At 40.6% G+C, this 144,179-nt stretch overlaps 2 protein-coding genes across 2 annotated transcripts in view; both read right to left on the bottom strand.

Annotated features, from left to right (window-relative positions):
• Positions 1-5,780: 5,780 nt before the first annotated feature.
• Positions 5,781-72,584, bottom strand: gal3st4 (galactose-3-O-sulfotransferase 4). The gene is made up of 4 exons (XM_072376001.1): positions 72,325-72,584; positions 14,387-14,503; positions 8,208-8,508; positions 5,781-7,200 (listed from the first exon to the last, which is right to left on the bottom strand). Exons 1-4 carry the CDS (start codon positions 72,345-72,347, stop codon positions 6,103-6,105), a joined length of 1,539 nt encoding a protein of 512 aa, XP_072232102.1. The 5' UTR covers positions 72,348-72,584; the 3' UTR covers positions 5,781-6,102.
• A 62,236-nt stretch (positions 72,585-134,820) lies between these two features.
• The window catches only part of tm4sf21b (transmembrane 4 L six family member 21b), a 9,986-nt gene continuing 627 nt past the window's right edge, over positions 134,821-144,179 (bottom strand). The window contains exons 2-8 of the mRNA XM_072376896.1: positions 143,715-143,780; positions 142,684-142,835; positions 142,397-142,583; positions 142,041-142,088; positions 139,518-139,619; positions 139,268-139,320; positions 134,821-134,938 (exon numbers count right to left, since the gene is read on the bottom strand). Of these exons, the coding sequence (XP_072232997.1) occupies positions 134,821-134,938; positions 139,268-139,320; positions 139,518-139,619; positions 142,041-142,088; positions 142,397-142,583; positions 142,684-142,835; positions 143,715-143,780 (726 nt within the window). The remainder of the gene's footprint in view (positions 134,939-139,267; positions 139,321-139,517; positions 139,620-142,040; positions 142,089-142,396; positions 142,584-142,683; positions 142,836-143,714; positions 143,781-144,179) is intronic.

Consider the following 144,179-nt stretch of genomic DNA (forward strand, 5'->3'; position numbering starts at 1 on the left):
GGCCATGTGATGGACTGACGACCTGTCCAGGGTGGACCCCATGGATGGATGGATGGATGGATATATATATATATATATATATATATATATATATATTCACACAGTCTGTTGTGGTACAACCTGCCATCATTTTCATGGCACATTTACTTGGATGCAGCATTTTGCTGTGGAAAAATACCTTATACCCTTCCCAACCTAAGGCTTTGTTTTTTAAAAGCAGAGAGGCTTCTGGAATATTTGAAAGGCTCCACTGAAGCTCTTTCTTAAAACAGTAACAAGGCCTTTATTGTAAAATACTGACTTTGTCCTCTTCTTTATCCATACTTTCGAAAAATAATGAGTGTTGTTTGAAAATGTTGATGCGTCACTCCAGGCCTCAAAGTAAAAATTATGCACATAACGCCAGATCATAGCAGGTTAAAGTGGAGCTGTCATCAAACACCTGATCACACAACTGCTGTGTCACAGTCAAGCAGAAACATCAGTGGAGTTAAACAAATATCATTTTTATTACAGTAAGTCCAAGAAAAAAATTCAACAGTACAGAGGAAGAGCATCATCTCCAACTATTCTCTACAAAATGCACTTTTAAGTTAGATCACAGCCACAGCCACAGAACACTGCTGCTTTCCAAATGCATTCTTGCCTTTTCCACCTCAGTGAGATCCGATACTGCATGGGATCCAGAAAATACCGCCTGTTAAGACAGCAAGAATGGGAAAACAAAGGTAGAAGTGTACAGTAGACAAAATGAATCACACCAGTTTCAACTTATTTAGAGTCCTACTGTGATCTGAAAAGCTTTGAAACATGCAAAATACTCCCTGCATGATGCTTATCCACTATGTAGAACAGGTTCAGCTATGAATACAAGCAGCACGCCACAGCCTAAGTTATAGTACCTAATCAGTGAAAACAGATGAACCTGACTTGCTGGCAGAAGGAAAACAGACCTTTACAGTTGAGTTCCTGTTGCCCTTCATCACAGTGTAGGAGGAACCAAAATGTATTCATACAACTGCCATCATAAGGGCAGATGAAACAGTCAGTGCTGCCTTTAAAATAAGCAAATCTCTGTGGTCAAGAAGTTGATTATACTGACTGTGTGATGTATGCTTGTCACTATGTAATAATTACTATTAATAATAATAACAATAATATAATTAATGATGGTAACATTTCTTAAGCAATAACTTTTTTATATTAACATGTGTATCAACATGTTTGACACACATTAATAAAACTAGAACCTGATTTGTATTTAGACGGCTTCTGCCCAGTTGATCTTTCTGAGCTAACAACAGCAATAGTCTCTTCTAAACCATCAACTTGTATTTTAGACCCAATCCCAACCAGACTGTTCAAGGAGGTTTTCCCCTTAATCAATACTTCCATATTGGATTTGATCAATCTGTCTTTGTTGACAGGATATGTACCTCAGACTTTTAAGGTTTCTGTAATTAAACCTTCACTTAAAAAACCTACTCTTGATTCAGAAGTGTTGGCTAATTATCGACCTATATCCAATCTCCCTTTTTTGTCTAAAGTTCTTGAAAAAATAGTTGCAGCTCAACTTTGTGATCATTTACATAGAAATAATCTGTTTGAAGAGTTTCAGTCAAGATTCAGTCAAGAGTGCATCATAGCACAGAAACAGCACTGGTGAAAGTTACCAATGATCTCCTCTTAGCCTCTGATAGCGGACTTGTTTCTGTACTTGTCCTGTTGGATCTCAGTGCTGCATTTGATACGATCGATCACAGCATTCTGTTACAGAGACTTGAACATGTTATTGGGATTAAAGGAACTGCATTAGGCTGGTTTAAGTCATATTTATCTGATAGATTCCAGTTTGTTCTTGTAAATGAAGACTTCCTCATACACCAGAGTAAGTCATGGAGTTCCTCAGGGTTCCGTGCTTGGACTAATTCTTTTTACTTTGTACACGTTTCCATTAGGTAACATTATTAGACAGCATGGCATACATTTCCATGGCTATGCTGATGATACTCAGCTGTACTTATCTATGAAACCAGATGAAACCAATAGGTTGGTCAGCTGCTATAGGCCTAGACTGTTGGGGGGGCTGTTATGTCACACCTTTCCTCACTTTGCTCCCTTTTTCCCCGTTTAATTTCTCAAATGATTTTATGTACATGTGACATTATTGTGGTTATTAACTTGTGTTTCCCTGTTCCAACAGGTATCCTTTGAATGGTGTTATGGTGTTTTTCCCCCCTCTTTTTCCTCTTTTCTGTCTTCTCAAACCCCAGCTGGTCAAGGCGGATGGCCACCCTTCCTGGTTCTGGTTCTGCCAGAGGTTTCTTCCTGTTAAAAGGGAGTCGTTCCTTTCCACAGTCGCCTCAGGCACGCTCAGGACGGGAGATTGGACTGAAGACAAGTTTCGGTGCAATCTGTTGGTTTCCTTAGCTAGGATATTATTTTTTAACTGGCTCTGTATGTATGAATTGGATTATTTTGAAATTAATTAATTAGGATTTGATTAGATTATTATTACAATGAATTGAACTACAATTGGCTTGACTTGTACGATTGAATTGCCTTGAGATGACCTTTGCTGTGATTTGAAATTGAATTTTAGGTTTTGGTTACACTGTATTTTAAATTATGGCCATTTTCTCATGCTTTGATGCAATCAGTAAAATATACCACTCAGCTATGACCGTAGTGACTTAGGGGTCTTTGTCAATGCAGTTTCAACACATGACAACTTGTATTTGATATTTCCAACCAGAAAAATCAACTGTAATTTGATCAGGCTGGGAAGAATTTAGGTCTTAGCTGTGTAACTAGTCTAAAGGTCCAAAGGTGTTGACAGGTCATTTTATGACACCACAGGTGTTTCTAACAAATCACTCTGAGACGAAGAAAAAAACAGTCAGTTACTGAGAGAATACACAACACTGAATAACTGAAGTGATGCACAGACAAGAACAGATGGTGTGGTTGACACAATCTGCAGGGTCACAACTACTCATGTAAGGGAAATTAACATAAAGACAGTTACCTGTAAGAAAGTAAAAGATTCAACACAGGTAGAGAACACTATGTCCCATTATGTTCTGCCACTGAGTGACTGTAGGAATTGAACAAGCTCCTTTTCATCACAGGAAGTAGAGAACATAGCCATTCAAACACTACATAGAAATGACTGCTGCAACCTAACACCATTCACACACCACAGAATAGACAATAAACCCTATTGTTCAGCGGAAGAAGTCCGTCTCATGCTGGGAGCTGGGCCTTATATTTACTCTGAGACTGATCAACACAGACAGCTTGGATTGGCATTTAGGATACATATAATTCACTTTCATCCATTTAGCAGCAGCCACAATCCAGAGATATACCTAAAACCAAAGCGTGTGGTACGGGCCCTTTGGTTTTGGCTTTTAATGTTTTCAATACTAAAACATGTATGCCCAAATGTGACAGTACAACACACACATCAGGAGCACCATATCTTACGCTGTCCCAGCAGACTGTTCACACTTAAAGCAGTGTAGCAGCTGTGATTTCTGTGTGTTATCCACTGTCCGCTCACACCACACCTCTTACCAACTGCTCCTCTCGTGACCCGTGAATCCAACCACCACACAACGCTCTGCACATTCACCAGGAACTCCCGCACACAGGACAGCACAACAGTACACCTCTTCAAACAATTCATTTTACATTCATAGATGTTAACTTAGAGGGGAGGCTGACAAGAGGAGAATTGATTTTAATTAATATATCAGTCTTTGTCAAAATCCTTCAAAGTTGCTTACTGATGGGCCAGTGATTTAAAATCCTTATCTTGGGTCTCTACAGGAAACTGCTGTAGAGAGCACACTGTCATTAACAGCCATTTTCAAACACTACATGTCGGATCCTTGATGTTCAGTCTAAGTAGCTGTATCTGTAGTCTATGATCAGCTTCACAGAAATGATTAAAGGGCTGCAGTGTGTTCCTGGCACTTATCAGGCCCCTCTCTATGGAACCAGCTGCCATTTTGGCTTCAGGAAGCAAACACCCTCTCTACCTTTAAGATCAGGCTCAAACTTTCCTTTCTGATAAAGCTTATAATTAGGGATGGCTCAGGTGACCCTGAAACATCCCATAGTTCTGCTGCTATAGGCCCAGCCTGCTGGGGGAGCTCCCATGATGCACCTCTCCTCCCTCCATGTACATATGACATCATTGTTGTCATTAACTTGTGTTTCTCTCTCTCAGCAGGTATCTCTGGCCTGGTGTTACAGTGCTTGTTGTCCCCTCTTTCCTGTCCTCTCAGCCGCCAGCTGGTCCAGGCAGATGGCCGCTCTTCCTGGTTCTGGTTCTGATGGAGGTTTCTTCCTGTTAAAAGTTTTTTCTCTCCACAGTCGCCTTGTGCATGCTCAGGATGGGAGGTTGGATCACAGAGAAATTTCAGTGCATTCTGTTGGTTTCCTTAGCTAGGCTACTTTGTTTTGAACTGGCTCTGTATGAATTGGACTAATTTGGAATTTAGTTAATTGGATTTGATTGTAATACAATGCATTGGACTGTAATTGGCTTGAATTGGACTGTACTCAAATCTTACACAAATGCAGTGTCGGTTTTGTTAGCAACATGTTAGCAACATCAAATTTGGCAGCAAATTTTGAAATGTTTCTGCCTTTGTCCCTGACAGACATAATGAGAGCAGTCTTCTGGACCTCTTCATGTTCATAGAACAACCTGTTACAAACTCCCTGAGATAAACATGCCTCATACTTCATTCCAGAGCTGAAGACTTCCACCTCTATACTCAAAGCTGGGCAGGAAACAAGGTGGCAAGGTTTGACTGTTAAGCCGTCGTTCATCGGGGAGCATAGTTAATTACAAGATGGCTTCTTGTTACAGCACATCAGGACTTCTAACAATGATAATGAGGCTCAAATAACAATGTCTGTATCCTTGGCACAAGATCAAAAAAATTCTTAGTAAGTCTTCTAATTTTCCAATGGTCTGGTAAACAAATGTTGTAGAGTTGTATTTACTGTACATAAGGGCAGGGGCTTTGAAGATCTTTAACTGTGACACCCCAAATGACCAGAGTCTGGCTCCATTAACAGTATGGGTTACTTGTTGTGTTTGGGTGCATCTCTTACATTTGACTTTTATTTCTTAGATGATCAGTTTCATTTTTACTGCTTTGCTTTAATGGCTATAACTGTCTTGGAGCAAAACAAATACTATATTTTTAAATCATTGAAGCCAACACAAGGTCAACTTTACGGTCCTTAAAATCCTCCACATAGTTGCAGACTCGTGACAGTTTAGCATCAAGCAGTGAACAATGATCTAGGAGGAGTTCTAAAACAGCAGGAAGTGAACCAGTAAAATGCAGCTGCTGTTAGATTAATTTTGGCCCAATTTGAGAAAATTTCAAATGTGAAATCAACAAGTGGATCTATACAGGAATGTTTTATGTCCCATAACCTTAAACTACTGCTGCAGATACTGGAATATGGAATGTGCCCAGAAGGAAACATTATCCATATGCATCCATCTTTGTTGGGATAAAAAAGTGAAGAGACAAGCACAAACATGAAGTAAACACTGAACTGTCGCAATACTAAAACCACTGACAGGTGAAGGGAAAAATATAGATAATTTCATTACAATCCCACATCACTGCCAACATCTCAGTGCCAAATCTTCCATGTCCCTGCCCCAGTGGGTCAGAGATGTTTCGGTGACATCAATGGGGCCTACATGATTTGAGTGGTTAATGAATGTATAAACCTTCATATAATGCATGAACACTCAGTTTAATACGAACATTTGAACTCTTACAACCATAAAGCAGGCTTCCATATGTGTCTTGTCATATATAGTGAGATATGAAGGCTTAGTCATCACTTCTTCTTTAAAAAAACAAATACAACCTACCACTTACTTTGATTCATCCAGTTACTGCAGCTAGAAAAACATCCCAAACGAAATACACCAAATAAGCTGAGAAAGAGTATTTAGGAAAACAAGCCAACATGGAAGTGCAAAGGAGGAGCTTTTTGTTTTTTCTTGTGTAAACCAAACTTTCTTCTGTCTGTTTTAAACAATTAACACATCCAAGCTTATCGAAACCTTCCCTTTTCTTGTACTTGTAGAGTCTGATTGCTCCTTGTTAAATGGTTACCATTCCATGCTTTCTTTGCCTCCTCCAGAGTCCTCCCCACCTCTCCCCCTAGGTCTTTCTCTCCTTTCCTGAATGAATCTTGTCTTAAAAAAGGGCCTCCAGCTGCCAACATCAGCCCCTGGCTCTGCTGCCCTGGCTGAGCCTGGATGGCAGGGGCCTGTGGAAACTGCTTAGAATCCAACACATCTTTGTACTGGATCTCAGGCCTTATCATCCTCAGACAAGACATCCTGGTAATGTTGTCCAGTCCTGGCTGGAGCTCATAGCCAAGAATTTTCACCAATCCGCTCTGGAAGGGCCTGATATTTTTGTCTCGAATCCGATGTGCCTCCACAGGTTTCCCACCATCTCTAAGACAGACACGGGCGAGATCCTCTCTCCGTATCCTGAGAAGAGTAACTTCTTGCTCCATCTGGGTACGACCAAACTTGTCAATCTCCTCCCAGAACGTCTGGTTGAAGGCTTTGTACAGGTGCCAATCTAAGGCATTCCACTGCCGCAGCTTCTCCCGCTGATCCTCTGTTAGTGATAGATTGGGTGGCATTTTGGCATGTGAACGCACACTTCCAATACCAACACCTGCTACGGCTGCTGCTTTGCCCATCCAGCTCCCCCTCATTCCTCCTACACCACTGGGCTTCTGCTGCCGCGCATTGAGGCTAAATGAGACTACAGCATCCAGTGGCCAGCAGAGGGCATGTCTCAGCAGTATCATGGACTGGTCAAAGTACTCAGACATCAGAATCAGCTTGAAGGTCCGACGGATCATGTCCACACCATGTTTAGCCAGTACCATAGAGAAGTTAACATTGTGGTCCATGCCAAAGTCAAACCAGAGCAGGTTTCGGGCATAGTGGTTGTTGCGCACACGAGGGTCATAATATTTCCTGGGATCATCAGCAAAGTCACCCAACCCTTTGGCTTTCCGAAAGGCAGGTGCTACTTCTTTATAATAAGCAAAGGAAGACTCAGCCAAAGCAACTGGATCCCTGATTATTGAGAAGTAGAATGTGTCTGAAGGCATCACTTTCTCCACCTGAGAGAAAAAAATAATTTTGTTAAAAAAATGCTTAGAAAAGCAATTCAACTGTATTTGTTGCGCTATTTTTTACTTCTTGGGCAAAAGAGAACTAAATATTTGAGTAATTATTCTTTTTAAGCTTAGCATGCCTGTAAGTAATAGTTTCTGGTTTCAACAGCTTTCAAGTGATTTCACGACTATCTTACATCAATAAGTCATAGTCTCTATCCTTCAACCAGTAGAGACCAATATCCCCTTCATGGTTTGTGCCAATAAATGTCACCTCTCACGTTAGCATGCAAAGTTCCTATATCCATCCAGGAATTGATTTTATTATAATTTATTTCACATAATATACAAAATATGCATGTATACATAGTATATACAGGGTATATATACACCGCAGATCATTCAGACAACTCATGCTCAAACCTGACAGGCTTAGAACAAAAGCTGATGATAAAACAGTAAAATCAACCGGACAAAAGATGGAATGATTAAGGGAAAAAAATAGAGGGATAAAAATTAATGACTTTATAAAAAAAGAAGATTTATAAGACAAAAGGATAATTTACATACATATATGATCCAGATATTTGAAAATAAAAACCTAAATATCTACATACATATTGTGCTTTGATATTTCCACATTCACTTATTTATGTGCAGAATTACTAATTCATTTTCTTTTTCTGTTACAGATTTATTCTGTGGCACTGCTATTATTCCATAAATAAGATAACAAATGTAATTAAAACCACTGTCCAAAGCCTGTATTACTTCATTACTTAACACTATGTATTACAGCAGCTACTGCTGCCAGGGGACCAAGTCAATAGTGAATAATTACATTGTTATTTAACATGATTTTTATTTTATTTTCCATAAACCTTAGTTCCAACTAAACAAATCCAACTGACCTGTTTGATTTCTTACTTTTGTTCATCACATATATCAGAATATTGTACATGTATAGCTCTGTAAGTTTATATTCAACTTCCCCCTTCTTATGGATAACTCACCTCTGGTTTATTAAATCTCATGTGATTGCCCATGATGTGGAACTCTATGGCTCTGGGACCTCGATAACCTTTGACCCTGTGAGCATTGAAGGGCAGCGGGTAGCCAAGCTGGTAACCCAGTGGCAAGGCGAAGCGGAGATTGTGCTCCTCACCGAAGCGGTACAGCATGTTGAGCACTGTGCTGCTGGCTGTCTTGTGTGTCTTGAGGAACATTATGTGAGTATGCGGCTGACAGGATCCCAGAGAGGGCCCTTGAGCATCACGGGATGAGAAGATGGAGTGTGCAGCTGGCTGGACACTGCTACAGGACAAGTGGAAGAAGAACAAGTATCAACAATGGATGACACATCAAAGCATGTAAACAGACACACAGGTGAGTGTCCTGAAGATGTAGTTCAAACCATGGATTAAATGGGTCTACAATATATGAAAGTTGTCTCCTGTGAGACAATGAACACATTTGTCAGTGGACATTGAGGGAATCCTAAAGTTTGAGCACCCTTTTGCTTGTTGCTACTTGTTGTGAATAGGTCAATTAATAGAAGATGTATTGATCAGAAAAAAAAACTTTTGCCAAGATCTCTGTTCTCAATTACGTTCATAGGCTTATCACTTGTCCAAATCCTACCCTTGACTCAGATTTTCAGATTATGGAAATGGTAAGGATTTAAAAACACTCAGAATCTTCCTACTTTTCAGAAGAGCGCCCTCCTCAGACAAGAAAAAGTAAACAGTCAGCTGCCAAGCACTCCAGAATGAAGTATTGTGTGGGTTTGGAGGCAAGGCTCTCTGAAATGGAAGCTTGGCTCTGCACTGTTAAAAACAACCTGCTAGCATGTTACACCCTGTTGGTCAGTGTTGTACTAATCTTTGCAGACTTTGTACAGTCAGAATCCAGCCTGAGTGGGTAAACATTTAAGTATCAAATACTTAAGGAATTCATGTTTGTAATCCATTTCTTTCCCATGTAATTCCGCAGTAAAAAAAAAACCCTGGTAGCTGGAAATCAAAAATGTGGCACTAGATGCTGGCATAAAATTCATTGCAGGGACCAGAGTAGGTGATGTGAAATCCTATTTGAAATGTGGGCTATATCACATTACCATTAATGAGTCAGTTCCTCCTTACTATTTAAATTTTTGAGTCACAGGCCGAGGAAGAGAAGAGGAAGAACAACAATGTTGAACAGCTTACACTGTGTATTCTGAACCGTAGAAATATGTTATATCAGCACTGTGCATTTTAACAGCAAAGAAGCTATGCAGTTACGGTAAAGCAAACTACAGGCTGTCCATCTTATTACCAAGGGAACCCTGCATTCAGTTGGGAAACCAGAAAAGGATAAGAATTAAGGTTTTGTTCAGATTTTCCTACAAGTCAGTTCTACACTGCCAGTTTTGGAGGCATTAATGATTTCCACATTAACTTTTTCTATACATTATGAAGTTGACTTCTCTTATTGGTTCACTATCTTGTATTCCTGCTTGTTCTGAGGCCGTCTTTTGTAGCAGTGGACCCTGGATTTGGACGTAGAATTATGTTTTTGGGCAAACATTGTACGACTCAACAGCAAAATCACGTCTCAGTCTGATGTAATTCAGTTTTTAAATCAGGTTAATTTTTATAGCACCAAATCACAACAAATGTCATCTCAAATAACTTCAAAGGTACAGATACAGTCTGATCAACTCCTCATAACCAAATACTGAATATATCTGTCCATAGTTTCATAGTCCATAGAGTTCCAAGTTAATAGTGTTGGAGACAAATTACAACCTGACACCATTCACTTGTGGATTAAACTGGACTTTTACTCTGAAAGTCCACTGCCTCCTTTCCATGTAGCCACACCCCCAGCTTCATACATCAAACCCCACTGCTTGCAATCTACCACTCCCTCAGCTCAGCCTTTGAGGGGGTAACACTCATCTCCCTCTCCTGTAGCCCCACTCCCTCCTCCATGCTTATTTCCATGAGGAGGGAGAACAAAGGCCCACTGAGCTCCATTTGCTCTCAAAGCCTTCAGGATTGGCATGGTCTGCCAGTGGTCCTGATCTCTCTCTGTTCCTCTTTTGCAGCAGCAACACAAAGCCTGCATGGACTACCACCTCAGCAAATCAAACTACAGCGAGTGTACGTCTGAGATTCTTCAGAGAGATGGCCTGGAGTTACCGTAAGTGTTAACTCCACCAGGACCAAAAGAAGCAACCAGCATTCTTCTTCCAAAGAGCAGAGAGGCTTGAATTTAACTGGACACAGAACCATATTCAGCCCCTTTTTCTTCAAGGACTGAATCGTTTCCAAGAACTGTGTTAACAACAGAACACACTGGACACCTCATCACTGCCACATGGCTAAGCACAGGGCATCCTTAGCACTGAAAGTGTATTATATTGACTTGTCTCTTCTGAAGTTTTGTTGTGATGATGTTTAAACTGTTAGGTTAATGTTGATGTTAGTTTAGATCTTGCATGTAAACTGAAAATCCTCCTTTCTTGGCCCTTAGACATACAGTAAGTCCCACACTAATTTGAAGTCTATGTTAAACAGAACTGGACACACATACAGGGATTTGAACATCCAGCCCTGCGTTGTCTTTTTGTCACAGTGTAGCATGTCCGCTGTTTGCTTTCACATGCTGACATGCTGCTTACACAAATGAGGAGCCTGGAGATCTTCAGTTAACATGTGGGCTATATGTCCACCATTGTTGTAACTTCTCTGGCTAACACATGGTACTGGCCATTTTGTCTCGTGCTTTCACCCTCTTCTCATATACACACTCACACACACACATGCACACACACAGACATTTTGTATGTAGTGTGGTAGCTTAGTAGACAAGAGTGTTTATCGATTAAAGTATCATTAATTCAATCGATGTGCCAACTTGATTGACAAATTGACACATATAGACAAACATATTATTAGACCAATACTAATTAGTTATTATTTGTCAGTGGTGCCCTTCAGTTAATAAGTTTAATTAATTATTATTGAACATCATTAACTGTCCTTGGACATGCTCCTACTAGATACAAATGCAAAAAAAATTAACAAAACAGCAACTTATAATACACATCAGGATTCAGAGTGCATCATAGCACAGAAACAGCACTGGTGAAAGTTACCAATGATCTCCTCTTAGCCTCTGATAGCGAGCTTGTGTCTGTGCTTGTCCTGTTGGATCTCAGTGCTGCATTTGATACGATCGATCACAGCATTCTGTTACAGAGACTTGAACATGTTATTGGGATTGAAGGAACTGCATTAGGCTGGTTTAAGTCATATTTATCTGATAGATTCCAGTTTGTTCTTGTAAATGAAGACTCTTCCTCACACACCAGAGTAAGTCATGGAGTTCCTCAGGGTTCTGTGCTTGGACCAATTCTTTTTACTTTGTACACGTTTCCATTAGGTAACATTATTAGACAGCATGGCATAAATTTCCATTGTTATGCTGATGATACACAGCTGTACTCATCTATGAAACCAGATAGGTTGGTCAGACTACAAGCCTGTCTTAAAGACATAAAGACCTGGATGACTCAGAACTGTCTGCTTCTAAATTCAAACAAAACTGAAGTTGTTCTCTTTGGACCTGAGCGCTTCAGGGAGAAATTGTCTAGTTATATAGTTACTCTAGATGGTATTTCCTTGGCTTCTAGTTCTACAATGAGGAACCTTGGAGTTATTTTTGACCAGAATTTATCATTTGACGCACATATAAAACTGGTTTCTAGGACTGCCTTCTTTCACCTTCGTAATATTGTTAAAATCAGGAACATCCTGTCTCAGGGTGATGCAGAAAAACTAGTTCATGAATTTGTTACTTCAAGATTGGACTGCTGTAATTCTTTATTATTGGGCTGTCCCACATATTCTCTGAAAAGCCTCCAGCTGATCCAAAATGCTGCAGCCAGAGTTCTGATGAGAACTAACAGGAGATATCATGTTTCTCCAGTTTTAGCTTCTCTTCATTGGCTCCCTGTTAAATTCAGAATAGAATTTAAGATTCTTCTCCTCACATATAAAGCTCTTAATGACCGAGCTCCATCATATCTTAAAGATCTCATTGTTAGATATTTTCCTAACAGAGCACTTCGCTCCCAAACTGCAGGTTTACTTGTTGTTCCCAGAGTTTCTAAAAGTAGAATGGGAGGCAGAGCCTTCAGTTATCAGGCCCCTCTCTTGTGGAATAAGCTGCCAGTAAATGTCCAGGAAGCAGACACCCTTTCCACTTTTAAGATTAGGCTTAAAACTTTCCTTTTTGATAAAGCTTATAGTTAGGGATGGCTCAGGTAATCCTGAAACATCCCATAGTTAAGATGCTATAGGCTTAGACTGCTGGGGGACCTCATCTGTCACACCTTTCCTCACTTTGCTTTCTTTTTCCCCCTGTTTAATTTCTCAAATGATTTTATGTACATGTGACATCACTGTGGTTATTAACTTGTGTTTCCCTGTTCCAACAGGTATCCTTTGAATGGTGTTATGGTGTTTTTTCTCCCTCTTTTCCCTCTTTTCTGTCTTCTCAAACCCCAGCTGGTCGAGGCGGATGGCCACCCTTCCTGAGTCTGGTTCTGCCAGAGGTTTCTTCCTGTTAAAAGAGAGTCGTTCCTTTCCACAGTCGCCACAGGCACGCTCAGGACGGGAGATTGGACTGAAGACAAGTTTCGGTGCAATCTGTTGGTTTCCTTAGCTAGGATATTGTTTTGAATTGGCTCTGTACGTATGAATGGGATGAATTTTTTGTTTAATTAATAGGAGTTGATTGGATTATGTTTGCAGTGAATTGGACTGTAAAAGGTTTGAATGGACTGCATTATGAAAGCCTAATCAGGGACAGGAGGCTGTCTGTTTGGAACCTAAAGGTTGCATCTTTGCTTTTTTCAGATGATATAATTCTGTTGCCTCCTTTAAACCATGACCTTGAGCGCACACTGAATCATTTTCACAGCCGAGTGTTAAGCGACCAGGATGAAAGTCCCTCCCTCCAAATCTGAGGCCATGGTTCTCAAGTGGAAAAAGGTTCTTCCTCCCGGACAGGGAGTCTTTGTCTCAAGAAGGGGAATTTAAATATCATGGGATTTTGTCCAAGAAAGACAGACAGATGTGGTGGGGCTCTGTCAGCAATAATGAGGGTTATTATGAAGAGAGCTGAGTCGAAAGGCAAAGCTTTTGATTTACTGGTCCATCTTCATTTCAGTCCTGGATGGGTGGATACCAAGTACAATAGAATAGAAGAGAAAAATGTTTCAAGAATACTTTAAGTACCAGCATATTATATTTGTATTGTGAATTGGTGGGGTTTTGTTTTTGTTTTTTTGCATGTGATTAAACCAACATACAGCAGGAATCATGCCTGTGTTTAACTAGAATATCTAATTTGGGAACAAACTATATTAACCTAACATGCTGACTGGATCAGTTACATCTCAGAGTTCCTCAAGTGAAGTCACAAAGCTTTTCCCCATAGAAAACTTTTGTTCATCTGTAAAGTCCCCTTTAATCTAAACCACTGCTTTTTAGATTGTTCTGGCAGAAATGTCAAGTTTTTTTGAGATAATCTATAATCTTGCTGAAGGTGTGGCAGGATTTTTAACACATGACTACAGTCCACAGGATTTCTTGTTCAAAAAGATATCCCCACAGGTGTGATGAACACAGTTGAGGCGTGCACAACATGTCATGTACCCAATAACTTCTGACATAACATCATGTTTACTCATATATTGTGGATTTTTCAGTGGGAATGGTTCAATTTAGGATCAAATGCATTTCTCATTTATTTAAGCCCAAGTCACGAGGAAAATAACTAGTTCCTACAGACATCCTTCCAGAATAGACTGCTTGGAGCCAGGTGACATGTTATCCACTAGCACAGGGTTTCATCAAGAAGCTCGGTTTAATAAAGAGACCAGTTTGTAACAGTGACTAACATACCTTTTCATTAACAGCAATTAAGCTATAATAGCTTCCTCTATTCTAGAGTCTCCAACTTTCCACTGGCACGAACAAGACAGCCCACCGTTGGCCAGTGGCTAGTTGCAGGTCAAATTTTTACCAATAAAACCTTCACTCGCTTACAAGCTGATCAGGCATGAATTACAATTAAAGTTAAACACATAGACAAGAATAAATCAGTCAATCAATCAATAAACGTATCAATCACATACCTCTTGTTGAAGATGACCCCAAGTAGCTGACCAGCAAAAACAATAGCCACAAAAAGAAGCAGTGCTTTCCACATCCACACTGGACCCAAGCGGCCACATAGCTGCCATCGCAACATTCTGGGAAGAGGAGAGAAGAAGGAGAAGTAATGATGATTGGATAAAGACCAAGAATGTGACAGGCACATGAAACAAGAATAACAGCAAATAACAATGGTAAGTCAAGAAAAGGTTTGAGAAATGAGTAGAGAAGTTGAGTGCAGGTTGGTGTGCAGCAAGGGCTGTGGAATTAAACTGGGTGGATGGATGGACGGGCAGAATAGATGAAATAGATGAAATGGGAAAGGCATAGAAGAGATAAGGGTTAGAGAGGCTAAATGAGGGAGTGAGAGAACTGGGTGAGTCATACAAGAAACAGGTCTACAGTGTCATCACTGGGAAGAAGGAAATCAAGAAATATTCTGAGAATGTCAAACTTCATTCCTTCGATATAGTATATAACTTCTGGTTGATCTGGAAGTTATTTTCTGACTAGTATTTCTCTGATAATTTATGTTCAATTAAATTCAATTGTACATTAATGATACCTGTAGAGAAATTATACAGCTGCATTATAAATTACATCCATTCATCCATTTTCCATACCCACTTAATCAAACTGTCAGGGGGGCTGGAGCCTATCCCAACTGTCATTGGGCGAGAGTACACCCTGGACAGGTCGCCAGTCCATCACAGGGCCACAGACAAACAAGACACAAAACCATGCAGACTCCCAGGGACAATTTTAGAGACACCATTTAACCTGACACAAATGTTTTTGGTTGGTGGGAAAGCCAGAGTACCGGAGAGAACCCACACATACACGGTGAGAACATGCAGACTCCACAAAGAAAGGCCCCAGGTGGGGATCGAACATGGAAACCTTTTGCATTATAAATTATAAAGGAAAATGAATCAGTAAATACATATATAACAAAATAAAATAACAATCAATTGACTGGAAGGACTATGTTTTCAAACAAGTGAAGCACACTGTACTATACAAAACCATGTAATGGAAAACAACTGAAACAAACTGTACTATACCAAACCATGTCATGGAAAACAAGTAAACCACAGTGTACTATACCAAACCATGTAATGGAAAACAAATGAACCACACTGTATTATACCAAACCATGTAGTGGAAAACAAGTGAACCACACTGTACTATACCACACCATGTAATGGAAAACAAGTGAACCACAATGTACTAAACAAAACCATGTAATGGAAAACAAGAGAAGCACACTGTACTATACCAAACCATGTCATGGAAAACAAGTAAACCACACTGTACTATACCACACCATGTAATGGAAAACAAGTGAACCACACTGTAATATACCAAACCATGTCATAGAAAACAAGTGAACCACACTGTACTATACCAAACCATGTAATGGAAAACAAGTGAACCACACTGTACTATACCAAACCATGTAATGGAAAACAAGTGAACCACACTGTACTATACCACACCATGTCATGGAAAACAAGTGAAGCACACTGTACTATACCAAACCATGTCATGGAAAACAAGCGTTTGTACCATACCAAACCATGTCATGGAAAACAAGTGAACCACAGTGTACTATACCAAACAATGTAATGGAAAACAAGTGAAGCACAGTGTACTATACCAAACCATGTCATGGAAAACAAGTGAACCACAGTGTACTATACCAAACCATGTAATGGAAAACAAGTGAACCACACTGTAATATACCAAACCATGTCATGGAGAACAAGTGAAACACACTGTACCATACCAAGCAACGTAATGGAAAACAAGTAAACCACACTGTACTATAGCAAACCATGTAATGGAAAACAAGTGAACCACACTGTACTATACCACACCATGTCATGGAAAACAAGTGAAGCACACTGTACTATACCAAACCATGTCATGGAAAACAAGTGTTTGTACCATACCAAACCATGTCATGGAAAACAAGTGAACCACACTGTACTATACCAAACAATGTAATGGAAAACAAGTGAAGCACACTGTACTATACCAAACCATGTCATGGAAAACAAGTGAACCACACTGTACTATACCAAACCATGTCATAGAAAACAAGTGAACCACACTGTAATATATCAAACCATGTAATGGAAAACAAGTGAACCACACTGTAATATACCAAACCATGTCATGGAGAACAAGTGAAACACACTGTACCATACCAAGCAATGTAATGGAAAACAAGTAAACCACACTTAGCAAACCATGTAATGGAAAACAAGTGAACCACACTGTACTATACCACACCATGTCATGGAAAACAAGTGAAGCACACTGTACTATACCAAACCATGTCATGGAAAACAAGTGTTTGTACTATACCAAACAATGTAATGGAAAACAAGTGAAGCACAGTGTACTATACCAAACCATTTTCATGGAAAACAAGTGAACCACAGTGTACTATACCAAACCATGTAATGGAAAACAAGTGAAACACACTGTACCATACCAAGCAATGTAATGGAAAACAAGTAAACCACACTTAGCAAACCATGTAATGGAAAACAAGTGAACCACACTGTACTATACCACACCATGTCATGGAAAACAAGTGAAGCACACTGTACTATACCAAACCATGTCATGGAAAACAAGTGTTTGTACTATACCAAACAATGTAATGGAAAACAAGTGAAGCACAGTGTACTATACCAAACCATTTTCATGGAAAACAAGTGAACCACAGTGTACTATACCAAACCATGTAATGGAAAACAAGTGAACCACACTGTAATATACCAAACCATGTCATGGAGAACAAGTGAAACACACTGTACCATACCAAGCAATGTAATGGAAAACAAGTAAACCACACTGTACCATACCAAACCATGTAATCGAAAACAAGTGAACCACAGTGTACTATACCAAACCATGTAATGGAAAACAAATTAACCACACTGTACTATACCACACCATGTCATGGAAAACAAGTGAACCACACTGTACTATAGCAAACCATGTCATGGAAAACAAGTGAACCACACTGTACTATACCACACCATGTCATGGAAAACAAGTGAACCACACTGTACTATACCAAACCATGTCATGGAAAACAAGTGAACCACACTGTACTATACCACACCATGTCATGGAAAACAAGTGAACCACAGTGTACTATACCACACCATGTCATGGAAAACAAGCGAAGCACACTGTACTATACCAAACCATGTCATGGAAAACAAGTGAACCACACTGTACTATACCAAACCATGTCATGGAAAACAAGTGAACCACACTGTACTATACCAAACAATGTCATGGAAAACAAGTGAACCACACTGTACTATACCACACCATGTCATGGAAAACAAGTGAACCACACTGTACTATACCACACCATGTCATGGAAAACAAGTTAACCACACTGTACTATACCACACCATGTCATGGAAAACAAGCGAAGCACACTGTACTATACCAAACCATGTCATGGAAAACAAGTGAACCACACTGTACTATACCAAACCATGTCATGGAAAACAAGTGAACCACACTGTACTATACCAAAAAATGTCATGGAAAACAAGTGAACCACACTGTATTATACCACACCATGTCATGGAAAACAAGTGAACCACACTGTACTATACCAAACCATGTCATGGAAAACAAGTGAACCACACTGTACTATACCAAACCATGTCATGGAAAACAAGTGAACCACACTGTACCATACCAAACCATGTAATGGAAAACAAGTGAACCACACTGTACTATACCACACCATGTCATGGAAAACAAGTGAACCACACTGTACTATACCACACCATGTCATGGAAAACAAGTTAACCACACTGTACTATACCACACCATGTCATGGAAAACAAGCGAAGCACACTGTACTATACCAAACCATGTCATGGAAAACAAGTGAACCACACTGTACTATACCAAACCATGTCATGGAAAACAAGTGAACCACACTGTACTATACCAAACAATGTCATGGAAAACAAGTGAACCACACTGTACTATACCACACCATGTCATGGAAAACAAGTGAACCACACTGTACTATACCAAACCATGTCATGGAAAACAAGTGAACCACACTGTACTATACCAAACCATGTCATGGAAAACAAGTGAACCACACTGTACCATACCAAACCATGTAATGGAAAACAAGTGAACCACAATGTAATATACCAAACCATGTAGTGGAAAACAAGTGAACCACACTGTACTATACCAAACCATGTAATGGAAAAAAAGTGAACCACAGTGTACTATACCAAACCATGTAGTGGAAAACAAGTGAAGCACACTGTACTATACCAAACCATGTAATGGAAAACAAGTGAACCACAGTGTACTATACCAAACCATGTAATGGAAAACAAATGAACCACACTGTACTATACCAAACCATGTCATGGAAAAAAAGTGAACCACAGTGTACTATACCAAACCATGTAATAGAAAACAAGTGAACGACACTGTACTATACCACACCATTTCATGGAAAACAAGTGAACCACACTGTACTATACCAAACCATGTCATGGAAAACAAGTGAACCACACTGTACTATACCAAACAATGTCATGGAAAACAAGTGAACCACACTGTACTATACCACACCATGTAATGGAAAACAAGTGAACCACGCTGTACTATACCAAACCATGTCATGGAAAACAAGTGAACCACACTGTACTATACCAAACCATGTCATGGAAAACAAGTGAACCACACTGTACCATACCAAACCATGTAATGGAAAACAAGTGAACCACACTGTACTATACCAAACCATGTAGTGGAACACAAGTGAACCACACTGTACTATACCAAACCATGTAATGGAAAACAAGTGAACCACAGTGTACTATACCAAGCCATGTAATGGAAAACAAATGAACCACACAATACTATACGAAACCATGTCATGGAAAAAAAGTGAACCACACTGTACTATACCAAACCATGTCATGGAAAACAAGTGAACCACACTGTACTATACCAAACCATGTAGTGGAAAACAAGTGAAGCACACTGTACTATACCACACCATGTAATGGAAAACAAGTGAACCACACTGTACTATACCAAACCATGTAGTGGAAAACAAGTGAAGCACACTGTACTATACCAAACCATGTAATGGAAAACAAGTGAAGCACACTGTACTATACAAAACCATGTAGTGGAAAACAAGTGAAGCACACTGTACTATACAAAACCATGTCATGGAAAATAAGTGAACCACACTGTACAATACCAAACCATGTATTGGAAAACATGTGAAGCACACTGTACTATACCACACCATGTAATGGAAAACAAGTGAACCACACTGTACTATACCAAACCATGTCATGGAAAACAAGTGAACCACACTGTACTATACCACACCATGTAATGGAAAACAAGTGAACCACACTGTACTATACCAAACCATGTCATGGAAAACAAGTGAACAACACTGTACTAAACCAAACCATGTAATGGAAAACAAGTGAACCACACTGTACTATACCAAACCATGTCATGGAAAACAAGTGAGCCACACTGTACTATACCAACCCATGTCATGGAAAACAAGTGAACCACACTGTACTTTACCAAACCATGTAATATAAAACAAGTGAACCACACTGTACTATACCAAACCATGTCATGGAAAACAAGTGAACCACACTGTACTATACCACACCATGTAATGGAAAACAAGTGAACCACACTGTACTATACCACACCATGTCATTGAAAACAAGTGAACCACACTGTACTATACCAAACCATGTAGTGGAAAACAAGTGAACCACACTGTACTATACCAAACCATGTAATAGAAAAGAAGTGAACCACACTGTACTATACCAAACCATGTCATGGAAAACAAGTGAAGCACACTGTACTATACCACACCATGTAATGGAAAACAAGTGAACCACACTGTACTATACCAAACCATGTAATGGAAAACAAGTGAACCACACTGTACTATACCAAACCATGTCATGGAAAACAAGTGAACCACACTGTACTATACCAACCCATGTCATGGAAAACAAGTGAACCACACTGTACTATACCAAACCATGTAATAGAAAAAATGTGAACCACACTGTACTATACCAAACCATGTCATGGAAAACAAGTGAACCACACTGTACTATACCAAACCATGTCATGGAAAACAAGTGAACCACACTGTACTATACCAAACCATGTCATGGAAAACAAGTGTTTGTACCATACCAAACAATGTAATGGAAAACAAGTGAACCACACTGTACTATACCAAACCATGTCATGGAAAACAAGTGAACCACACTGTACTATACCAAACCATGTCATGGAAAACAAGTGAACCACACTGTACTATACCAAACCATGTCATAGAAAACAAGTGAACCACACTGTACTATACCACACCATGTCATGGAAAACAAGTGAACCACACTGTACTATACCAAACCATGTCATGGAAAACAAGTTAACCACACTGTACTATACCACACCATGTCATGGAAAACAAGCGAAGCACACTGTACTATACCAAACCATGTCATAGAAAACAACTGAACCACACTGTACTATACCACACCATGTCATGGAAAACAAGTGAACCACACTGTACTATACCAAACCATGTCATGGAAAACAAGTTAACCACACTGTACTATACCACACCATGTCATGGAAAACAAGCGAAGCACACTGTACTATACCAAACCATGTCATGGAAAACAAGTGAACCACACTGTACCATACCAAACCATGTCATGGAAAACAAGTGAACCACACTGTACTATACCAAACAATGTCATGGAAAACAAGTGAACCACACTGTACTATACCACACCATGTCATGGAAAACAAGTGAACCACACTGTACTATACCAAACCATGTCATGGAAAACAAGTGAACCACACTGTACTATACCAAACCATGTCATGGAAAACAAGTGAACCACACTGTACTATACCAAACCATGTCATGGAAAACAAGTGAACCACACTGTACTATACCAAACCATGTAATAGAAAACAAGTGAACGACACTGTACTATACCAAACCATGTCATGGAAAACAAGTGAACCACACTGTACTATACCAAACCATGTCATGGAAAACAAGTGAACCACACTGTACTATACCACACCATGTCATGGAAAACAAGTGAACCACACTGTAATATACCAAAACATGTAGTGGAAAACAAGTGAACCACACTGTACTATACCAAACCATGTAATGGAAAACAAGTGAACCACAGTGTACTATACCAAACCATGTAATGGAAAACAAATGAACCACACTGTACTATACCAAACCATGTCATGGAAAAAAAGTGAACCACACTGTACTATACCAAACCATGTAATAGAAAACAAGTGAACGACACTGTACTATACCACACCATGTCATGGAAAACAAGTGAACCACACTGTACTATACCAAACCATGTCATGGAAAACAAGTTAACCACACTGTACTATACCACACCATGTCATGGAAAACAAGCGAAGCACACTGTACTATACCAAACCATGTCATGGAAAACAAGTGAACCACACTGTACTATACCAAACCATGTCATGGAAAACAAGTGAACCACACTGTACTATACCAAACAATGTCATGGAAACCAAGTGAACCACACTGTACTATACCACACCATGTCATGGAAAACAAGTGAACCACACTGTACTATACCAAACCATGTCATGGAAAACAAGTGAACCACACTGTACTATACCAAACCATGTCATGGAAAACAAGTGAACCACACTGTACCATACCAAACCATGTAGTGGAAAACAAGTGAACCACACTGTACTATACCAAACCATGTAATAGAAAAGAAGTGAACCACACTGTACTATACCAAACCATGTCATGGAAAACAAGTGAAGCACACTGTACTATACCACACCATGTAATAGAAAAGAAGTGAACCACACTGTACTATACCAAACCATGTCATGGAAAACAAGTGAAGCACACTGTACTATACCACACCATGTAATGGAAAACAAGTGAACCACACTGTACTATACCAAACCATGTAATGGAAAACAAGTGAACCACACTGTACTATACCAAACCATGTCATGGAAAACAAGTGAACCACACTGTACTATACCAACCCATGTCATGGAAAACAAGTGAACCACACTGTACTATACCAAACCATGTAATAGAAAAAATGTGAACCACACTGTACTATACCAAACCATGTCATGGAAAACAAGTGAACCACACTGTACTATACCAAACCATGTCATGGAAAACAAGTGAACCACACTGTACTATACCAAACCATGTCATGGAAAACAAGTGTTTGTACCATACCAAACAATGTAATGGAAAACAAGTGAACCACACTGTACTATACCAAACCATGTCATGGAAAACAAGTGAACCACACTGTACTATACCAAACCATGTCATGGAAAACAAGTGAACCACACTGTACTATACCACACCATGTCATGGAAAACAAGTGAACCACACTGTACTATACCAAACCATGTAATAGAAAACAAGTGAACGACACTGTACTATACCAAACCATGTCATGGAAAACAAGTGAACCACACTGTACTATACCAAACCATGTCATGGAAAACAAGTGAACCACACTGTACTATACCACACCATGTCATGGAAAACAAGTGAACCACACTGTAATATACCAAAACATGTAGTGGAAAACAAGTGAACCACACTGTACTATACCAAACCATGTAATGGAAAACAAGTGAACCACAGTGTACTATACCAAACCATGTAATGGAAAACAAATGAACCACACTGTACTATACCAAACCATGTCATGGAAAAAAAGTGAACCACACTGTACTATACCAAACCATGTAATAGAAAACAAGTGAACGACACTGTACTATACCACACCATGTCATGGAAAACAAGTGAACCACACTGTACTATACCAAACCATGTCATGGAAAACAAGTTAACCACACTGTACTATACCACACCATGTCATGGAAAACAAGCGAAGCACACTGTACTATACCAAACCATGTCATGGAAAACAAGTGAACCACACTGTACTATACCAAACCATGTCATGGAAAACAAGTGAACCACACTGTACTATACCAAACAATGTCATGGAAAACAAGTGAACCACACTGTACTATACCACACCATGTCATGGAAAACAAGTGAACCACACTGTACTATACCAAACCATGTCATGGAAAACAAGTGAACCACACTGTACTATACCAAACCATGTCATGGAAAACAAGTGAACCACACTGTACCATACCAAACCATGTAATGGAAAACAAGTGAACCACACTGTAATATACCAAACCATGTAGTGGAAAACAAGTGAACCACACTGTACTATACCAAACCATGTAATGGAAAACAAGTGAACCACAGTGTACTATACCAAACCATGTAGTGGAAAACAAGTGAACCACACTGTAATATACCAAACCATGTAATGGAAAACAAATGAACCACACTGTACTATACCAAACCATGTCATGGAAAAAAAGTGAACCACAGTGTACTATACCAAACCATGTAATGGAAAACAAATGAACCACACTGTACTATACCAAACCATGTCATGGAAAAAAAGTGAACCACAGTGTACTATACCAAACCATGTAATGGAAAACAAATGAACCACACTGTACTATACCAAACCATGTCATGGAAAAAAAGTGAACCACACTGTACTATACCAAAGCATGTAATAGAAAACAAGTGAACGACACTGTACTATACCACACCATGTCATGGAAAACAAGTGAACCACACTGTACTATACCAAACCATGTAATAGAAAACAAGTGAACGACACTGTACTATACCAAACCATGTAGTGGAAAACAAGTGAACCACACTGTACTATACCAAACCATGTCATGGAAAACAAGTGAACCACACTGTACTATACCAAACCATGTCATAGAAAACAAGTGAACCACACTGTACTATACCAAACCATGTCATGGAAAACAACTGAACCACACTGTACTATACCACACCATGTCATGGAAAACAAGTGAACGACACTGTACTATACCAAACCATGTAATAGAAAACAAGTGAACGACACTGTACTATACCAAACCATGTCATGGAAAACAAGTGAACCACACTGTACTATACCAAACCATGTCATGGAAAACAAGTGAACCACACTGTACTATACCACACCATGTCATGGAAAACAAGTGAACCACACTGTAATATACCAAAACATGTAGTGGAAAACAAGTGAACCACACTGTACTATACCAAACCATGTAATGGAAAACAAGTGAACCACAGTGTACTATACCAAACCATGTAATGGAAAACAAATGAACCACACTGTACTATACCAAACCATGTCATGGAAAAAAAGTGAACCACACTGTACTATACCAAACCATGTAATAGAAAACAAGTGAACGACACTGTACTATACCACACCATGTCATGGAAAACAAGTGAACCACACTGTACTATACCAAACCATGTCATGGAAAACAAGTTAACCACACTGTACTATACCACACCATGTCATGGAAAACAAGCGAAGCACACTGTACTATACCAAACCATGTCATGGAAAACAAGTGAACCACACTGTACTATACCAAACCATGTCATGGAAAACAAGTGAACCACACTGTACTATACCAAACAATGTCATGGAAAACAAGTGAACCACACTGTACTATACCACACCATGTCATGGAAAACAAGTGAACCACACTGTACTATACCAAACCATGTCATGGAAAACAAGTGAACCACACTGTACTATACCAAACCATGTCATGGAAAACAAGTGAACCACACTGTACTATACCACACCATGTCATGGAAAACAAGTGAACCACACTGTAATATACCAAAACATGTAGTGGAAAACAAGTGAACCACACTGTACTATACCAAACCATGTAATGGAAAACAAGTGAACCACAGTGTACTATACCAAACCATGTAATGGAAAACAAATGAACCACACTGTACTATACCAAACCATGTCATGGAAAAAAAGTGAACCACACTGTACTATACCAAACCATGTAATAGAAAACAAGTGAACGACACTGTACTATACCACACCATGTCATGGAAAACAAGTGAACCACACTGTACTATACCAAACCATGTCATGGAAAACAAGTTAACCACACTGTACTATACCACACCATGTCATGGAAAACAAGCGAAGCACACTGTACTATACCAAACCATGTCATGGAAAACAAGTGAACCACACTGTACTATACCAAACCATGTCATGGAAAACAAGTGAACCACACTGTACTATACCAAACAATGTCATGGAAAACAAGTGAACCACACTGTACTATACCACACCATGTCATGGAAAACAAGTGAACCACACTGTACTATACCAAACCATGTCATGGAAAACAAGTGAACCACACTGTACTATACCAAACCATGTCATGGAAAACAAGTGAACCACACTGTACCATACCAAACCATGTAATGGAAAACAAGTGAACCACACTGTAATATACCAAACCATGTAGTGGAAAACAAGTGAACCACACTGTACTATACCAAACCATGTAATGGAAAACAAGTGAACCAAAGTGTACTATACCAAACCATGTAGTGGAAAACAAGTGAACCACACTGTAATATACCAAACCATGTAATGGAAAACAAATGAACCACACTGTACTATACCAAACCATGTCATGGAAAAAAAGTGAACCACAGTGTACTATACCAAACCATGTAATGGAAAACAAATGAACCACACTGTACTATACCAAACCATGTCATGGAAAAAAAGTGAACCACAGTGTACTATACCAAACCATGTAATGGAAAACAAATGAACCACACTGTACTATACCAAACCATGTCATGGAAAAAAAGTGAACCACACTGTACTATACCAAAGCATGTAATAGAAAACAAGTGAACGACACTGTACTATACCACACCATGTCATGGAAAACAAGTGAACCACACTGTACTATACCAAACCATGTAATAGAAAACAAGTGAACGACACTGTACTATACCAAACCATGTAGTGGAAAACAAGTGAACCACAGTGTACTATACCAAACCATGTAATGGAAAACAAATGAACCACACTGTACTATACCAAACCATGTCATGGAAAAAAGGTGAACCACACTGTACTATACCAAACCATGTAATAGAAAACAAGTGAACGACACTGTACTATACCACACCATGTCATGGAAAACAAGTGAACCACACTGTACTATACCAAACCATGTCATGGAAAACAAGTGAACCACACTGTACTATACCAAACAATGTCATGGAAAACAAGTGAACCACACTGTACTATACCACACCATGTAATGGAAAACAAGTGAACCACACTGTACTATACCAAACCATTTCATGGAAAACAAGTGAACCACACTGTACTATACCAAACCATGTCATGGAAAACAAGTGAACCACACTGTACCATACCAAACCATGTAATGGAAAACAAGTGAACCACACTGTAATATACCAAACCATGTAGTGGAACACAAGTGAACCACACTGTACTATACCAAACCATGTAATGGAAAACAAGTGAACCACAGTGTACTATACCAAACCATGTAATGGAAAAAAAGTGAACCACACTGTACTATACCAAACCATGTCATGGAAAACAAGTGAACCACACTGTACTATACCAAACCATGTAGTGGAAAACAAGTGAAGCACACTGTACTATACCACACCATGTAATGGAAAACAAGTGAACCACACTGTACTATACCAAACCATGTAGTGGAAAACAAGTGAAGCACACTGTACTATACAAAACCATGTAATGGAAAACAAGTGAAGCACACTGTACTATATAAAACCATGTAGTGGAAAACAAGTGAAGCACACTGTACTATACAAAACCATGTCATGGAAAATAAGTGAACCACACTGTACTATACCAAACCATGTAGTGGAAAACAAGTGAAGCACACTGTACTATACCAACCCATGTCATGGAAAACAAGTGAACCACACTGTACTATACAAAACCATGTAGTGCAAAACAAGTGAACCACACTGTACTATACCAAACCATGTAATATAAAACAAGTGAACCACACTGTACTATACCAAACCATGTCATGGAAAACAAGTGAAGCACACTGTACTATACCACACCATGTAATGGAAAACAAGTGAACCACACTGTACTATACCACACTATGTCATGGAAAACAAGTGAACCACACTGTACTATACCACACCATGTCATGGAAAACAAGTGAACCACAGTGTACTATACCAAACCATGTAGTGGAAAACAAGTGATGCACACTGTACTATACCACACCATGTAATGGAAAACAAGTGAACCACACTGTAATATACCAAACCATGTAATAGAAAACAAGTGAACCACACTGTAGTATACCAAACCATGTCATGGAAAACAAGTGAACCACACTGTACTATACCAAACCATGTAATAGAAAACAAGAGAAGCACACTGTACTATACCAAACCATGTCATGGAAAACAAGTGAACCACAGTGTACTATACCAAACCATGTAATGGAAAACAAGTGAACCACACTGTACTATACCAAACCATGTCATGGAAAACAAGTGAACCACACTGTACTATACCACACCATGTAATGGAAAACAAGTGAACCACACTGTACTATACCAAACCATGTAGTGGAAAACAAGTGAAGCACACTGTACTATACAAAACCATGTAATGGAAAACAAGAGAAGCACACTGTACTATACCAAACCATGTCATGGAAAACAAGTGAACCACAGTGTACTATACCAAACCATGTAATGGAAAACAAGCGAACCACACTGTACTATACCAAACCATGTCATGGAAAACAAGTGAACCACACTGTACTATACCACACCATGTAATGGAAAACAAGTGAACCACACTGTACTATACCAAACCATGTAGTGGAAAACAAGTGAAGCACACTGTACTATACCACACCATGTAATGGAAAACAAGTGAACCACACTGTACTATACCAAACCATGTAGTGGAAAACAAGTGAAGCACACTGTACTATACAAAACCATGTCATGGAAAACAAGTGAACCACACTGTACTATACCACACCATGTAATGGAAAACAAGTGAACCACACTGTACCATACCAAACCATGTCATGGAAAACAAGTGAACCACACTGTACTAAACCAAACCATGTAATGGAAAACAAGTGAACCACACTGTACTATACCAAACCATGTCATGGAAAACAAGTGAACCACACTGTACTATACCAACCCATGTCATGGAAAACAAGTGAACCACACTGTACTATACAAAACCATGTCATGGAAAACAAGTGAAGCACACTGTACTATACCACACCATGTAATGGAAAACAAGTGAACCACACTGTACTATACCACACTATGTCATGGAAAACAAGTGAACCACACTGTACTATACCACACCATGTCATGGAAAACAAGTGAACCACAGTGTACTATACCAAACCATGTAGTGGAAAACAAGTGATGCACACTGTACTATACCACACCATGTAATGGAAAACAAGTGAACCACACTGTAATATACCAAACCATGTAATAGAAAACAAGTGAACCACACTGTAGTATACCAAACCATGTCATGGAAAACAAGTGAACCACACTGTACTATACCAAACCATGTAATAGAAAACAAGAGAAGCACACTGTACTATACCAAACCATGTCATGGAAAACAAGTGAACCACAGTGTACTATACCAAACCATGTAATGGAAAACAAGTGAACCACACTGTACTATACCAAACCATGTCATGGAAAACAAGTGAACCACACTGTACTATACCACACCATGTAATGGAAAACAAGTGAACCACACTGTACTATACCAAACCATGTAGTGGAAAACAAGTGAAGCACACTGTACTATACAAAACCATGTAATGGAAAACAAGAGAAGCACACTGTACTATACCAAACCATGTCATGGAAAACAAGTGAACCACAGTGTACTATACCAAACCATGTAATGGAAAACAAGCGAACCACACTGTACTATACCAAACCATGTCATGGAAAACAAGTGAACCACACTGTACTATACCACACCATGTAATGGAAAACAAGTGAACCACACTGTACTATACCAAACCATGTAGTGGAAAACAAGTGAAGCACACTGTACTATACAAAACCATGTCATGAAAAATAAGTGAAGCACACTGTACTATACCAAACCATGTAATGGAAAACAAGTGAACCACACTGTACTATACAAAACCATGTCATGGAAAACAAGTGAACCACACTGTACTATACCAAACCATGTCATGGAAAACAAGTGAACCACACTGTACTATACCAAACCATGTCATGGAAAACAAGTGAACCACACTGTACTATACCACACCATGTAATGGAAAACAAGTGAACCACACTGTACCATACCAAACCATGTCATGGAAAACAAGTGAACCACACTGTACTAAACCAAACCATGTAATGGAAAACAAGTGAACCACACTGTACTATACCAAACCATGTCATGGAAAACAAGTGAACCACACTGTACTATACCAACCCATGTCATGGAAAACAAGTGAACCACACTGTACTATACAAAACCATGTAGTGGAAAACAAGTGAACCACACTGTACTATACCAAACCATGTCATGGAAAACAAGTGAACCACACTGTACTATACCAAACCATGTCATGGAAAACAAGTGAACCACACTGTACTATACCACACCATGTAATGGAAAACAAGTGAACCACACTGTACTATACCAAACCATGTAGTGGAAAACAAGTGAAGCACACTGTACTATACAAAACCATGTAATGGAAAACAAGAGAAGCACACTGTACTATACCAAACCATGTCATGGAAAACAAGTGAACCACAGTGTACTATACCAAACCATGTAATGGAAAACAAGCGAACCACACTGTACTATACCAAACCATGTCATGGAAAACAAGTGAACCACACTGTACTATACCACACCATGTAATGGAAAACAAGTGAACCACACTGTACTATACCAAACCATGTAGTGGAAAACAAGTGAAGCACACTGTACTATACAAAACCATGTCATGAAAAATAAGTGAAGCACACTGTACTATACCAAACCATGTAATGGAAAACAAGTGAACCACACTGTACTATACCAAACCATGTAATAGAAAACAAGTGAACCAAACTGTACTATACAAAACCATGTCATGGAAAACAAGTGAACCACACTGTACTATACCAAACCATGTCATGGAAAACAAGTGAACCACACTGTACTATACCAAACCATGTCATGGAAAACAAGTGAACCACACTGTACTATACCACACCATGTAATGGAAAACAAGTGAACCACACTGTACCATACCAAACCATGTCATGGAAAACAAGTGAACCACACTGTACTAAACCAAACCATGTAATGGAAAACAAGTGAACCACACTGTACTATACCAAACCATGTCATGGAAAACAAGTGAACCACACTGTACTATACCAAACCATGTCATGGAAAACAAGTGAACCACACTGTACTATACAAAACCATGTAGTGGAAAACAAGTGAACCACACTGTACTATACCAAACCATGTCATGGAAAACAAGTGAACCACACTGTACTATACCAAACCATGTCATGGAAAACAAGTGAAGCACACTGTACTATACCACACCGTGTAATGGAAAACAAGTGAACCACACTGTACTATACCACACCATGTCATGGAAAACAAGTCAACCACACTGTACTATACCAAACCATGTAGTGGAAAACAAGTGAACCACACTGTACGATACCAAACCATGTAATAGAAAACAAGTGAACCACACTGTACTATACCAAACCATGTCATGGAAAACAAGTGAAGCACACTGTACTATACCACACCATGTAATGGAAAACAAGTGAACCACACTGTACTATACCAAACCATGTCATGGAAAACAAGTGAACCACACTGTACCATACCAAACCATGTAATGGAAAACAAGTGAACCACACTGTAATATACCAAACCATGTCATAGAAAACAAGTGAACCACACTGTACTATACCAAACCATGTAATGGAAAACAAGTGAACCACACTGTACTATACCACACCATGTCATGGAAAACAAGTGAAGCACACTGTACCATACCAAACCATGTCATGGAAAACAAGTGAACCACAGTGTACTATACCAAACAATGTAATGGAAAACAAGTGAAGCACAGTGTACTATACCAAACCATGTCATGGAAAACAAGTGAACCACACTGTACTATACCAAACCATGTAATGGAAAACAAGTGAACCACACTGTACTATACCAAACCATGTCATGGAAAACAAGTGAACCACACTGTACTATACCAACCCATGTCATGGAAAACAAGTGAACCACACTGTACTATACCAAACCATGTAATAGAAAAAAAGTGAACCACACTGTACTATACCAAACCATGTCATGGAAAACAAGTGAACCACACTGTACTATACCAAACCATGTCATGGAAAACAAGTGAACCACACTGTACCATACCAAACCATGTAATGGAAAACAAGTGAACCACACTGTAATATACCAAACCATGTAGTGGAACACAAGTGAACCACACTGTACTATACCAAACCATGTAATGGAAAACAAGTGAACCACAGTGTACTATACCAAACCATGTAATGGAAAACAAATGAACCACACAATACTATACGAAAGCATGTCATGGGAAAAAAGTGAACCACACTGTACTATACCAAACCATGTAATGTAAAACAAGTGAACCACAGTGTACTATACCAAACCATGTAATGGAAAACAAATGAACCACACAATACTATACGAAACCATGTCATGGAAAAAAAGTGAACCACACTGTACTATACCACACCATGTAATGGAAAACAAGTGAACCACACTGTAATATACCAAACCATGTAATGGAAAACAAGTGAACCACACTGTAATATACCAAACCATGTCATGGAAAACAAGTGAACCACACTGTACTATACCAAACCATGTCATGGAAAACAAGTGAACCACACTGTACTATACCAAACCATGTAATAGAAAACAAGTGAACCACACTGTACCATACCAGACCATGTAATAGAAAACAAGTGAACCACACTGTACTATACCAAACCATGTAATGGAAAACAAGTGAACCACACTGTACTATACTAAACCATGTAATAGAAAACAAGTGAACCACACTGTACTATACCAAACCATGTCATGGAAAACAAGTGAACCACACTGTACTATACCAAACCATGTAATGGAAAACAAGTGAACCACACTGTACTATACCAACCCATGTCATGGAAAACAAGTGAACCACACTGTACTATACCAAACCATGTAATAGAAAAAAAGTGAACCACACTGTACTATACCAAACCATGTCATGGAAAACAAGTGAACCACACTGTACTATACCAAACCATGTCATGGAAAACAAGTGAACCACACTGTACTATACCAAACCATGTCATGGAAAACAAGTGTTTGTACCATACCAAACAATGTAATGGAAAACAAGTGAACCACACTGTACTATACCAAACCATGTCATGGAAAACAAGTGAACCACACTGTACTATACCAAACCATGTCATAGAAAACAAGTGAACCACACTGTACTATACCAAACCATGTCATGGAAAACAACTGAACCACACTGTACTATACCACACCATGTCATGGAAAACAAGTGAACCACACTGTACTATACCAAACCATGTAATAGAAAACAAGTGAACGACACTGTACTATACCACACCATGTCATGGAAAACAAGTGAACCACACTGTACTATACCAAACCATGTCATGGAAAACAAGTGAACCACACTGTACTATACCACACCATGTCATGGAAAACAAGTGAACCACACTGTAATATACCAAACCATGTCATGGAAAACAAGTGAACCACACTGTACTATACCAAACCATGTAATGGAAAACAAGTGAACCACAGTGTACTATACCAAACCATGTAATGGAAAACAAATGAACCACACTGTACTATACCACACCATGTCATTGAAAACAAGTGAACCACACTGTACCATACCAAACCATGTAATGGAAAACAAGTGAACCACACTGTAATATACCAAACCATGTCATAGAAAACAAGTGAACCACACTGTACTATACCAAACCATGTAATGGAAAACAAGTGAACCACACTGTACTATACCACACCATGTCATGGAAAACAAGTGAAGCACACTGTACCATACCAAACCATGTCATGGAAAACAAGTGAACGACAGTGTACTATACCAAACAATGTAATGGAAAACAAGTGAAGCACAGTGTACTATACCAAACCATGTCATGGAAAACAAGTGAACCACAGTGTACTATACCAAACCATGTAATGGAAAACAAGTGAACCACACTGTACTATACCAAACCATGTCATGGAAAACAAGAGAACCCCACTGTACTATACCACACCATGTAATGGAAAACAAGTGAACCACACTGTACTATACCAAACCATGTAGTGAAAAACAAGTGAAGCACACTGTACTATACAAAACCATGTAATGGAAAACAAGTGAAGTACACTGTACTATACAAAACCATGTAGTGGAAAACAAGTGATGAACACTGTACTATACAAAACCATGTCATGGAAAATAAGTGAACCACACTGTACTATACCAAACCATGTAGTGGAAAACAAGTGAAGCACACTGTACTATACCAAACCATGTAGGGGAAAACAAGTGAAGCACACTGTACTATACCAAACCATGTAATGGAAAACAAGTGAACCACACTGTACTATACCAAACCATGTAATAGAAAACAAGTGAACCACACTGTACTATACCAAACCATGTAATAGAAAACAAGTGAACCACACTGTACCATACCAAACCATGTAATGGAAAACAAGTGAACCACACTGTACTATACCAAACCATGTAATGGAAAACAAGTGAACCACACTGTAATATACAAAACCATGTGGTGGAAAACAAGTGAACCACACTGTACTATACCAAACCATGTAATGGAAAACAAGTGAACCACAGTGTACTATACCAAACCATGTAATGGAAAACAAATGAACCACACTGTACTATACCACACCATGTCATTGAAAACAAGTGAACCACACTGTACCATACCAAACCATGTAATGGAAAACAAGTGAACCACACTGTAATATACCAAACCATGTCATAGAAAACAAGTGAACCACACTGTACTATACCAAACCATGTAATGGAAAACAAGTGAACCACACTGTACTATACCACACCATGTCATGGAAAACAAGTGAATCACACTGTACCATACCAAACCATGTCATGGAAAACAAGTGAACCACAGTGTACTATACCAAACAATGTAATGGAAAACAAGTGAAGCACAGTGTACTATACCAAACCATGTCATGGAAAACAAGTGAACCACAGTGTACTATACCAAACCATGTAATGGAAAACAAGTGAACCACACTGTACTATACCAAACCATGTCATGGAAAACAAGAGAACCCCACTGTACTATACCACACCATGTAATGGAAAACAAGTGAACCACACTGTACTATACCAAACCATGTAGTGAAAAACAAGTGAAGCACACTGTACTATACAAAACCATGTAATGGAAAACAAGTGAAGTACACTGTACTATACAAAACCATGTAGTGGAAAACAAGTGATGCACACTGTACTATACAAAACCATGTCATGGAAAATAAGTGAACCACACTGTACTATACCAAACCATGTAGTGGAAAACAAGTGAAGCACACTGTACTATACCAAACCATGTAGGGGAAAACAAGTGAAGCACACTGTACTATACCAAACCATGTCATGGAAAACAAGTGAAGCACACTGTACTATACCAAACCATGTGATGGAAAACAAGTGAACCACACTGTACTATACCACACCATGTCATGGAAAACAAGTGAACCACACTGTACTATACCAAACCATGTAATAGAAAACAAGTGAACCACACTGTACTATACCAAACCATGTAATGGAAAACAAGTGAAGCACAGTGTACTATACCAAACCATATAGTGGAAAACAAGTGAACCACAATGTACTATACCAAACCACGTCATGGAAAACAAGTGAACCACACTGTACTATACCAAACCATGTCATGGAAAACAAATGAACCACACTGTACTATACCAAATCATGTCATGGAAAACAAGTGAACCACACTGTACTATACCACACCATGTCATGAAAAACAAGTGAACCACACTGTACTATACCAAACCATGTAATGGAAAACAAGTGAACCACACTGTACTATACTATACCATGTAATAGAAAACAAGTGAACCAAACTGTACTATACCAAACCATGTCATGAAAAACAAGTGACCCACACTGTACTATACCAAACCATGTCATGGAAAACAAGTGAACCACACTGTACTTTACCAAACCATGTAATATAAAACAAGTGAACCACACTGTACTATACCAAACCATGTCATGGAAAACAAGTGAAGCACACTGTACTATACCACACCATGTAATGGAAAACAAGTGAACCACACTGTACTATACCACACCATGTCATTGAAAACAAGTGAACCACACTGTACTATACCAAACCATGTAGTGGAAAACAAGTGAACCACAGTGTACTATACCAAACCATGTAATGGAAAACAAATGAACCACACTGTACTATACCACACCATGTAATGGAAAACAAGTGAACCACACTGTACTATACCAAACCATGTAATGGAAAACAAGTGAACCACACTGTACTATACCAAACCATGTAATGGAAAACAAGTGAACCACACTGTACTATATCAAACCATGTAATAGAAAACAAGTGAAGCACACTGTACTATACCAAACCATATAGTGGAAAACAAGTGAACCACACTGTACTATACCAAAACCATGTCATGGAAAACAAGTGAACCACACTGTACAATACCAAACCATGTCATGGAAAACAAGTGAACCACACTCTACTATACCAAACCATGTAATGGAAAACAAGTGAACCACACTGTACCATACCAAACAATGTAATGGAAAACAAGTGAACCAAACTGTACTATACCAAACCATGTAGTGGAAAACAACTGAAGCACACTGTACTATACCAAACCTTGTAATAGAAAACAAGTGAACCACACTGTACTATACCAAACCATGTAGTGGAAAACAAGTGAACCACACTGTACTATACCAAACCATGTCATGGAAAACAAGTGAACCACACTGTACTATACCAAACCATGTCATGGAAAACAAGTGTTTGTACCATACCAAACAATGTAATGGAAAACAAGTGAACCACACTGTACTATACCAAATCATGTCATGGAAAACAAGTGAACCACACTGTACTATACCAAACCATGTAATGGAAAACAAGTGAACCACACTGTACTATACCAAACCATGTAATAGAAAACAAGTGAACCAAACTGTACTATACCAAACCATGTCATGAAAAACAAGTGACCCACACTGTACTATACCAAACCATGTCATGGAAAACAAGTGAACCACACTGTACTTTACCAAACCATGTAATATAAAACAAGTGAACCACACTGTACTATACCAAACCATGTCATGGAAAACAAGTGAAGCACACTGTACTATACCACACCATGTAATGGAAAACAAGTGAACCACACTGTACTATACCACACCATGTCATTGAAAACAAGTGAACCACACTGTACTATACCAAACCATGTAGTGGAAAACAAGTGAACCACACTGTACTATACCACACCATGTCATTGAAAACAAGTGAACCACACTGTACTATACCAAACCATGTAATGGAAAACAAGTGAACCACACTGTACTATACCAAACCATGTAGTGAAAAACAAGTGAAGCACACTGTACTATACAAAACCATGTAATGGAAAACAAGTGAAGTACACTGTACTATACAAAACCATGTAGTGGAAAACAAGTGATGCACACTGTACTATACAAAACCATGTCATGGAAAATAAGTGAACCACACTGTACTATACCAAACCATGTAGTGGAAAACAAGTGAAGCACACTGTACTATACCAAACCATGTAATGGAAAACAACTGAACCACAGTGTACTATACCAAACCATGTAATGGAAAACAAATGAACCACACAATACTATACGAAAGCATGTCATGGGAAAAAAGTGAACCACACTGTACTATACCAAACCATGTAATGTAAAACAAGTGAACCACAGTGTACTATACCAAACCATGTAATGGAAAACAAATGAACCACACAATACTGTACGAAACCATGTCATGGAAAAAAAGTGAACCACACTGTACTATACCACACCATGTAATGGAAAACAAGTGAACCACACTGTAATATACCAAACCATGTAATGGAAAACAAGTGAACCACACTGTAATATACCAAACCATGTCATGGAAAACAAGTGAACCACACTGTACTATACCAAACCATGTCATGGAAAACAAGTGAACCACACTGTACTATACCAAACCATGTCATGGAAAACAAGTGAACCACACTGTACTATACCAAACCATGTAATAGAAAACAAGGGAACCACACTGTACCATACCAGACCATGTAATAGAAAACAAGTGAACCACACTGTACTATACCAAACCATGTAATGGAAAACAAGTGAACCACACTGTACTATACTAAACCATGTAATAGAAAACAAGTGAACCACACTGTACTATACCAAACCATGTCATGGAAAACAAGTGAACCACACTGTACTATACCAAACCATGTAATGGAAAACAAGTGAACCACACTGTACTATACCAACCCATGTCATGGAAAACAAGTGAACCACACTGTACTATACCAAACCATGTAATAGAAAAAAAGTGAACCACACTGTACTATACCAAACCATGTCATGGAAAACAAGTGAACCACACTGTACTATACCAAACCATGTCATGGAAAACAAGTGAACCACACTGTACTATACCAAACCATGTCATGGAAAACAAGTGTTTGTACCATACCAAACAATGTAATGGAAAACAAGTGAACCACACTGTACTATACCAAACCATGTCATGGAAAACAAGTGAACCACACTGTACTATACCAAACCATGTCATAGAAAACAAGTGAACCACACTGTACTATACCAAACCATGTCATGGAAAACAACTGAACCACACTGTACTATACCACACCATGTCATGGAAAACAAGTGAACCACACTGTACTATACCAAACCATGTAATAGAAAACAAGTGAACGACACTGTACTATACCACACCATGTCATGGAAAACAAGTGAACCACACTGTACTATACCAAACCATGTCATGGAAAACAAGTGAACCACACTGTACTATACCACACCATGTCATGGAAAACAAGTGAACCACACTGTAATATACCAAACCATGTCATGGAAAACAAGTGAACCACACTGTACTATACCAAACCATGTAATGGAAAACAAGTGAACCACAGTGTACTATACCAAACCATGTAATGGAAAACAAATGAACCACACTGTACTATACCACACCATGTCATTGAAAACAAGTGAACCACACTGTACCATACCAAACCATGTAATGGAAAACAAGTGAACCACACTGTAATATACCAAACCATGTCATAGAAAACAAGTGAACCACACTGTACTATACCAAACCATGTAATGGAAAACAAGTGAACCACACTGTACTATACCACACCATGTCATGGAAAACAAGTGAAGCACACTGTACCATACCAAACCATGTCATGGAAAACAAGTGAACGACAGTGTACTATACCAAACAATGTAATGGAAAACAAGTGAAGCACAGTGTACTATACCAAACCATGTCATGGAAAACAAGTGAACCACAGTGTACTATACCAAACCATGTAATGGAAAACAAGTGAACCACACTGTACTATACCAAACCATGTCATGGAAAACAAGAGAACCCCACTGTACTATACCACACCATGTAATGGAAAACAAGTGAACCACACTGTACTATACCAAACCATGTAGTGAAAAACAAGTGAAGCACACTGTACTATACAAAACCATGTAATGGAAAACAAGTGAAGTACACTGTACTATACAAAACCATGTAGTGGAAAACAAGTGATGAACACTGTACTATACAAAACCATGTCATGGAAAATAAGTGAACCACACTGTACTATACCAAACCATGTAGTGGAAAACAAGTGAAGCACACTGTACTATACCAAACCATGTAGGGGAAAACAAGTGAAGCACACTGTACTATACCAAACCATGTCATGGAAAACAAGTGAAGCACACTGTACTATACCAAACCATGTCATGGAAAACAAGTGAACCACACTGTACTATACCACACCATGTCATGGAAAACAAGTGAACCACACTGTACTATACCAAACCATGTAATAGAAAACAAGTGAACCACACTGTACCATACCAAACCATGTAATGGAAAACAAGTGAACCACACTGTACTATACCAAACCATGTAATGGAAAACAAGTGAACCACACTGTAATATACCAAACCATGTCATGGAAAACAAATGAACCACACTGTACTATACCACACCATGTCATTGAAAACAAGTGAACCACACTGTACCATACCAAACCATGTAATGGAAAACAAGTGAACCACACTGTAATATACCAAACCATGTCATAGAAAACAAGTGAACCACACTGTACTATACCAAACCATGTAATGGAAAACAAGTGAACCACACTGTACTATACCACACCATGTCATGGAAAACAAGTGAAGCACACTGTACCATACCAAACCATGTCATGGAAAACAAGTGAACCACAGTGTACTATACCAAACAATGTAATGGAAAACAAGTGAAGCACAGTGTACTATACCAAACCATGTCATGGAAAACAAGTGAACCACAGTGTACTATACCAAACCATGTAATGGAAAACAAGTGAACCACACTGTACTATACCAAACCATGTCATGGAAAACAAGAGAACCCCACTGTACTATACCACACCATGTAATGGAAAACAAGTGAACCACACTGTACTATACCAAACCATGTAGTGAAAAACAAGTGAAGCACACTGTACTATACAAAACCATGTAATGGAAAACAAGTGAAGTACACTGTACTATACAAAACCATGTAGTGGAAAACAAGTGATGCACACTGTACTATACAAAACCATGTCATGGAAAATAAGTGAACCACACTGTACTATACCAAACCATGTAGTGGAAAACAAGTGAAGCACACTGTACTATACCAAACCATGTAGGGGAAAACAAGTGAAGCACACTGTACTATACCAAACCATGTCATGGAAAACAAGTGAAGCACACTGTACTATACCAAACCATGTGATGGAAAACAAGTGAACCACACTGTACTATACCACACCATGTCATGGAAAACAAGTGAACCACACTGTACTATACCAAACCATGTAATAGAAAACAAGTGAACCACACTGTACTATACCAAACCATGTAATGGAAAACAAGTGAACCACACTGTACTATACCAAACCATGTAATGGAAAACAAGTGAAGCACAGTGTACTATACCAAACCATATAGTGGAAAACAAGTGAACCACAATGTACTATACCAAACCACGTCATGGAAAACAAGTGAACCACACTGTACTATACCAAACCATGTCATGGAAAACAAATGAACCACACTGTACTATACCAAATCATGTCATGGAAAACAAGTGAACCACACTGTACTATACCACACCATGTCATGAAAAACAAGTGAACCACACTGTACTATACCAAACCATGTAATGGAAAACAAGTGAACCACACTGTACTATACTATACCATGTAATAGAAAACAAGTGAACCAAACTGTACTATACCAAACCATGTCATGAAAAACAAGTGACCCACACTGTACTATACCAAACCATGTCATGGAAAACAAGTGAACCACACTGTACTTTACCAAACCATGTAATATAAAACAAGTGAACCACACTGTACTATACCAAACCATGTCATGGAAAACAAGTGAAGCACACTGTACTATACCACACCATGTAATGGAAAACAAGTGAACCACACTGTACTATACCACACCATGTCATTGAAAACAAGTGAACCACACTGTACTATACCAAACCATGTAGTGGAAAACAAGTGAACCACAGTGTACTATACCAAACCATGTAATGGAAAACAAATGAACCACACTGTACTATACCACACCATGTAATGGAAAACAAGTGAACCACACTGTACTATACCAAACCATGTAATGGAAAACAAGTGAACCACACTGTACTATACCAAACCATGTAATGGAAAACAAGTGAACCACACTGTACTATATCAAACCATGTAATAGAAAACAAGTGAAGCACACTGTACTATACCAAACCACATAGTGGAAAACAAGTGAACCACACTGTACTATACCAAAACCATGTCATGGAAAACAAGTGAACCACACTGTACAATACCAAACCATGTCATGGAAAACAAGTGAACCACACTCTACTATACCAAACCATGTAATGGAAAACAAGTGAACCACACTGTACCATACCAAACAATGTAATGGAAAACAAGTGAACCAAACTGTACTATACCAAACCATGTAGTGGAAAACAACTGAAGCACACTGTACTATACCAAACCTTGTAATAGAAAACAAGTGAACCACACTGTACTATACCAAACCATGTAGTGGAAAACAAGTGAACCACACTGTACTATACCAAACCATGTCATGGAAAACAAGTGAACCACACTGTACTATACCAAACCATGTCATGGAAAACAAGTGTTTGTACCATACCAAACAATGTAATGGAAAACAAGTGAACCACACTGTACTATACCAAATCATGTCATGGAAAACAAGTGAACCACACTGTACTATACCAAACCATGTAATGGAAAACAAGTGAACCACACTGTACTATACCAAACCATGTAATAGAAAACAAGTGAACCAAACTGTACTATACCAAACCATGTCATGAAAAACAAGTGACCCACACTGTACTATACCAAACCATGTCATGGAAAACAAGTGAACCACACTGTACTTTACCAAACCATGTAATATAAAACAAGTGAACCACACTGTACTATACCAAACCATGTCATGGAAAACAAGTGAAGCACACTGTACTATACCACACCATGTAATGGAAAACAAGTGAACCACACTGTACTATACCACACCATGTCATTGAAAACAAGTGAACCACACTGTACTATACCAAACCATGTAGTGGAAAACAAGTGAACCACACTGTACTATACCACACCATGTCATTGAAAACAAGTGAACCACACTGTACTATACCAAACCATGTAATGGAAAACAAGTGAACCACACTGTACTATACCAAACCATGTAGTGAAAAACAAGTGAAGCACACTGTACTATACAAAACCATGTAATGGAAAACAAGTGAAGTACACTGTACTATACAAAACCATGTAGTGGAAAACAAGTGATGCACACTGTACTATACAAAACCATGTCATGGAAAATAAGTGAACCACACTGTACTATACCAAACCATGTAGTGGAAAACAAGTGAAGCACACTGTACTATACCAAACCATGTAGGGGAAAACAAGTGAAGCACACTGTACTATACCAAACCATGTCATGGAAAACAAGTGAAGCACACTGTACTATACCAAACCATGTAGGGGAAAACAAGTGAACCACACTGTACTATACCAAACCATGTCATGGAAAACAAGTGAAGCACACTGTACTATACCAAACCATGTCATGGAAAACAAGTGAACCACACTGTACTATACCAAACCATGTCATGGAAAACAAGTGAACCACACTGTACTATACCAAACCATGTAATAGAAAACAAGTGAACCACACTGTACTATACCAAACCATGTAATGGAAAACAAGTGAACCACACTGTACTATACCAAACCATGTAATGGAAAACAAGTGAACCACACTGTAATATACCAAACCATGTGGTGGAAAACAAGTGAACCACACTGTACTATACCAAACCATGTAATGGAAAACAAGTGAACCACAGTGTACTATACCAAACCATGTAATGGAAAACAAATGAACCACACTGTACTATACCACACCATGTCATTGAAAACAAGTGAACCACACTGTACCATACCAAACCATGTAATGGAAAACAAGTGAACCACACTGTAATATACCAAACCATGTCATAGAAAACAAGTGAACCACACTGTACTATACCAAACCATGTAATGGAAAACAAGTGAACCACACTGTACTATACCACACCATGTCATGGAAAACAAGTGAAGCACACTGTACCATACCAAACCATGTCATAGAAAACAAGTGAACCACAGTGTACTATACCAAACAATGTAATGGAAAACAAGTGAAGCACAGTGTACTATACCAAACCATGTCATGGAAAACAAATGAACCACACTGTACTATACCAAACCATATAGTGGAAAACAAGTGAACCACAATGTACTATACCAAACCACGTCATGGAAAACAAGTGAACCACACTGTACTATACCAAACCATGTCATGGAAAACAAATTAACCACACTGTACTATACCAAATCATGTCATGGAAAACAAGTGAACCACACTGTACTATACCACACCATGTCATGAAAAACAAGTGAACCACACTGTACTATACCAAACCATGTAATGGAAAACAAGTGAACCACACTGTACTATACTATACCATGTAATAGAAAACAAGTGAACCAAACTGTACTATACCAAACCATGTCATGAAAAACAAGTGACCCACACTGTACTATACCAAACCATGTCATGGAAAACAAGTGAACCACACTGTACTTTACCAAACCATGTAATATAAAACAAGTGAACCACACTGTACTATACCAAACCATGTCATGGAAAACAAGTGAAGCACACTGTACTATACCACACCATGTAATGGAAAACAAGTGAACCACACTGTACTATACCACACCATGTCATTGAAAACAAGTGAACCACACTGTACTATACCAAACCATGTAGTGGAAAACAAGTGAACCACAGTGTACTATACCAAACCATGTAATGGAAAACAAATGAACCACACTGTACTATACCACACCATGTAATGGAAAACAAGTGAACCACACTGTACTATACCAAACCATGTAATGGAAAACAAGTGAACCACACTGTACTATACCAAACCATGTAATGGAAAACAAGTGAACCACACTGTACTATATCAAACCATGTAATAGAAAACAAGTGAAGCACACTGTACTATACCAAACCATATAGTGGAAAACAAGTGAACCACACTGTACTATACCAAAACCATGTCATGGAAAACAAGTGAACCACACTGTACAATACCAAACCATGTCATGGAAAACAAGTGAACCACACTCTACTATACCAAACCATGTAATGGAAAACAAGTGAACCACACTGTACCATACCAAACAATGTAATGGAAAACAAGTGAACCAAACTGTACTATACCAAACCATGTAGTGGAAAACAACTGAAGCACACTGTACTATACCAAACCTTGTAATAGAAAACAAGTGAACCACACTGTACTATACCAAACCATGTAGTGGAAAACAAGTGAACCACACTGTACTATACCAAACCATGTCATGGAAAACAAGTGAACCACACTGTACTATACCAAACCATGTAATGGAAAACAAGTGAACCACACTGTACTATACCAAACCATGTAATGGAAAACAAGTGAACCACACTGTAATATACCAAACCATGTGGTGGAAAACAAGTGAACCACACTGTACTATACCAAACCATGTAATGGAAAACAAGTGAACCACAGTGTACTATACCAAACCATGTAATGGAAAACAAATGAACCACACTGTACTATACCACACCATGTCATTGAAAACAAGTGAACCACACTGTACCATACCAAACCATGTAATGGAAAACAAGTGAACCACACTGTAATATACCAAACCATGTCATAGAAAACAAGTGAACCACACTGTACTATACCAAACCATGTAATGGAAAACAAGTGAACCACACTGTACTATACCACACCATGTCATGGAAAACAAGTGAAGCACACTGTACCATACCAAACCATGTCATAGAAAACAAGTGAACCACAGTGTACTATACCAAACAATGTAATGGAAAACAAGTGAAGCACAGTGTACTATACCAAACCATGTCATGGAAAACAAATGAACCACACTGTACTATACCAAACCATATAGTGGAAAACAAGTGAACCACAATGTACTATACCAAACCACGTCATGGAAAACAAGTGAACCACAGTGTACTATACCAAACAATGTAATGGAAAACAAGTGAAGCACAGTGTACTATACCAAACCATGTCATGGAAAACAAATGAACCACACTGTACTATACCAAACCATATAGTGGAAAACAAGTGAACCACAATGTACTATACCAAACCACGTCATGGAAAACAAGTGAACCACACTGTACTATACCAAACCATGTCATGGAAAACAAATTAACCACACTGTACTATACCAAATCATGTCATGGAAAACAAGTGAACCACACTGTACTATACCACACCATGTCATGAAAAACAAGTGAACCACACTGTACTATACCAAACCATGTAATGGAAAACAAGTGAACCACACTGTACTATACTATACCATGTAATAGAAAACAAGTGAACCAAACTGTACTATACCAAACCATGTCATGAAAAACAAGTGACCCACACTGTACTATACCAAACCATGTCATGGAAAACAAGTGAACCACACTGTACTATACTATACCATGTAATAGAAAACAAGTGAACCAAACTGTACTATACCAAACCATGTCATGAAAAACAAGTGACCCACACTGTACTATACCAAACCATGTCATGGAAAACAAGTGAACCACACTGTACTTTACCAAACCATGTAATATAAAACAAGTGAACCACACTGTACTATACCAAACCATGTCATGGAAAACAAGTGAAGCACACTGTACTATACCACACCATGTAATGGAAAACAAGTGAACCACACTGTACTATACCACACCATGTCATTGAAAACAAGTGAACCACACTGTACTATACCAAACCATGTAGTGGAAAACAAGTGAACCACAGTGTACTATACCAAACCATGTAATGGAAAACAAATGAACCACACTGTACTATACCACACCATGTAATGGAAAACAAGTGAACCACACTGTACTATACCAAACCATGTAATGGAAAACAAGTGAACCACACTGTACTATACCAAACCATGTAATGGAAAACAAGTGAACCACACTGTACTATATCAAACCATGTAATAGAAAACAAGTGAAGCACACTGTACTATACCAAACCATATAGTGGAAAACAAGTGAACCACACTGTACTATACCAAAACCATGTCATGGAAAACAAGTGAACCACACTGTACAATACCAAACCATGTCATGGAAAACAAGTGAACCACACTCTACTATACCAAACCATGTAATGGAAAACAAGTGAACCACACTGTACCATACCAAACAATGTAATGGAAAACAAGTGAACCAAACTGTACTATACCAAACCATGTAGTGGAAAACAACTGAAGCACACTGTACTATACCAAACCTTGTAATAGAAAACAAGTGAACCACACTGTACTATACCAAACCATGTAGTGGAAAACAAGTGAACCACACTGTACTATACCAAACCATGTCATGGAAAACAAGTGAACCACACTGTACTATACCAAACCATGTCATGGAAAACAAGTGTTTGTACCATACCAAACAATGTAATGGAAAACAAGTGAACCACACTGTACTATACCAAATCATGTCATGGAAAACAAGTGAACCACACTGTACTATACCAAACCATGTAATGGAAAACAAGTGAACCACACTGTACTATACCAAACCATGTAATAGAAAACAAGTGAACCAAACTGTACTATACCAAACCATGTCATGAAAAACAAGTGACCCACACTGTACTATACCAAACCATGTCATGGAAAACAAGTGAACCACACTGTACTTTACCAAACCATGTAATATAAAACAAGTGAACCACACTGTACTATACCAAACCATGTCATGGAAAACAAGTGAAGCACACTGTACTATACCACACCATGTAATGGAAAACAAGTGAACCACACTGTACTATACCACACCATGTCATTGAAAACAAGTGAACCACACTGTACTATACCAAACCATGTAGTGGAAAACAAGTGAACCACACTGTACTATACCACACCATGTCATTGAAAACAAGTGAACCACACTGTACTATACCAAACCATGTAATGGAAAACAAGTGAACCACACTGTACTATATCAAACCATGTAATAGAAAACAAGTGAAGCACACTGTACTATACCAAACCATATAGTGGAAAACAAGTGAACCACACTGTACTATACCAAACCATGTCATGGAAAACAAGTGAACCACACTGTACAATACCAAACCATGTCATGGAAAACAAGTGAACCACACTCTACTATACCAAACCATGTAATGGAAAACAAGTGAATCACACTGTACCATGCCAAACAATGTAATGGAAAACAAGTGAACCAAACTGTACTATACCAAACCATGTAGTGGAAAACAACTGAAGCACACTGTACTATACCAAACCATGTAATAGAAAACAAGTGAACCACACTGTACTATACCAAACCATGTAGTGGAAAACAAGTGAAGCACACTGTACTATACCAAACCATGTCATGGAAAACAAGTGAACCACACTGTACTATACCAAACCATGTCATAGAAAACAAGTGAACCACACTGTACTATACCAAACCATGTAATATAAAACAAGTGAACCACACTGTACTATACCCAACCATGTCATGGAAAACAAGTGAACCACACTGTACTATACCACACCATGTCATGGAAAACAAGTGAACCACACTGTACTATACCAAACCATGTAATAGAAAACAAGTCAACGACACTGTACTATACCACACCATGTCATGGAAAACAAGTGAACCACACTGTACTATACCAAACCATGTCATGGAAAACAAGTGAACCACACTGTACTATACCAAACCATGTCATGGAAAACAAGTGAACCACACTGTACTATACCACACCATGTAATGGAAAACAAGTTAACCACACTGTACTATACCAAACCATGTCATGGAAAACAAGTGAACCACACTGTACTATACCAAACCATGTCATGGAAAACAAGTGAACCACACTGTACCATACCAAACCATGTAATGGAAAACAAGTGAACCACACTGTAATATACCAAACCATGTAGTGGAACACAAGTGAACCACACTGTACTATACCAAACCATGTAATGGAAAACAAGTGAACCACAGTGTACTATACCAAACCATGTAATGGAAAACAAATGAACCACACAATACTATACGAAACCATGTCATGGGAAAAAAGTGAACCACACTGTACTATACCAAACCATGTAATGGAAAACAAGTGAACCACAGTGTACTATACCAAACCATGTAATGGAAAACAAATGAACCACACAATACTATACGAAACCATGTCATGGAAAAAAAGTGAACCACACTGTACTATACCACACCATGTAATGGAAAACAAGTGAACCACACTGTACTATACAAAACCATGTAATGGAAAACAAGTGAACCACACTGTAATATACCAAACCATGTCATGGAAAACAAGTGAACCACACTGTACTATACCAAACCATGTCATGGAAAACAAGTGAACCACACTGTACTATACCAAACCATGTAATAGAAAACAAGTGAACCACACTGTACCATACCAAACCATGTAATAGAAAACAAGTGAACCACACTGTACTATACGAAACCATGTAATGGAAAACAAGTGAACCACACTGTACTATACTAAACCATGTAATAGAAAACAAGTGAACCACACTGTACTATACCAAACCATGTCAAGGAAAACAAGTGAACCACACTGTACTATACCAAACCATGTCATGGAAAACAAGTGAACCACACTGTACTATACCAAACCATGTAATGGAAAACAAGTGAACCACACTGTACTATACCAAACCATGTCATGGAAAACAAGTGAACCACACTCTACTATACCAACCCATGTCATGGAAAACAAGTGAACCACACTGTACTATACCAAACCATGTAATAGAAAAAAAGTGAACCACACTGTACTATACCAAACCATGTAATAGAAAAAAAGTGAACCACACTGTACTATACCAAACCATGTCATGGAAAACAAGTGAACCACACTGTACTATACCAAACCATGTCATGGAAAACAAGTGAACCACACTGTACTATACCAAACCATGTCATGGAAAACAAGTGTTTGTACCATACCAAACAATGTAATGGAAAACAAGTGAACCACACTGTACTATACCAAACCATGTCATGGAAAACAAGTGAACCACACTGTACTATACCAAACCATGTCATAGAAAACAAGTGAACCACACTGTACTATACCAAACCATGTCATGGAAAACAACTGAACCACACTGTACTATACCACACCATGTCATGGAAAACAAGTGAACCACACCGTACTATACCAAACCATGTAATAGAAAACAAGTGAACCACACTGTACTATACCACACCATGTCATGGAAAACAAGTGAAGCACACTGTACTATACCAAACCATGTCATGGAAAAAAAGTGAACCACACTGTACTATACCACACCATGTCATGGAAAACAAGTGAACCACACTGTACTATACCAAACCATGTAATGGAAAACAAGTGAACCACACTGTACTATACCAAACCATGTCATGGAAAACAAGTGAACCACACTGTACTATACCAAACAATGTCATGGAAAACAAGTGAACCACACTGTACCATACCACACCATGTAATGGGAAACAAGTGAACCACACTGTACTATACCAAACCATGTCATGGAAAACAAGTGAACCACACTGTACTATACCAAACCATGTCATGGAAAACAAGTGAACCACACTGTACTATACCAAACCATGTAATGGAAAACAAGTGAACCACACTGTACTATACCACACCATGTAATGGAAAACAAGTGAACCACGCTGTACTATACCAAACCATGTAATGGAAAACAAGTGAACCACGCTGTAATATACCAAACCATGTCATGGAAAACAAGTGAACCACACTGTACTATACCTAACCATGTCATGGAAAACAAGTGAACCACACTGTACTATACCAAACCATGTAATAGAAAACAAGTGAACCACACTGTACCATACCAAACCATGTAATGGAAAACAAGTGAACCACACTGTACTATACCAAACCATGTCATGGAAAACAAGGGAACCACACTGTACTATACCAAACCATGTCATGGAAAACAAGTGAACCACACTGTACTATACCACACCATGTCATGGAAAACAAGTGAACCAGACTGTACTATACCAAACCATGTCATGGAAAACAAGTGAACCACACTGTACTATACCAAACCATGTAATAGAAAACAAGTGAACCACACTGTACCATACCAAACCATGTAATAGAAAACAAGTGAACCACACTGTACTATACCAAACCATGTAATGGAAAACAAGTGAACCACACTGTACTATACTAAACCATGTAATAGAAAACAAGTGAACCACACTGTACTATACCAAACCATGTCATGGAAAACAAGTGAACCACACTGTACTATACCAAACCATGTCATGGAAAACAAGTGAACCACACTGTACTATACCAAACCATGTCATGGAAAACAAGTGAACCACACTGTACTATACCAAACCATGTCATGGAAAACAAGTGAACCACACTGTACTATACCAACCCATGTCATGGAAAACAAGTGAACCACACTGTACTATACCAAACCATGTAATAGAAAACAAGTGAACCAAACTGTACTATACCAAACCATGTCATGGAAAACAAGTGAACCACACTGTACTATACCAAACCATGTCATGGAAAACAAGTGAACCACACTGTACTATACCAAACCATGTCATGGAAAACAAGTGTTTGTACCATACCAAACAATGTAATGGAAAACAAGTGAACCACACTGTACTATACCAAACCATGTCATGGAAAACAAGTGAACCACACTGTACTATACCAAACCATGTCATAGAAAACAAGTGAACCACACTGTACTATACCAAACCATGTCATGGAAAACAAGTGAACCACACTGTACTATACCAAACCATGTCATGGAAAACAACTGAACCACACTGTACTATACCACACCATGTCATGGAAAACAAGTGAACCACACTGTACTATACCAAACCATGTAATAGAAAACAAGTGAACGACACTGTACTATACCACACCATGTCATGGAAAACAAGTGAACCACACTGTACTATACCAAACCATGTCATGGAAAACAAGTGAACCACACTGTACTATACCAAACAATGTCATGGAAAACAAGTGAACCACACTGTACTATACCACACCATGTCATGGAAAACAAGTGAACCACACTGTACTATACCAAACCATGTCATGGAAAACAAGTGAACCACACTGTACTATACCAAACCATGTCATGGAAAACAAGTGAACCACACTGTACCATACCAAACCATGTAATGGAAAACAAGTGAACCACACTGTAATATACCAAACCATGTAGTGGAAAACAAGTGAACCACACTGTACAATACCAAACCATGTCATGGAAAACAAGTGAACCACACTCTACTATACCAAACCATGTAATGGAAAACAAGTGAATCACACTGTACCATACCAAACAATGTAATGGAAAACAAGTGAACCAAACTGTACTATACCAAACCATGTAGTGGAAAACAACTGAAGCACACTGTACTATACCAAACCATGTAATAGAAAACAAGTGAACCACACTGTACTATACCAAACCATGTAGTGGAAAACAAGTGAAGCACACTGTACTATACCAAACCATGTCATGGAAAACAAGTGAACCACACTGTACTATACCAAACCATGTCATAGAAAACAAGTGAACCACACTGTACTATACCAAACCATGTAATATAAAACAAGTGAACCACACTGTACTATACCAAACCATGTCATGGAAAACAAGTGAACCACACTGTACTATACCACACCATGTCATGGAAAACAAGTGAACCACACTGTACTATACCAAACCATGTAATAGAAAACAAGTCAACGACACTGTACTATACCACACCATGTCATGGAAAACAAGTGAACCACACTGTACTATACCAAACCATGTCATGGAAAACAAGTGAACCACACTGTACTATACCAAACCATGTCATGGAAAACAAGTGAACCACACTGTACTATACCACACCATGTAATGGAAAACAAGTTAACCACACTGTACTATACCAAACCATGTCATGGAAAACAAGTGAACCACACTGTACTATACCAAACCATGTCATGGAAAACAAGTGAACCACACTGTACCATACCAAACCATGTAATGGAAAACAAGTGAACCACACTGTAATATACCAAACCATGTAGTGGAACACAAGTGAACCACACTGTACTATACCAAACCATGTAATGGAAAACAAGTGAACCACAGTGTACTATACCAAACCATGTAATGGAAAACAAATGAACCACACAATACTATACGAAACCATGTCATGGGAAAAAAGTGAACCACACTGTACTATACCAAACCATGTAATGGAAAACAAGTGAACCACAGTGTACTATACCAAACCATGTAATGGAAAACAAATGAACCACACAATACTATACGAAACCATGTCATGGAAAAAAAGTGAACCACACTGTACTATACCACACCATGTAATGGAAAACAAGTGAACCACACTGTACTATACAAAACCATGTAATGGAAAACAAGTGAACCACACTGTAATATACCAAACCATGTCATGGAAAACAAGTGAACCACACTGTACTATACCAAACCATGTCATGGAAAACAAGTGAACCACACTGTACTATACCAAACCATGTAATAGAAAACAAGTGAACCACACTGTACCATACCAAACCATGTAATAGAAAACAAGTGAACCACACTGTACTATACCAAACCATGTAATGGAAAACAAGTGAACCACACTGTACTATACTAAACCATGTAATAGAAAACAAGTGAACCACACTGTACTATACCAAACCATGTCATGGAAAACAAGTGAACCACACTGTACTATACCAAACCATGTAATAGAAAACAAGTCAACGACACTGTACTATACCACACCATGTCATGGAAAACAAGTGAACCACACTGTACTATACCAAACCATGTCATGGAAAACAAGTGAACCACACTGTACTATACCAAACCATGTCATGGAAAACAAGTGAACCACACTGTACTATACCACACCATGTAATGGAAAACAAGTTAACCACACTGTACTATACCAAACCATGTCATGGAAAACAAGTGAACCACACTGTACTATACCAAACCATGTCATGGAAAACAAGTGAACCACACTGTACCATACCAAACCATGTAATGGAAAACAAGTGAACCACCCTGTAATATACCAAACCATGTAGTGGAACACAAGTGAACCACACTGTACTATACCAAACCATGTAATGGAAAACAAGTGAACCACAGTGTACTATACCAAACCATGTAATGGAAAACAAATGAACCACACAATACTATACGAAACCATGTCATGGGAAAAAAGTGAACCACAGTGTACTATACCAAACCATGTAATGGAAAACAAGTGAACCACAGTGTACTATACCAAACCATGTAATGGAAAACAAATGAACCACACAATACTATACGAAACCATGTCATGGAAAAAAAGTGAACCACACTGTACTATACCACACCATGTAATGGAAAACAAGTGAACCACACTGTACTATACAAAACCATGTAATGGAAAACAAGTGAACCACACTGTAATATACCAAACCATGTCATGGAAAACAAGTGAACCACACTGTACTATACCAAACCATGTCATGGAAAACAAGTGAACCACACTGTACTATACCAAACCATGTAATAGAAAACAAGTGAACCACACTGTACCATACCAAACCATGTAATAGAAAACAAGTGAACCACACTGTACTATACCAAACCATGTAATGGAAAACAAGTGAACCACACTGTACTATACTAAACCATGTAATAGAAAACAAGTGAACCACACTGTACTATACCAAACCATGTCATGGAAAACAAGTGAACCACACTGTACTATACCAAACCATGTCATGGAAAACAAGTGAACCACACTGTACTATACCAAACCATGTAATGGAAAACAAGTGAACCACACTGTACTATACCAAACCATGTCATGGAAAACAAGTGAACCACACTCTACTATACCAACCCATGTCATGGAAAACAAGTGAACCACACTGTACTATACCAAACCATGTAATAGAAAAAAAGTGAACCACACTGTACTATACCAAACCATGTAATAGAAAAAAAGTGAACCACACTGTACTATACCAAACCATGTCATGGAAAACAAGTGAACCACACTGTACTATACCAAACCATGTCATGGAAAACAAGTGAACCACACTGTACTATACCAAACCATGTCATGGAAAACAAGTGTTTGTACCATACCAAACAATGTAATGGAAAACAAGTGAACCACACTGTACTATACCAAACCATGTCATGGAAAACAAGTGAACCACACTGTACTATACCAAACCATGTCATAGAAAACAAGTGAACCACACTGTACTATACCAAACCATGTCATGGAAAACAAGTGAACCACACTGTACTATACCACACCATGTCATGGAAAACAAGTGAACCACACCGTACTATACCAAACCATGTAATAGAAAACAAGTGAACCACACTGTACTATACCACACCATGTCATGGAAAACAAGTGAACCACACTGTACTATACCAAACCATGTCATGGAAAACAAGTGAACCACACTGTACTATACCACACCATGTCATGGAAAACAAGTGAACCACACTGTACTATACCAAACCATGTAATGGAAAACAAGTGAACCACACTGTACTATACCAAACCATGTCATGGAAAACAAGTGAACCACACTGTACTATACCAAACAATGTCATGGAAAACAAGTGAACCACACTGTACCATACCACACCATGTAATGGGAAACAAGTGAACCACACTGTACTATACCAAACCATGTCATGGAAAACAAGTGAACCACACTGTACCATACCAAACCATGTAATGGAAAACAAGTGAACCACCCTGTAATATACCAAACCATGTAGTGGAACACAAGTGAACCACACTGTACTATACCAAACCATGTAATGGAAAACAAGTGAACCACAGTGTACTATACCAAACCATGTAATGGAAAACAAATGAACCACACAATACTATACGAAACCATGTCATGGGAAAAAAGTGAACCACACTGTACTATACCAAACCATGTAATGGAAAACAAGTGAACCACAGTGTACTATACCAAACCATGTAATGGAAAACAAATGAACCACACAATACTATACGAAACCATGTCATGGAAAAAAAGTGAACCACACTGTACTATACCACACCATGTAATGGAAAACAAGTGAACCACACTGTACTATACAAAACCATGTAATGGAAAACAAGTGAACCACACTGTAATATACCAAACCATGTCATGGAAAACAAGTGAACCACACTGTACTATACCAAACCATGTCATGGAAAACAAGTGAACCACACTGTACTATACCAAACCATGTAATAGAAAACAAGTGAACCACACTGTACCATACCAAACCATGTAATAGAAAACAAGTGAACCACACTGTACTATACCAAACCATGTAATGGAAAACAAGTGAACCACACTGTACTATACTAAACCATGTAATAGAAAACAAGTGAACCACACTGTACTATACCAAACCATGTCATGGAAAACAAGTGAACCACACTGTACTATACCAAACCATGTCATGGAAAACAAGTGAACCACACTGTACTATACCAAACCATGTAATGGAAAACAAGTGAACCACACTGTACTATACCAAACCATGTCATGGAAAACAAGTGAACCACACTCTACTATACCAACCCATGTCATGGAAAACAAGTGAACCACACTGTACTATACCAAACCATGTAATAGAAAAAAAGTGAACCACACTGTACTATACCAAACCATGTAATAGAAAAAAAGTGAACCACACTGTACTATACCAAACCATGTCATGGAAAACAAGTGAACCACACTGTACTATACCAAACCATGTCATGGAAAACAAGTGAACCACACTGTACTATACCAAACCATGTCATGGAAAACAAGTGTTTGTACCATACCAAACAATGTAATGGAAAACAAGTGAACCACACTGTACTATACCAAACCATGTCATGGAAAACAAGTGAACCACACTGTACTATACCAAACCATGTCATAGAAAACAAGTGAACCACACTGTACTATACCAAACCATGTCATGGAAAACAAGTGAACCACACTGTACTATACCACACCATGTCATGGAAAACAAGTGAACCACACCGTACTATACCAAACCATGTAATAGAAAACAAGTGAACCACACTGTACTATACCACACCATGTCATGGAAAACAAGTGAACCACACTGTACTATACCAAACCATGTCATGGAAAACAAGTGAACCACACTGTACTATACCACACCATGTCATGGAAAACAAGTGAACCACACTGTACTATACCAAACCATGTAATGGAAAACAAGTGAACCACACTGTACTATACCAAACCATGTCATGGAAAACAAGTGAACCACACTGTACTATACCAAACAATGTCATGGAAAACAAGTGAACCACACTGTACCATACCACACCATGTAATGGGAAACAAGTGAACCACACTGTACTATACCAAACCATGTCATGGAAAACAAGTGAACCACACTGTACTATACCAAACCATGTCATGGAAAACAAGTGAACCACACTGTACCATACCAAACCATGTAATGGAAAACAAGTGAACCACACTGTACTATACCACACCATGTAATGGAAAACAAGTGAACCACGCTGTACTATACCAAACCATGTAATGGAAAACAAGTGAACCACGCTGTAATATACCAAACCATGTCATGGAAAACAAGTGAACCACACTGTACTATACCTAACCATGTCATGGAAAACAAGTGAACCACACTGTACTATACCAAACCATGTAATAGAAAACAAGTGAACCACACTGTACCATACCAAACCATGTAATGGAAAACAAGTGAACCACACTGTACTATACCAAACCATGTCATGGAAAACAAGGGAACCACACTGTACTATACCAAACCATGTCATGGAAAACAAGTGAACCACACTGTACTATACCACACCATGTCATGGAAAACAAGTGAACCACACTGTACTATACCAAACCATGTCATGGAAAACAAGTGAACCACACTGTACTATACCAAACCATGTAATAGAAAACAAGTGAACCACACTGTACCATACCAAACCATGTCATGGAAAACAAGTGAACCACACTGTACTATACCAAACCATGTCATGGAAAACAAGTGAACCACACTGTACTATACCAAACCATGTCATGGAAAACAAGTGAACCACACTGTACCATACCAAACCATGTAATGGAAAACAAGTGAACCACACTGTAATATACCAAACCATGTAGTGGAAAACAAGTGAACCACACTGTACAATACCAAACCATGTCATGGAAAACAAGTGAACCACACTCTACTATACCAAACCATGTAATGGAAAACAAGTGAATCACACTGTACCATACCAAACAATGTAATGGAAAACAAGTGAACCAAACTGTACTATACCAAACCATGTAGTGGAAAACAACTGAAGCACACTGTACTATACCAAACCATGTAATAGAAAACAAGTGAACCACACTGTACTATACCAAACCATGTAGTGGAAAACAAGTGAAGCACACTGTACTATACCAAACCATGTCATGGAAAACAAGTGAACCACACTGTACTATACCAAACCATGTCATAGAAAACAAGTGAACCACACTGTACTATACCAAACCATGTAATATAAAACAAGTGAACCACACTGTACTATACCAAACCATGTCATGGAAAACAAGTGAACCACACTGTACTATACCACACCATGTCATGGAAAACAAGTGAACCACACTGTACTATACCAAACCATGTAATAGAAAACAAGTCAACGACACTGTACTATACCACACCATGTCATGGAAAACAAGTGAACCACACTGTACTATACCAAACCATGTCATGGAAAACAAGTGAACCACACTGTACTATACCAAACCATGTCATGGAAAACAAGTGAACCACACTGTACTATACCACACCATGTAATGGAAAACAAGTTAACCACACTGTACTATACCAAACCATGTCATGGAAAACAAGTGAACCACACTGTACTATACCAAACCATGTCATGGAAAACAAGTGAACCACACTGTACCATACCAAACCATGTAATGGAAAACAAGTGAACCACACTGTAATATACCAAACCATGTAGTGGAACACAAGTGAACCACACTGTACTATACCAAACCATGTAATGGAAAACAAGTGAACCACAGTGTACTATACCAAACCATGTAATGGAAAACAAATGAACCACACAATACTATACGAAACCATGTCATGGGAAAAAAGTGAACCACACTGTACTATACCAAACCATGTAATGGAAAACAAGTGAACCACAGTGTACTATACCAAACCATGTAATGGAAAACAAATGAACCACACAATACTATACGAAACCATGTCATGGAAAAAAAGTGAACCACACTGTACTATACCACACCATGTAATGGAAAACAAGTGAACCACACTGTACTATACAAAACCATGTAATGGAAAACAAGTGAACCACACTGTAATATACCAAACCATGTCATGGAAAACAAGTGAACCACACTGTACTATACCAAACCATGTCATGGAAAACAAGTGAACCACACTGTACTATACCAAACCATGTAATAGAAAACAAGTGAACCACACTGTACCATACCAAACCATGTAATAGAAAACAAGTGAACCACACTGTACTATACCAAACCATGTAATGGAAAACAAGTGAACCACACTGTACTATACTAAACCATGTAATAGAAAACAAGTGAACCACACTGTACTATACCAAACCATGTCATGGAAAACAAGTGAACCACACTGTACTATACCAAACCATGTAATAGAAAACAAGTCAACGACACTGTACTATACCACACCATGTCATGGAAAACAAGTGAACCACACTGTACTATACCAAACCATGTCATGGAAAACAAGTGAACCACACTGTACTATACCAAACCATGTCATGGAAAACAAGTGAACCACACTGTACTATACCACACCATGTAATGGAAAACAAGTTAACCACACTGTACTATACCAAACCATGTCATGGAAAACAAGTGAACCACACTGTACTATACCAAACCATGTCATGGAAAACAAGTGAACCACACTGTACCATACCAAACCATGTAATGGAAAACAAGTGAACCACCCTGTAATATACCAAACCATGTAGTGGAACACAAGTGAACCACACTGTACTATACCAAACCATGTAATGGAAAACAAGTGAACCACAGTGTACTATACCAAACCATGTAATGGAAAACAAATGAACCACACAATACTATACGAAACCATGTCATGGGAAAAAAGTGAACCACAGTGTACTATACCAAACCATGTAATGGAAAACAAGTGAACCACAGTGTACTATACCAAACCATGTAATGGAAAACAAATGAACCACACAATACTATACGAAACCATGTCATGGAAAAAAAGTGAACCACACTGTACTATACCACACCATGTAATGGAAAACAAGTGAACCACACTGTACTATACAAAACCATGTAATGGAAAACAAGTGAACCACACTGTAATATACCAAACCATGTCATGGAAAACAAGTGAACCACACTGTACTATACCAAACCATGTCATGGAAAACAAGTGAACCACACTGTACTATACCAAACCATGTAATAGAAAACAAGTGAACCACACTGTACCATACCAAACCATGTAATAGAAAACAAGTGAACCACACTGTACTATACCAAACCATGTAATGGAAAACAAGTGAACCACACTGTACTATACTAAACCATGTAATAGAAAACAAGTGAACCACACTGTACTATACCAAACCATGTCATGGAAAACAAGTGAACCACACTGTACTATACCAAACCATGTCATGGAAAACAAGTGAACCACACTGTACTATACCAAACCATGTAATGGAAAACAAGTGAACCACACTGTACTATACCAAACCATGTCATGGAAAACAAGTGAACCACACTCTACTATACCAACCCATGTCATGGAAAACAAGTGAACCACACTGTACTATACCAAACCATGTAATAGAAAAAAAGTGAACCACACTGTACTATACCAAACCATGTAATAGAAAAAAAGTGAACCACACTGTACTATACCAAACCATGTCATGGAAAACAAGTGAACCACACTGTACTATACCAAACCATGTCATGGAAAACAAGTGAACCACACTGTACTATACCAAACCATGTCATGGAAAACAAGTGTTTGTACCATACCAAACAATGTAATGGAAAACAAGTGAACCACACTGTACTATACCAAACCATGTCATGGAAAACAAGTGAACCACACTGTACTATACCAAACCATGTCATAGAAAACAAGTGAACCACACTGTACTATACCAAACCATGTCATGGAAAACAAGTGAACCACACTGTACTATACCACACCATGTCATGGAAAACAAGTGAACCACACCGTACTATACCAAACCATGTAATAGAAAACAAGTGAACCACACTGTACTATACCACACCATGTCATGGAAAACAAGTGAACCACACTGTACTATACCAAACCATGTCATGGAAAACAAGTGAACCACACTGTACTATACCACACCATGTCATGGAAAACAAGTGAACCACACTGTACTATACCAAACCATGTAATGGAAAACAAGTGAACCACACTGTACTATACCAAACCATGTCATGGAAAACAAGTGAACCACACTGTACTATACCAAACAATGTCATGGAAAACAAGTGAACCACACTGTACCATACCACACCATGTAATGGGAAACAAGTGAACCACACTGTACTATACCAAACCATGTCATGGAAAACAAGTGAACCACACTGTACCATACCAAACCATGTAATGGAAAACAAGTGAACCACCCTGTAATATACCAAACCATGTAGTGGAACACAAGTGAACCACACTGTACTATACCAAACCATGTAATGGAAAACAAGTGAACCACAGTGTACTATACCAAACCATGTAATGGAAAACAAATGAACCACACAATACTATACGAAACCATGTCATGGGAAAAAAGTGAACCACACTGTACTATACCAAACCATGTAATGGAAAACAAGTGAACCACAGTGTACTATACCAAACCATGTAATGGAAAACAAATGAACCACACAATACTATACGAAACCATGTCATGGAAAAAAAGTGAACCACACTGTACTATACCACACCATGTAATGGAAAACAAGTGAACCACACTGTACTATACAAAACCATGTAATGGAAAACAAGTGAACCACACTGTAATATACCAAACCATGTCATGGAAAACAAGTGAACCACACTGTACTATACCAAACCATGTCATGGAAAACAAGTGAACCACACTGTACTATACCAAACCATGTAATAGAAAACAAGTGAACCACACTGTACCATACCAAACCATGTAATAGAAAACAAGTGAACCACACTGTACTATACCAAACCATGTAATGGAAAACAAGTGAACCACACTGTACTATACTAAACCATGTAATAGAAAACAAGTGAACCACACTGTACTATACCAAACCATGTCATGGAAAACAAGTGAACCACACTGTACTATACCAAACCATGTCATGGAAAACAAGTGAACCACACTGTACTATACCAAACCATGTAATGGAAAACAAGTGAACCACACTGTACTATACCAAACCATGTCATGGAAAACAAGTGAACCACACTCTACTATACCAACCCATGTCATGGAAAACAAGTGAACCACACTGTACTATACCAAACCATGTAATAGAAAAAAAGTGAACCACACTGTACTATACCAAACCATGTAATAGAAAAAAAGTGAACCACACTGTACTATACCAAACCATGTCATGGAAAACAAGTGAACCACACTGTACTATACCAAACCATGTCATGGAAAACAAGTGAACCACACTGTACTATACCAAACCATGTCATGGAAAACAAGTGTTTGTACCATACCAAACAATGTAATGGAAAACAAGTGAACCACACTGTACTATACCAAACCATGTCATGGAAAACAAGTGAACCACACTGTACTATACCAAACCATGTCATAGAAAACAAGTGAACCACACTGTACTATACCAAACCATGTCATGGAAAACAAGTGAACCACACTGTACTATACCACACCATGTCATGGAAAACAAGTGAACCACACCGTACTATACCAAACCATGTAATAGAAAACAAGTGAACCACACTGTACTATACCACACCATGTCATGGAAAACAAGTGAACCACACTGTACTATACCAAACCATGTCATGGAAAACAAGTGAACCACACTGTACTATACCACACCATGTCATGGAAAACAAGTGAACCACACTGTACTATACCAAACCATGTAATGGAAAACAAGTGAACCACACTGTACTATACCAAACCATGTCATGGAAAACAAGTGAACCACACTGTACTATACCAAACAATGTCATGGAAAACAAGTGAACCACACTGTACCATACCACACCATGTAATGGGAAACAAGTGAACCACACTGTACTATACCAAACCATGTCATGGAAAACAAGTGAACCACACTGTACTATACCAAACCATGTCATGGAAAACAAGTGAACCACACTGTACCATACCAAACCATGTAATGGAAAACAAGTGAACCACACTGTACTATACCACACCATGTAATGGAAAACAAGTGAACCACGCTGTACTATACCAAACCATGTAATGGAAAACAAGTGAACCACGCTGTAATATACCAAACCATGTCATGGAAAACAAGTGAACCACACTGTACTATACCTAACCATGTCATGGAAAACAAGTGAACCACACTGTACTATACCAAACCATGTAATAGAAAACAAGTGAACCACACTGTACCATACCAAACCATGTAATGGAAAACAAGTGAACCACACTGTACTATACCAAACCATGTCATGGAAAACAAGGGAACCACACTGTACTATACCAAACCATGTCATGGAAAACAAGTGAACCACACTGTACTATACCACACCATGTCATGGAAAACAAGTGAACCACACTGTACTATACCAAACCATGTCATGGAAAACAAGTGAACCACACTGTACTATACCAAACCATGTAATAGAAAACAAGTGAACCACACTGTACCATACCAAACCATGTAATAGAAAACAAGTGAACCACACTGTACTATACCAAACCATTTAATGGAAAACAAGTGAACCACACTGTACTATACTAAACCATGTAATAGAAAACAAGTGAACCACACTGTACTATACCAAACCATGTCATGGAAAACAAGTGAACCACACTGTACTATACCAAACCATGTCATGGAAAACAAGTGAACCACACTGTACTATACCAAACCATGTCATGGAAAACAAGTGAACCACACTGTACTATACCAAACCATGTCATGGAAAACAAGTGAACCACACTGTACTATACCAACCCATGTCATGGAAAACAAGTGAACCACACTGTACTATACCAAACCATGTAATAGAAAACAAGTGAACCAAACTGTACTATACCAAACCATGTAATGGAAAACAAGTGAACCACACTGTAATATACCAAACCATGTAGTGGAACACAAGTGAACCACACTGTACTATACCAAACCATGTAATGGAAAACAAGTGAACCACAGTGTACTATACCAAACCATGTAATGGAAAACAAATGAACCACACAATACTATACGAAACCATGTCATGGGAAAAAAGTGAACCACACTGTACTATACCAAACCATGTAATGGAAAACAAGTGAACCACAGTGTACTATACCAAACCATGTCATGGAAAACAAGTGAACCACACTGTACTATACCAAACCATGTAATAGAAAACAAGTGAACCACACTGTACCATACCAAACCATGTAATAGAAAACAAGTGAACCACACTGTACTATACCAAACCATTTAATGGAAAACAAGTGAACCACACTGTACTATACTAAACCATGTAATAGAAAACAAGTGAACCACACTGTACTATACCAAACCATGTCATGGAAAACAAGTGAACCACACTGTACTATACCAAACCATGTCATGGAAAACAAGTGAACCACACTGTACTATACCAAACCATGTCATGGAAAACAAGTGAACCACACTGTACTATACCAAACCATGTCATGGAAAACAAGTGAACCACACTGTACTATACCAACCCATGTCATGGAAAACAAGTGAACCACACTGTACTATACCAAACCATGTAATAGAAAACAAGTGAACCAAACTGTACTATACCAAACCATGTAATGGAAAACAAGTGAACCACACTGTAATATACCAAACCATGTAGTGGAACACAAGTGAACCACACTGTACTATACCAAACCATGTAATGGAAAACAAGTGAACCACAGTGTACTATACCAAACCATGTAATGGAAAACAAATGAACCACACAATACTATACGAAACCATGTCATGGGAAAAAAGTGAACCACACTGTACTATACCAAACCATGTAATGGAAAACAAGTGAACCACAGTGTACTATACCAAACCATGTAATGGAAAACAAATGAACCACACAATACTATACGAAACCATGTCATGGAAAAAAAGTGAACCACACTGTACTATACCACACCATGTAATGGAAAACAAGTGAACCACACTGTACTATACAAAACCATGTAATGGAAAACAAGTGAACCACACTGTAATATACCAAACCATGTCATGGAAAACAAGTGAACCACACTGTACTATACCAAACCATGTCATGGAAAACAAGTGAACCACACTGTACTATACCAAACCATGTAATAGAAAACAAGTGAACCACACTGTACCATACCAAACCATGTAATAGAAAACAAGTGAACCACACTGTACTATACCAAACCATGTAATGGAAAACAAGTGAACCACACTGTACTATACTAAACCATGTAATAGAAAACAAGTGAACCACACTGTACTATACCAAACCATGTCATGGAAAACAAGTGAACCACACTGTACTATACCAAACCATGTCATGGAAAACAAGTGAACCACACTGTACTATACCAAACCATGTAATGGAAAACAAGTGAACCACACTGTACTATACCAAACCATGTCATGGAAAACAAGTGAACCACACTCTACTATACCAACCCATGTCATGGAAAACAAGTGAACCACACTGTACTATACCAAACCATGTAATAGAAAAAAAGTGAACCACACTGTACTATACCAAACCATGTAATAGAAAAAAAGTGAACCACACTGTACTATACCAAACCATGTCATGGAAAACAAGTGAACCACACTGTACTATACCAAACCATGTCATGGAAAACAAGTGAACCACACTGTACTATACCAAACCATGTCATGGAAAACAAGTGTTTGTACCATACCAAACAATGTAATGGAAAACAAGTGAACCACACTGTACTATACCAAACCATGTCATGGAAAACAAGTGAACCACACTGTACTATACCAAACCATGTCATAGAAAACAAGTGAACCACACTGTACTATACCAAACCATGTCATGGAAAACAACTGAACCACACTGTACTATACCACACCATGTCATGGAAAACAAGTGAACCACACCGTACTATACCAAACCATGTAATAGAAAACAAGTGAACCACACTGTACTATACCACACCATGTCATGGAAAACAAGTGAACCACACTGTACTATACCAAACCATGTCATGGAAAACAAGTGAACCACACTGTACTATACCACACCATGTCATGGAAAACAAGTGAACCACACTGTACTATACCAAACCATGTAATGGAAAACAAGTGAACCACACTGTACTATACCAAACCATGTCATGGAAAACAAGTGAACCACACTGTACTATACCAAACAATGTCATGGAAAACAAGTGAACCACACTGTACCATACCACACCATGTAATGGGAAACAAGTGAACCACACTGTACTATACCAAACCATGTCATGGAAAACAAGTGAACCACACTGTACTATACCAAACCATGTCATGGAAAACAAGTGAACCACACTGTACCATACCAAACCATGTAATGGAAAACAAGTGAACCACACTGTACCATACCAAACCATGTAATGGAAAACAAGTGAACCACACTGTACTATACCACACCATGTAATGGAAAACAAGTGAACCACGCTGTACTATACCAAACCATGTAATGGAAAACAAGTGAACCACGCTGTAATATACCAAACCATGTCATGGAAAACAAGTGAACCACACTGTACTATACCTAACCATGTCATGGAAAACAAGTGAACCACACTGTACTATACCAAACCATGTAATAGAAAACAAGTGAACCACACTGTACCATACCAAACCATGTAATGGAAAACAAGTGAACCACACTGTACTATACCAAACCATGTCATGGAAAACAAGGGAACCACACTGTACTATACCAAACCATGTCATGGAAAACAAGTGAACCACACTGTACTATACCACACCATGTCATGGAAAACAAGTGAACCACACTGTACTATACCAAACCATGTCATGGAAAACAAGTGAACCACACTGTACTATACCAAACCATGTAATAGAAAACAAGTGAACCACACTGTACCATACCACACCATGTAATAGAAAACAAGTGAACCACACTGTACTATACCAAACCATGTAATGGAAAACAAGTGAACCACACTGTACTATACTAAACCATGTAATAGAAAACAAGTGAACCACACTGTACTATACCAAACCATGTCATGGAAAACAAGTGAACCACACTGTACTATACCAAACCATGTCATGGAAAACAAGTGAACCACACTGTACTATACCAAACCATGTCATGGAAAACAAGTGAACCACACTGTACTATACCAAACCATGTCATGGAAAACAAGTGAACCACACTGTACTATACCAACCCATGTCATGGAAAACAAGTGAACCACACTGTACTATACCAAACCATGTAATAGAAAACAAGTGAACCAAACTGTACTATACCAAACCATGTCATGGAAAACAAGTGAACCACACTGTACTATACCAAACCATGTCATGGAAAACAAGTGAACCACACTGTACTATACCAAACCATGTCATGGAAAACAAGTGTTTGTACCATACCAAACAATGTAATGGAAAACAAGTGAACCACACTGTACTATACCAAACCATGTCATGGAAAACAAGTGAACCACACTGTACTATACCAAACCATGTCATAGAAAACAAGTGAACCACACTGTACTATACCAAACCATGTCATGGAAAACAAGTGAACCACACTGTACTATACCAAACCATGTCATGGAAAACAACTGAACCACACTGTACTATACCACACCATGTCATGGAAAACAAGTGAACCACACTGTACTATACCAAACCATGTAATAGAAAACAAGTGAACGACACTGTACTATACCACACCATGTCATGGAAAACAAGTGAACCACACTGTACTATACCAAACCATGTCATGGAAAACAAGTGAACCACACTGTACTATACCAAACAATGTCATGGAAAACAAGTGAACCACACTGTACTATACCACACCATGTCATGGAAAACAAGTGAACCACACTGTACTATACCAAACCATGTCATGGAAAACAAGTGAACCACACTGTACTATACCAAACCATGTCATGGAAAACAAGTGAACCACACTGTACCATACCAAACCATGTAATGGAAAACAAGTGAACCACACTGTAATATACCAAACCATGTAGTGGAAAACAAGTGAACCACACTGTACTATACCAAACCATGTAATGGAAAACAAGTGAACCACAGTGTACCATACCAAACCATGTAATGGAAAACAAATGAACCACACTGTACTATACCAAACCATGTCATGGAAAAAAAGTGAACCACACTGTACTATACCAAACCATGTAATAGAAAACAAGTGAACCACACTGTACTATACCACACCATGTCATGGAAAACAAGTGAACCACACTGTACTATACCAAACCATGTCATGGAAAACAAGTGAACCACACTGTACTATACCAAACAATGTCATGGAAAACAAGTGAACCACACTGTACTATACCACACCATGTAATGGGAAACAAGTGAACCACACTGTACTATACCAAACCATGTCATGGAAAACAAGTGAACCACACTGTACTATACCAAACCATGTCATGGAAAACAAGTGAACCACACTGTACCATACCAAACCATGTAATGGAAAACAAGTGAACCACACTGTAATATACCAAACCATGTAGTGGAAAACAAGTGAACCACACTGTACTATACAAAACCATGTAATGGAAAACAAGTGAACCACAGTGTACTATACCAAACCATGTAATGGAAAACAAATGAACCACACTGTACTATACGAAACCATGTCATGGAAAAAAAGTGAACCACACTGTACTATACCACACCATGTAATGGAAAACAAGTGAACCACACTGTACTATACCAAACCATGTAATGGAAAACAAGTGAACCACGCTGTAATATACCAAACCATGTCATGGAAAACAAGTGAACCACACTGTACTATACCAAACCATGTCATGGAAAACAAGTGAACCACACTGTACTATACCAAACCACGTAATAGAAAACAAGTGAACCACACTGTACCATACCAAACCATGTAATAGAAAACAAGTGAACCACACTGTACTATACCACACCATGTCATGGAAAACAAGGGAACCACACTGTACTATACCAAACCATGTCATGGAAAACAAGTGAACCACACTGTACTATACCACACCATGTCATGGAAAACAAGTGAACCACACTGTACTATACCAAACCATGTCATGGAAAACAAGTGAACCACACTGTACTATACCAAACCATGTCATGGAAAACAAGTGAACCACACTGTACCATACCAAACCATGTAATGGAAAACAAGTGAACCACACTGTAATATACCAAACCATGTAGTGGAAAACAAGTGAACCACACTGTACTATACAAAACCATGTAATGGAAAACAAGTGAACCACAGTGTACTATACCAAACCATGTAATGGAAAACAAATGAACCACACTGTACTATACGAAACCATGTCATGGAAAAAAAGTGAACCACACTGTACTATACCACACCATGTAATGGAAAACAAGTGAACCACACTGTACTATACCAAACCATGTAATGGAAAACAAGTGAACCACGCTGTAATATACCAAACCATGTCATGGAAAACAAGTGAACCACACTGTACTATACCAAACCATGTCATGGAAAACAAGTGAACCACACTGTACTATACCAAACCACGTAATAGAAAACAAGTGAACCACACTGTACCATACCAAACCATGTAATAGAAAACAAGTGAACCACACTGTACTATACCACACCATGTCATGGAAAACAAGGGAACCACACTGTACTATACCAAACCATGTCATGGAAAACAAGTGAACCACACTGTACTATACCACACCATGTCATGGAAAACAAGTGAACCACACTGTACTATACCAAACCATGTCATGGAAAACAAGTGAACCACACTGTACTATACCAAACCATGTCATGGAAAACAAGTGAACCACACTGTACTATACCAAACCATGTCATGGAAAACAAGTGAACCACACTGTACCATACCAAACAATGTAATGGAGTTCTGATGAGAACTAACAGCAGAGATCATGTTTCTCCAGTTTTAGCTTCTCTTCATTGGCTCCGTTCAATTCCGAATAGAATTTAAGATTCTTCTCCTCACATATAAAGCTCTTAATGACCGAGCTCCATCATATCTTAAAGATCTCATTGTAAGATATTTTCCTAACAGAGCACTTCGCTCCCAAACTGCAGGTTTACTTGTTGTTCCCAGAGTTTCTAAAAGAGCCTTCAGTTATCAGGCCCCTCTCTTGTGGAATAAGCTGCCAGTAAATGTCTGGGAAGCAGACACCCTTTAAGATTAGGCTTAAAACTTACCTTTCTGATAAAGCTTATAGTTAGGGATGGCTCAGGTAATCCTGAAACATCCCATAGTTAAGCTGCTATAGGCTTAGACTGCTGGGGGACCTCATCTGTCACACCTTTCCTCACTTTGCTCTCTTTTTTCCCTTGTTTAATTTCTCAAATTATATTATGTACCTGTGACATTATTGTGGTTATTAACTTGTGTTTCCAACAGGTATCCTTTGAATGGTGTTATGGTGTTTTTTCCCCCTCTTTTCCCTCTTTTCTGTCTTCTCAAACCCCAGCTGGTCGAGGCGGATGGCCACCCTTCCTGGTTCTGGTTCTGCCAGAGGTTTCTTCCTGGTTCTGGTTCTGCCAGAGGTTTCTTCTTGTTAAAAGGGAGTCGTTCCTTTCCACAGTCGCCACAGACACGCTCAGGACGGGAGATTGGACTGAAGACAAGTTTCGGTGCAATCTGCTAGTTGAAATTATTTTTTAATTGGCTCTGTATGTTTGAATTAGATTAATTTTGAATTGGACTATATTATCTAAGTGCCTTGAGATGACAGCTGTTGTAATTTGGCGCTATATAAATAAAACTGAATTGAATTGTGCAAAGATAATTAAGTGTCTTTCAGCTACATAAGTATTGTTAAAGAGCTGTAAGTTGTGTTCTTTGCAGGCTGGAGCTTGTCATGTTAAAAGCTGACTTCAGGTTTGTGCTGCAGGAATGTGTCCAGAGAAACATGTGATGAGTCATTTGGTTTTCCACACATCCAAAATCATTTTGAAAAGTAACTGTAAAATTTATTTACAATCATTTCTTTTGTTTAATCATTAGTCACATCCTATGACAGTAATGCAGTAACAGGAATACATTTTCTAAACTAAATAATCAATAAAGTAGTCCAGGATGGGATTTTACACTCAGTGAATATGGAAACTAACCAAAAAAAAATGACTTTACAGTTTGCAGATAATAGTACATGAATGTTTCCCTTTTCCACTTAATCTGCACATTTTACAGGGAAACGCTGTATTTTCTGCTCCAACTATTTGACAGCTTGAGCTTGATTTTTCTTTGCAGGTGAATCTTTCAACAATCAAACAAACTGCTGCTTTTAAAACACCAGGCTTGTACAGGACTTGTCCAATGGTTGAGCACCAGGTAAACATGTGAAAAGCACCTGGAGATATGAGCTCAGGTGACTTAACAAAGAATGAGGAACTTTCAGAGCGCTCCCTGTGAATGACTGTGCGTGTGTGCGCGCGTGTTCTCAGTGTGGCCTGAGGAACATCCCTTCTGTCACCATTCAAACATGAGCTGGAAACACATCCGACCTGCTTAAAGCGATGGACAGACAACAGCAGCCGTGCACGGGGGACTCAACCACGGCACGACACGACGATTCGTCCTGACCCACACACGCACATACTGCTACGGGCAAAAGAAGCCAGTAGTGGCTCCAGCAGAAGGAGCGAATACATGTTAGGAGGCCTTTGCGTGTGAAGGCGCCCTCCTCCTCCTCCTCCTCCTCCTCCTCCTCCTCCTCCTCCTCCTCCTCCTCCTCCTCCTCCTCCTCCTCCTCCTCCTCCTCGCACGAACACAGCTAACCTCCTATTCTCCCCCGCACAGTCAGCGCACACATGAACCCTCCCTCGGTTTTTAAGCCAGCTTGACTCGCCCTTTGCCTCCCACAGTCCGAGCAAGCTAACATTACCTGGCTCTCCGTTTGAAAAACATAGCTGTGTCCCCGGGCCGGTGTCGGTGTTATCGTGCAGCTGCAGACAGCCCGGAGCATCTCCAAGTGTTCAGCTGCAGCTGATCCACCGCCAGTACAGGCCATGGACTCAGAGCAGCCCCGCCGACACTAACGGAGCCTGGAGCAGTGCTTGTGATGAAGGAATCCCGTAAATCCCTCCTAAGATTCTCCTGCTATCCACTGACCGCTCGACGAAGATCTGCAGACTGCCAACACTCACCCTGCCCGAGAAAAGAAGGGAGAGGGAGCGCAACTTCCGGACACTGTCAAAATAAGAGTGGTGTCAGCTACATAGTTTCAGGCAAATAACCAATGATGGAGAGTACTAAATACTAACTACTGGTACTTAGGAATCAGGACCAAGAAGTTAGATTAAAATACTCCATCTTCTTGTTGTGGTGGAAATTTCTGTTGACAAAGCACAGTGAGACCGCATCAACGTTTCCAAAATCTGATCTGTATTTGATGAAGGAGAGTATCAGTGTTCGCTGTAGCTCTGAGGGAGTCTCAAATCTCATGACTTACTTACAAAGACACAGTGTTACACAAAAGTGAACAACCTGCATGGGACAGATAAGTTGCTACCTTAACCTCTAAAGCCAAGTAACCCCATCTGTAGATAAACAGGAAAAACGGGAAAAATAGAATAACACACCCTTTCTCTGATTTAGAAAAACAACTCCCAGCACCTGCTAAAGAAGAATGAATCATTTTCCATCACACTGTACAGATGAACCTGAAGCTCTTTGATTGAAACCCACATCGTGGGCTGAAAGCTGTCTGCTTATACTGATCATTATTATTATTACTATCGTCATGGGTCAGTTTTCTGAACAGTTACATGAACAGTTATGGTTACAGCTCAGCTGACCCATCCAATTAAACTCCTGGCCTTCTCAAAGCATGCAAGCATCATTTCCCGATCTGCCATGATATTAACACCACCGACAGGTAAATTGAAATGTATCAAAGTGTATCAAGGTCACATTCACCTCTTCTGGTATGCTCAGAGTGCAGTTTCTATAGCTCCTGCCTTATATTTTTTGTGTCCACACCACAGGAACTGACAATGATTGTTCAAATATCTTCACTTGTAATTCTTTATCAGCTTCTACCTCAGAGTAGGTGCATTAGAAGAACAGTTGAGTTCAACAGTTACCGGAAACAATGATTTTCTCAGAATGTCACATTCTTTGGTTTGACTTTGTTTTTGACTGTTTTCACCCTCCTGGACATGTCATTTGAATTCCTCTGAAGAAGGAAATGAAAAGAAAGCCTTCTGTATCTGATAATCCTGTGAGATTAGCTGCTCACTCAGGTTAGGACGCTTTGTCCAACTTTACTGCAGTCTTTTTACACTCCGCCTCTTGCATCAACAGCATTCTGCTCATTAACTGAGTTAAAACACCACTGTACAGCGTTCACTTCAAAATTAACTTGATAGTAAATAAGGTTGCGTGATGTATTTCAGACTCTACTCCAATGCAGCATAACTTTATTAGTATGCACCATTTGTTCACAGTTTCTGCATGTGTCGCTTCAACAAACACCAGCAGAATACTAACACGCCAAGTCAGAAGTATCGGACGGCATAAAGTGTCACTTTTACACGAGGACATGTTGTAAATGACATCTCTCTGTATAACTGATATAAAACTGATTGACACCAATAAACTGTGCACTTGTAATCTTTTTAATGAAACTGTATTGACCTACACAAACACTGGCAGCAGCTGTAATGCAGAGAGACATGAAGTATGAAAAAAAGCAACATACATAAGTTTAAATGACTCTAACACACGCACGTGCAAACATATACAAACTTGCATCCCAGTGAGCAAGTCAGAGATGCACTGGGGGGGGGGGGGGGGGGGGGGGGGGAGGGGCATGAAGTGTTTTACGGGACTTCTAACAGGATTTTAAAGGTGCTTCTGTATTAAACAGTAACCAATGGAGAAACACCAACAACACAATTATAACACAAGATCATTCATTAGACACCATGCTATGGCAAGTCAAGTTTATTTGTAAAGCACATTTCATATACAAAACATTTCAAAGTGCTTTGCGTCAGGCGCGGCGCCAGGATTTCAATTTTGGATGGGCCAGAGTAATCCAGGACTGACAGAGCGGTGCGCCGCTCTCTCTCCCGTTAAAAGTGAAAGTCGCGCACCCAGCGGACCTCTGTCTTTCTCTCTCCTGTCACCACATGCGTTAAACCAAATGCACGAAAAGCCACATCAAATCAGAAATGCGTACACCACTTCTTTTTAACTCGCATAGTTATTGTAACGACCCAGAATAAAGTTAAAAGCACACAGTTGGCTGTCAGTCACGCAGGTGGGGGCTGGTGTTAGTGGAGCAGAGTGGGCGTGGGCCAGTCTGTGTGCAGGTTTGTGCTCTCCTGCAGGTTGGTTGCACAGCAGTGCTGAGAGTCGCAAATGTTTCTTGTCCAGCAATGACTGTGCTGGAACTTGTGTGGTGTACACTAAAATAAAAGAGCAGTTCGGCAACCGCTTGTCTCAGAAGCCTCCGCGAAATCATTCCAATATTTATTTTGAATAAAGTAGCCCAATGAGATATATCTCAACATTTTGGTGACATTAGGCCTAAAACACTTGCCGCATCTGGTGACAACGTTGTAAGTCTCTTGACATATTGAGAGAGCAATGTCTGTCGAGCCATACTGTACTTATCTGTATGCCAACAACGGATGAGCGCGCTCAACCATTCACATTTACTGGTTTTCTCTCCTGCCAGTAAGATTGGCTAAAATGCCAAACGTAAACTGTACAGAGATGACGCAAAAAAGGCTTGCTGTGATTAATCCAGCGCCAGCAATCAGAGACGAGATACAGGAATCACACAACATACGTTTAGTGTAAACAGGAAGTGAAGTACAGGCACGGTTACTGTGACAACAGAAACAATACAGACGTTACACAAGTTAGTAACCTAACTGTAAACCTAACTGTAGTAAATGTTGACTTTCCTATATATACATATATATACTAAAAATATGTATATATACTAATATACTATATATTAATATATACAAAAAAAATCATCCTATATATATATTCATATATATTATTCAACAATCTCCCTGTCATTTAGGATGGGCCAGTTGTACAAGTGGGTGGGCCCAGGCCCGTTAGGCCCACCCATAACGCCGCGCATGTTTTGCATGAAATAAAAGCATTACAGCGGGGAGTGGAGAAGCATTAGAAAAGAATATAAAGATAAACAAATAAAATAATTTAAATCAATTAAAATTATTCAATGCACCCTACAGTTTCATGATAAATAACAAACCTGGCTCTGTGTCCTTATACAGAGATTAAGACTCAATTTAATAATAATTTTAAAGAATTTTACATATTCTATCTATCCAAATTGAACTTGATTAAAAATACTTAATATGCTAAAAACAAACAACAGTGTCGATAAATTAAAAGACATTCTGCAGATTTCATGCATAGACATGAGAAAAGAAATGTTTTTAACCTGGATTTAAAAATGTCTACATTTGGTGACAGTTTAATCTCCTCTGGCAGTTTGTTCCACTTGTTTGCAGCATAACAGCTAAATGCTGTTCTCCATGTTTAGTCTGGACTCTGGACTGGACCAGCTGACCTGAGTCCTTGGATCTAAGAGCTCTGCTGGGTTTATATTCTCTGAACATATCACGGATGTATTTTGGGCCTAAACCGTTCTGGGATTCGTAAACCATCAGTAGGCTTTTAAAATCTATTCTGAGACTGACTGGAAGCCAGTGGAAAGATTTTAAAACTGGTGTCATGTGTTCAGATCTCTTAGTCCTGGTTAAAACTCTAGCAGCAGCGTTCTGGATGAGCTGCAGATGTTTAATGCTCTTTTCGAGAAGTCCATTTAAAAGACCATTACAGTAATGGAGTCTACTGGAGATGAATGCATGGATGAGATTCTCCTAGTCTTTTTGGGAGAGAAAACCTTTAATTCTGTTGATGTTTCTGAGTTGGTAAAAAGCTCCCTTGGTGACAGCTTTGATGTGGCTGCAGAAAGTCAGATCTGAGTCTATCAACACTCCAAGGTTACGAACTTGGTCAGTGATTGTAAGGGCCCGAGTCTCAAGATATTTACCAATGCTGACTCTCTTCTCTTTGCTACCAAACAGAATGAGCTCAGATTTGTCTTCATTTAATTGTAGAAAATTCTCTCTCATCCAGGAGTTTATTTCCTCCAGACACTGACACAGTACGTCTGCTGGGCTGCAGTCGTCTGGTGACAGAGACACATGAAGTTGTGTATCGTCTGCATAACTGTGATAAAAACTGTGTTAAAGTTCTGTAATATCTGACCCAAAGGTAGCATATACAAGTTAAGCAGAAGAAGTCCAAGAACTAACCCCTGGGGGACTCCACAAGTCATGGCCACTCGCTCAGATTCATAGCTGCCAATTGTAACAAAATAACTCCGGCCTTCTAAGTAGGACCTGAACCAGTTATGGACCGCTCCAGAAAGTCCAACCCAGTTTTCCAGCCTGTGCAACAGGATTCTGTGATCTACAGTATCAAAAGCAGCACTGAGAACCAACATAACCAGGACTGAAACATAACCAGAATCAGTATCAACCTAATGTTGTTTAACACCTTGACCAGAGCTGTTTCAGTGCTGTGATGACGTCAGAAGCCTGATTGAAAGTTATCAAGACTTCCACTTTCATTCAGAAAGTCATTGAGATGGTTAAATACAACTTTCTCAATAATCTTGGATATAAAAGAGAGGTTAGAGACAGGTCTGTAGTTGTTCATCACAGAGGCTTCTAGAGTTCTCTTCTTTAGGAGTGGCTTAATGGCAGCTGTCTTTAGTGACCTGGGAAAAATGCCTGATGCCAGTGAGCTGTTAACTATTTGTAGGATATCACTTTCTACTGAGGTAAAAACACTTTTTAAAAAGTCAGATGATATAAAGTCCAGATCAAGTGCAAGTTGTTGATTTCAGATGCTGAACTGTTTCCTCTACGATTTTTAAATCAACAATATCAAATTGTGACATAACGTCAGAGTTATTTCTAGGTTTTAGACACAGATTAGTTTTCTTGTTGGTCTGTGTGGTGTGAATGTTTTGTCTAATTGTTTTGATTTTTTTGGCTAAAAAAAGTTGGCAAATTCGTTGCATTTCTCAGTAGAGAGGAGGTCTGGGTTTGACTGTTTAGGAGGATTTGTGAGTGTTTCAACCATAGCAAACAGAGTTGGAGAATTGTTGGCATTCTTATTAATCATTTCAGATAAATGCAGCTCTCTGGCCTTGCACAGCTCATTGTTAAAGCTACGCAGGCTTTGTTTGTACAGCTCACAGTGAATCTGAAGCTTTGTTTTCCTCCACTTACGTTCAGCTTACCTGCATTCTGTTTTCAGGTTTTTGACCGTTGTGGTGTTTCTCCATGGTGTTTTCTGTTTGTTTAAGGTGCTTTTGATTCTTATCGGTGCAACAGCTTCCATTACATTCGTTTAAGTTGAAATAATCCAGCAGTCCGTCAACCGACTGTGCGCTCATTGTTGGTGACATAGCTATGACCTCCCTAAACTGAACACTTGTTCTCTCATTAATGTACCTCTTCTTAACTGAGAAGCTGGTTGCTTGAACCTTCTGAGTGATCAATAAATCAAATAAAATACAGAAATGGTCAGACAAGGCCAAATCAATAACCACAACAGAAGAAATATCAACACCTTTAGAAATGACCAGGTCCAGAGTGTGACCTCGAAGGTCGGTCGGTTCTGTTACATGTTGCCACAAACCAAACATGCCCAGCACAGAAGAAAATTCTTTGGCATTACCATCCGTCATATTATCGATGTGAATGTTAAAATCCCCGGTCAAGATAAAATGGTTAAAATCAGTCGAGATAACAGACAATAATTGAGAAAATTCATCAATAAAACTTGCACAGTATCCTGGAGATCTGTAAATGATTAAGAACAGAATTTTAGGAACACCCGTTAAAATAAAACTAAGATATTCAAAAGAAGTGAAATCACCAAATGACATCTCTTTACACTGGAATATATCCTTAAATAAGGCAGCCTCTCCCCCACCTTTCCTCCCATTTCGGCATTTATCCATAAAACTAAAATTTGGGGGTGCTCTTTCATTCAGAACAGTAGCACTTGTGCTCTCTGTTAACCACGTTTCTGTCAGGAAAAGAAAATCTAAATTATGTGAAATTATGAAGTCATTAACTAACAGTGACTTATTGAACAGAGATCTAATATTAAGTAGAGCTAGCTTTGTGGAGTTTACACTGGTCTCTGTTGTATTCTGAGTTGTACGTGGTACCATTAACAGAATAGATAGATTCATCCAGCAAATTGTCTGTTTTCGATTCCTTCCATTACTAACTAATGCAGAAATCCTACTGGGTCCCAGCTTGTTCTTAGAACAGCTGTCAGTAGTAAGACTACTATAGCAGGGACCCTGAACGCATCATGGCATGTAATCTTTGTTTTGAACTCTGCTGCTGCTCCTTGAACATCCTGCACATCCCCTTGTGCCCTGCTCTGCCAGATGATGTAAGAGGAGGGGGTGCCCCACATTTCCTGGTAGATGGTGGTCGCTGGAGTCCTGGCTGGGATAGAGACCTCCTTTGGAGACCTTGGGTGACGTGGAGGAAAGGGTCTGGTGAGGGGGGAGGGCTGGAGGTTGTTTGCCTCGCTGGTGCGTCATCCTTATCTGTACACTCATGTTTGGGTTTGCCGTCCCAACAGCATGACGTAAGTGTGCACCAAGTCATCTGCATCCAGTTCGATTTGGATGCACGCCATCAGGTCTGAAACGCTCCTTACAGTTCGAAAAGATTTTGAAGTTTTCAATGAACTTAATCCTATGGGCGATGCATGCATTTGATAACCATGTGTTCAGGCCAAGAAGTCTGCAGAAAAGTTCAATTCCTTTACCCACAGTAGGAATGGGCCCTGAAATGGAGACGCTGTGTGCCCCATTGTGACGCAGTCTCTCCTACAGCAGAGAAAAGTCTTTCTTCAGGATCTCAGAGCCAGTATTCCTTCTCAGAATATCAAAAGACCCTGTGTGAGAGATTAGAGACAGGTCTGTAGTTGTTCATCACAGAGGCATCTAGAGTTCTCTTCTTTAGGAGTGGCTTAATGGCAGCTGTCTTTAGTGACTTGCGAAAAATGCCTGATGCCAGTGAGCTGTTAACTATTTGTAGGAGATCACTTTCTACTGAGGTAAAAACACTTTTTAAAAAGTCGGATGGTATTATGTCCAGAGTGGAAGTTGTTGATTTCAGATACCAAACTGTTTCCTCCAGGATTTTTAAATCAACAATATTAAATTGTGACATAACGTCAGAGTTATTTCTAGGTTTTAGACACAGATTAGTTTTCTTGTTGGTTTGTGTGGCGTGAATGTTTTGTCTAATTGTTTTGATTTTTTGGCTGAAAAAGTTGGCAAATTCGTTGCATTTCTCAGTGGTCTGGGTTTTACTGTTTTGGAGGATTTGAGAGATTTTCAAATTATAGCAAATAGAGTTGGAGAATTGTTGACATTCTCATTAATCATTTCAGATAAATGACAATAAAGATCTGTCTGTCTGTCTGTCTGTCTGTCTGTCTGTCTGTCTGTCTGTCTGTCTGTCTGTCTGTCTGTCTGTCTATCTATCTATCTCATATTAAGTTTACATAGATTTAAAAGTAATTATAAAAAATAGATAAATATCACAAATCAAGAATTGCTAACATACCAAACAATGACTGAAAATAAACATGTAATTATTTGACAATGGTATATTTTCTTACAAAAGCATGTGCTCTTGTTTTCTATTTATCTTTTTAACCCAGTGTTCCAGTGGGAGCCTCTCACGGCTGTCACAGAATGACAGGTCAGGTACAACTTGGACATGTTACTCATCCATCACAGGGCAGACATGGACATTCACTCTCATTGCCAGTTTAGTCAGTTAAAGTAGTTAAGCACACACGTTCCTTCACAACATCGTTCTCCACCTACAGGTGCTATATATTATGTACATGAGTCTAGCTTTTATGTGTTCTGGTTTTGAGTCTAACTGAACAGCACATGAATTCAGGTCAATGTGTTCCAAAAAAGAGACTTTTGGACGGTAAAAGTAACTATAATATACACCGATACAGATACAAGGAAAGTACTAAGTACATGTGCCAGGAATATCTTCAACAGAAAGACAAAAAAAGGGCAAAACCTACATTTAAAGAGAACCACGAAGTGATCCAGTCTCACCTGTTGGAAATCACTGATTAGGAGAGTGTGGCCAAACAGGTAGAGGAGGGTGGGGGAGTTCTACCCATCACAATCTACCCCCCACTTTCTGTCAGCGTCCTGCCGATAAATCAAAAATATAAAAAAATAGAATAAAAAGATCATCCCCAAAACACACAAAGTCGGGTCTCAAGGGAAACTATTACCACAGCCTAGAGATATCAGGAATCATATTACCAGACCAAGGTACCCGAGAAGTTGCAGCCTCCCTCCCGCTTCTCCATACTGGCACAGGGAGATTATGGGGGTTTGAGTGTCTCCCTGCTGTCTCACGTTGGCTTTGACAAAGGGGGACTGCACTGGGTCCTTCCATAGGGTCAGCATTGTCCACATCCACTGGGGGTATGGTGACGGTGATAGGTTTTGCTGGTGCTGATGGTTGAGGAAGAGGAGCTGAGGGGAACATTGAGGAACATTCCACCACTCACCGCTCTGTTCGTCATCTCCTCCATTGGTGGATGGTCTCACTGGCTCCCCATAATCTGGCTCACTGATAGAATGAGTGATTAGTGGGACCAGTCGCAACAGAGTTCGATGAACATGCTTGATTTTTTCTGCGTTATCCAGGGGTGCAATAGAATACACTGCTCCACCACCAAAGGGGGCCTTGAGAACTCTGTATTTCATGGGACCCCAAACGTCCTAAATCTTCACTCTACCTCGAGCACTGTTGTCTTGCAAGTAGACCACTTCACCCTCTTTCAGGCTGCCACTAGCCACTTGTTGATCATGTCACTCCTTCCTGAGGCAAACTGCTGCCTGGATCCGCTCCTTGGCACCATCAAAGGCAGCTTGGGGGCGCATTTGATGTTCTCGCAACCAGTCATTGACAGTACCTCTGATTGGTTCCTGAATCCAGCCAAGAAGAACATCAACAGGAAGTTGGGGTTCTTGCCCAAACATTAAAAGGTATGGTGACTCACCAGTGGTTTGATGGATGGTTGTGTTGCAGGAGAAGGTAACAAGTAGGAGATAGCTGGGCCAATCTGGCTTCTTGGCAGGTGGAAGGGCCTGCAATAGGCCATGTAGGGTCCTATTAAACCTCTCACACTGGCCATTCCCCTGAGAGGTGGTGTGGGGTGGTGAATATTTTTGATATACCATAGAAACTGCAAAGCTGCTGGATTAACAAGCTCTCAAAGTTCCGGCCTTGATCCGAATGTATTCTGGCTGGCACCCCAAACTTGTAAAACAATTCCCGGACCTGTACCCCTGCAACAATGGAGGCCCTTTGATCACAGGTAGGGACAGCTTTAGTGAATCTGGAGAAGACATCAGTCATAATGAGAACTTGTTCTCTTCCATCACGAGCGCGTTCTAACCGAGAAAAGTCAATGGCTAAGATCTGATTTGGTCGGGAAGCCATCAGATGGCACATGGGTGTTCTCACAGTAGGGTGTACAGGTTTGGCCAGGGTGCATCGTTCACATTTTTGACACCAGTCCTTGACATCCTTATACAGCACAGCTGCCTTACCAGTTAAGTGGTTCTCTCCACTCCTTGATGGCCATGACCCCAATGTAGTTGCTGGAGAACCTCCTCCCACAGGGCTGCCGGCAGCAGCAGCTGATGAATTTCTTCTCCACCATCCAGACGGAGAATGCGAAGATATAAGAGCCCCTCTTTCTCCACCATCCTATTCCACTGTAGCACCAGTTTTGGGAGGGCCTGACGTTCCTTCTTTTCTGGGGGGCGTTTGCAGCACCAAAACTGAAGAAAGCTTCCCAACACTGGGTCTGCATGCTTGAGGATGGCAAGGTATATCTAATAATCTGGAGTGTAAGAGGGGAAGGCAGACATGGACGTTTGGGTTACCTGTGTTGATGGTTCAACCTTACTTCTTAGGGATTCTGGGAGGGCAGTTCCTGGGAGGAATGTCCCAGATAGCATTGTCCCCAAGCCACTGAGGCTGGTGTCTACCTCTAGAATGAAAGGCAGAGAAAAGTCAGCATAAGTCAACACAGGGGCACTGATCTGGATGTAAGATACTGGAAGCTCTCCTCACATTGCTCAGTCCAAAGTTCCTCACTTATCTTCTGAGATGCTTTATTTGTGCGTGCGTCTGTCATGTCATGTCTGTCAAGATGATGTAGCGGGGCTGTAATCTTAGCAAATCCCTCCACAAAATGTCGATAATAGCTACAAAAGCCTAAAAATGAGCTCAACTCTGTCACATTTCTTGGTCTGCCCAATTCGCCACGGCTGATATTTTTCCTGGGTCTGTGGCCACGCTATTTTCGGAAATCACATGACCAAGATAGTTTCCCGTGCGAAAGAAGCAGCATTTCTCCAACTTAGTTAACGATAATCCACACACATCCGTAAGCTTCCATCCTTCTTTCTGACGAGAACTATGCGGGGCTGCAACTTTCTCGGATTACCTGGGCCTCTAAGAGCTGGTTAATATGGGCCTTAACCGAATTATAATCTGAGTGGGGGATTCTTCTAAACCTCTGTAGCACAGGCACATCATCCAGCAATGGAATTTCATGCTCTATAAGATTAGTACATCCCAGATCCCCTTCAAATGTAGAAAAAGCAGTGTGATGTTTCTCAAACATGGACTGCATCTTAGCCTGCTCTGCCTCTGGAACATTGCTAAGATCAAGGGAAGCTAGGGTGTCCTGCCTGAGAACTAATGGTGGCCAGGGTACCCAGTCCCGCTGGCTTCTTGGGGACCTCGCTGATGTCTGTAGGTAAACTCTCTACCTGGGCCTGGTTCAGCATCCCTAGGGCACAGCGGGGGTAAAGTTTAGCATCATGGGCAGTTGTAGTCATAGTGACATAGTGTTTCTGGACCCACCTTCTGAGTGAGAGTACGTGCTGACAGCGAGAACGCAAGAGAGATTTTGCTTTTATCGAGTTTTACCTTTGTTTTAACTCGTAGTTTTACAGTGTACTTGGTGATATTCTACTTGGTAGAATGGGAGGCAGAGCCTTCAGTTACCAGTCCCCTGTCTTGTGGAATAAGCTGCCAGTAAATGTCCAGGAAGCAGACACCCTTTCCACTTTTAAGATTAGGCTTAAAACTTTCCTTTTTGATAAAGCTTATAGTTAGGGATGGCTCAGGTAATCCTGAAACACCCCATAGTTAAGATGCTATAGGCTGAGACTGCTGGGGGACCTCATCTGTCACACCTTTCCTCACTTTGCTTTCTTTTTCCCCCTGTTTAATTTCTCAAATTATTTTATGTACATGTGACATCACTGTGGTTATTAACTTGTGTTTCCCTGTTCCAACGGGTATTCTTTGAATGGTGTTATGGTGTTTTTTCTCCCTCTTTTCCCTCTTTTCTGTCTTCTCAAACCCCAGCTGGTCGAGGCAGATGGCCACCCTTCCTGAGTCTGGTTCTGCCAGAGGTTTCTTCTTGTTAAAAGGGAGTTGTTCCTTTCCACAGTCGCCACAGAGAAATAAAAGGATACCTTCGCTCAAACTCATTTTGACAGGTGACCTCTGACCTCTTATCGATCAATCAAATTAATATGACAGGTGACCTTTGTTTGACATCCGTTTGCTGACATCTGGGATATGACTTTTGACCTCTTATCGATCGATCAAGCTATTTTGACGTGTGACCTTCGTTTGACATAGATTAGCCATCTGTTGAAGCGATCTAAGGAAGGGGGGTGTTTATGGCTAGGGTTAAGAATGATTACAGCTAAAGTCAGGAGGTTGTGAGAAATATATTAGTTGAATGTTTAAATAAAAGAAAGGGTTAGGGTTAATAGAAAAGGTTAAGTTGTAGAAGCGGTCAGCATTTTAACAGCTTCAAAGACCGGTCCCTGTAAGGTAAAGATGGGAAAATAATTAGATGTGTGGGGGGGTCGCAAGAATGCAACATTGCCAGGATTTGGGTGGGGTGGGGGGGTGTTAACAGACATCTGACTGTCTCTGGCTGCACCATACTGTGACACTGAACGGAGGATGGGTTGTTTATAGCAAATAGAGGTAGGTTTAAATTACATAAAAAAGGTTTCCCTCTTAGTTTGCATACATGTTGTATATGGTATCATGGGCTAATCTACAGAGAATTCACTAATAGAACAGGTTGCCCATAAGGTTTACATCTAGTTCTCGCTCTGACTGATCAGCTCATACTATGAGAGTCAACTGCAGGGGGTCGCAAGAATGCATCATGCTGTGACACTGGGATGTAGGAGCAAATGGCCCGGGGTCAATAAGAATGCAAAGTACAGTGTGGTAAACAGTATGTGTCGTTGTCTTAGTTCGCAAGTAAACAAATGAACATATATGATGTTCACTAGGATGCACCATGCTGTGTGGGAATGAGATAACATTTTAAGTCTCGTACGAGCAAGGCTCAGGGTGCCGGAAAGTCCTCCTTTTACCAGGTGTTGCTAGCACTGCATGGATTTGGGTGGGGTGGGGGGGTGGTGTTAACAGACATCTGGCTGTCTCTGGCTGCACCATACTGTGACACTGAACGGAGGATGGGTTGTTTATAGCAAATAGAGGTAGGTTTAAATTACATAAAAAAGGTTTCCCTCTTAGTTTGCATACATGTTGTATATGGTATCATGGGCTAATCTACAGAGAATTCACTAATAGAACAGGTTGCCCATAAGGTTTACATCTAGTTCTCGCTCTGACTGTTCAGCTCATACTACGAGAGTCAACTGCAGGGGGTCGCAAGAATGCATCATACAGTGGCACTGAACAGTAGGAACAAATGGGTTCAATAAGAATGCAAAGTACAGTGTGGTAAACAGTATGTGTCGTTGTCTTAGTTTGCAAGTAAACAAATGAACATATATGATGTTCACTAGAATGCACCATGCTGTGTGGGAAAGAGACAACGTCTTACTTCACAAGTAAACAGAATCAATCTGTTACTAACCGTAGGGTGGATGTAAACTAAGTGTGAAGAGCAAATGGGTTGAAATTAGCACTTCAAGAAATTTTTAAAACACTCCCTTATTTCTATGGAGGGGGGTGTAAGACTATATAAAATGGTTCAGGCATTTACGTCAGGGGCTCAACCGACAGGATAGGAACCATGGACACAGGTACGCAAAAAGTCTCCTTAAAACTTAAAAAAAAACAAAAAAACAAAAACAAAAAAAACAACAACAAACAACTTTTTTAGGACGGAAAACAAGAGCTGACATCCATACACAGCCAACCGGCGGTTCTTTGGCACTCTTAGGAGTATTCAACGGTGAGTAAAAAAGATCTGATGATAAACATATGAATGCGTGTATAATTATATTACCACACCATGACAGAGTGCTAATTTCCAGAGTTGGACGCAGAGGATTTGGTTGATTTCATATTGACGCAAGCCGATTATGGTAATGTTACTTTAACTTTAATAACCTTTAACAAGTGAAATGTTTCAATGAAATAACATCAGATGTAACTGTTTACAGATTTACTAAACAGTGTGGAGCATGGGCTTCCCCGAAAGAAGAACCCAGCCGTGTTCGAGGGTGAATTGACTTTAATCGCACCGGGTGGGGGAAACGAACTTTCCCTGAATAAATCACGGCTACGACGAAGACTGCTCCCTGTACAGCACAATCAGTTTTCAACTAAGTGTCCGAGTGTTAGTACAGAGGACGGACGGCAGGAAACATCTGTTCTACACACACCACCGACTATACCTTACACCCCACGAGAAACCCAGCGACCCGAGTCACCTGTGAGCGGCCTCAATACCGATACGGCTGCGGGTGAAGGGGCACGGGCTGTCGGTTTACTAGGCTGCATAACGGCGCAGCTATTAGAGGCGCCAAGCGTTGCTCGCGGGGAGGAAGGACCCCTCGCTAAACAGCCTGATCAGCGGGGTAAGTTTTTTAAAAAAACTCATCACTCATTGTTTTTGTTTTCTCACGTGAGCGCGTAAGCGTCATACGTCATCAACACGGATGTGACGCATAGGGAGAGAGTGAGGGTGGGAGGGGTTAAAAGAGCGCAGCCTTTTTTCAGTAGAACTCATGTCTGGTGCCTGTAAAACAAGCCGGTTGATATATTATTACTGCTCTGTCCACTTATTCGTGCTGCATTCAACGGGAGCATTACATGGTAACATCTATGCAAATTTCACATAGTGTATACTTAAGCAAGGTTTTTTTTTATTTATCTATTTTATGCTATTAAACTGTGTTTCAATTTGACAGAATCTGATGTTATAGTTCCCGTGAGGTCCGTGGTGAAGAATCGACGATGCAGTAGAGTGCGCAACAGACTGTCGCTTGTCGAAGGGCTGATGAAAGGTACAACCTATTATTATTATTATTTTAAATTATTATTATTAATTTTTAAATTTTTTTTTTGTAATTTCTTTTTTTTTTTTTTTTTATTTATTTATTTTTTAATTTTTAATTTTAATTTTTAATTATTAATTATTATTATTATTTTTTTTTTAATTCACAATCACTGAACCAGATATATTCAAAATACTTTTATGGTTATTTCTCCTTCAACCACAGAGGCCGATCTGTCAATAGAACGGATAAATCCTCCAAGCCGACCCGACCCTTGTCTGTGGAGGAAAAGAAACGCTACCATCCGACGTGAAAGATCAAGAGCTCGGGCATTCATGAGAAGTAGCGAGATTCTTATACAGAGAATTAACCATGACTTGGCCGTGATTTTGAAGTAAAGTAAATGTGTGCATATATATAAGTAGATATCTTAACCCCTCTTAGCCATTCTCAATTCTGTGTAAAGATGGATAATCAAGCAGGCAGAGCTGTGCCGGCTGTAATATCCGAGGCTGTGGGAAATTTGGAAAACATACCCATACCGGTTCATGTGTGGGATTACTTTACACCACTGGAGTATAAGCTCCTTAATGTCGATTATCAATCATCTCCTATGAATATTGAAGAAGATGAAAATGATCAAATTGATGTGTTACATGAATTAGAATCATCAGTCCTGAATTTAAACGGGCCTCCGCCACCCGGCCTGAGTTTACAAAATGAGTCATCGAATATCGTCCCATCAAATCCAGCTCCTTGTGTCACATCACTAGATACAGCCTCAGCGATTAGTGCTTCTCAATCTTCAGCATCAGACACAGCCTCATCAAATCTGAATTCTTTACCTTCTCCAGCTGCAGCAGAGCAAACTCGGCAGCATGGTAGGGGGTTGAATCAGGAGAACGAAGCCGTCCCTGAATTAGAATCATCAGTCCTGAATTTAAACGGGCCTCCGCCACCCGACCTGAGTTTACAAAATGAGTCATCGAATATCGTCCCATCAAATCCAGCTCCTTGTGTCACATCACTAGATACAGCCTCAACGATTAGTGCTTCTCAATCTTCAGCATCAGACACAGCCTCATCAAATCTGAATTCTTTACCTTCTCCAGCTGCAGCAGAGCAAACTCGGCAGCATGGTAGGGGGCTGAATCAGGAGAACGAAGCCGTCCCTGAAACGAATCGGAGAGCTACACCTCCACCGATTGAGCGTGAACGTTTCAATTGTCTTGAAATAAGACGTCCCGTCACAATACCGCGTCCGTGCCCTGATAGAATGCCCAACATCGCTGAGTTCACTTCAGCTGTTATGAGCAATCTTATTGAAGTGGCAGAAACAGCGCGATCACACGCCAGATGTAATGATGTCGTCCAGCTAGAATTAGTAGGTGAGAGTATTTCTCAACACATTACCGTTTCTGTCACAAATGAGTCTGATGTAATCCTGAAAGCCTTTCTGGATTTTTTAGACGAGTTAACTCAATCGAACGCAGAGATTGCCTCTGATACTAACATGGAGTTAGTCCTTCAGGTAGTAAGAAACCCTACAGGGGGCGCCAAACGGAAGGCTTCAAAAACCTTAGAATGCGAATTAATCCATAAGAAAAAACGTCACTTGTACATTACAGATAACTGTGACAATCAGCTCTGTTTTGCCATCAGTCTCGCGCACGTCTCCGGTTCTAAATTTACCGATAGTCAGGCTTCGGTCCAGGCGAGAGAGTGGCAGCGTCAGGCAGGGCTGACTGATCAGACTCCGGTGTCTTTCAGTGATGTTGCAAAATTTGAAAAAATCCTAAACAGAAAAATTGTGGTGTTTCACAGAACCATGGGTGATCGAGCTCTGTGTAAATTTGAGACTGATTTCAGAGATCGATCAAGCCCTCTCTTTCTGTTATTACTCCAAAACCATTACTATGGAATAAAAAACCTGAAAGGATTTATAGGGTCCAGGTACATTTGCGAGCACTGCTACACCAGTTACAATGAGCCACACTCACACTACTGTCCTGGTTACTGTCCTGTGTGTTGCGACTCGTCATGTACAAATCAAGAGCTCAGTCCTGTATTTTGTGGCGATTGCAACAGAAGCTGTCGTAACTCGTCGTGCTTCAACAGACACAAAGAACCTCATGAGAGACCCCGAGCCAGAATGCAAGTGAGTCATTGTGATCTGATTAAAAGGTGTCCGACGTGTAAGAGATTTTATCGCGTTGCGATGACTAAGGTAAAAACCCCCCACGTGTGTGAAGGTTTAAAATGTAAAATCTGTGGTGAGAAACTGACCCTCGGTTCTACACCAACTCTCGGTGGACATCAGTGTTACATTCAGCCTAGCAGCGCCGACGAACGGCTTGACGAAAAACTGATCTGTTATGATTTTGAATCCTTAGTCGGTCAGAACGATGTGCATATCCCCTTTCTGGTCTGTGCAAAAACGCTGAAAGGTGTCGACTGGTCTGCCTTCGGGTTGGATTGTGTCAAGAAATTCCTCCTCCATTTCAGGAGACCACGCTACCGTGGATACACGTTTATTGCTCACTACGGACGAGGTTATGATAGTTATCTAATCCTTAACGTCATGGTGCAACTAGGTATGAAGCCCTCTCTCATCACACAGGGGAGTAAAATTCTCTGTTTTACAGACTGTGATTATGGTTTGAGATTCATCGATAGTCTGTCCTTCCTGGCTATGAAACTGAGTATGATGCCAAAAGCGTTAGGTTTCAGTGATCATACCAAAGGTTTCTTTCCCCACAGATTCTCTTCAGAGCAGAATTTGAAATATGTGGGGCCTTTTCCTTCACCGAGTTACTACTCTGTAGAACTCATGAGCCCCAGTGAGCAGGGAGAGTTCTACAGATGGTACGATGGAGTTTGTCCACCGAGAGTTGGTGTAAAACCGAGGGTCAGTTTCTCACCACAGATTTTACATTTTAAACCTTCACACACGTGGGGGGTTTTTACCTTAGTCATCGCAACGCGATAAAATCTCTTACACGTCGGACACCTTTTAATCAGATCACAATGACTAACTTGTATTCTGGCTCGGGGTCTCTCACGAGGTTCTTTGTGTCTGTTGAAGCACGACGAGTTACGACAGCTTCTGTTGCAATCGCCACAAAATACAGGACTGAGCTCTTGATTTGTACATGACGAGTCGCAACACACAGGACAGTAACCAGGACAGTAGTGTGAGTGTGGCTCATTGTAACTGGTGTAGCAGTGCTCGCAAATGTACCTGGACCCTATAAATCCTTTCAGGTTTTTTATTCCATAATGGTTTTGGAGTAATAACAGAAAGAGAGGGCTTGATCGATCTCTGAAATCAGTCTCAAATTTACACAGAGCTCGATCACCCATGGTTCTGTGAAACACCACAATTTTTCTGTTTAGGATTTTTTCAAATTTTGCAACATCACTGAAAGACACCGGAGTCTGATCAGTCAGCCCTGCCTGACGCTGCCACTCTCTCGCCTGGACCGAAGCCTGACTATCGGTAAATTTAGAACCGGAGACGTGCGCGAGACTGATGGCAAAACAGAGCTGATTGTCACAGTTATCTGTAATGTACAAGTGACGTTTTTTCTTATGGATTAATTCGCATTCTAAGGTTTTTGAAGCCTTCCGTTTGGCGCCCCCTGTAGGGTTTCTTACTACCTGGAGGACTAACTCCATGTTAGTATCAGAGGCAATCTCTGCGTTCGATTGAGTTAACTCATCTAAAAAATCCAGAAAGGCTTTCAGGATTACATCAGACTCATTTGTGACAGAAACGGTAATGTGTTGAGAAATACTCTCACCTACTAATTCTAGCTGGACGACATCATTACATCTGGCGTGTGATCGCGCTGTTTCTGCCACTTCAATAAGATTGCTCATAACAGCTGAAGTGAACTCAGCGATGTTGGGCATTCTATCAGGGCACGGACGCGGTATTGTGACGGGACGTCTTATTTCAAGACAATTGAAACGTTCACGCTCAATCGGTGGAGGTGTAGCTCTCCGATTCGTTTCAGGGACGGCTTCGTTCTCCTGATTCAGCCCCCTACCATGCTGCCGAGTTTGCTCTGCTGCAGCTGGAGAAGGTAAAGAATTCAGATTTGATGAGGCTGTGTCTGATGCTGAAGATTGAGAAGCACTAATCGCTGAGGCTGTATCTAGTGATGTGACACAAGGAGCTGGATTTGATGGGACGATATTCGATGACTCATTTTGTAAACTCAGGTCGGGTGGCGGAGGCCCGTTTAAATTCAGGACTGATGATTCTAATTCAGGGACGGCTTCGTTCTCCTGATTCAACCCCCTACCATGCTGCCGAGTTTGCTCTGCTGCAGCTGGAGAAGGTAAAGAATTCAGATTTGATGAGGCTGTGTCTGATGCTGAAGATTGAGAAGCACTAATCGCTGAGGCTGTATCTAGTGATGTGACACAAGGAGCTGGATTTGATGGGACGATATTCGATGACTCATTTTGTAAACTCAGGCCGGGTGGCGGAGGCCCGTTTAAATTCAGGACTGATGATTCTAATTCATGTAACACATCAATTTGATCATTTTCATCTTCTTCAATATTCATAGGAGATGATTGATAATCGACATTAAGGAGCGCATACTCCAGTGGTGTAAAGTAATCCCACACATGAACCGGTATGGGTATGTTTTCCAAATTTCCCACAGCCTCGGATATTACAGCCGGCACAGCTCTGCCTGCTTGATTATCCATCTTTACACAGAATTGAGAATGGCTAAGAGGGGTTAAGATATCTACTTATATATATACACACATTTACTTTACTTCGAAATCACAGCCAAGTCACGGTTAATTCTCTGTATAAGAATCTCGCTACTTCTCATGAATTCCCGAGCTCTTGATCTTTCACATCGGATGGTAGCGTTTCTTTTCCTCCACAGACGAGGGTCGGGTCGGCTTGGAGGATTTATCCGTTCTATTGACAGATCGGCCTCTGTGGTTGAAGGAGAAATAACCATAAAAGTATTTTGAATATACCTGGTTCAGTGATTGTGAATTTAAAAAAAAAAAATAATAATAATAATTAATAATTAAAAATTAAAATTAAAAATAAAAAATTAAAAATTAAAAATTAAAAACTAAAAACTAAAAATTAAAAATTAAAAATTAAAAATTAAAAATTAAAAATTAAAATAAAATTAAAAAAAAAATTAATTACAAAAAAAATAAAATTAATAATAATAATTTAAAATAATAATAATAACAATAATAATAATAGGTTGTACCTTTCATTAGCCCTTCGACAAGCGAGAGTCTGTTGCGCACTCTACTGCATCGTCGATTCTTCACCACGGACCTCACGGGAACTATAACATCAGATTCTGTCAAATTGAAACACAGTTTAATAGCATAAAATAGATAAATAAAAAAAAAACCTTGCTTAAGTATACACTATGTGAAATTTGCATAGATGTTACCATGTAATGCTCCCGTGGAATGCAGCACGGATAAGTGGACAGAGCAGTAATAATATATCAACCGGCTTGTTTTACAGGCACCAGACATGAGTTCTACTGAAAAAAGGCTGCGCTCTTTTAACCCCTCCCACCCTCACTCTCTCCCTATGCGTCACATCCGTGTTGATGACGTATGACGCTTACGCGCTCACGTGAGAAAACAAAAACAATGAGTGATGAGTTTTTTTAAAAAACTTACCCCGCTGATCAGGCTGTTTAGCGAGGGGTCCTTCCTCCCCGCGAGCAACGCTTGGCGCCTCTAATAGCTGCGCCGTTATGCAGCCTAGTAAACCGACAGCCCGTGCCCCTTCACCCGCAGCCGTATCGGTATTGAGGCCGCTCACAGGTGACTCGGGTCGCTGGGTTTCTCGTGGGGTGTAAGGTATAGTCGGTGGTGTGTGTAGAACAGATGTTTCCTGCCGTCCGTCCTCTGTCCTAACACTCGGACACTTAGTTGAAAACTGATTGTGCTGTACAGGGAGCAGTCTTCGTCGTAGCCGTGATTTATTCAGGGAAAGTTCGTTTCCCCCACCCGGTGCGATTAAAGTCAATTCACCCTCGAACACGGCTGGGTTCTTCTTTCGGGGAAGCCCATGCTCCACACTGTTTAGTAAATCTGTAAACAGTTACATCTGATGTTATTTCATTGAAACATTTCACTTGTTAAAGGTTATTAAAGTTAAAGTAACATTACCATAATCGGCTTGCGTCAATATGAAATCAACCAAATCCTCTGCGTCCAACTCTGGAAATTAGCACTCTGTCATGGTGTGGTAATATAATTATACACGCATTCATATGTTTATCATCAGATCTTTTTTACTCACCGTTGAATACTCCTAAGAGTGCCAAAGAACCGCCGGTTGGCTGTGTATGGATGTCAGCTCTTGTTTTCCGTCCTAAAAAAGTTGTTTGTTGTTGTTTTGTTTTTTTTTGTTTTTTGTTTTTTTTTAAAGTTTTAAGGAGACTTTTTGCGTACCTGTGTCCATGGTTCCTATCCTGTCGGTTGAGCCCCTGACGTAAATGCCTGAACCATTTTATATAGTCTTACACCCCCCTCCATAGAAATAAGGGAGTGTTTTAAAAATTTCTTGAAGTGCTAATTTCAACCCATTTGCTCTTCACACTTAGTTTACATCCACCCTACGGTTAGTAACAGATTGATTCTGTTTACTTGTGAAGTAAGACGTTGTCTCTTTCCCACACAGCATGGTGCATTCTAGTGAACATCATATATGTTCATTTGTTTACTTGCAAACTAAGACAACGACACATACTGTTTACCACACTGTACTTTGCATTCTTATTGAACCCATTTGTTCCTACTGTTCAGTGCCACTGTATGATGCATTCTTGCGACCCCCTGCAGTTGACTCTCGTAGTATGAGCTGATCAGTCAGAGCGAGAACTAGATGTAAACCTTATGGGCAACCTGTTCTATTAGTGAATTCTCTGTAGATTAGCCCATGATACCATATACAACATGTATGCAAACTAAGAGGGAAACCTTTTTTATGTAATTTAAACCTACCTCTATTTGCTATAAACAACCCATCCTCCGTTCAGTGTCACAGTATGGTGCAGCCAGAGACAGCCAGATGTCTGTTAACACCACCCCCACCCACCCCCCACCCCACCCAAATCCATGCAGTGCTAGCAACACCTGGTAAAAGGAGGACTTTCCGGCACCCTGAGCCTTGCTTGTACGAGACTTAAAATGTTATCTCATTCCCACACAGCATAGTGCATCCTAGTGAACATCATATATGTTCATTTGTTTACTTGCGAACTAAGACAACGACACATACTGTTTACCACACTGTACTTTGCATTCTTATTGACCCCGGGCCATTTGCTCCTACAGCCCAGTGTCACAGCATGATGCATTCTTGCGACCCCCTGCAGTTGACTCTCATAGTATGAGCTGAACAGTCAGAGCGAGAACTAGATGTAAACCTTATGGGCAACCTGTTCTATTAGTGAATTCTCTGTAGATTAGCCCATGATACCATATACAACATGTATGCAAACTAAGAGGGAAACCTTTTTTATGTAATTTAAACCTACCTCTATTTGCTATAAACAACCCATCCTCCGTTCAGTGTCACAGTATGGTGCAGCCAGAGACAGTCAGATGTCTGTTAACACCCCCCCACCCCACCCAAATCCTGGCAATGTTGCATTCTTGCGACCCCCCCACACATCTAATTATTTTCCCATCTTTACCTTACAGGGACCGGTCTTTGAAGCTGTTAAAATGCTGACCGCTTCTACAACTTAACCTTTTCTATTAACCCTATATTTCTCACAACCTCCTGACTTTAGCTGTAATCATTCTTAACCCTAGCCATAAACACCCCCCTTCCTTAGATCGCTTCAACAGATGGCTAATCTATGTCAAACGAAGGTCACACGTCAAAATAGCTTGATCGATCGATAAGAGGTCAAAAGTCATATCCCCAGATGTCAGCAAACGGATGTCAAACAAAGGTCACCTGTCATATTAATTTGATTGATCGATAAGAGGTCAGAGGTCACCTGTCAAAATGAGTTTGAGCGAAGGTATCCTTTTATTTCTCTCGCCACAGGCACGCTCAGGACGGGAGATTGGACTGAAGACAAGTTTCGATGCAATCTGTTGGTTTCCTTAGCTAGGATATTATTTAATTATCAATATTATTTAAGTGCCTTGAGATGACAATTGTTGTGATTTGGCGCTATTTAAGTAAAATTGAATTGAATTGAATTGAATTGAATTGAATTGAATTGAACTGAAGAGAACAGACTCTCAGAGACACGCCCCCTCCACCGGCTCCTCACAGTCCACTTCTGCAGCCTCCCCATCACAGCCTGACGAGCTTTCTTCTGCAACACTGGTGATCGGCAACTCCATTGTTAGACATGTTAAATCCAGTATCTCCACCACACACCGCTACCCTGGGGCCAAGGTTCGGGACATCATCCAGAAGATCCCAGCTGTTGTAAGTAAACACCCACATGCCAAGAACCTTGTTCTACACATTTGTACAAACAACATGGCGGATTGTGAGAGTGAGATTTTAAAACGCAATTTTATCAGTCTTTTTAACCTTCTTAAGAAATGCAATAAATCCGTTTTTATCTCTGGAGTGATTCCCAACTACCACAGAAGCATTGGACGTTTTAGCAGGTTGCTTTCTTTTAATACCTGGCTACAGTCAGTCTGCTCCTCCCACAACACAGTTTTTATTGACAATTTTAATCTCTTTTGGGAACGTGCACCATTTTTTAACAGAGATGGAATTCACCCCAGTACCCATGCTCTCGCTGCAAACATCTTCCACACTGTTTCCATACATGCATGACAACCCACCCTGGTTATGCACAAGGTCACAACAACAACTCATACCACTGATATTCCCCCTCTGTCATCATTATTTCCCATGTCACCAAACAGTACCCCCTGCAGTCAGTGCAAGGACACACCAAGCCCTGCTCTGTCATCACCACCAGACAAATCTGCAGAAGGACCTCTGGAGTTCATTTTCATAGCCTTGAACCGGTGCAGCTACACAGACCAACTACTCATCCACCTCATAACAGAACTCTGAACATGGCCCTTTTAAACGTCAGGTCACTTTTAAACAAGAGATTTATTATTAATGACCTGATTTTAGATAACAATACTGACTGCATGTTTTTAACAGAGACTTGGCTTAGCTCAGATGGACCAACTACACTCCCAGAAGCCTCACCACCTAACTACAAGTTTTCATTTTCATCGCGGACGGGTAAAAGAGGAGGAGGCACAGCAACCATCATCTTAGCAGCATTCAGTGTTAGAAATATTAAATTTGAGGAATATACATCTTTTGAATATCACTGTCTTGTTTCTAACAGTCCACAGATCTTATGTTTGACTGTTTACAGGCCACCGAAAAGATGTCCAACTTTTTGCTCAGATTTCTCAGCGCTACTCTCAATCATCCACACCAATTTTAACAGAATAATCATTTTAGATGATTTTAATTTACACATTGACAATCAATCAGACTTACTTAATTTTTAAATATGCAAAATTGTATGAATTTTATCCAACATTTCATCCAACTCAACCTACTCATAACAAAGGTCACATTTATATACATACACATAGATTTAATCATAACTAATGATCTCAATGCCAGTATCTCTTCTGTTGTGGATGTAGGTATCTCTGATCATTCTTGTATAAATATTGCAGAAGGAAGAGTGACGAGCGCTATCTTACTCCTGAAGTGACAGCAAATTTGATTAATCTTTTACACAATACCCCATCCAGCATTTTATCTTCTTCCTGTGATTTTATGGTAAACAATTTTAACAATGAACTTAAATCAATCCTTGATACGGTTGCCCCACTAAAAATTTAAAAGATTAAATCAAATCCAACACCTCCCTGGAAAGATCAAACAATTAAACAACTAAAGAGGAAATGCCGTATAGCAGAGCGGAAATGGAGAAAGACTAACTTAACCATTCATTATCAAACTTTTCGTGAACAACTAATCACCTATAACAAGGCAATCAAACATGCAAGGCAGTCCTACTTTTCAAATCTGATCAATAACAACAGAAACAACCCTAAAATTGTATTTTCAACCATCGACCGTCTTCTTAATCCTATTTTTCATCATTTAAATAATTTTTCGTCCAGTGAGAGGCGTGGGGAATTTGCAGTTAATTTCATAGACAAAATCGACAATATCAGATCAGATCCCATTCAGTGCCAGTCAGTCCAGAACCTGGTCTCAAAGCATGTGACTGTGTGTGAGGAAAGTTTTGTCCTGGTTGATGCTGTAATGCTTAAAAACCATCAACCTGCTTTTAAGATCCCATGCCAACCTCCTTTTTTAAATCAGTTTATGGCTCTCTGGATGGAGATTTATTGACCATCGCAAACTATTCTCTTCAACAAAGATTTTTTAAATAAGTTTTGATGAATGTTCATCTATGAGCCATCCAGAATTCTCCGGTCATTAAATAGGTCTTTTATTAATTCCTAAGGTTAGATCAAAAACTCATGGTGAAGCAACTTTTCATTATTATGCTCCACACCTGTGGAACAGCCTTCCTGAAGACCTGAGAGAAGCTGTAAGTGTGGACATTTTTAAAAGCAAACTTAAGATCCACCTTCTTTGCCTGGCTTTTGATTAATTTATTCATAGTTTTATTATATTCTATCCCTTTAGTCATATCTTTTAATTTTGTCTGTTTGTGTATTTATTGTAGAATTGTAGTTGTTGAGGTCTGTCAAGGCCTCAGGACACAGATGCAGCGTCGAGTTCAAAGTCAAGAATGCTTATTAATAAACAGCAGGTTGAGGATTTCCACACAGAGAAAACAAAGAGGCTGTGGAACTCCTAACACACTCTCCTCAGTAACTATGGTTGAGGAGGGTGCAGCTATGAAAGTTATCCAAAACAAAAACTCTCGCCACGCCAGGAGGGGAAAAAAAAAAAAAAACAGGCTATGAACGATTATAAAATAAACTTGCGCTCTCCTACTGAGGCGGACTTAAACAAAAGACACTCTCTTAAAAACAGAGGCATTTTGAAACTTACCATTAACTATGAGCACTCCTTTAACGGAGGTGTGACAAGATCTTCAAAAACACAAAATTACTCCACTAGTGGAGGAACTATAAAACTTTAACAAATAACGAATGCAAAGCTCCTCTAGCAGAGGCGTCAATGAAATGGTTGCAAAATCACTCCTAAAGGGAGGAACAAAACAGGCTATGGAACGTATCGTGGTTTTAAACTAGAGCTAAAGAATAAATTACCAAAACAAAGGATACACTCTGCAGTAGGATCGCTGCACTGCAGATTCAAGGATTCTGTGGCTGTGGATTTCTGTGGACGAAGACGCTAGAGTGAGACTCATGATCGAACACAACACACTGGCACAAGACAAGGGAGACGCAGACTATTTGAGCACAAGAGGAGCCAAGGGGAACAGGTGGAAACACTTGGGAATCAGGGAAGACAATCAGACACTTAATAATAATAATAATACCTTAGTTTTATATAGCGCCTTTCAAAACACCCAAGGTCGCTTTACATAATATCTGTGCGTGAGAGTATGTAGGTGTGTCCTTATTGACACTAGGAGCCAAAAGCCTCCAAAAAGAGATGGGTTTTAAGGTGTTGTTTAAAGATGGCCAGTGAAGGGGCATTTTGAATGTGGTAGGGTAGGTTATTCCAGAGGAGTGGGGCAGCTACATGAAAGGCTCTGTCACTGGTGGCCTTGAGTCTGGTGCGGAGGATGACCATCTGGCCCCTGGAAGAGGACTGCAGTGATCTTGAGGGGGTCTGTGAGGTAGTGGGGTGCCAGACCCTTGAGGGACTTGAAAGTGAGGAGGACTTTGTAGATGATGTGAGATTTGACAGGGAGCCAGTGTAGTTGTCTGAGTACGGGGGAGATGTGCTGCCAGGGCCTAGTGCTTGTGAGAATCCTGGCAGCAGAGTTCTGGACATGTTGCAGTCTGTCTATGGCCTTATTGGGAAGACCAAACAGGATGGCATTGCAATAGTCTAGGCGGGAGGAGATAAAGGCATGCGTGACACAGGAGGAAGGGAAAGGTACCTGAAACGAGAGGGAAGCTAATATTTCAGTTGTATTTCAAATTGTATGTGTGTGCATATGTATACTTGTACATATGTATGTTGGTGTATAATATGGCCTTGGGTTTCATTGCTTTGTTTTATTTGCTTTTATCTTGTAAAGCACTTTGTGCTACATTTTTCTTGTATAAAAAGTGCTATATAAATAAAGTCTGATTGATTGACTGATTGATCAGTTTCACCAACATTCACAACTGGGATGTAAGCAGTACCATGATGCACTGACCATAGCAAGAGATACTAGCAAACCTTCAGGGAGGGCTTCAGGGTTGGCAAAAGGTTTGAATAAAGCTTGAGAAGATGGAAAACATTTCTGTGAACAGGTTGCAGCCACCTATTTAACTGTCCCCCCCTGGTACGTAGACTGGATGTTTCCCCCTCACCCTCGCAACTTCACTGGCGCATGCTGCTGGTCTGGCTGGGGCCTCCTGACACTTTTGGAGAGCTGTCTTTCATGCCTCAGGAGCCTCTTTCACAAGTGGAACATCAAAGTGGCCTATTGCTTAAACAACTCCGCATAACATTCATGTATTACATTCATGCCTAAGACACCAGGAATGTCAGGTTCGGGTGAGGGCCCAGGAGGATCCTTGACCACTAGAATTCCCCTTTTGGGAATAACGGTACCCATTAGAGAAACATCAAGCTCTACATACCCCACATATGGAATACTAAATCCATTAGCTGCTGTAAGTTGTAACCACTGACATGCGTGGGGAGAGTTGCTAAAATGCTGGTGGAAAAAGGACTCCTTAATTCTGGAGACCATGGACCTGGTATCAAGTATATGGTTTACCTCAACCCCACCCATGCCCACTGCGACATTTGGACAAGGACTAACAATTTGAGAGAGAGACTGTTTATCTACTGGATGTCATGAGCCTGCATTGGCCCCTCCTGAATTGTGGCTCTGCAAAACAGAGGGTATTAGTTTTCCTGACAGCTGATTTTGTGCAGCTGACCTTTGCATAAAATGGGACTGTTCTTTATTTAGCATCTATTTTATCTCAGCCATTTCAATTTGAGACGATGTACTGTTCTGCTCTGACACCCTTGAAATGTAGGTGTCACAGATAGAGGGGACTGAAAAACCTTTCCTCTCCCATCTGACCGCCTCACCTCGCACATCTAAGAGGGAAGCTGATGGCTTAGCATGTACAACCTGTTTTAAAGCCCTGCAGAGATCTGAATCATTAACATGTTCAACAAACTGATCTCTCAATAGAATGGCAGAGTTAGGTATAGGCTGAGGAGCATTTCTCATGATTTTTTCCATAAGCTCAAATAAAGCATGGGAGTAGTCTTGCCAAGACTCACCCTCTAGCTGTTTTCTGGAGAAGAAATCCTTCTGCAAAGCAACATAAGACAGAGAACATCCATACACTTTGTTACATGTCACTGTATATCTTTTTTGCCATCCCTTTGTATGTGTCTTACATCTCTCTATGCTTAAGGTACAGTTCCCTGAGGGATGATTGAGGGCATCTGCATGAAGCTGAGGGTGCGGCTAAAATAAGTGGATCTTTCCTCCCCCCTTCTCTCTCTCAACTCCCTGGCACAAGATCCCATTCTTTGTTTGTGTTGTCCTTCTTTTTAGTTGTAAGTAAATGTTATTTTTTTGCATCATACTCAGTATGGTTATCCTTAATGTGTTGTGACTTTGAGCTGGATGTTACACACTTCCTGCAGTATATAAAAACTTTCTCTGGGTCCTCACGATCTTGCTTGGGCCTATACTTGATCTCATCTTTGGCAGACCCCTCCAAATGATCGTAAATAAAATATGCCTGATCTATGGGAGCTAAATGCCTGGTCCGCATGTTAGCACGGACCTCTTCAACCCATTCCACTACCCCTATACATGGGGCACTTCCTCTCTCCGAGGATGTTTAGGAGGCATTGAGGTGCTGCCTCAGGGAGACCAGCAGATTCAGGAAGTTCGGAAGAGCCAGAAATGGAGCTTGGTGGAGGGGCTTGTGTCGCAGAAAGCTCCTGTGTAAGTCGTTCATTTTGGGCCCTGACTTGTATCATTAAGTCCCATAAGTCCTGCTGGTTTTCCTCCATATCTGTAGACTTGGGTGAATATGCTGGCTTAGCACCAGGGTGCCAAAGTTCAGAACAGGAATACAGGTTCTTTCTTCCTCTTTAAGGAGAACCTACAGCCAACTGCGGTTTTTGCCCAAACAAACAAACAAAGAGGTTGCCGATCAAATAAAAATATACACATCATGGGAGGGGCCTTTGACTACTTTGCTCGGCTTTGCTTTGTGGTAAGACGTATTGCATCACTTCCTGTTCCCTTGTGTGTGTGTACGGTAAGGTGTAATTAAAACAGGGCCGGGGGGCTGCAAAGTGCAGCAAAGAGGACCACCTACGTGGTCCCATCCACTACACCCCACAGACTACACACACCACCAAAAAAACCCTACCTGTGTGAGTGTGTACTGTGTACAGGAGCCAGAAGGGAGAGGGGTATGGGGACATAGAAGACCAGGGGAGAGAAGCTCCCCCAGAGAGGGCAGCCAGAGTCTGGCCGCAATAGGCATCCCTGTTTCCTGGGACCTGCCACAGGGCAGGAGGGCCTGATGTCCACCAGGTCCAGGGCCTGCAGCGGCCGTATTCTGGGAGCTACTGGGAGCTACTTCTGGGTAGAAGGCACTCACCCGCCACATTCCAGAGGGCCCCTACAAATAAAGAAAAGAAAAAAAAAAAAAAAACATTTTAGAACAGCCCTGGACGCTTAGCTTTCAACGCTTTGGAGAGGGAAGCTGAAACTGATTTTCTTTATCATGGTTGTTTTGACCCTGATCAAAACATTTTTCGTCCATTGAAGGCAGAATCGTCTTACAGTGAAAATCAGTTTAACTCATTGTGTGATAGCCTAACTGTAATGACATTTTCAACTTTTCCCATGAATGTCCGTAGCTTGCCAAAGAACTGTGATCAGTTCGGGTACACTCTGTGTAGACATATCAGACCATTTCCCTGTCTTTCAACTCTTCCTGGTAGATGGAAAAAAGAAAAAACAATTTCCTGATAAAGTTTCTCACAGGAAATTTAATGGAAAAAATAAAACTTCATTAAAAAAATTAATTGATGCTCTATCGTGGGAGAATGTGTATACCCAAACTGATGTAAGCTGTGCATACAAAGCCTATATCGAATCCTTTAATTCTATTATTTATCAATGTTTTCCATTAATTACAGCAAAGAAAGCAGGAAAACATGATCTGTCTAAGCCCTGGTTTACTAGTGGGATTCAAAAGTCTTCAAGGAAAAAAAAATCGTCTCTAAAAGAAGTTTGTGCTATTCTCCACCCCCCTGAACCAAATCACTTACAAGGTATATAAAAATGAATTTAATCTTATAATTAGAGCAGCAAAAAAAAATTTATCGTGAGAAATTTAAAGAATCCTCCAGTAACATTAAAGAAACATGTGCAACTATCAAACAGCTTATAAGGAAAACACATTATTTGAACTACCAAGTCACTTTGTTGAAGCACCAATCCTTACGAGATTGCATGTGGGTGTAATGATTTTTTTGTGAATGTGAGCACCACTATTGGAGGGAAAATTCCTACTCCAAGTGGAAGCCCCATGGACTGTATTGAAGGCTGTTTTTCTTCTTTTAGCAGCTTTGATCCCCCTGATGCTGATGAAGTACTTAAAATAATAGACCAACTCAAACCTTCAGCAGCAGGTCATGATGACATCAGAGCAAATCTTTTTAAGAGGTAAAATTCCCCATTATCAAACCATTAACTTATATCTTTTCACTTTCATTAAAAACTGGCATTGTCCCAAATTACTTAAAAATAGCCAAAGTTATTCCCATTTACAAAGCTGATGATCAAAGTGTTTTTTTCTAATTATCGTCCAATCACAATATTGCCATGTTTTTCATAGATCCTTGAAAAATGTGTATACAGAAGAATTCTTCAGCACATGAATTCAAACAATATTCAAACAATATTTTGTATAACCATCTATATGGCTTCCAAAAGAGTCATTCAACATACATGGCTTTACGACATCTCACTGACCAAATCTACACTGCACTAGACAACGAGTTTGCACTAAGTGTTTTCCTTGATCTGTCTAAAGCGTTTGATAAGGTGAACCATGAGGTCCTTTTGTCTAAACTATCTAGATATGGGTTTCAAGCTGATGTGTACAAGTGGTTCAAGAGTTATGTTGTCAATAGAAGTCAATTTGTTTATTTCAGTAACTGCATGTCCAACAAAAATGTTATGACCTGAGGTGTGGCACAAGTCTCAGTTCTTGGTCCTTTATTATTTTTGATTGATTTTTCTGTTGTATCAAGTTCTATATCACCTACTTTATATGCAGATGACACAAATCTTTTTTTTCCCCTAAGCACTTTAAAACCTTCATTTCTGAAGCTAACTCTGGACTCCTAGCTTATTCAAAATGGTTTAAATTAAAAAAAAAATTGCTAAACATAAAGAAATCTAATTAAAGAATTTTGCGTACCAGAAAGCAAAAACAGGGATCCTGACACCATGATCCATTTAGGTAAACTCTTGCATTTACTGATGACTATTCTGGTGTGATATTTTTCTATTTTCTGAAGGCTAAAATGACACAATCAAGGCAATTATATATACTAAAAAATACTAATACTAAAAAGTCCTTTGCAGACTCAGCCACTTATGGTAGGAAAAAGTGCATCAGATCAGATAACATTACCAAGTTCACAGCACAATAGTTTCAGTCACCACTGAGTAAGAATGCAAGAGGGATGCTCGACAAAGAGCTGTGTTATAAGAAATACATATGCTACTTCAACCTGTAGCATATTGTGATGCACACTGGGCAGCAGATCAAGTTGACCGGCAAAGCACTACAGGTTATTACTTCAGCCTAAACAAAAGTGATTCTGTTATTTTATTGAAATCCAAAATAACTGCTGACAGGGAAACAGCACACAAAGACAAGGGGCAAAACTAACTTAAGTAACCAAGGAAAATAACTGTAAAATGGTGATTAACCTAACTAGAAGATAACAAGGAACAAACTACAGACACAAACACAAAACCCACAAGTCATGACGGGCACAGAAAACAACATTTTATTCTGTGAAAAATGTCATTGTCTCTAGTGCTTATCCTTTTCTGTTTTTACTTAGCAAAGTGACCAAAGTCTATCTAAATCCAATCAATACAAAGTAAGGCAACAAGTTAATTTAACCCTGAACAAAGGAGTACACAGAAACCTGATTAATGCTCATGCACAGATCCACGTGTGTGCAGGCTCAAGCTCTAGCTCCAAATTTAGAAGTAAAGCTTCTAATCACTTAACTGGTGCCTTTGCTAAGGAGGTTAAGTAGTGTGGCATCAGCTAGGCTGATTTCACCGGCTCCTCCATGTCCATATGGTCTCAGTCAAACGATTTGTCTGATACACAAAAAGTGTGTTGCGACTAGTATGTAATGATTAAATCTCCGTCCTGGGCATGATGCGACAGTGGAGAGGTAAACTCCTTTTTAACAAGAAAAAAAACCTGCAGCAGAACCAGAATGAGGATATTCTTAAATAATAACAAGAGCTGGTACAATAATCACACTGACACCAATACATTTATTTCTTGAGCAGTTTACAACAAAGTGCTTTACAAAGTGAAAGAAAAACATTTAATCTTTTCCAACACAGAATTGTGTCATTATTATGCTCTGGTTGTGGTGTTCTTCTGAGTCGTAGGTTGGGATAAGCAGGCTACAGAGCCTTTCCTTCAGGGTGAAGTCTGTTTTGCTCTGTGCCGCTACACCTGCATTTCATTAATCCTCACCAGGAGTGTCAGCCTTCATCAGATTGTCTATGTCTCTAGCGTAGTAATCAGGTTGCTCTGAGAATGTCTCCGAGTTATGTTGCTTTGAGTACTTATGTGTGTTTCCCTGTGCCTCTTAGTTCTTTCCTCGATTCCTGGAAGCAACAATCCATCCTGTGTTCCTGTTCCGCCAGTCTTGTTCAGATCTGGTTCTGTAAACGACATTCATTGAAATACTCACCTCAGTTCCATACCTGCCTGCCACCGTCCTATGGCTCAAACACCTTCACTGAACAACCAGTTTCTCCCCTTAAAATTACACTGGACTCCTGCAGAAATAAAATGAAACATTTTTAATTAAATTAAACCTCTGGATTACTCTGTGCAAATTCGTCTAATCATAAATCAGGAATTAACCAACCTCTCTTCTCTCCCACAGACTCTCACCTCCCATCTGGACAAACCCTTGGATTATCAGACCACTTTCTCATCACCTGTTCAAATAAACCTTTTGACGAAAACTCAGTTCTCCCTTTGTGCTGCCTAAGAGACTGCTTTACGTTGGCTCAGCGAGCCGTGACAGAACAATCTGGCCATGTGGACTCTGCACACATCATGAAAACTGCATTATCTAAACAAGGTGCAGTCTTAGGTGAACATGAAAAATCCATCCAAGTCTGATAAAATAGAATAGAATAGAATAGAATTCAACTTCATTGTCATTGCACATGTCACAAGTACAAAGCAATGAAATGCAGTTTGCATCCATCCAGAAGTACTTTAGCAAAAGTATAAATATATATATTATATATTACAAATGTACAGTAAAGTTGTTGTGAATATGCTATAACTGTTAGTAAAAGCATATGCAGGCTATGAATGTACAGACTATGAACATGAAGTATGGGAGAGTATTTATGAATAGGAGTAGATTATCTATACAGTATATACAGTTGTCCATGTGTTATTGGTGTGTATATGGGGAGGGCAGGAGGCTGAGGAGTCTGTGTGCTGGGTGATTGGAGTCTTTGATGATTTTCCCAGCCCGTTTCAGACACTGCTTCCTGAAGACTAGAAAGACTAATCCATGCGTTTGTCTCCAGCAGGTTAGACTTCTGTAACGGCCTGCTCACTGGGCTCTAAACTGGCTGTAAGACAGCTGCAGTACATCCAGAATGCTGCTGCTCGAGTCCTGACTAGAACCAGGAAATACGACCATATTAGTCCAGTGCTCAGGTCTCTGCACTGGCTTCCTGTCACTCAGAGAATAGACTTTAAAACAGCTCTGCTTGTGTATAAGTCTTTTCTTGGTCTAGTGCCAAAGTACATCTCTGACATGTTAGAGCCATATGAACCAACTGGGACTCTGAGAACCTCAGGGAGGGGTCTCCTGCTGGTGCCCACAGTCAGGACTGAACAAGGTGAGGCTGCGTTTCAGCTTTATGCTCCTAAAATCTGGAACAGGCTTCCAGAAGATGTGAGACAAGCCTCAACTCTGACAATGTTTAAATCCAGGCTGAAAACAGTTTATTCAGCTGTGCATATGACAACTGAAGATATTTTATCTGCACTCTTCACTTTTGATTAATTAATCAATGATTAATTATTTTTTGTATTATTTTTTGTATTTATGGGATGATTTTATTTGCCTTCTTCTGATTTTATGTAGCAGTAAATCATTTTGAATTGCCTTGTGTATGAATTGTGCTCTACAAATAAACTTGCCTTGCCTCTGCAGCGCCTTCCGGTCCGAGGCAGAGCAGCTCCTGTACCAGACTCTGATGCAGTTTGTCAGGATGCTCTCAATGGTGCAGTGATAAAAGTTCACCAGGATGTCTGGGGACAGGTGGTTCTTCCTCAGAGTCCTCAGAAAGAAGAGGCGCTGGTAAGCCTTTTTACCAGCTTGGAGCAACCGGTCGTCCAGGTGAGTTCCTCGGAGATGTGGACACCCAGGAACTTGAAGCTGTTCACACGCTCCACCACCATCCCCTTGATGTGGATGGGTGGGTGTGGGTCAGCGTTCCTCCTCAAGTCCACGATGAGATCCTTGGTCTTCTCAGCGTTGAGCAGCAGGTTGTTGGTGTCGCACCACTCAGCCAGACGATCCTCCTTCTCCCTGTAGGCAGTCTCATCGTTGTCTTTGAGGATTTGAGGTGTGCTAGGACCATCAAAGCACTTTGTGATGATGGGGGTGAGGGCTACTGGGCAGTAGTCATTGAGTCTTGATGTGTTGGAGTTTTTGGGTATCGGGACGATGGAGGTGGTTTTGAAGCAGGTCGGTACCACAGCACGGGCCAGGGACAGGTTAAATAGGTCCGTCAGCACTCCTGCCAGCTCCCCAGAACACGCTCTGAGAACATGTCCAGGGATGCTATTAGGACCTGCGGCCTTTGGGACTTTAATCCTGTTCAGCACCACTCCTACATTGGTGGGGGAGCGAGTCAGTGGCTGGTGGTCTGGAGATACATCTGCCTTGGTTGCAGTTGTTGTGTTCCCTCTCTCAAAACGAGCAGAGAAGTTGTTGAGCTCATTGAGGAAGGAGACATCAGAGGTGGCGAGGGAGGGGTTGATAGTCCTGTAATCTGTGATGATCTGGAGTCCTTGACACTTTTATTGTCCTCAAAGTGGGTTTCACACGTTGGATGAGTGGTGAGTACTGAGATGTAAGGAAAAGGGAGAGGTGGTCCGATTGTTCTATGTGGGGGAGAGGTGTTGCTTTGTATGCTCCAGTCAGGTTTGAGTAAACATGAGCCAAAGTTTTGTCCCCTCTGGTGTGGCAGGAGACATGTTGGTGGATTATGGGGAGCACTGTCTTCAAGTTGGAGTGGTTGAAGTCACCAGCAACAATAAAGGCAGCCTCAGGGTGTTTGGTCTGGTGTTTGCTAATAGCTGCATAAAGTTCTTTCATAGCCAGCTTAGCATTAGGGTCTGGGGGGATATACACTGCAGTGAGTATGATGGAAGTGAGTCTTCTGGGGAGATAATAAGGTCTGCATTTGACTATTATAAACTCCACATTAGGTGAGCATTGTCTCTCGGTAGTAGCAGAGTCTGTGCACCAAGCTTTGTTGATATAAATGCACAAAACTCCACCTCTGGTCTTGCTGGAGTCCTCTGCTATCCTGTCGGCTCGGTGTGTGTAGCGCCCTGCTAACTCAATAGCCATGTTTCAGTGAAGATCATGACACTTGAGTCCATAATCTGTCTGTTATTGTTGATGGAGAGCCGTATTTCATACATTTTGTTTGCCAGAGAACGGACATTGGCGAGGAAGATGGTGGGTAATTATTTTAATTAATTATTTTCTGGATCAATATTATTTTCCATATCTTGTGTTTTGTCACAGCCACAGGTGTGACACCTGGTTCTTGACTCACCTGTGTTCCATCCTCCCTTAATTAGTTTCAATACCTGGTCTTCTCTGCCATTCTTCACTCGTGTGTTAATGTACTTGTTATGCCTGTTTGGTTCACAATCTGGATCTTGACCTTTAGTGTTTTTGTGGATTATTTTCAGTTCTTGGAGTACCTTGGTTTTCTGTTCCGGTCCTGCTGGCCGACTTCTCTGCTCACTAGGTCAGGCTTTTCTCTGTGTGAGAGTTTCTGTTCTCAAATAAACTTTTGTTTGAACTAAGAGTTTTGTTTTTCCTGGCTCTGTGGCCGCACCGGGGTCCGCACTTCATTAGGGTGTGACATGTTTTATGCTCACTATAAAGGAAAGTGTCCAATTCTTGTGGCATGATTGTAAGTTACCCTAAGTCTGATCATTTCCTTGCTTTGATTGGCTCCCTCATAATTTGTCCAGTTCCCCAATATCTTGGATGACCAAGACTTTGGCTTCTTCTGGAGATCCCTTTTAGTTTTATAAATGTTTTACAATTTTGTGTCCAAGTGTTTTGGATTTTCCCGTTTCCTCATGTTATAATTGGCTTTGTTCTTAGACATTATGTATTCTGTATTTTCCTAAATAACCTATGTTCCTAGCTGGTACTTTTCCACTCTGCTCGTACTGCACAATCGATGACCTTAAAAAGGTCCAAGACCTTAGAATGACATAAACAACTGGGTCAGACAAAACATCTCTATTGGAGTAGATAGGTCTGGTACATTAGATCCAGGCCTAAAACAGCACTCACACACACACACACATTGTTTATCACATCCAAAGAACACAACGAGGACAGTGGTTGGCCTGCTCATGCCACTAAAAACTGGCCAATTATACTCTGACAAGTGTGAGTACAACCTCTGTGAGTACAACCTCTGTGAGAAGCTGAATATAAATATGAAATGTTTCCGGATATCGGGGCTCGGCCTGACAGATTTCCTGCAGGAGCTCTGGCACTCCGAGTCCAGCGCTGCAATATACTTTACTATGTGACCACTAATAAATGGACTGAAAACAAGCTTCGGTGCAATCTGTTGGTTTCCTTAGCTAGGATATTATCTTTTTAATTGGCTCTATATGAATGAATTGAATTCCAATTGGCTTGAATTGGACTATATTATTTAAGTGCCTTGAGATGACAATTGTTGTAATTTGGCGCTATATAAATAAAATTTAATTGAATTTAATTGAATGGCTCCTGCATCAATCAACTTCTTCTTAACAGTTCCCGAAGGCTTGCTGCTGTGCAGACACCTCCGTTGTGTAATCAGGGAAAATCCAAACCTTGTCTCCATTATAAGAGAGTGCAGTACACTGAGTCAAAGAATGTCATCTGGCCGAGCAGCTCCAGGAGTAGCTTCGAGACAAATTCCATTAGGCATCCTTTTTCAGAGTCTTCTTTAATCCACACAATCCTAATGTTGAGCCTGTGAGAGCACCCCTCCAAGTCGTTCACCTTCACCTTGATGAGACCCCTGGCCACCTGTAGTTCCATGCACGTGGCTTCCAACCCAGATATGTGCTGGTCGGCGGAGGAGAGAGACTCATTAATGTCGCCGATATGGCGCTCTGAGTGTGCTTTTTCTGAAAGGTGGCCAGACTGGCTTCAACTGAGTCGAGGCACCCCTCCGAAGACTTCTTCAGCTCATCCACAAGTCTGGAGACTTTAGTTAACTCAGTGCGCTGTTGTGTAATAGCGACTAGGATGTCCTCATTGCTAACAGCCGTAGGGCCACCACATGAGGCGGATTTCTGGCTTTGGCAGTTGTCCTTCTTTGCCATACTGAAGTAGGTTATGAAATTGCTCAAGAATAAAAGTAATGCACAATTACGGTCAGGTGAAGTAGTTTAGGTCTGATTTGGAGGAAAACAACACGGAGCCCACTGAAACACATCTTACTCCATCACTGCGGACTAGCGCCCCCAACCAAGAGACTTCTTAACCTGAAAGGTTAACAAGGTAACGAGTGTGTAGCAGAATAAGCTATCGAGTTTAGAATACTAGCAGTAGAGAGTTGGCTAGCAAAAGCGCTTGGCGTATTCTTGAAATATCTAAATGATCAAATTACAGAACAGGTAGCTTCCAGGGATGAACCTTCTTTGGAGGTCGAATTGAATTAATTTATTTAGCCATCTGAATAGATTATTGCGTACAGGAGAGACATTGTGAAAAGAACTACAAGTCCGATCAATCAGCCTCTCACCTGGCAGTACACAAGCTTCCTACTCTTTCTGCTCCAGTCATTCCGATCTTCTAAACTAAATCAGATTTTTCAGACTATTCAGAACCTACGTAGATCGGAAGAACCAGGCTTCCACCTGAAGAGAGACTTAGAAGAATAAAAGCTAAGGAGTGCATTTATTGTAGTCAGAATGGACACTATATTTCAGCATGTCGAAATTTGCCCAAAAGAGCAGATGCAGGTATGCTGGTGGGTGGTGTCAGCAAGTCCAACTTACCTCACCTAACTTTACCTTCCACTCTTCAAAAAGACAGTGAACCTAAAACCTTTCAAGCATTTATTGATTCTGGTTCTAAACAAAACTTACTAGATTCTAGTCTTGTCAAACAACTAAACATACCTATCGTGTCATATTACTGTGACAGCCACGAATGGACAAATACTTGTTACCATAATGCATCAAACTAACCCCATTGCACTTACAGTGTCTGGAAATCATTATGAGATTGCAGTGTTTTATATCATTTCTGTTCCCAGCACACCATTAATTTTAGGAGAAACAATCATCAAATCAATTGGTCTCAGAGAAGGATAGAGAGTTTAAATATATTTTGTTTATCTCACTGTCTCAAATCAGCCATTCCCTCCACAAGTTCCAGTCCCAAAGAACCCCTTGAAGATGTTCCAGACCTCACCTCTGTACCTCAGGAACACCACAATTTTCAAATTGTTTTCAGTAAAGATATAACTCTTTCTCTGCCACCACATAGACCATATGACTGTGACATAGATCTCCTCCCTGGAAAACCCTTATCCTCAAGTTGTCTGTACAACCTATCCCATCCTGAAAGACAATCCATAGACAATCCAACAGCTAATCTCCTAATAGAACATGTTTTAAGGCTTCATGGTATTCCATCAGAAATTGTTTCCGACCGTGGTCCTCAATACATTGCTCAAGTCTGGAAAACATTCTGTACAGCTCTTGGAGCAAAAGAGTGTTTAAGCTGTACTTATCATCCACAAACAAACGGCCAAACAGAACAACCCCTCCTCATGGAGTGTACAATTATCCTGCATAGAATATGCTCATAATTCTTTGACCTCATCTGCCATTGGACTGTTCCGTCTTTGAAATGTCACGAGGATATCAACTCCGTGTCCCTGACTGTGGAGGAAGACTTAGAGGTACCCTTGGTTCAACACCATTTGCAGAGGAGGACCTTGGCCCCACAGTACTTACCAGGTCAAAAAGTTTGATTATCATCCAGAGACATTCTTTTAAAGCCTGTTTCCAAGAAACTAGCTCCTCAATATATTTGTCCTTATGAAACTGACTCTATATTATCTTGAAACTTCTCACCTCTATGAAGATCCATTCCACTTCCCATGTCGCTCAGATTGAGAATAACTGGACAAGAAGACACAATCTCAAAGTGTGTTAGGGCTCCCTCTAGTGGTATGACAAAAAACCACTGAAATAAATAGATATAAAATAAAAAAACATGAAATACTATCAAACATATTAGAATGGATGAAAATATATTATCAACCGATGGCAAGAAAATGAAAAGAGATACAAATTAAGTCAATTTAAGATTCAAGTTTTTTAAAAAGTTTAAAAATACTTTTGGGTAGCAGTACGTAGCATTTTAAACTGCCCTTGACGTTGACATCAACAGCTATTCACAGTCAGCTTAAACGGATTTTGATATTAGTGGTGTCATTTTCATTTACATGTGTGTTTGTGTCTGTTTGCGTGTGTGCATGTGTGTGTATGTTTGTGTGTGCGTGTATAGTATAGAATTTGAAGAATATCAAGGAAAAGAGTCAAAGTGTAAGTAACTTCAAGGGTATACTGTATAGAGGCTCAACAATACAGATATTGAATAAAAGACAATATTAATGCCAAAAAGATGCACTTTTTAAAGTTAGCCTATTTTTAATTAGGGCCCGAGCTGTGAAACTGAAGGAGTTATTATTATTGTTTGCACAAGTTGCTTGAAAACTCATGAAACTAGCCAGGAACGCCAGTCGTTGGACAAAACGGCGCAAATTGGGGTTTGCGTGAATTGGCGAACCAAAATGGCTCTGTAGCGACCCTTACGACATTGCAAAAAAAGCCTCCACAATGGGGTTATTTTGGCGTACCCTGATGAAACTCGGTACATGCCTTCATCATGCCCAGACACACAAAAAAGCCTCTGGATGCCATGGTGCCAGGTCCACAGGAAGTTGGCCATTTTGGGTGGAAGATTCATTTCGGTGCCATTTTTCCCTGTTTCCACATCTCACATATGATCGAACTCCTCCTACAGATTTCATGATACAGGCTTCAAACTTGGCCAGGTTACTCTTCAGTCATGGGGGACTAAAAGTTGCTCAAATCTTTCTCAAACCTTAAAGGGTGTGGCCGTGGCCAAGCCTCAAAGTTCGACGACTGGCCACTGCTTGCCATGAAAAACAAAGTTTATAACTCCCACATACATTATCCAATCTACTCCAAACTTCATAGGCTGCACTTGGGCTCCACCCAGAATGCATACATATGCCCAAACTTACACATGCGTATAGCCCCAACTACTGGTGGCCATAAACACGTGCTCGGGTCCGATCATCGTTGCTTGCAACTTTAATTAATTATTATTTTCATGTATTTGTTTGGAAGAGAGCAACTGTATATGAAACACAAAAAAAAAAAAATTTATGGGAAAAATACAATAAAACCTTTGATTCTAATAAGATGCTCATGTGATTTTATAAATCCATATTTTGGGGGGAATAAATTACACATAATAATTGTGAGAAAGTAAAAGCCTCAGGCAATAATTTTACCATCAAACTCTTTGATCATTCTATCCCTAATCTAGCTGTTCATGTCATGCATCAATATGTTTTTGTAAGGTGAAAGACAACAGAGTGGTTGGAGGAGATGGAGGAGGAGAGGTTGGAACAGATGAAGGAGAGGCTGGAGGAGGTAGAGAAGCAGAAGCTGGAGGAAGTAGAGAAGGAGAAGCTGGAAGAGATGGAGGAGGAGAAGCTGAAAGAGAGGCTGGAAATACACAGGTGAGGTTAAATAATGATGGATATGTTAGTCATGAGATTCAGCACTGTGACAAATGTTAGTGTGATGATGATCTGAATAACAATGCTTCACCCATGTGGCTTTGAAATCAGAGCTTCATATCAAGTCTGGTGTTCTAAGAGACCCCTTCATATTACTAGTGTGTATGTGTTTACAGTAGTTTATATATCATATTTATATTTATGCTTTTGGCAGACACTTTTATCCAAAGCAACTTACACTGGTAGGGTAAGGGGTCTTGCCTAAGGACCCCTGCTGGAGGTAGTACCTTTCATGCAGGTGATTTGAACCCAGGTCACCCACATGAAAAGTGGCATATTTATATTGTGGTTTATTCCTAAGGACACTGATCCACCCGGAGAGAGCAGCAGGGAGAGCGGGAGGGAGAGCGGCAGGGTGAGTGCAAGTAATCACAAGCCCAACCAACCTGACCCAAATTTCATTCCAGCTCAACAGCTACCAAACAGGGTCCTTAATTTTCAAGCGAGTTGGTTCAGGCAGTATCCATGGCTGCACTATAGCTCCTCCATCAAGGGTATTCTTTGTTTTCATTGTGTGAAAACATACGTTGTAAAGAAAAGTACGCTGTCCAAAAAGGAAGACCCTGCCTTTTCACCAAAGGGATTCAATAATTGGAAACATGCACTTGCCAGTTTTCAGCAGCATCAAAATAGTAAATCCCACCGTCATGCCATGGAGGTTAGTGCTCAAGAGGGAAGCCCAATAGATTCACAACTCTCAAGTGCATGGGCACAACAACAGGAGGATGTTAGGCACTGCCTGAAAAGTATTGTGGGATCAATACAGTACCTTGGCAGGCAGAGCACAGTACTGAGAGGCCATGAGACACAAGATGGCAATCTTTTTCAGCTTTTGAAATTCAATCATCCAATGATGATGCACATCTCCGTACTTGGCTAGCTCACTGTCATGACTATACCTCTCCTCAAGTGCAAAACGAGATTTTGCTAATGCTAGGAAAGTGTATTATCAGGAGCATTGCACAGTCCATCCAGTTGCTACCAGTTTTGCAGTACTCACTAATTATTGATGGCACACAAGATGTCTCAGGAACAGAGCAAGAGTCTATTTTTTGAGATATGTGGACCATGACCTGGTACCACAGGAGGTTTTTATCAGTTTGTATGAGGTCCCTGGTACCACTGAAGTTGAGATTGGCTGAGGATGTCCTCCTGAGGCTCAATATTCCCATGTCTGCGTTAAGAGCCTGGGTTAAGATGGTGCTGTAAATATGTCAGGCAGATATTATGGAGCACAAGCAGAACTGAAGAGACAACAACCCTTGGCATTGTTTCTGCATTGTGGGGCACATTGTCTTAACTTGATCACACAGTCTGCATGCAGAGCCAGTCCTTTGATAAATGATTCCTTGCAGTGGGTGCATGAGCTAGGGACATTAAGCAAACAATCTGGAAAATTCAAGAACATATTTTCTACAGCAGCAAGTTCAGAAGGACCATTAAAGTCACTCAGACCACTTTGCCCAACCAGGTGAACAGTGAGAGGAAAGGCTATCAGAGTAGTGCTGTCTCAGTATGAAGGTGTTTTGTTCATCTTGGAGGAGATGGCATCAAGCGCTTCCAACACAAACATGAGAGCAAATGGTCTGCAAGAGATGGTTTGAGAAAGAGAAAACTCTTCTTGGACTTTGTCTAGCATTTAAAGTGATAGAGGAGCTGGAGTGTCTGAGCATATCCCCGCAAAAAAGACTGAAACTGTTGCAGGGATGAGAAGTTCCATAGAGTGTGACAGATCTACTGTACATGGCAAAAGTGAGGAGAGCTTTCATGAGGTTTTGAGAAAGCAGTGGCAATGGTTGACTCTCTTGAGATTGAACCCATCCACATTCCTCACCAAAGAAAGCCACCAAAACGATACGCTAGAGAGGTGAGCCAGCACATTCCCAAGTCAGCTGAGGAGAATTATAGAACTGAGTTCCATAAAATGTTAGATAGTGTACACATTCAGTTTGAGGAGAGGTTCCACTAACTAGATCCAGATGTCCTGCAGAAGCTGGAAGAAACTCTCATGACCAGAGAAGTGAAGGACATTGTTGATCAATATCCAGACCTGAACAGGGACAGTTTAAAGGTCCAACTAGCCATGTTTAGGTCCAAATAAATTTTTAAATCTAGTACTTAAGTGGCTGACATAATGAGAGGTTTGACAGTTGAAGTGAGAGGCTTGTTTGATCAAGTTGAACGCCTTGTCAGGCTGCTTTTATTCATCCCAGTTTCATAAGCTGAAAAAAGGAGACTTACAACATGGCTCAGAACCACCATGACACAAGTAAAACTGAACAACCTTGCTGTGTGCCTTGTCCATCTGGAAAAACTGGGCAACACCTGACAGTAATCTGCCAGGAGTTCATTTCTGTTACAGACAGCGTAGGCATGTGTTTGGTTCTTTCAAATAGGAACAACCAGTGCACACTAATCTGCTTGTATTTGGGTATTAGTGAAAATCACATGTACATTTCATTCATGTTTATTTACAGTGTTGTATTTATGTATGTTCAATGTTATTGATGGACAGTATGTTAACTGACAGTATGATGCACGGTTGCAGTACAGCCCTACAGCCCTGTACTACAGAGTAAAGATGAGAACTCCTTGTTGCCTTGTTGCCTCCTTGTCTTTCATTAGTTGTTGTAACCTATAACTTATGGAATGCATTAAATTCTTATTTACTCGTATTCTCTTTAGATCTTCAGATATGCATTATAAACATGACAGTTTACTGACTATGATTGTTTGCTTGTTTGATCAGCTCTACGTCATGCAAAATTATGATTGCAAATGCAAAAAACATACTTTTTTGATATGACGAAAACTATATCAAATTTGGATTTCTTTTGAGCGGGAGAGAGGAAGAGACCAGGCTGCAGTGTGTGGTATGTGGTGATGTTTTGAGCAACGAATGCATGAAACCATCTCATGTCAAACGTCATCTTGCAACCAAACACCCCTGTGTTAACCATCCATCCATTTTCTATACCGACAGTCCGTTAATCGGGTAGCGGGTGGGCTGGAGCCTATCTCAGCAGTCATTGGGTGAAAGGCTGGGTACACCCTGGACAGGTTGCCAGTCCATCACAGGGCCACATAGAGACAAACAAGACAAACAACCATGCATGCTCACACTCATGGACAATTTAGAGTCACCAATTAACCTAACATGCATGTTTTTTGGACAGTGGGAAGAAGCCAGAGTACCTGGAGAGAACCCACGCATACATGGGGAGAACATGCAAACTCCACACAGAAAGGCCCCAGGCAGGGATTGAACCTGGAACCCTCTTGCTGTGAGGTGACGGTGCTAACCACCACACCACCGTGCAGCCGCCCAGTGGAATTTGTTTTCCGAAAATGTGATGAACTGCAGCAGTCAAAGTCCACCATTCAGTCCTATGGTACACCCATAGCCAAAGCACAGGAAGCTTCAAATCGTGCCACCTGTGTTCACCCGGCTATTAGGCCAACTGAGACTTTATAAATCATATATTCCATAACACAGGCTTAGATTACAACTGACACAAGAATGCTATTGTAGAAATAATGAGAAATATTGCTGATATAACATTGAGCAGCAAATTTTACACAGGTGACACAGGCTGTATTATTCACATGTAATTCTTTCATCCTAAAAAAAGTAAGACACCTCTCATGTCTCATACCCACCCCACTTACTTAAAAATACAGACAACAGAACATCTGACTGTAGAATAATTTGCAAACTAGTTTACTTACAATTTCAGCAGCTTTGGTTTATTATCAACAGCTATGCCTCAAAATGGGAGTTTTGTTGACCCGAACCCTCTTAAGAAATTTGAAGGAAGAAAATAAGAAGAAGAAGAAGGAAAAAATAAGCTCGACCTCCTTTTAAAAATATTTTTGTGTTGACTTTCTCCAATCTCCCGTTTTTATTTTGAAGGTTTCCCAAAGACAAAGATATGGGAAAGAAGTGGGAAGTTGCTATACTGATAGTATACTGGTATGACTGCCACCTTCCATGTGGGATACCTGGGTTCAATTCAATTCAGTTCAATTCAGTTTAGCTAAGGAAACCAACAGATAGCAAGGAAACCAACAGATAGCACCGAAACTTGTCTTCAGTCCAATCTCCAGTCCTGAGCGTACCTGTGGCGACTGTGGAAAGGAACGACTCCCTTTTAACATGAAGAAACCTCTGGCAGAACCAGAACCAGGAAGGGTGGCCATCCGCCTCAACCAGCTGGGGTTTGAGAAGACGGAAAAGAGGGTGGAAAAACACCATAACACCATTCAAAGGACACCTGTTGGAACAGGGAAACAAAAGTTAATAACCACAATAATGTCACATGTACATAATATAATTTGAGAAATTAAAAGGGGAAAAAGAGAGCAAAGTGAGGAAAGGTGTGACAGATGAGGTCCCCCAGCAGTTTAAGCCCATAGCAGGATTATAGGCTATAGTTTCAGGATTACCTGAGCCATCCCTAACTATATGCTTTATCAAAAAGGAAAGTTTAAAGCCTAATCTTAAAAGTGGAAAGGGTGTCTGCTTCCCAGACATTTACTGGCAGCTTATTCCACAAGAGAGGGGCCTGATAACTGAAGGCTCTGCCTCCCATTCTACTTTTAGAAACTCTGGGAACAACAAGTAAACCTGCAGTTTGGGAGCGAAGTGCTCTGTTAGGAAAATATCTTTCAATGAGATCTTTAAGATATGATGGAGCTCGGTCATTAAGAGCTTTATATGTCAAAACCCATCCGTGGGTGAAACCTGTTGCCTAGTAGCCTCGGTTGGGCCATAGCAAAGCAATCAGAGTATTCAGGAGCTGTGAACGGGCGGTCACTCCTTTTTCTGAAAACACTTGCTGGTTAACTCTCGGTGGGCGGTCCTCTCACTAAGGTTAGAGCTTTAAAAAACTCACTACAGCACACTGAAGGTATCGGAACTGCACGGAAAGAACTGTGTGTCTGCTAGTGTAAGTTATTTCTAAGCTTCTTGCCTAATTCAATATCTGTTGTTGTTGTGAGAGTGATCAAAACCCATCTGTGGGTGAAACCTGTTGCCTAGTAGCCTCGGTTGGGCCATCGCAAAGCAATCAGAGTATTCAGGAGCTGTGAACGGGCGGTCACTCTCCTCTCTGAAAACACTTGCTGGGCGGTCCTCTCACTAAGGTTAGAGCTTTAAAAAACTCACTACAGCACACTGAAGGTATCGGAACTGAACGGAAAGAACTGTGTGTCTGCTAGTGTAAGTTTTTTCTAAGCTTCGTGCCTAATTCAATATCTGTTGTTGTTGTGAGAGTGATCAAAACCCATCCGTGGGTAAAACCTGTTGCCTAGTAGCCTCGGTTGGTTAGAGCTTCCTCTCACTAAGGTTAGAGCTTTAAAAAACTCACTACAGCACACTGGAGGTATCGGAACTGCACGGAAAGAACTGTGTGTCTGCTAGTGTAAGTTTTTTCTAAGCTTCTTGCCTAATTCAATATCTGTTGTTGCTGTGAGAGTGATCAAAACCCATCCGTGGGTGAAACCTGTTGCCTAGTAGCCTCGGTTGGGCCATCGCAAAGCAATCAGAGTATTCAGGAGCTGTGAACGGGCGGTCACTCTCCTCTCTGAAAACACTTGCTGGTTAACTCTCGGTGGGCGGTCCTCTCACTAAGGTTAGAGCTTTAAAAAACTCACTACAGCACACTGAAGATATCGGAACTGCACGGAAAGAACTGTGTGTCTGCTAGTGTAAGTTTTTTCTAAGCTTCTTGCCTAATTCAATATCTGTTGTTGTTGTGAGAGTGATCAAAACCCATCCGTGGGTGAAACCTGTTGCCTAGTAGCCTCGGTTGGGCCATCGCAAAGCAATCAGAGTATTCAGGAGCTGTGAACGGGCGGTCACTCTCCTCTCTGAAAACACTTGCTGGTTAACTCTCGGTGGGTGGTCTCAGCCTAGTGCAATTAACCAACACATGAACGGCTGTGCACAACATAAAGTAAGGGGTGGCGCCTGAAGTGTCAGCGGAAGCGTCAGCCATTCTCGGGTAAAGACATTCTCGGGTAAAGACTAGCGTGTCTACCTGCGCGTGTCCACCGAGCAAGGCCAACTGAACAAGGCAAACCTGTCCTACTTGCCTCATCCATGTCGCTCTGGCCTCACCACCTGCTTTAAAATGTGCCTCAAACCCATTCCCATTCCTGTTGTCTCCGGCTCGCACAGAAGGTTTCACACAACCAAACGCCACCGCAACCTTAACAACCTCCGCTCTCTAAAGCCCACTTCACTCTGTGACACACTCTTGTCTGTGGGGTTGTGGAATTGCCAATCGGCGGTAAACAAAGCAGATTTCATTATGGCTTATGCTAATCACCTGTCTCTTGACATCCTGGCTCTCACTGAAACGTGGATTAAGCCTGAAAACACAGCTACCCCGGCTGCACTTTCAACCAACCACTCATTTTCCCACACCTCTCGTACATCTGGGAGAGGTGGTGGAACGGGCATGCTCATTTCCAACAAATGGAAATACACCCAACTGCTACCTGAAGCTAAATACAATACCTTTGAATACCATGCCATCTTGGTAACTGCACCGGTCAAAACCTATATGATTGTCGTATATCGCCCACCAGGAATACTCGGTGACTTTCTAAATGAACTCGACACCTTGCTCTCTTCTATCTTGGAGCATGACTGTCCCACAATTGTCCTTGGTGACATGAAAATCCACCTTGATAGTCCTAACTCTTCTGATTTTCTGTCACTAATGCACTCGTTTGAGCTACAACTGCTCAGCAGTCCTCCGACCCATAAAGCTGGCAAAGTGCTCGATCTCGTTTTCTCAAGAAACTGTGCCACAGAGGCCCTATCTGTCACACCTCTGCAGTTCTCTGACCACTATTTCATTCAGTTCAGAGTGAGTCTCCCGAGAAGACCATCTGCTTCTACCCCTATGGTTTCCTTCCGCCGCAATCTCCGCAACCTGTCGCCCACCCGCTTCTCCTCCGTTGTTGCCTCCGCTCTTCCAACCTCCAGCACATTCTCCTCCCTTCAGGTTCATGATGGCACGGAGTCCCTTTGCTCTACTCTGAGCTTATCTCTGGATAGTCTGTGTCCTCTATCCACCAAACCCTCCCGATCCTCCCAGTCTCACCCGTGGCTTAATGATACTCTCCGAGTGTTGCGCACCAATCTCAGAGCTGCCAAAAGGAAATGGCAAAAGTCAAAAGATCCGGCAGATCTAGCTAAATTCCAGGTGCTACTGTCATCATTCGCATCCAGTGTCACTGATGCAAAAAAGTCTTCTACATCAACAAGATTCATAGTGCTACTGACACCCGGAAACTTTTTTCCACCTTCAAAACTTAATCCTCCGCCTCCGCCACCTGCTACCAATCTAACAGCAAACACCTTCGCCTCATTTTTTACTGACAAAGTGGCAGCTATAAGCAAACAGTTTACCAAACCTGTTACCACAAAATCTGCATGCAGAAGTCCTACTACATCATTTTCCTCATTTACCCCTCTGACTCAGAGCAGTGAGTCTAAATTTCTCACATGTAGCCGTCCTACTACATGCCCGCTGGATCCCGTTCCTACTAATCTTCTCCAATCCATTGCTCCTACTGTAACTGCAGCAGTCACGCATGTGATTAATGCTTCACTGACATCGGGCACATTTCCTACCACTTTCAAACAAGCTCAGGTTACACCGCTGCTCAAGAAACCTTCCCTCCCTCCAACTCATGTGGAGAATTATCGGCCGGTCTCTCTTCTCCCGTTTCTGTCTAAAATCATTGAAAGGGCGGTCTTTAAGCAGGTCAACGATTACCTCTCTCATAACAACCTCCTTGACCCAAACCAATCTGGGTTTAAAAGTGGACACTCCACCGAGACGGCTCTGTTAGCTGTGACAGAAGCCTTAAAAGAAGCCAGAGCGACAGCTAAGTCCTCTGTACTTATCCTGCTCAACTTATCGGCTGCATTTGACACTGTCAACCATAGTATTCTTTTATCCATGCTCTCAAGCATGGGCATCACAGGGAGAGCACAGTCCTAGTTTGAATCGTACATCACTGGTCGGTCCTTCAAAGTATCCTGGCTTGGTCAAACTTCTGCAGCGCACCACCTCTCCACAGGGGTCCCCCAAGGCTCAGTACTGGGACCTCTTCTCTTTGCCATATACACCAACTCACTGGGACAGATCATTCGATCACATGGCTTCTCATACCAATGTTATGCTGATGATACCCAGCTCTATCTGTCATTCCCACCTGATGACCACACGGTCTCAGCACGAATCTCAGACTGTCTCTCTGACATATCAGCATGGATGAAAGCCCATCATCTCCAACTTGATCTCCCAAAAACTGAACTGCTTGTCTTTCCAGCCAAACCAACCATACAACACAGCATCTGCATCCAAACCGAATCCCTATCTCTTGCTCCATCAAAGGTTGCTAGAAACTTGGGTGTCATGATTGATGACCAACTAACCTTCAAAGATCACGTTACCTCGGTTGCTCGTTCATGCCGCTTTGCATTACTAAACATAAGAAAGATCAGACCATACCTGACCCAACATGCCACCCAGCTCCTGGTGCAGGCCATGGTCATCTCCCGCCTTGACTACTGCAACGCTCTCCTAACTGGTCTCCCAGCCTGTGCTGTGAAACCTCTGCAGATGATCCAGAATACGGCGGCACGTCTGGTCTTCAATCAGCCTAAAAGAACACACGTCACCCCTCTGTTCATTGAACTCCACTGGCTACCCTTAGCCGCCCGCATCAAATTCAAGTCACTGATGTTAGCCTACAAAGTGCTTAATGGAACGGCTCCCATCTACTTGAATGCTCTTGCAAAGGCTTATGTCACAACTCGGTCCCTCCGTTCATAGCAGTATTGTCGTCTAGCAGTGCCTACACCACGCCTAAGACAATCCAAACTCTTCTCATGTGTCATCCCACGATGGTGGAATGACCTACCGAGCGCTACCAGAACAGGGGCGTACCTGTCTATCTTCAAGAAGCTCTTGAAAACCCAGCTCTTCAGAGAGCATCTCCTATCCTAGCACTTACCTTGCACTTACCTACCCCCTCTATCTCTACACTTTATCTTTCTGCACTTCTTTCTATGTCTACACCCTATCTCTACTCTGTCACCTCTGACATAGTCAGACTAGTGGGTTCCTTCTATGTAGTTTATTGTTAGCTTTATATAGTGTTGGAAAAATTATATAGTTATACTATGACAGAAGAGTCCCTCCATCTTTCCTCTTCTATGATTCAAGCAAAAGTGTTTTGACTCTGGTACTAGTCTTTCCCATAATATTAACTGGTGAGAAGCACCTTTTATGTTCCTTCCCATAACAAGGAATGGGGAGAGAAGCACCTTTTCCCATAACATTGAATGTTCCTACCCATAATAATGAATGGTGAGAAAAGCGCCTTTTCTCATAACATTGTGTGATCAGCAAGCATAAACAACATAAATAGCTGGAGCACCATTTTGTCGGGAGACAACTCTGAGCGATCTTCCCGACAGGTTGTGTGGATTTGTGCTCTGAGCCTAATTTTGAGAGAATTTTTCTCACATAATGGTCCTTCGAGCCGGATTCTAAGTCCTTTCCACCTTCCAGAATCGGAACTGAAACCGTGCATGGGGGTGTCCAGGATTCCTAACTGAAGTCCTCTCAGCACAGTTTCTTATAGAGGCCGACTGCCACTGGCTGGAGGAAAGGTGACAGAATCTATTTTTGAATCAGTGGACAGACTCGCTGGATTCTTTGTTGTTTAACTTACCAGTGGATTTATGGTAAGGAACCCTTTGTGTTACTATTGTTGGTTAGAAATAGTGTGATTATTAGGGAAAATTTTGATTAATTAACTAGCAATTGATGGAAACTGGAGGCCTTTAAATAGATTGAGGCGTTGCTATTTTCCTAAGAATATTACTATTTTGAATGCAACCTAGTAAAGAAGCCTTTTAACTGGTAACTGTGTAAAAGTTATGTTGGATCACTCACAAATGAAGCAGTCAGAAAAAGTAAGCCTTTTAACTGGTAACCGTGTGTAGGTTGTGTTGGATTAACCCATAAAAGAAGCAGTCAGAAAAGGTCATCCTTTTAACTGGTAACTGTGTATAGGATTAACCCATAAAAACCTAATAGCGGTCAGAAAATAATGTTTTATGTTAATCGTATCCAGCGACTCTGAGCCTAATTTTGAGAGAATTTTTCTAACTTGTTAAATCTTCATTTGTAAGTCGCTTTGGATAAAAGCGTCTGCTAAATACATAAACATAAACATAAACAGGAGAAGAATCTTAAATTCTATTCGGAATTTAACAGGGAGCCAATGAAGAGAAGCTAAAACTGGAGAAACATGATCTCTCCTGTTAGTTCTCATCAGAACTCTGGCTGCAGCATTTTGGATCAGCTGGAGGCTTTTCAGGGAATATGTGGGACAGCCCAATAATAAAGAATTACAGTAGTTCAATCTTGAAGTAACAAAAGCATGAACTAGTTTCTCTGCATCACCCTGAGACAGGATGTTCCTGATTTTAGCAATATTACGATGGTGAAAGAAGGCAGTCCTAGAAACCAGTTTTATATGTGCGTCAATTGATAAATTCTGGTCAAAAATAATTCCAAGGTTCCTCACTGTAGAACTAGAAGCCAAGGAAATACCATCTAGAGTAACTATATAACTAGACAATTTCTCCCTGAAGCGCTCAGGTCCAAAGAGAACAACTTCAGTTTTGTCTGAATTTAAAAGCAGACAGATCTGAGTCATCCAGGTCTTTATGTCTTTAAGACAGGCTTGTAGTCTGACCAACCTATTGGTTTCATCTGGTTTCATAGATAAGTACAGCTGAGTATCATCAGCATAGCAATGGAAATTTATGCCATGCTGTCTAATAATGTTACCTAATGGAAGCATGTATAAAGTAAAAAGAATCGGTCCAAGCACAGAACCCTGAGGAACTCCATGACTTACTCCAACGTGTGAGGAAGATTCTTCATTTACAAGAACAAACTGGAATCTATCAGATAAATATGACTTAAACCAGCCTAATGCAGTTCCTTTAATCCCAATAACATGTTCAAGTCTCTGTAACAGAATGCTGTGATCGATCGTATCAAATGCAGCACTGAGATCCAACAGGACAAGCACAGAAACAAGTCCGCTATCAGAGGCTAAGAGGAGATCATTGGTAACTTTCACCAGTGCTGTTTCTGTGCTATGATGCACTCTGAATCCTGACTGAAACTCTTCAAACAGATTATTTCTATGTAAATGATCACAAAGTTGAACTGCAACTATTTTTTCAAGAACTTTACACAAAAAAGGGAGATTGGATATAGGTCGATAATTAGCCAACACTTCTGAAATAAGAGTAGGTTTTTTAAGTAAAGGTTTAATTACAGCAACCTTAAACGTCTGAGGTACATATCCTGTCAACAAAGACCGATTGATCAAATCCAATATGGAAGTGTCAATTAAGGGGAAAACCTCCTTGAACAGTCTGGTTGGGATTGGGTCTAAAATACAAGTTGATGGTGTTGAAGCTGTCTAAATACAAATCAGGTTCTAAAGATACTTCTAAAGCTGCTCTACTTGATGATACCTCAGTGATAATAGTGGGAAGGATTCCATTAATGGAATCTCTCTGATAGAAATAATTTTATTGATGAAGAATCTCATGAAATCATCACTGCTGAGAGTTAAAGGATTACATGGCTCAACAGAGCTCGGACTCTTTGTCAGCCTGGCTACAGTGCTGAAAAGAAACCTGGGATTATTCTTATTCTCTTCTATCAATAATGAATAATAAGCAGTTCTAGCTTTACGAAGGGCTTTCTTAAACGTTATTAAACTATCTTTCCAGACTTGAGACTCTTCTAAATTAGAGGAACGCCACTGTCTCTCCAGCTTTCTTGCAGTCTGCTTTAAAGCAGCTGTGAATTATAACAAGGAGCCAACCTCTTCCGACTGATTACCTTCCTTTTCAGAGGGGCAACATTGTCCAGTGTTGTACGCATTGAAACTATAGTGCTGTCAACAAGAGAGTCAAGTTCTACTGGAGTAAAATTTAGGTAGCCGTCCTCTGTCATATCTGCACATGGCAGTGAAGAAAAGGATGATGAAATCAACTCTTTAAATTTGGTTACAGCATTCTCTGATAGACACATTCTATATGTAGAATTCTTCTCAGAAACCGTGTAGTCAAGTAATGTAAATTCAAAAGTTATAAAAAAATGGTCATTAAAAAAAAAAAAAAGGTCATTAAAAATGGTCAATGATTGACTATGTTCAGACAGGGCTGTTTCCTAAAATAAATAATGTTTACAGTGAAATTACAGATATTAATTTGAAAGTTATCTTATTTTAATGTTTGACATGCGTTATTTTAGAGTATGCTGGGCATTTATCAACTATAATGTACTGTATTTTAATTCATTTTAACTGTAAAATCTACTCTGTTTTTTTACAGTTATTGAATGTCGTTCTGTGATCCAGTTCTTTACTGTATATTTACGGTATCCGTTTGGAATCTTTGCTGCCAGTGCTCTTACCATTTTTTTTTTTTTTACAGTGCTTTGTAATATTGTTAAAATCAGGAACATCCTGTCTCAGGGTGATGCAGAAACACTGCTCCATTTATTTGTTACTTCAGGATGGGACTACTGTAATTCTTTATTATTGGGCTGTCCCACATATTCTCTGAAAAGCCTCCAGCTGATCCAAAATGTTCTGGTGAGAACTAACAGGAGAGATCCTGTTTCTTCAGATTTAGCTTCTCTTCATTGGCTCCCTGTTAAATTCAGAATAGAATTTAAGATAAGCTGCCAGTAAATGTCCGGGAAGCAGACACCCTTTCCACTTTAAAGATTAGGCTTAAAACTTTCCTCTTTGATAAAAGCTTATAGTTAGGGATGGCTCAGATTACCCTGAAACATCCCATAGTTAAGCTGCTTGACTTGATTTATGGAAATACAAAACGATAAAATGTCAGAACCGGTCAAACCTCTTATGGGTCTCCTGACAGAGAGAGTGGCTGTAGCTCAGGAGGAAGAGCAGTCCCCCACCTATCGGAAGGTCAGTGGTTCGACTCTGGCTTCCCCGGCCTACACGTTGAAGCGTCCTTGGACAAGACACTGAACCCCACGTTGAACTATAAATGTGTAGAACTAGAAGCCAAGGAAATACCACCTGGAGTAACTATATAACTAGACAATTTCTCCCTGAAGCACTCAGGTCCAAAGAGAACAACTTCACTTTTGAATTTAAAAGCAGACAGTTCTGAGTCATCCAGGTCTTTATGTCTTTAAGACATTATATAACAGGTCCTTCTCTGTCGTTTAGTGATACCTGCTCCTCTCATACGCCCCTTTTTTTGTGGGGTCCCCCAGGGGTCTCTTCTGGGGCCCCTGCTCTTTTTCATTTACATGTTACCCCTGGCGAGAATCATTCAAAAGCACAATATTAATTTTCATTTATATGTAGAAGACACCCAGTTGTATGTACAATTAAAACCTGGTTCTTCAGATGTTTCCGACATTCTCGCATACCTAACAGATATTAAATCATGGATGTCCAACAACTTTCTCCAGCTAAACAAATCTAAAACAGAAGTTATTTCCCCATCACGCACCAGCATCCCTGACAGTCTCCCCTCTATTCAGAAAGAGGCTCGAAATCTTGGTGGACTCTCATCTGGATCTGGACTCTCATTACTCGAAAGGAATTCCGGAAAATTGGGAAAAAGCGGGCAAATTGTCAATGGGAAAATGCATTGAGAAGGCCTTAGAGGCTTCCTAACTCGCCTTAGAGGCTTCCTAAATATCTGCCTGATCTGGATAAATTTTACATCAAAACGTAGGTATTTCAGTCCTCTTTCACCCAATGTCACTCTCACTGAGCTGGGCCTCACAGATTTCTCACAAATCACCTCTGAACGCAGAGAGGGAACATTCCATCCCATTATAAACAGGCCGACTCATGAAATCAGTCTGAAAAGTCATTTTAAAACTGCCATAAAAAAGGAGCCAGAGACAGGAGAAGAATAAAAATGACACCGCTGGCTTCCCCCGTCCCTTCTGGCGCTCACGGTGAAAGAATTATTCGGACAGATTTTCGAACAGCGACCGTTTGTTCCAGACTTGTGCCTCAAAATGAAAACCCCATGATTTTAGGGGGACAAAGTGAGGTGCAGATGAGCAGCAGGGAAGCAGCAGGGCAGCAGCAGGGCAGCAGCAGGGAAGCAGCAGGGCAGCAGCAGGGCAGCAGCAGGGCAGCCAACATGGTTAAACTGTTATAACAATTTCATGCCAGCTGCTCATGAGCCAAATGCGCACGATAACACTCACTCACATGTTCCCATTATTCTGAACAGACGAACAGATGGGCCTTATGTGTGATAACAGTTTCATGCCTTCGGCCATCCTTCTGTGTGGTTAACCCCACTTTTGTTGTCTAAAGCAGGCAGGTTTCACCAGAACAAGCCAGAATCTCATATTTCAGACTGGATTTGAAGAATCTGGCAACTAGCAGCTCTCAGCACAGCCCCTCTGCCTCTCTGTCTCGACGGGCAGCAGCTTGGCACCCATCAAAATTTCTTCAGAAATTTTCTAGTTCTTAATATTACTGTTCTTCCTCTGTTCTTCTTCTTCTGTTCCTCTGTTCTTCTTCTTCTGTTCCTCTGTTCTTCTTCTTCTGTTTCTCTGTTCTTCCTCACACACAAATGTGTGTGTTTCTGTTTCAGAAAGTAGCCATGCAGCAGTGTGTGAAGTTTCTGTCCAACTCAGAGGAGCGATAACGTGCTGTATTGATTTCACGTTTGTACTGATTTCCTGACTCCAGAGGACCTTAAATAAACATGCTGCTACTGGCAGTGTGAGAGAGTTTACTCAGCTTGTTTTAGTGTGAGTATCCACATTTGCAGAAGCTGTTTAAACACTCTACATTTGGTGTGACTTTGGTATCTCTTTGCAGTAGGCTTTGTAATCACTGATTTCACATTAAGTTACAGAAGAGGTGTGTTTTTGTAACTTGTATGATAAATTTTGGGAAGAACAGAGTCAGCTTACCGACTTCAGCACATGCACTCAGTTTTATGTTCATTTAGATTGATAAAGAAAAGATGTGCAGGGAAAGACATGCCCACAGTTTTATACATGTAGATAAAGCTTTACTAGCTTTTGGGTTCGGGTTGCCAAACACCAAAACATGAATCAAACTATGCTGTAAAATTGTTCTGCCCCAGAGAAAAGACAGTTCTAAGAAATCAGTGATGTTCCAAAATTGCTGAGCTTCAACCAGAACTGCAAATATAACCTGATATACCCTTTTTGATTTCTCTTCAATGCAAAACAATATTGTTGTATAATAAATCAGGTTGATGTTGAAAGTGAAATATGTTAGTTTACGTTCAAAACTTTATTACAAAATATTTCAAACAAATTTGCAGACTCAACTACACAGTATATGAGTTGTTTAATTTTCATTTTAATCTGTATTGTGAGAAATAAACTGATGAGTGTAATAGTGAATAATCCCAGTCAATTTCTTTTTCAAAATTTCTGTCAAAATTCTGATAATAATGCAGTTAAAAGTTTCAGATGGAAAACCAGAACTCCTGTTCCATCACTCTGAAGCAGCAAATTGTCATCCTTGTGATGATGATGATGATGATGATGATGATGATGATGATGATGATGACGATGATATTGGTCCTGATGACAAACTTGATGGTATCATGATCCCTTTCAGCTCTTCTTCAAGGAGTCATCGTGTGTCATTGTTCACTAATCACTAATGAGAGAACACAGACAGACAGGGATCAGTTAACACACCTGGACCAAAAATTAAACCCATAAAAGGAGCTCACTGGACTCTAACTAAAACAACATACAGTATCTCACAAAAGTGAGTACACCCCTCACATTTTTGTAAATATTTTATTATATCTTTTGATGACATTTAGATACAATGTAAAGTAGTCAGTGTACAGCTTGTATAACAGTAACATAAAAAAGTGAGTACACCCCTAAGTGAAAATTATGCCCAAAGTGTCAATATTTTGTGGCCGCCATTATTTTTCAGCACTGCCTTAAGGCCCCAGTATGGTTTCCACCATGGCTTGTGCGATGACATCACGGTGCCAAGCTGGTTTTCGTGCTGGCTATATATGATGGTGCGAGTTGATGCGCCAGTAGTTGGAATCTTCTCCATCACAGAGGTGTTGCTGCTACGTGAAGGTTACTGTTAATGTTTAGTTTATACTCCTCCATAATGTCGACGTGTCGACGTGTCAACGTGACGTCGTCATTGAGCATTCAAAGTTCTGCGTCGAGGGAACACGTTGCTCTGCAATTCACCACCATGCTGCTAGGGAGGTGTGGCTGTGTGTTTGTATGGTTTCAGGGGTTATAGCAGAATCCTTGCTTTTTCTTCCGGTCACAGTTAACAACAGTAAACAATGGCTGTAGGACCTTCCCCAACCATCCATCAGGACCACTAAACCGGTCGAGGCTGAGAACGGGGGAATTTACAACATTGGTTCACCCACTGAGCGACCTGGATGAACAAATGCACTTTGATACTTTTGATTGTCAGTGGGCTGATATGACAAGCTTCTTTGCCGTGTACAGCCATTAAGACCAGAAAAAGCAACTGCCGGAAATTATGTTCTGAGTGAACCAATCACAGCCCTTACGGTCCGCATCTACGCAACATGTAGTTCGAATTTTTTGGAGGTGCACGTCGACGTGTAGCTACGTTGTCGAAATGCCTCCGTCAAGAGCAGGAGGAGTAGCACTGTCATCAGTGGTCAGCATTCTCACCTCTGCTTACGTAATAGCTGATGAGGCTGCAGAAATTGAAATTCCAATAGGTGTGTTATCACCATTATAGTCTGTTATAGTACTTAGAATATTGTTATAGGACTTTTAAGTGTATTGTGTTACCTTTTCTTTGTTTATTTGTTATGAATAGTGTGCTTCAATGGACACTCTTGGGAATTATCGTTGCTTTTCAGGATGCAATAATAATAATAATAGATCGGTTTGCTGTTTTACTTGCTTATACTGTTTTAGACGCACTTCTCCTCACTGAGCCTCATTTCGAATTGGTCCATCCGGTTTGTCATTCTTCACACGCGCCAAGTTACAAATTTTGACTGGTGCACAACTACGTGCCGCACCGCGCCGCCTTTTCCTGGCGCACTCCATGTGGAAATATGTCTTTTTGACGACAACAAGCTTTAACTCCATTGGGCATGGAGTTCACTAGAGCATCACAGGTTGCCACTGGAATCCTCTCCCACTCCTCCATGACGACATCACGGAGCGATGAGGATGCCCCACGTATGCTCAATAGGGTTTAGGTCCATTTACTCTCAGTTTCTTTATCAAGGCAGTGGTTGTCTTAGAGGTGTGTTTGGGGTTGTTATCATGTTGGAATACTGCCCTGCGGCCCAGTTTCCTAAGGGAGGGGCTCATGCTCTCATGAGCCCCTCATGCTTCAGTATGTCACAGCAAATGTTGGCATTCACGGTTCCCTCAGTGAACTTTAGCTCCCCAGTACCAGCAGCACTCAAGCAACTCCAAACCAGGACACTCTCACCACCATGCTTGACTGTAGGAAAGACACACTTGTCTTTGTACTCCTGACTGACAAGCTGACCCCACACCCCTTCAATGTCTGCAGCAATGCTGGCAGCACTCATATGACGCTGAGCATGTGCACTCAACTTCTTTGTTTGACCATGATGGGGCCTGTTCTGAGTGGCACCTGTCCCGTTAAACCGCTGTATGGTCTTGGCCAGCGTGCTGCAGCTCAGTTTCAGGTTGTTGGCAATGTTCTTCTAGCCTAGGCCTTTAGCCTTTATGTAGAGCAACAACTCTTTTTTCAGATCGTCAGAGAGTTATTTGCCATGAGATGCCATGTTGAACTTCCAGTGACCAGTATGAGAGAGTATGAGAGCGAAATTTACTCTTGAAATACCAAATTTAACACACCTGCTCCCCATTCACACCTGTGACACCGGGGAGGGAAAATGGCTAGTTGGGCACAATTTGGACATTTTCACTTAGGGGTGTACTTTCTTTTGTTGCCAGTGGTTTAGACATTATTGGCTGTTTAGTTATTTTGAGGTGTACACTGACTACTTTACATTGTATCAAAGTGCCTTGTATCTTCAGTGTTGTCCCATGAAAAGATATAATGAAATATTTACAAAAACGTGAGGGGTGTACTCACTTTTGTGAGATACTGTAGCAGAAGTTGAAAAAATCTCTCAGCTATCTCTGAAGCCATTTTCAGACATTAACAAAAGTCCTGCAGTCTTTCAGTGATGTTCTGCAAGGTTTCTACCTAAAACACCCACTTCTGACTACTTGCTGGATTTTTCTGCAAGCTCCCCAAAAAGAAGTCAAGAAGACATGTCTTGACATTTATCACTGCCCTGATAGCCATCAATGTCCTGACATCCAACACTGTCCTGACATGTCCTGACATCTATCATTGTCCTGACATTCATCATTGTCCTGACATCTGTCATTGTCCTGACATCCATCACTATCCTGACATCCATCAGTGTCCTGACATGTCCTGACATCTGTCACTGTTCTGAAATTCATCGCTGTCCTGATATCCATCACTGTCTTGAACTGTCCTGACAACTATCATTGTCCTGACATCTGTCATTGTCCTGACATCCATCAGTGTCCTGACCACCATCAGTGTCCTCATATGTCCTGACATTTATCACTGCCCTGACATTCATCACTGTCCTGACATGTACTGACATCAATCACTGTCCTGATATCTATCACTATCCTGACATCCATCAGTGTCCTGACATGTCCTGACATCTGTCACTGTTCTGAAATTCATCGCTGTCCTGATATCCATCACTGTCTTGAACTGTCCTGACAACTATCATTGTCCTGACATCTGTCATTGTCCTGACATCCATCAGTGTCCTGACCACCATCAGTGTCCTCATATGTCCTGACATTTATCACTGCCCTGACATTCATTAGTGTCCTGACATGTACTGACATCAATCACTGTCCTGATATCTATCACTATCCTGACATCCATCAGTGTCCTGACATGTCCTGACCGCCATCAGTGTCCTGACATCCATCAGTGTCCTCACATGTCCTGACCACCATTAGTGTCCTGACCATCATCAGTGTCCTGACATCTATCACTGCCCTGACATCCATCACTATCTTGAAATGTCCTGACCGCCATCAGTGTCCTGACATCCATCACTTTCCTGACATCCATCACTTTTCTCACATATCCTGACATCCATCAGTGTCCTGATATCAATCATTGTCCTGATGTTTATCATTGTCCTGAACTCCTTCACTGTCCTGACATTCATCACTATCCTGACATCCATCACTATTCTCACACATGTCCTGACATCCATCAGTGTCCTGACATGTCCTGACATATATCACTGCCATGACATGTCCTGACATATATCACTGCCATAACATCTATCACTGTTCTGACATGTCCTGACATCTGTCACTGTCCTGATATCATCACTATCCTGACATCCATCACTACCCTGAAATCCATCACTTTTCTCACACATCCTGACATACATCAGTGTCCTGATATCCATCATTGTCATGACATGTCCTGACATCTATCACTGCCCTGACATTCATCATTGTCCTGACACCCATCACTACCCTGAAATCCATCACTTTTCTCACACATCCTGACATACATCAATGTCCTGATATCCATCATTGTCCTGACATGTCCTGACATTTATCATTGCCCTGATAGCCATCACTGTCCTGACATGTCCTGACATCCATTATTATCCTGATATGTCCTGACATCCATCACTGTGCTGACATGTCCTGACACCCATCACTGTCCTGACATGTCCTGACATCTATCATTGTCCTGACATCCATCAATGTCCTGAAATGTCCTGACATCTATCACTGCCCTGACATCCATCACTATCCTGACACCCATCACTGTCCTAACATGTCCTGACTTCTATCACTGCCCTGACATCCATCACTGTCCTGATATGCATCAGTGTCCTGACATGTCCTGACATCTATCATTGTCCTGACATCCAGTGTCCCGACGTGTTCTGATCGCCATCAGTGTCCTGACATCCATCACTGTCCTGACATGTCCTTACATCTATCTTTGTCCTGACATCTATCACTGTCCTGACATCCATCACTATCCTGTCTCCTAACCCTGCATTATCAGTGAGCTGCACAGAGTGTGAGCGATTCTCTGTGAGGATAACACAGCTTGAGAAGAGGATTGAAACGCTGCAAGAAATTTGTACGAGTGAGGAATTTATTGACTCTATTATAGCTCCTGTACAGGCTGTGGAGCCTTCATGTGCCAAAGGACTAACTCAGATTTTTCTACATGGGATAACAGCTGGTGTGGAGCCTCACACTGCAGACCTGGCTGACACACTTCCCTGGATGTGTCCAAATGACACTGGAATATCTGGTGAAGCTCCCAACCTGGCCGGTCCGACTGATCTCTCTTACTGGAACAGTGTTGGTGCCAAACTCACTCCACCACCTGAACCTGCCATTGCATAATAGATATGACCCGTTGATTCCAAATACAATTTCCAATGATGAATGTAATACAAAAATGAATAAAACAAGAGAAATGCCCCCAAAACTCAGCCATGAATATCCAGAATATCAAGCGAAGCCCAAATGCCACAAACAAGGTGAGGGCTACAGAAGCAATTGACACCACAAGAAATGAAATAGATACCATTCTAATTGGGGACTCCATAACACAGTATGTCAGAATGGCTAAGACAGAAAATATAACTTTTTCTGATACATCAGTCAAGGAACTGATAGATATCTTGCCGACCATTCTGTCTACACATCCAGATGGCATGAAGATCATTATCCACACGGGTCTTTTGATATTCTGAGAAGGAAGACTGGCTCTGAGATCCTGAAGAAAGACTTTTCTCTGCTGTTGGAGAGACTGAGTCACTATGGAGCACACGTGTCTCCATTTCAGGTACCATTCCTACTGTGGGTAAAGGAATTGAACTTTTCAGCAGAGTTCTTGACCTGAACACATGGTTATCAAATGCATGCATCGCCCATGGGATTAAGTTCATTGATAACTTCAAAATCTTTTGACTGTAAGGAGCGTTTCAGTCCTGATGGCATGCATCCAAATCAAACTGGATGCAGATTACTAGGTGCACACTTACGTCATGCTGTTGGGACGGCAAACCCAAACATGAGTGTACAGATAAGGATGACGCACCAGCGAGGCAAACAACCTCCAGCCCTCCCCCTCACTCCTTACTCCACATCACACAAGGTCTCCAAAGGATGTCTCTATCCCAGCCAGGACTCCAGCGACCACCATCTACCAGGAAATACAGGGCACCCCTTCTTCTTACATCATCTGTCCTGGCAGAGCAGGGCACAGGGGGATGTGCAGGATGTTCAAGGAGCAGCAGCAAAATTCAAAACAAAAATTACATGCCATGATGCGTTCAGGGTCCCTGCTATAGTAATCTTACTTCTGACAACTGTTCTGAGAACAAGCTGGGACCCAGTAGGATTTCTGCATTAGTTAGTAATGGAAGGAATCGAAAACAGACAACTTGCTGGGTGAATCTATCTAATCTGTTAATGGTACCACGTACAACTCAGAATACAACAGAGACCAGTGTAAACTCCACAAAGCTCGCTCTACTTGATATTAGATCTCTGACCAATAAGTCACTGTTAGTTAATGACTTCAAAATTTCACATAATTTAGATTTTCTTTTCCTGACAGAAACGTGGTTAACAGAGAGCACAAGTGCTACTGTTCTTAATGAAAGAGCACCCGCAAATTTTAGCTTTATGGATAAATGCCGAAATTGGAGGAAAGGTGGGGGAGAGGCTGCCTTATTTAAAGATATATTCCAGTGTAAATAGATGTCATTTGGTGATTTCACTTCTTTTAAATATCTTAGTTTTATTTTATAGGGTGTTCCTAAAATTCTGTTCTTAATCATTTACAGATCTCCAGGATACTGTTCAAGTTGTATTGATGAATTTTCTGAATTATTGTCTTTTATCTCAGCTGATTTGAACTATTTTATCTTGACCAGGGATTTTTACATTCACATAGATAATATGACGGATGGTCGGATGGTAATGCCAAAGAATTTTCTTCTGTGCTGGACATGTTTGGTTTGTGGCAACATGTCACAGAACCGACCCACCTTCGAGGTCACACTCTGGACCTGGTCATTTCTAAAGGTGTTGATATTTCTTCTGTTGTGGTTATTGATTTGGCCTTGTCTGACCATTTCTATATTTTATTTGATTTATTGATTACTCAGAATGTTAAAACAACCAGCTTCTCAGTTAAGAAGAGGTACATTAATGAGAAAACAAGTGCTCAGTTTAGGGAGGTCATAGCTATGTCACCAACAATGAGCGCACAGTCGACTGACGGACTGCTGGATTATTTCAATTTAAGAATTTTGAATGTAATGGAAGCTGTTGCACCGATAAGTATCGAAAGCATGTTAAGCAAACAGAAAACACCATGGAGAAACACCACAACGGTCAAAAGCTGTAAAAGAGAATGCAGGAAAGCTGAACATAAGTGGAGGAAGACAAAGCTTCAGATTCACTATGAGTTGTGCAAACAAAGCCTGCGTAGTTCTAACAATGAGCTGTGCAAGGCCAGAGAGCTGCATTTATCTGAACTGATTAATAAGAATGCCAACAATTCTCCAACTCTGTTTGCTATGGTTGAAAAACTCACAAATCCTCCTAAACAGTCAAACCCAGACCTCCTCTCTACTGAGAAATGCAACGAATTTGCAAACTTTTTTAGCCAAAAAATCAAAACAATTAGACAAAACATTCACGCCACACAAACCAACAAGAAAACTAATCTGTGTCTAAAACCTAGAACTAACTCTGACGTTATGTCACAATTTAATACTATTGATTTAAAAATCCTAGAGGAAACAATATGGCATCAACTTTAAAATCAACAACTTGCACCCTGGACATAATACCATCTGACTTTTTAAAAAGTGTTTTTACCTCAGTAGAAAAGGATCGCCGACAAACAGTTAATAGCTCACTGGCATCAGGCATTTTTCCCAAGTCACTAAAGACAGCTGCCATTAAGCCACTCCTAAAGAAGGGAAATCTAGACACCTCTGTGATGAACAACTACAGACCTGTCTCTAATCTCTCTTTTATATCCAAGATTATTGAGAAAGTTGTATTTAACCAGCTCAATGACTTTCTGAATGAAAGTGGAAGTCTCGATAACTTTCAATCAGGCTTCCGACATAATCACAGCACTGAAAAAGCTCTGGTCAAAGTGTTAAACAACATCAGGTTTAATACTGATTCTGCTTATGTTTCAGTCCTGGTTCTGTTGGACCGGCTGGAGTTATTTTGTTACAATTGGCAGTTAAAAATCTGAGCGAGTGGCCATGACTTGGGTCAATTCTTGGACCTCTTCTGTTTAACTTGTATATGCTACCTTTGGGTCAGATATTGCAGAACTTTAACATCAATTATCACAGTTATGTAGACGATACACAACTTTATGTGTCTCTGTCACCAGACGACTGCAGCCCAGCAGATGTATTGTGTCAGTGTCTGGAGGAAATAAACACCTGGATGAGAGAGACTTTTCTAATTAAATTAAAACAAAACTGAGATAATTCTGTTTGGTAGCAAAGAGAAGAGGATCAGCATTGGTAAATATCTTGAGACTCGGGCCCTTACAATCACTGACCAAGTTCGTAACCTTGGAGTGTTGATAGACTGAGATCTGACTTTCAGCAGCCACATCAAAGCTGTCACCAAGGCAGCTTTTACCAACTCAGAAACATCAACAGAATTAAAGGTTTTCCCTCCCAAAAAGACCAGGAGAAATCCATCCATGCATTCATCTCCAGTAGACTTGATTACTATAATGGTCTTTTAACTGGACTTCCCAAAAAGAGCATTAAACATCTGCAGCTCATCCAGAACGCTGCTGCTAGAGTTTTAACCAGGACTAAGAGATCTGGACACATCGCACCAGTTTTAAAATCTTTACACTGGCTTCCAGTCAGTCACAGAAAGATCATTACTGTCCTTGCTTGTCCTGACATCCATCACTATCCTGACAGCCATCACTATCCTGACATCCATCACTGTCTTGACATTCTCTATGCTTTTGATGCTCCTCTCAACATCCCAGCAACTACATCAGCTACAAGGGTTCAATGTTATGAGGTAGGTAAACAGTGGATGGTGCTCGAGGCTAAAATGTGAGACATTCTGTGGAATTCTTAAAATCCGGCTTAGCTCACCTGATATTAAGAACTTTGATCGTCACAAAGCCATCGAGATCTGGTATGCTGATAGTTTGCACTTACGCAGGCCAGGGTCTTTGCGCAAATGCAAACCCCAAGCAAGGGGAACTGAGAATATGTGGCACAGATTCAGACAGGCTGCTGATGATGACATCTGATTATGTGTCAATTAAAAACAGAGTTAATATAACTACAGCATATAGGATGGACAATGTAGTTAGGATTGGACTGTTTTAAATCATAATTTTGTTGTCTTGTTTTTCCTTTGATACATCTTTGAGTTCTGTTCAAATATTTTAAAATGTTGGACAGCAAAATATCTTATTTAGGAATTATTAAAAAAATTTAAAACATCTCAAGGGGGTCGGGTGCAATGTGAGCTGGGTAGCAGCTGAAGCTGGAAGCCTTGTCGGTCTGATGCTCAGCTACTCTCGGGACGTGGAATGTCACCTCTCTGTTGGGGAAGGAGCCAGAGCTGATGCGCGAGACAGAGCGGTTCCGGCTAGATAAAGTCGAACTCACCTCGACGCACGGCTTGGGCTCTGGAACCAGTCCTGAGAGGGGTTGGACTCTCTTTCACTCTGGAGTTGCCCATGGTGAGAGGCGCAGAACAGATGTGGGCATACTTATTGCCCCCCGTCTGTGTGCCTGTACACTGGGGTTTACCCTAGTGGACGAGAGGGTAGCCTCCCTCCGCCTTCGGGTGGGCGGGTGGGTTCTGACTGTTGTTTGTACTTATGTGCCAAACAGCAGTTCAGAGTACCCACCCTTTTTGGAGTCCCTGGGGGAGGCACTGGAGAATGCTCCTAGCAGAACGAGGGAGTCTAGGGGACTTCAATCCTCACGTGGGCAATGACAGTGAGACCTGGAAGGTTGTGATTGGGAGGAACGGCCCCCTGATCTGAATCAGAGTGGTGTTATGTTGTTGGACTTCTATGCCAGTCATGGACTGTCCATAACGAAGACCATGTTCAGGCATAAGGGTGTCCATATGTGCACTTGGCACCAGGACACCCTTGGCCGCAGTTTGATGATCGACTTTGTGGTTGTATCATCGGACTTGTGGCCGTATGTCCTGGACACTCGGGTGAAGAGAGGGGCGGAGCTGTCGACTGATCACCACCAGGTGGTGAGTTGGCTCCGCTGGTGGGGGAGGAGGAGCTTTAACTCTCAACTCTGGCAGAGCTTCAAACATATCCCGGGGGAGGTGGGGGACATTGAGTCCGAATGGGCCATGTTCCATGCCTCCATTGTCGAGGCGGCTGACTGGAGCTGTGGCTGTACGGTGGTCGGTGCCTATCGTGGCGGCAACACCTGAACCCGTTGGTGGACACCAGTGGTGAGGGAAGCCGTCAAGCTGAAGAAGGAGTCCTATCGGGCCAGTGAGACTCTGGAAGCAGCTGATGGGTACCGACAGGCCAAGCGGGTCGCGGCCTCGATGGTTGCTGAGGCGAAAACTCGGGCCTGGGAGGAGTTCGTGAGACCATGGAGAACGACTTCCGGACGGCCTCGAAGAGATTCTGGTCCACTATCCGGCATCTCAGGGGGGGGAAGTGGCTCACAGTCAACACTGTATATGGTGGGGACGGAGCTTTGCTGACTTCAACTAGGGACGTTGTGAGTCGGTGGGGGAAATACTTCGAGGACCTCCTCAATCCTACCGACATGCGTTCAGAAGAGGCACAGTCGGAGAGCTCGGAGACGGGGCCTCCCATTCTGGAGCTCAGGTTGCGGCAGGGCCCCAGGGGTGGATGAGGTCCGTCCTGAGTTCCTCAGGGCTCTGTATGTTGTTGGGCTGTCTTGGCTGACACGTCTCTGCAGCATCGCGTGGACATCGGGGACAGTGCCTCTGGACTGGTAGATCAGGGTGGTGGTCCCCCTCTTTAAAAAGGGGGACCGGAGGGTGTGTTCCAACTACAGGGGTATCACACTCCTCTGCCTCCCTGGTAAGGTCTATTCGGGGGTACTGGAGAGGAGGATCCGTCGGATAGTCGAATCTCGGATTCAGGATGTGCAGTGTGCTTTTCGTCCTGGCCATGGAACAGTGGACCAGTTCTATACCCTCAGCAGGATTCTGGAGGGTGCATGGGAGTTCGCCCAACCGGTCTACATGTGTTTTGTGGACTTGGAGAAAGCGTTCGACCGTGTCCCTCAGGGAGTCCTGTGGGGGGTGCTCCGGGAATATGGAGTGCCGGACGCCTTGATAGGGGCCGTTCGGTCTCTATATGACCGGTGACAGAGTTTGGTCCACATTGCTGGCAGCAAGTCGGATACGTTTCCGGTGAGGGTTGGACTCCGTCAGGGCTGCCCTTTGTCACCGTTTCTGTTCCTAACTTTTATGGACAGAATTTCTAGGCGCAGCCAGGGCGTTGAGGATGTCTGATTTGGCTACCTCAGAATCGGATCTCTGCTTTTTGCGGATGATGTGGTTCTGTTAGCGTCGTTGGGTCGTGACCTTCAGCTCTCACTGGAGCGATTCGCAGCCGAGTGTGAAGCGGCTGGGATGAGAATCAGTGCCTCCAAATCTGAGACTATGGTTCTCAGCTGGAAAAGGGTGGAATGCTCTCTCCGGGTCGGGAATGAGATCCTTCTCCAAGTGGAGAAGTTCAAGTATCTCGGGGTCTTGTTCACGAGTGAGGGACGAATGGAACATGAGATTGACGGGCGGATCGGTGCGGCGTCTGCAGTGTTGCGGGCTCTGCACCGACCCGTCGTTGTGAAGAAGCAGCTGAGCCAGAAGGCGAAGCTCTCTATTTACTGGTCAATCTACTTTCTCATCCTCACCTATGGTCACGAGTTGTGGGTAGTGACCGAAAGAACGAGATCGCGAACACAAGCGGCCGAAATAGGTTTCCTCCACAGGGTGTCTGGGCTCTCCCTTAGAGATAGGGTGAGAAGCTATCCGGGAGGGGCTCGAAGTAGAACTGCTGCTCCTCCGCATTGAGAGGAGTCAGATGAGTTGGCTTGGGCATCTGGTTAGGATGCCCCCTGGATGCCTCCCTGGTGAGATGTTCCGGGCACGTCCCACTGGGAGGAGACCCCGGGGAAGACCCAGGACACGTTGGAGAGACTATGTCTCTCGGCTGGCTTGGGTACGCCTCGGGGTCCCCCCGGAAGAGCTGGAGGACAGGGACGTCTGCGTTTCTCTGTTAAAGCTGCTGCCCCCACAACCCGGCCCAATAAGCGGTAGATGATGGATGGATAAAACATCTGCTTAACTAAAGTTTAAAGCAAACCATTTCAAACATGTAAAAGAATGTTTTGGCATTGTCGTGAAAAAATCAAAACAATTCTGAAACGTATTGTTAAATGTATTCAGTTGCACTTGTAATCAGGCTTATTTTTAGCTGGTGGATATTCTGATTGGCTGGTAACTTTAAAAATCTACAAGTCATATACAGCCCTGATCATAACCTTTTTCCTATTGACATCAAAAGCCAGATACTACGGGGTGTTTGATTTTTTCAGTCTATAATGTGCTATGTGTTAAAATCCTCTGTAGTTATCACAGAAAGGATGGTTGCTTTTTCATTGACCTTCATTGAGCGATATTGTTCAAAAGTAATGCTTTTTTCACATATGAGTCAGTACCACAACGCCACTACTTCTTTGAAAAAGTGATTATCTTTTCAACAATGTACTTATAGTTCTGTACAATGGTGTCAGTGGTGTATTTCCATTCTATCATTTATATCACTCATCGCCTTCATTTTCCACTGCAGGCAGTGTTTACCCAACATGGGCTGCATAAGCTTCTTACCATCAGGATACACTGTGAATTTGCAGTGTATGTGTGTGTGTGTGTGTGTATGTGTGAACAAGTCAAAGTGATCATAGCAACTGTGGAAAACAGAGCTCACCTCTGGTCAGAGCCATGATTCAACCCACACTGTTGGTTTGTAACTGTTTATAACATATTGATCATAGATATGCAATCCATGTACATGTATTGGATATACCTGTATTATGTTTTTTCTTGATTTGGAAACTGTGGACATAGTTGGGATTTCAAACAGCAGGGATGTGTGTCTGTGTGTGCAGGACTTCAGTGCTCCTGTGGATACCTTGTTCATATGTGGAAAACAAGCTCAGTAGAGTCGAGTTGAATGTGCAACATCCTGTAATGGAATGGCACACAAGTGACCTACACTATTTTAGGCATTTATGCATGGGGATGCCCATACCTGTGCCAACAAATCACTAATATGCAGAGGAGTTACTGCACCAACATGCTGGAGCAAAAAATAAAAAGATTATAATGGTTCACATAAGAGGGCAGGTGACATGTAGGATCAATGAGCAGATTTAGTCTTTACAACCCAAGACAAGATGGGGCATATAGATACAGAGTATCAACCATTACCTTTTCCTTATGAGCAGGACAAGTGATTACAGTCTATTACAGATTACAATTTCACTGTACGAATTTTTATCTTTATCATTTCAATTCCATATAAGCATTACATTTTTAGTTCCTCTGGCTCTGCATATAATAAATGTGTTAAAGTATAAACCAGGTACTATTCTACTTTTGTCTCACCTCCTTGTCAGAGCAGGTGCCACAGAGACAGCCAAACAACCCGTTCACCATCTGGATTATGCAGAGGACAGCCTGCAGGCATCCTGCCACCAGTAGAGTGGTGAAGAGTGCCACGTTGAATTCAACTACATTCTCTGGAATCTCACACCATTTCCATATTTCTTTGTTGCTCAGGTAGCTGCCAGTGCTAGAAAGGACATAAATAAGTAGTGTAAACAAATAGAAAGAGGAATATTGCAGTAATATACAGAATTTAAGGTATTGTTTGTAAGTTAAAAAAAATGCACCTGTTAGCAAAGGGTGTTCCCCATGAGGCTGTAGGGTTATCGTCATTCTTCCAGAAGCACACTGGCCCATTAGCAAGACCAAGGGCAGCAACACTCAAGCTGTACACAGCCCCCAGCACTCCAACTGCTGCAAACCCAATAGACAGGAACATCTGCAGGGGCAAACATGGCACAGAGTCACGGATTCTTTCTGGCTTTCTCAAAAGTTGTCCTGAAATGACAATCTTACACAAGGCAGGTGTTTAAGATGGTTCTTGGCCATGTGGCCAAAAGAAAACTAGGACTTTAATCTCCCTTCTAACATTGAGTTACTTAAACCCCGAGTTTCTTCCTGGTTTAGTGGGCCATAGTTTTTCCTCATGGGCTGGAGGGAATATAAATACTGTCAGCAAATTGGAAAGGGAAGGGGATGTAATGTCCTTTAATCAGCTCAGAGAGACGCAGAGAGACTCTATTAATGGGGATTTTATTTTAATCACTTATACTATGAAGCTGCAACCAAAGGGGGTTTTCTTCCTGACATGAAAAGAGTAAGACTTGACACAAGGAAGTTTTTAAGGGGCCTTTTCACTCTAATCAGTGATACCATTTCTCATATAAAGTTGCTTTGGGAGCCTAATTTTCGGGAGAAAGTCCCAGATGATTAATGCTCTGCAGTGTGGTTGAGTTCAAGGCCAAGTTTTACATGAGTCTTGTAAGGCTGAAAAGTTCTGTTTGCTTTCATTTGTTGTAATTTGGCTCTTTATAAATAAAACTGAATTTAATTGAGTTTCAAATCACAGTGATAGCGTTAAAAGTGACATTCAACATATTTGCAACACAGACATGACATGCTTCCAGTCACACATGAGGCACACAAGGTTAATTCCATCCAGCAGCCAGAGTGGATGTCTCTTCGAATTTACCTTATTGTTTTTTTACACTTAATTATATCTATGAACAAGACAGACATATCATCAACTATTGTAAAATAATATGAAGCTGTGTGTTGATTTGTGTGGGGCTACAAGTTGCCACTGGTACACACTCACCCCACAGCGGTTTGCACAGCAGTTTTTTGCACTGGTCAAATGAATATGGATGGCAGGAATGAGGACCTGATGGCAGAAAAACAAAGAAAAGTCACGAGAGATACGGTATGAGGCATGTATGTATGGGGAGAGAAACTGTATGCAAAGTTCAGTAATACAGTCTGAACTATATAAACCAAAATGAGGTGAAAAGCTGTGGAGCATGCTCAGGGAGAGCATGTCTCCAATGCTGGACAATATTTCATTACATTTCAGGTAAGTTGCAACACATCCCTAAGATGTTTTCAATGAGTCAGTCATGTTATTCAGTCAATCACTCCTCTACCTGATATTGTGTTAAAATGTCAAAAGATTAATATTTTCTACTCAAACAAGTGTATATCTATGTCTCATGAAAAAAATGACAGATAAATGGATTGTCTGATTTCTACGCTGAAAATGTGATATCTGTCCTTTCAAGGTCAC

The sequence above is a fragment of the Leuresthes tenuis genome, unplaced genomic scaffold (assembly GCF_036924035.1).
Source record: "Leuresthes tenuis unplaced genomic scaffold, fLeuTen1.0.hap1 SCAF_22, whole genome shotgun sequence".
In the NCBI taxonomy this organism is placed as follows: Eukaryota; Metazoa; Chordata; class Actinopteri; order Atheriniformes; family Atherinopsidae; genus Leuresthes; species Leuresthes tenuis.

Bases quoted from the DNA above. Each gene is read 5' to 3' on its own strand.
- gal3st4 (XM_072376001.1), bottom strand. From the start codon at position 72,347: ATGTTTTTCAAACGGAGAGCCAG. The intron at 14,504-72,324 runs GTAATGTTAGCT...TCCTCTTCCCAG, and splicing joins TTTTTCAAACGGAGAGCCAG to AATGTTGCGATGGCAGCTAT. The intron at 7,201-8,207 runs GTGAGTTATCCA...TTTTTCTCTCAG, and splicing joins TGAGATTTAATAAACCAGAG to GTGGAGAAAGTGATGCCTTC.